At 39.8% G+C, this 122,500-nt stretch overlaps 3 protein-coding genes across 6 annotated transcripts; 2 read left to right on the top strand and 1 right to left on the bottom strand.

Moving 5' to 3' along the window:
• Positions 1 to 8,670: 8,670 nt before the first annotated feature.
• Positions 8,671 to 48,041, top strand: cd99 (CD99 molecule). Of its 4 annotated transcripts, XM_020925785.2 has the most exons (11): positions 8,671 to 8,875; positions 20,141 to 20,170; positions 21,033 to 21,068; positions 21,154 to 21,186; positions 23,301 to 23,357; positions 24,385 to 24,465; positions 27,192 to 27,218; positions 29,154 to 29,174; positions 44,765 to 44,881; positions 46,442 to 46,492; positions 46,782 to 48,041. In XM_020925785.2, the coding sequence occupies exons 1-11, from the start codon at positions 8,809 to 8,811 to the stop codon at positions 46,808 to 46,810; spliced, it is 549 nt and encodes a 182-aa protein (XP_020781444.2). In that variant the 5' UTR covers positions 8,671 to 8,808; the 3' UTR covers positions 46,811 to 48,041. The 4 variants fall into 4 exon arrangements, 2 of the variants coding, with proteins under 2 accessions (XP_020781444.2, XP_020781445.2); XR_008633436.1 differs by lacking the exons at positions 44,765 to 44,881; positions 46,442 to 46,492; positions 46,782 to 48,041 and adding exons at positions 34,801 to 36,065; positions 36,112 to 37,285; XR_008633434.1 differs by lacking the exons at positions 44,765 to 44,881; positions 46,442 to 46,492; positions 46,782 to 48,041 and adding exons at positions 34,801 to 36,236; positions 36,338 to 37,285.
• A 5,232-nt stretch (positions 48,042 to 53,273) lies between these two features.
• gyg2 (glycogenin 2) lies at positions 53,274 to 72,467 on the top strand. The gene is made up of 10 exons (XM_055147669.1): positions 53,274 to 53,707; positions 56,670 to 56,808; positions 57,010 to 57,184; positions 61,910 to 62,072; positions 62,180 to 62,306; positions 63,772 to 63,910; positions 63,941 to 64,063; positions 65,210 to 65,293; positions 70,785 to 71,021; positions 72,183 to 72,467. The coding sequence occupies exons 1-10, from the start codon at positions 53,701 to 53,703 to the stop codon at positions 72,303 to 72,305; spliced, it is 1,317 nt and encodes a 438-aa protein (XP_055003644.1). The 5' UTR covers positions 53,274 to 53,700; the 3' UTR covers positions 72,306 to 72,467.
• A 10,240-nt stretch (positions 72,468 to 82,707) lies between these two features.
• On the bottom strand, positions 82,708 to 110,492 carry mxra5a (matrix-remodelling associated 5a; the record flags this gene model as incomplete). Its single annotated transcript, XM_055167045.1, is given in 8 exon segments — positions 82,708 to 85,312; positions 91,098 to 91,418; positions 94,041 to 94,956; positions 97,957 to 102,177; positions 107,417 to 107,594; positions 107,597 to 107,815; positions 109,071 to 109,200; positions 110,374 to 110,492. Coding segments are annotated over 8 exon segments (7,689 nt in total), but the record flags the coding sequence as incomplete, so codon positions are not given.
• Positions 110,493 to 122,500: the final 12,008 nt, after the last annotated feature.

Below are 122,500 nucleotides of genomic sequence, written 5' to 3'. Positions count from 1 at the left end.
TGAGATTAAACACTGGAGTCTAAAGCTGCATTGTGTCACTTTTCTAGGGGAGATGTTATTGCTTTGTCTGGAATGTTTCGCAGTATGGCATTAAATCTTTCTGTCTTCATGGAATCCAAACCAGACCAAGTTACAGGTCAGATCTGTGGAGAGACGACACAGTCAGAATGTCTGTTTTTCTAGGTATTTTTGAGCTATAAAAACACCTGCAATTGAATAATAATAATAAATAATCCGTGTATCGTTCGTTCATTCGTTTTTCAAAATAAAACCAAAAATAAGAAAAAAAAAAAAATTATTTTTCATCTTTATTTGTCTCCAAAACCAAATTTTTTCAGTTTTCGATTTTGTGTTTAAATGAATAATGGAAAAAACAAGATTGAACCAGGACTAAACCAGGACTAAAACAGAACTAAACTGGTCTCAGTCCCGGTCTAACCTCTGGTCCTGGTTCCGGTCTGAGTCCTGGTCTCAGTCCTGGTCTAAGTTCTGGTTCTGGTCCCGGTCTCAGTCCCGGTCTCCGTCTCGGTCTCAGTTCTGGTCTCAGTCTTGGTCTAAATTCTGGTCCCGGTCTCAGTCCATGTCTCAGTCCCAATCTGAGCCTTGGTCTCAGTCCTGGTCCAAGTTCTGGTCCTGGTCCCGGTCTAGGTCCCGGTCTGAGTCCCTGGTCTCAGTCCTGGTCTAAGTTCTGGTCCTGGTCCCAGTCTCAGTCCCGGTCTCCGTCTCGGTCTCAGTTCTGGTCTCAGTCTTGGTCTAAATTCTGGTCCCGGTCCCGGTCTCAGTCCATGTCTCAGTCCCAATCTGAGCCTTGGTCTCAGTCCTGGTCCAAGTTCTGGTCCTGGTTCCGGTCTGAGTCCCGGTCTGAGTCCCGGTCTCAGTTCTCGTCTTTAAGTAATGGATTACGTTACAAACTACATTTTGGAGTAAGTAATCTGTAATCTGTAGGGGATTACATTTTAAAAGTCACCTTCCCAACACTGTATTTCAGTGAGATAAACCTCCCTGTGCGTCCATGAGGTTTTATTCTGTGTAAAATCTGCTCCGTCTGTAGTTTAAATCTCCTCAAACAAAAGTACAAACATGTTCTGAAAAACACGAGGCTCTTGGATTAGTTTAAACGTTCAGATTTGAGTCTCCCTCAAATGTGTATTGTGAATTTAATCTTATTTTTTTTACTTTGTCAAATCCTGATCCGGGTGGAGCCTGGTTAGGACTTGGACGGGAGCTCGTTGTCGTTGTGTCCTTAGGCAAGACACTTCATCCATGTTGTTGTTGTTGTTGGCAGCGTCGCTTCTGTCAGTCTGCCCCAGGGCGAGTGTGTTTGAGAAACACTAACGCATTATTATTATTAAAAAAAGATTAAATCAGGACTAAACCAGGACTAAACCAGGACTAAACTAAGACTAAACCAGGACTAAACCAGGACTAAACCAGGACCGAACCAGGACTGAACCAGGACTAAAGCAGGACTAAACAGGACTAAACCAGGACGAACCAGGACTAACCAGGACTAAACAGGAACCAGGACTAAACAGGACTGAACCAGGACTGAAACCAGGACTAAACCAGGACTAAACAGGACTAAACTACCAGGACTAAACCAGGACTAAACCAGGACTAAACCAGGACTGAACCAGGACTAAACCAGGATTACACAAGGACTAAAGCAGGACTAAACCAGGACTAAACCAGGACCAAACCAGGACCGAACCAGGACTGAACCAGGACTAAACCAGGATTACACTAGGACTAAACCAGGACTAACCAGGATTACCCTAGGACTAAACCAGGACTAAACCAGGACTAAACCAGGACAAACCAGGACCGAACCAGGACTGAACCAGGACTAAACCAGGATTACACTAGGACTGAACCAGGACTAAACCAGGATTACACTAGGACTGAACCAGGACTAAACCAGGATTACACTAGGACTAAACCAGGACTAAACCAGGACTGAACCAGAACTAAACCAGGACTAAACCAGGATTACACAAGGACTAAAACAAGACTAAACCAGGACTAATCAACAACTAAACCAGGACTAAACCAAGACTAAAGCAGAACTAAACCAGCATTATACCAGGACTAAACCAGGACTACACCAAAGACCTAAGCAGGACTAAACCAGGATTACAGCAGGACTAAATCAGGACTAAATCAGGACTAAATCAGAAGACAGCCAGGATTAAACCAGGTCTAAACTAGGACTAAACCAGGACCAAACCAGAACTAATCCAGGACTAAACCAGAACTAATCCAGGACTAAACCAGAACTAAACCAGGACTAAACCAGGACTAAACACTAAACCAGATCTAAACAGAACTAAACCAGGACTAAGCCAGGACAAAAGCAGATCTAAACCAGGACTATAACAGAACCAAACCAAGTCTACATCAGGTCTAAACTAAGTCATATTTTCTTGGGTCTTATCTGAGTTGTTGTTGTTGTGTTTTTCAGTGGACGGGCGGCCGAGGCGAGAGCGCAGAGGTGACGATCAGACTTTATGTTTATAATATTTTACTGCAGAAATAAACCAAACCTGAACCTGTTTCAACGTCACAGAAACTTTTATTTAAACCTGTTCTTTTATTTAAACTCTGACATGTGGTTTCTGACAGGACTCACCATCTACGACCTGGTGCGTCCGGGAGGTGAGTCCAAACATCACAACACTCGCAATTTTAATATTATGACAATTATTATGTCATTTGTGTAATTCAAACATGTTTTCACTTTTTCACTTTTTAATCAATATAAGATACAGGACTACACAAGGACTAAACCAGGACTAAACCAGGACTAAACCAGAACTAAACTAAACCAGGACTAAACAAAACTAATCCAAGACTAAACCAGAACTAAATAAAAGTAATCCTGGACTAAACCAGAACTAAACAAAAGTAATCCTGAACTAAACCAGAACTAAACAAAATTAATCCTGGACTAAACCAGAACTAAACAAAACTAATCCTGGACTAAACCAGAACTAAACAAAACTAATCCTGGACTAAACCAGAACTAAACAAAATTAATCCTGGACTAAACCAGAACTAAACAAAATTAATCCTGGACTAAACCAGAACTAAACAAAATTAATCCTGGACTAAACCAGAACTAAACAAAATTAATCCTGGACTAAACCAGAACTAAACAAAATTAATCCTGGACTAAACCAGAACTAAACAAAATTAATCCTGGACTAAACCAGAACTAAACAAAATTAATCCTGGACTAAACCAGAACTAAACAAATTAATCCTGGACTTAACCAGAACTAAACAAAACTAATCCTGGACTAAACCAGAACTAAACAAAACTAATCCTGGACTTAACCAGAACTAAACAAAACTAATCCTGGACTAAACCAAACTAAACTGGACTAAACCAGAACTAAACAAAATTAATCCTGGACTAAACCAGAACTAAACAAAACTAATCCTGGACTAAACCAGAACTAAACAAAATTAATCCTGGACTAAACCAGAACTAAACAAAACTAATCCTGGACTAAACCAGAACTAAACAAAACTAATCCTGGACTAAACCAGAACTAAACAAAATAAAAAACTAATCCTGGACTAAACCAGAACTAAACAAAACTAATCCTGGACTAAACCAGAACTAAACAAAATTAATCCTGGACTAAACCAGAACTAAACAAAACTAATCCAAGACTAAACCAGAACTAAACTCAACTAAACTAAACTAAACCGGGACTAAACCAGGACTTAAGTAAACCAGGACTAAACAAAACTAAACCAGAATAAAACTAAACCAGGGCTGAACTAAACTAAACCAGGACTAAACAAAACTAATCCTGGACTAAACCAGGTCCACATAATAACAAAACAAAATCAAACCAAAACTAAACAAGGACTTAAACAATTACAAAAAGGTCTACATGACTAAGATACAAACCAGAACTAAATAAGAACTAAACCAGGTCTAAACAATTTTTTTTTGGTCCGTGCAGGTGGGAGACAAACTACTACTACAACTGTGGGTGAGTCAACATCACTGACCAAATGAAATAAAATATGACACAAATATGAAGATTACAGACAAACTGGACATATTTATTTCAGAACATTTTCTTCATATTTATTCTCGTGTGTGTTTGTGTGTTTGTGTATTTCTGTGTAACACGCGCCAAAGTCAGATCTAATTACTGGTTTATCTGATTACTCCAGTTGTCTGATTTTAATTGTCCTTCTAAATGTTCTTCTTTTGTTTTCTGTTTGCAGCTCCAAAACCCCAGAGACCTTCAGGTAAATCCACCCCTACAAGTGTTAATGAGGAAAGTTAATCCTGTAATTAAAAGATGTTAAACTTTATAATGGATTTTCACAGGCAACTCTGATGGATTCAACCTGGAGGACGCTCTGAACCCTCCAAACAACGGTCTGACCCTCTGATCTGCTCCTCTGACCCTCTCTCTCCTCTCCTCTCCTCTGCTCTTCTGACCCTCTCAATGCTCCTCTGACCCTCTCCTCTGTTCCTCTGTTCCCCTGCTCCTGTTCCTCCTCTCCTCTGACCCTCTCCTCCTCTGACCCTTTCCTCTTCTCTGACCCTTTCCTCTGTTTCTCTGTTCCCCTGCTCCTGTTCCTCCTCTCCTCTGCTCTTCTGACCCTCTCAATGCTCCTCTGACCCTTTCCTCTGTTCCTCTGTTCCCCTGCTCCTGTTCCTCCTCTCCTCTGACCCTCTCTTCCACTCCTTTGTTCCTCTGACCCTCTGATCTGCTTCTCTGTTCCTCTCCTCCTCTGCTCTGACCCTCTCCTCTTCTCCTCTCTTCTGCTCTTCTGACCCTCTTAATGCTCCTCTGTCCCTCTCCCTCTCTGTTCCTCTGCTCCTCTGTTCCTCTCCTCTGACCCTCTCCTCTGCTCCTCTATTCCTCCCCTCTTCTTCTCTGTTCCTCTGCTCCTCTGTTCTTTTCCTCTGACCCTCTGCTCTGCTCCTCCTCTACTCTCCTCTCCTCTCTGCTCTGACCCTCTCCTCTGCTCCTCTTCTCTTCTACTCTTCTCCTCCCCTCTGCTCCTCTGACCCTCTTAATGCTCCTCTGTCCCTCTCCCTCTCTGTTCCTCTGTTCCTCTCCTCTGACCCTCTCCTCTATTCCTCCCCTCTTCCTCTGTTCCTCTGCTCCTCTGTTCTTTTCCTCTGACCCTCTGCTCTGCTCCTCCTCTACTCTCCTCTCCTCCTCTGCTCCTCTTCTCTTCTACTCTTCTCCTCCCCTCTGCTCCTCTGACCCTCTCAATGCTCCTCTGACCCTCTCCTCTCTGATTTGCTCCTCTGACCCTTTCCTCTTCTCCTGACCCTCTCCTCTGTTCCTCTGCTCCTCTGTTCCTCTCTCTGCTCCTCTATTCCTCTCCTCTGTTCCTCTGCTCCTCTGTTCCTCTCCTCTGCTTCTCTGTTCCTCTGATCCTCTCTTCTTCTCCTGACCCTCTCCTCTGTTCTTCTGCTCCACTGTTCTTTTCCTCTGACCCTCTGATCTGCTCCTCTGTTCCTCTGCTCCTTTCTGTTCTTCTCCTCTGCTTCTCTGACCTTCTACTCTGTTCCTCTGCTCCTCTGTTCTTCTCCTCTGTTCTTCTCCTCTGCTCCTCTTCTCCTCTCTTCTGTTCCTCTGACCTTCTCCTCTGTTCCTCTGACCCTCTCATCTCCTCCTCTGTTCTTCTCCTCTGTTCCTCTGCTCCTCTGTTCTTCTCCTCTGCTCCGTCTCCTTTATGTTTAACGAAATCATCTGCATTTATTATTTAAATCTTAATTATTGCACTAGTTAATCTCTTTTTTTTTTCAACAGGAAACGGAGGCGGTCAGCAGACAAATGTAGCAGGTGATTTTTCTACAAAACCTTTAGGATCAAAACTCACCGATGACTGAATTATGAACTCAAATCACAAATAAATGCTGTTTTTTTTGTGTGTTTTTTTTTCTCTCAGAGAGATTGGCTGAAATCACGAAGAAACTGGAGGCCATGTTTGAGATCGAAAACCTGCAGATGAGACTGCTGCAAGCCATAAATAAAAAAGCAAGTACTCGAAACGAACTTTAAACTTTAAGAAAATAACTAAACACTGACTGATATTTCTGATTTCTTTTGCAGATAAAATGAGAAGTTGAGGTCTTAGAGATCCTGTCGTCATGAACAGATCTGATCATGGTTTTATATTTGAACACTAATACTTTCAGAAACAAAAATGTTGAGACAAGAATTGAGAGATTGTGTGAAACTGAATTTTTTTTTTGTGTGAAAAAAAAAAAGAAGACAAACTGAATCTTTAATGAACGAGTTACATTTCAATAAAGTTCACGTGTCTCGTTTATAACTAGTCTAAACTGTTGTCTGGCAAAGAATGCACGCAAAGAAATGCCAATAAAAAAGATGAGTCAAAACATGATCTTTTGTCATCAAGCCAATGATTAATAAGCACAATTTGACTATTCAGAACATATTACACATTTTAGACACAAGATGGCGCTGTACTTTTACTTTTAAACAGCAAAATATCACTCATATTCACGCAGGTATTTTAAAAAAACAGACCTAATTCACTAATGAGTAAGAGTTAACACATATTTACAATTTCTGAACAAACGCAAGCAAAATTCAAACTTTTAATTACACAATAACTACGATTAAACTGTCATATTAAATTCGTCTTGGTTAATTATCCACTATTTGACTTCATAATAATAGTAATTTTAAGTTTAATGTTATGAATTATATGGGAATCTCATCAAATCTTTCAATGCAACACATAATTTAAATGTAAATGGTGCAAACATTAACTTTAGTCAAATAAGTCCAATGATAAAATGATAAATACACATATTTAAGACACAAGATGGCGCTGTACTTTTACTTTTAAACAGCGAAGTATCACTCGTTTTCACGCAGGTATACTACAAAAACAAACCTAATTCACTAATGAGTAAAAGTTAACACATATTTACAATTTCCGAACAAACGCAAGCCAAATTCAACCTTGTAATTACACAATAACTACTATTAAACTGTCATATTATATTCGGTCTGGTTAATTATCCACTATTTGACTTCATAATAATAATAATATGTTATAAATTATAAGGGAATTCCATCAAATCTTTCCATATTACACATACAATTAAAGTGAAATGGTAGAAACATTTTTAGTCAAATTAGTCCAAAGATAAAATGATAAATACACAATTAGGGTAATGAGCACAATTTACCTGGAGTATTCAGAACATATTACACATTTTAGACACAATATGAAGCTATACTATTACTTTTAAACAGCTACACTCACTCGTATGACAAAAACAGACCCAGTTCATGATTAAGAGTTAACACATATTTTTACATATTTACTATCATTATACTGTTATATTTAATTCGTCTTGGTCAATTATCGCCTATTTGACTTCATAATAATAATAATTTTATGTTTAAATTTATAATTTATAAGGAAATTTCATCAGCTCTTTCAATGTAACACACACAATTTAAATGTAAATGGTAGAAACATTAACTTTTGTCAAATTAGTCCAATGATAAAATGATAAAAACACAATTAGGGTAATGAATAAAATTTACCTGGAGTATACAGAACTTAGGACACATTTTAGACACAGGATGGTGCTATATTATTACTTTTAAAGTTAAAATTATTATTATTATGAAGTGAAATAGTTGGTAATTAACCAAGCTGAATTTAATAGGACAGTTTAATTGTGGCTAATGTCAAATTACAAGTTTTAATTTGGTTTGCGTTTGTTCAGAAATTGTAAATATGTGTTAACTCTTACTCATTAGTGAATCGAGTCTGTTTTTTAAAATACCTGTGTGAGCGGGAGCCAGAAGAGCTGTTTAAAGTTATAAATTATAAGAAAATCTCATCAGATCTTTCAATATAAGACATACGATTTAAATGTAAATGGCAGAAACATTAACTTTTATCAAATTAGTCCAATGTCCAAATAATAAATACACACGAACACAATTTATCTCAGAGTATACAGAACATATTACACATTTTAGACACAAGATGGCGCTATACTATTACTTTCAATCAGCTAGTCTGGCTCGTATTTACGCATGTACATTAAAAAACCAGACCCAGTTCACTAATGAGTACGAGTTAACACATATTTACAATTTCTGAACAAACGCAAACCAAATTCAAACTTGTTATTACAGATAAATAAGCTACTTTGGAATTGTTATATTTAATTCGGTTTGGTTAATTATTGACTATTTGACTTCATAATAGTAATAAATTTAAGTTATTATAAGAAAATGTCACCAGATCGTTCAGTATAACACATACGATTTTTACGTCCAATGTCGAATTAGTCCAAATGATAAATACATATGAACACAATTTATATTACACATTTTAGACACAAGATGGCGCTATACTATTACTTTTAATCAGATACTCTGGCTCGTGTTCGCGCAGGTACATTAAAAAAACAGACCCAATTCACTAATGAGTAGGAGTTAACACATATTTACAATTTCTGAACAAACGCAAACCAAATTCAAGGTTATAATTAAACAGGAACTACTTTGGAATAGTTATGTTTAATTCGGCTTGGTTAATTATGGCCTATTTGATTTCTTAAGAATAATACTTTAAAGTTTTGAAGTCCACGCCTGCTCCGTGTTATTTCTAAGGGGGAGGGCGTCGACCATTGCGCTGAAATACGACACTCGCGTTTGTCTCACGCGAACCAGGCTGCAGAAGGGAGACACGGGCAAATCTGCACTTTATTTTCTGGATTTTAACTTTGATTTTAAAACTTTGAAACTTAGGGAAAAGCGACATGAAGCTGTTTTTTAGGATAGCGGGGTTGTTTTTGCTCCTGACCGGGACGCTCGCGCAGGAATTGGGTGAGTAACTAACATGGAAAAAGTTGCGTTTAGTAACATGTTCTTCTTAAAATATCAATCTTTAACTAAACCTTACGTAGTTTTGTTGAGTTAAACGCGCCATAACATCATAATTTAACTATTACACAAGTTTTACGTAACTTTAAGTAAGATTTTTCCATCTGCACAACAGTTTTTTTTAGGCTTCGTGAATCATCTGTCTGCACAATGTGTACTATTTATAAGTCGTAGAGGTAAAATGTCCAATGCATTTAGCGCGAAAAATACGCTAAAAAGTAATGTGAAAGAAAGTTTATTCAAAGCTCAACGAGGCGTGTCCGTGAGTCGTGCGATCACCTGCGAGGAGAAAGATGTAATTACAATGAAAACATGTCTTGTCAGCAAAAATACGTAAAAAACAAACAAACAAAAAAAGTCTAATAATGTTATAAATTCGGCGTAGAGTTCAGTAGAAGGCAAATTATAGGCAGTGTTGTGAAGGTTATTTTTAAAATGTACTCCCCTACAGATTACAGATTACATACCCCAAAATGTAGTTTATAACATAATCCATTAAATTACATAAAGTGAGTAAAGTAATCTGAATACTTTAGATTACTTGATTTGCTGTAGAGAAGCAAAGATGAGGAAATCGTAACATAAGATGTTTTGTCTGATAAAAGACAGCGGCATGGGTTAGTCCTGTTAAAACCTGGTTTAGTCCTGGTTGAGATCTGGTTTGGACCTGGTTTAGACTTGGGTTTAGACCTGGATTTAGACCTGGTTTAGACCTGGTTTAGACTTGGTTTGGACTTGGTTTAGACTTGATTTGGACCTGGTTTAGACCTGGGTTTAGACCTGGGTTTAGACCTGGTTTAGACTTGGTTTGGACTTGGTTTGGACTTGGTTTGGACCTGGTTTAGACCTGGTTTAGACCTGGGTTTAGACCTGGATTTAGACCTGGATTTAGACTTGGTTTGGACCTGGGTTTAGACCTGGGTTTAGACCTGGATTTAGACTTGGTTTAGACCTGGATTTAGACCTGGATTTAGACCTGGTTTAGACTTGGTTTGGACCTGGTTTGGACCTGGTTTAGACCTGGTTTAGACGTGGTTTAGACTTGGTTTGGACCTGGTTTGGACCCGGTTTAGTGTTTGGCAATGAGTGGAATTACTGGAAAAAAAAAAAAAAAGGGATATAGCCCAAAATGTGAAAATACCGTCATGTAATCCATTTATTCCAACAAAGTAACTGTAATCCAATTACCACTCATGGAAACAGTAACTGTAACTAAATACAGTTACTCATAATTTGTACTCTGATTACGTAACTCCAGTACATGTAATCTGTTACTCCCAACACTGATTATAGGCTATAACATTGAAGTAACTACGCAAACTATTGATTCTGATGCTCAAATTGTAGGGATGTAACAATAACCAAAATATCGTGATATCTTATCGTCAAAAATCTCACACGATGTATCGAATTACAAGTTCCTTTGCTTAAATTCATTGTTTTACAGTAGTAACAGCTTATAAACATCGGAAACTACATATCCCATGATTCATTTCAGCGCAGACAACATGAAGAAATATGTTTTTTACGTGAATTCTCGGGGTTATGACGGAAATAATTCACACCAAAATCGCAATATCGCAATAAATATCGTACCGCGAGATGCATATCGTGATAATATCGCACCGAGAGATTTGGGTATCGTTACATCCCTATTAAATAGGTTACAAAAATGCCAAAAATTTACTTTAAATTGTCTATTTTACGCAATTTTCTGATGTTGTAATGTAGTTTCCTCATAAAAAACTGACGTGTAGCTGTGTTTTGTTTCATTCACGCACGTTTAAACACACAAACTCTGCAGATTTAGGCTGAGTTCTTCTCTCAAACTGAAAAAACACCCCACACACCTTCACTACAGTGATTTGAATTTCAATTTCAGCTCTGGAATTGCCAAACTAAAGGTAAAAGGAGCTGTTAAAACTACCACGTCATGACATCACGAGGTGGAACAGAGCATTTTGAGCTTTGGAGATGTAAACAAACTAATAGTAAAGAAATAAAACACAACTCCAGGTCTGTTTGTGCTGAGAAAACAACATTATAACATCAGAAAACAGCGTAATTGACGAGGGATGTAACGATATCCAAATCACGATATTTACGATATTTTCACGATACGCATCTCCCGGTACGATATTTATTGCGATATTTTGTGGAGGCTAAACAAAACTGAATAATTGTGCTACTTTTTCCTCTTAAAATGCCTTGACGAGACTTAACTCAAAGAACTAAGACTTAAAAGTGTTTAAAACTGATATTTCTTCTTGTAATTTGCAATGAAATGGAGCAAAGGATCATGGGCGATGTAGTTCCCTCTGTTTTTTTAGCTATTGCTGCACCATAACAATGAATTTAAGTGAAAAAACCCGTGATTCGATATATTGCGATGGCCCACGATATTACTGAGAGACTTTTGACGATACGATATGATATTTTGGTTATTTTTACACCCTTAGTAACAACATTATAACACGATTTAAAGCTCACAAGAGTCAACTTTGCGTAATAATCGACCTGTAATAACTGCATCCTGTGTACTCGGTTCATTTCGTAACAATTAAAGGATTAAATGGTTATAATTGCCCCATTAACTTAACTAAATAGGCCGCCAAGTTCTATTGAAATGTTTGCTCCGATTATTGTCAGTGCTATTTATTTAAACAATGTACAGCGTAAATAAATAAGCCATGTGAGTATTTTTGTCTCTTAAACTGAACATATAATCGTGTAATAAATCTGCGTTGTGGGAATTTGCAATGTTTTCCAATGGGAAAATAAACCACCAGGCTAAAACGATGCTATTTATTGGTCCACATGGATTTAAAGACGCATTTCGTAACATTTTACTTCAGGCAAAACTCAAGACATAAACTTATGTAACTAATCTGTGTGTCATTCGTTCATTCTTTTTTCAAAATAAAACCAGAAATAAGAAAATGAAAAAACAACTATTTTCTTCATTATTTGTCTCCAAAACCAAAAAAAAAATGGATATTGATTTGTTTTTCAGTTTTCGATTTTGTGTTTAAATGAAAAATGGAAAAAAACATTTACGAATTAAACTGCGATGTGGGACTATTGCACCGCATATGGACTGAACCAGGACTGAATCAGGACTGAACCAGGACTAAACCGTTTTCAGTCCCAGTCTCAGTCCCAATCTCAGTCCTGGTCTCAGTCCCGGTCTCAGTCCTGGTCTGGTCCTGGTCTCTGTCTCAATCTCGGTCTAGTCCTGGTCTGGTTACGGTCTCAGTCCCAGTCTCTGTCCCAGTCTCGGTCTTAATCCTTGTCCTGCTCCCGGTCTGGTCCCGGACTCAGTCCTGGGCCCGGTCCTGGTCTCAGGCCCAGTCTTAATCCTGGTTCTGTTCCCGGTCTCAGTCACGGTCTCAGTCCCGGCCTCAGTCCTGGTCCTGGTCCCGGTCTGGTCCTGGACTCAGTCTTGGTCTGGTGTCAGTCTAGGTCCTGGCCTGAGTCCCGGTCTGGTCCCGGACCTGGTTCAGTCCGGCATCTCAGTTTAACTCACATAAAAGGGAAATGGTTGTTATCCGTTTTTATTCCATTTTTCATTTAAACACAAAATTGAAAACTGAAAAAACTAAATTTGTCTTGTTTTATTTTGAAAAACAAATGAACGAATAAAACACGTATTAAAACTGTTAACTCAATTTGTAATTCAAGATATAAAATTATTAAAAAGAAGCATAACAACTTTTATACAATTATTATAAAGGGATGAAACGATGTCCAAATGTCACGGTATGATGATTATTGTGATATTTTTAGAGATACATACACAATTTTTTTCCTTTTTAAATACCTTGACCAGTCTTCAGTGTGAATTATTACTTCCATATAAAAAAAAAAAGCTTTAAAAGTGCTTCAAAACAATAATTTGAGGATCATGGCCTGTGCAGTTCCCTCTTTTTTAATACTTTTAAGTGAAAAATCTTGCAGTTCGATAACAGTTTCAGACCATCTTGAAACTTTTTGTCCGTGTTTGCTCATGTCGGAATCGCGTCGCCATGGTAACCGCTGAACGTTCCGCCGCAAACAAAGAAACGTAAAACACCCCCAGCATGAGACGGTAGTTCCCCTTTGAGCCGCTGTGGTTGTTTTTATGCATATTTAAGTCGCGTTACATATGGTTTCCTGTTCGAACGCGGCGGCGTTTAGAGAATAAAACCACAGAATGCACGAAGAGTCGAGAGACGGCACGAGATTCAAGCCTGAGTCATAGATCAAAACCATGTGACTAAACCAGGGCAGACACAGGAAAAAATTACTAGAGGTTTAGAATACAGAATAGAGAATAGAGTAAAGAGTCAGGGCTAAACGAGGGACTAAACCTATGGCGAAACCTGGGACGAAACTAGGACTAAACCCAAACTAGGACAGGACTAAACAAGGACTACACAAAAGACTAAACCAGGTTCTAAATCAGGGACTAAACCAGGACTAGACCAGGTAATAAACCAAGGACTAAACCCAGACAAAACCAGGACTAAACTAGGTACTAAACTAGGACTAAACCAAGGACTAAACCCAGACTAAACCAGGTAATAAACCAAGGACTAAACTAGGACTAAACCCAGACAAAAACAGGACTAAACCAAGGACTAAACCAAGGATGAAGCCAGGACTAAACCCAAACTAAAACCGGACAAAACCAGGACTAAACAAGGTACTAAACTAGGACTAAACCCAGACAAAACCAGGACTAAACCATGACTAAACTAGTACTAAACGAGGGACTAAATCAAGGCTAAACCAAGGACTAAACCAGGGACTTAACCAGGACTAAACCAGGTACTAAATCAGGACTAAACCAAGTAATAAACTAGGATTAAACCAGGGACTAAATCAGGGCTAAACCTAAAACTAAACCCAGATTAAAACAGCACTAAACTAGGACTAGACCGGGGACTAAACTAAGGCTAAACCAGGGTCTAAACCAGAACTAGACCAGGACCAGACCAGGGACTAAACTGGGACTAGACCAGGTAATAAAATAAGGACTAAACTAGAACTAAACTAGAACTAAAGTAAATGTGGGAATGAACAGCAGGGAACTACATTACCCATGCTCCTTTGCGGTCACATTTACGTAATATTCAGTGGAACATATTGAACTTATTCAGTGTTTTATTGCGGTGAGGAAGTTGAAGAGGTTTTTGAGCTGCAGGATTAAAACAGAAAGTAATTAACAAATCAGATAAAAGGGTCTGTAATCCACGAAAGACGGCGAGTATTTGTAAAAACGTATTTAAAGACAGATTAAACTTGTGAATCTTAAATTTAATCTCACTTTTTACATAGAAACAAATACCAAAAAATGTCAAATCTTCAGCGAAATCACTCTCTAACGGCTCATTTTAAAAAAAATTATACTTGTCAAATTTGAGTGCAAAAGTTGAAAATCCAGTTACTCCAAAACGCAAAGTTATAAGTACAGAGGAAACCGGGAACGTTGGCGGTTACATAACTAATAATTACAGGGAATCGACGAAACGAAGCGAAAGAGGAAAGTCATAAAATAGTGGTTTACTCGACAAAAACTAAAACCACAAAAATGTTTAAATCTGTTTTTCGTGAGGCTATTTGAGACTGAGGAAAACAAAAAAGTGATTCTAAAGATAGGAAACGTGTCTAGACTGTGTCAAAGCTGCACTGCGGAGCTTTTCTACCTGCTTGTTTCCATGGAGATGTTTTTGCTTTGCCTGGAACGTTCCGTGTGTTTCTGCGGCTCAGAAATACACTAATTCCTTCTTTGAACAAAGGGCGACTCTCCACAGACCTGAGCTGTAATGTAGCGTGGTGCCGTAACCCGTTTCCATGGAGACGAGCAGGCGGCGGACCCTCCACTAGAAATGTTACGCAGTGCAGCTTTAAACTTTGAATAAAACTCCACTCAGATAAATCGGGAGGACTAAACTGAGGACTAGACCAGGACTAGACCAGGACTAAACCAGGACTAAACCAGGACTAAGCCAGGGACTAAACCAAGGACTAAACTAGGACTAGACCAGGACTAAACCAGGTACTAAATCATGGACTAAGCCTAGACTGAGACAGGACTAGACCAGGACTAGACCAGGGTCTAAACCAGGACTAGACCAGGACCAGACCAGGGACTAAACCAGGACTAAACCAAGACTTAACCAGGACCAGACCAGGACTAAACCAGGGACTAAACCAGGACTAAACCAGGGACTAGAACAGGACCAGACCAGGACTGGACCAGGACTAGACTAGGACTAGACCTGGACTAGACCAGGACTAAACCAGGGACTAGACCAGGACTAGACCAGGACTAGACCAGGACTAAACCAGGGACTAGACCAGGACCAGACCAGGACTAGACCAGGACTAAACCTGGGACTTAACCAGGACTAAACCAGGTACTGGATCGGCTACTAAATCAGGGATTAAACCTAGACTAAGACAGACCAGACCAGGACTAGACCAGGGACTAAACCAAGGACTAAATTAAGACTACACCAGGACTAAACCAGGGAATAAACCAAGGACTAAACCTGGTACTAGATCAGTCATTAAATCAGGGACTAGATCAAGACTAGACCAGGACTAAACCAGGGCTAGATCAGGGACTAAACCAGGACTAGACCAGGACTAAACCAGGACTGAAACAGGTACTAGACCAGTTACTAAATCAGGGACTAATTTAAGGACTAAACCTAGACTAAGACAGGACTAGACCAGGACTAGACCAGGATTATTTAGGTACAATAATAATAATAATAAATGAGCGCACCATTGTGATTACTTTACGTATTCAAATCCAGCCGGGCGGAGACAGACAAGCAAATCGTGTAGAAACTTTCAGGTTTTGCCCATTTGAAATCAGACCAGTGCCACATTAACACAGGAAGAACATGCAAAACTGTGGCTGTAGGTTCAACATTTTGCACCGAGACGAACAAAAGTAAAAGTTTAGGGTCGTCCCGGGGTCTTGTGTAATCGCTGGACGGAAAACCAGTTCAGGGAGATGGTTTAAATGATGATCCATGTTCTCAAGTATTTGTTTTTGTCGGAGTAACTAAAACGAAATAGTCACAAATGTTTTAACGACATTTACAAAACCACCAAAAATCTAAATTAATATAAATACTATGACAAAGTATTGAAAAGTAAGTATAAGTATAGTCAAATATGGACAAGTTAACAATAATATTAACGGTTGGCGGTTAATATTTGGGGGTAATCGTGCATAATAAAGTCAGATTTGATCTTAAAGGTGCATTGGGTAACTTTTTGGTTGAGGGTCCGTCACCTGCTTGTCTGGAATGTTCCACAGTGTGACTTTAAACATCTCTACTTTACATTTATTCTATTTACAAGTGGTTTTAAAGACTAAACCAGGGACTAAACCAGGACTAAACCAGGACTAGACCAGGACTAAACCAGGACTAGACCAGGACTAGACCAGGGACTAAACCAGGACTAAACCAGGGACTAAACCAGGACTAGACCAGGACTAAACCAGGACTAGACCAGGACTAGACCAGGGACTAAACCAGGACTAAACCAGGACTAAACCAGGACTAGACCAGGACTAGACCAGGACTAAACCAGGTACTAAATCAAGGACTAAACCTAGAGTAAGACAGGACTAGACCAGGACTAAACCAGGGACTAAACCAGGACTAAACCAGGACTAAACCAGGACTAGACCAGGACTAAACCAGGACTAAACCAGGACTAAACCAGGACTAGACCAGGACTAGACCAGGACTAAACCAGGTACTAAATCAAGGACTAAACCTAGAGTAAGACAGGACTAGACCAGGACTAAACCAGGGACTAAACCAGGGACTAAACCAGGACTAAACCAGGACTAAACCAGGACTAAACCAGGACTAAACCAAGGACTAAACCAGGACTGAACCATGTACTAGACCAATGACTAAATTAGGGGCTAATTTAGGGACTAAACCTAGACTAAGACAGGACCAGACCAGGACTAGACCAGGGACTAAACCAAGGACTAAACCAGGACTAAACCTGGCACTAGACCAGTTATAAAATCAGGGACTAAATCTAGACTAAAACAGGACTAGATCAAGACTAGACCAGACCAGGGCTAGACCAGGACCAGACCAGGACTAGACCAGGGCTAAACCAGAACTAAACCAGGACTGAACCAGGTACTAGACCAGTTACTAATTCAGGGACTAAATTAGGGACTAAACTGTATATATAATTATATATACTATATAACTACAGGAAACTGCAAACATGCCTGATTTGCACTAAAGTCGCCAAAAAGTTACCATAGGAACAGTAGATAATGATATTAAAACACCAGACATGTTAAGCGGCAAAAAAAAAAGGCCCTTACAATATATCAAATTACAAGTCTCTTTGCTTAAATGAATAGTTATGGTGATTTGAATGCCGTTCTTATTCTGTAAATCACTGTGTATGAATTGTACTATACAAATTAACTTGTCATGCCAGGGCGCAGCAATAGCTAAAAAAAACAATAGATGGAACATAGACCACGATCCTTTGGTGTTGTCAGTGCAGACTACAAACCCAAAACATGCTCCACGTCTCCATAAACAGTTGATAGTCAAGGTCAATTTAAATACAATCAATTCAATCATTGTGTCCTTAGGCAAGACACTTCACCCACACTGCCTAGTATGAAAGTGGTGTGTGTGTGATGGTGGTGGTCGGAGGGACCGATTGCGCCGAGTGGCATGGCAGCCGCGCTTCTGTCAGTGTGCCCCAGGGCAGCTGTGGCTACAATAGTAGTTTACCATCACCAGGGTATAGAGTGAATGAATAATGCTGAATAATGCTCTGTAAAGCGTCTTTGGGGACAGAAAATGTCTGTGAAAGCGCTATATAAATAAAGACTTACTTACTTACTTACATGAAGAACTAACTGTTATTAAGCACTTTTAAATCTTAATTCTTCTTATTATAATAGTAAGTCTTTTAAAAGGAAAAAGTAGCTTATTCACAACTTTGTAAGCCTCCAGAAAATATAGCAATATTGGAAAATATCGTACCAAGGGATTTTGATATCGTTACATCCCTGTTAAATACACAAAATACTTGACATTTTAAAAAAGAAAATCACAACTTTGCTTTTATCTTGTAGGGTATAAGTGTGTATCATAGCAGTAATAAACACATCTATGTAAACACTGCAGCCAGACAAAGAAATTACTCACATCTAACTTCCTGTTGTTTTGTTGCCATGGAAACTCAGTGTACGTTGAATCAGAAGTAGCAAAACAAGCACATTTTTCAATCTTAAAAATCTCTGTCCCTGATTTTTTACATCTTAAAAAAATCAAAAACAGAACTACTTCATTTTAAAACATTTTGCAGTGGCCCAAAGTTCTTCTTCTCTTACCTTATGCATCTAGAGCACGTGTGTCAAGACCAAAGCCCACCAAGCTGTTTTAAGTGGCCCACGAGGGGTTAAAAGCTATAAATTATTATTATTTTGTGACTCTGTGCCGCTACTACATCTCCCACAATGCACCGCAACTGTTTCTCGTGATGTGACTGCATCTCGCCACTAGAGAGGCCGAGAAAACTCATCAGATTTCCCCAAAAATGTCCAAGAAAAACTGATGCAGAAGGACGGCTATTTCACGAACGTTACTGAAGGAGTCATGTGAATGTTTTAACTTAAACCTTTAAATCAAATCAAATCCACTTTATTTCGATCGCACATTTCATAAACAAAACAGTTTCCCAGGTGCTGCAAAATACAGATAAAACATAAATAGAAATAGAAAAGTAAAGCTCTTAACTAGAGCCCGACCGATATGGATTTTGTTGTGGCCGATATGAAACCGATATAATGGGAGTTGGAGCTGCCGATAGCCGATATAATCACCGATATATTTAGTGATGTAAAAATTCACTGTAAATCTTGAATTGATTAAAAAACTTAGGTTTGGCTCTAGTGGATTCTAAATTGGGTTTATTTAGGCAACATTTATTGTTATTCTGACTCTTTACATCATATTTACAGACAGAAGTTTGGCCTAATGGCATTTTTGCATCACATTCTAGCTACTAGTGATGGGTATTCCAGTTTTTTTTTGTTTTTTTTTGGAGAACCGGCTCTTTTGGCTCGGCTCACTAAAGCAGCTGGCTCTTTCGGCTCCAAGCGACTCTTGACATTGTTTTGTTGCAAGCAGGACTAAACCAGAACTGAGTGTCGGGACTCGGTTTCTATCTCTCTCCTGCACTCGAGCCCAAGATTAGTCCTGGTTTATTCATTTTTTATGCTGAACTGCAGGCAAATATGCACTTTTTTTTATCCTATGCACACGCAGATTTCTGAAAGTTTCGTTTTCAGTCGCTGCTGCTGTCAAACTACGGGTCTACATGCGGCATGAAGAGAAAAAGTGAGAAAAAGAAAAAACACGGCTCCCAATAAGAAGCAGGCTCCTGTTCGCTCTAAGAGCCGCTTCGATCGCGACCGACCCATAACTCCTAGCTAGTAAACGATCGCTATTAGCCTTTAGCTGTAAATGCTGCGCACCGCGGTAATTAATTATATGCATAAATGTGGATCATTCACACGTCTATTCACAGCTCATTTACATATCAATGCTGGTCCAGTAACAAATATATGGCCAATACAGTCACTTTACAATAGACCAATAGAAAACAGCCTGTTTATGTGCGGGAGCTACAGCAGCTAACCGCTAACAAAACCTAAACTAGCTTCAAAGTCGATGTATTTTCCAACACTCACCGCTCACACAGGCTCCTGCTCACATCACAAGTCTGCACTAATAAATGTCCTTTTAATCCAGACTCAAACCGATTGTCCGAAAAAGACAAAAAAACAAAGTAAATAAATATGAAATGAAAAATCAAATACAGACTTTTACAGTTTTGTAACGCACCGATATTACAATTACAGTTGAGGTCTTAACTTTACAACCGGCCCTTTGATGACAAACGTGACATTTTCGTGACTTTCAGCACAAGCTAGTATGCTAACAGCGCACTCCCTGACTCTCTAAATCAGTAAAACGTTTTTAATTACATGTAGACAGAACGCAGGAGACTTATTTTGACCACAAGAACTGTTTATATACATGACAATTTATCTGTACTGGGGCAAGACACATTTTACTCAAATAAATGGAGAAAAAACAGCTACACAATCTATAATTAATATTCATTTCTCTTATTTTTCCACAGGTTTTGACCTTGCGGATGCGTTGGACGACGGTAAGCAGACGTATAGGAATTATGTGTTTGAAATAGCCATGAAATGACATTAAAATACCTGAGATGTTGGGTGATTGAGTGCACTTCACACTTGACTCTTGTTTTGTGTGGTCGGACAATAGAGCTCGACAGTTGTTAGAAATCAAACTGAAACGGCAATTTGAATCGGCAATTTCTCGTCTCCACCTCTACAAACGTGTTCTGAAATACACGGGGTTTTGGGATTAGTTCAGCAGTTCATAAATCTGCATTGAAAGTCCTGGTTTAGTTCGGTTAGTCCTCTTTTAGACCTGGTTTAGACCTGGGTAAATTAGACCTAGTTTAGTCCTGTCTTAGATGTGGTCTAGTCCTTGTTAAGTCCTGGTTTAGTCCTGATTTAGTTAGTCCTAGTTATGTCCTGGTTCAATTTTGGTCTAGTCCTGGTTTAGTCTTGATTAAGTCTTGGTTTAGTCCCTGGTTTAGCTCTGGTTTAGTCCTGATATGGTCTTGGGTTAGTCCTGAATTAATTCTGATTTAGTCCTGGTTTAGACCTGGTTTAGTCCTGGTTTAGCTCTGGTTTATTCCTGGTTTAGTTCTTGGTTTAGTCCTGGTTTAGCTCTTGTTTAGTCCTGGTTAAGTCCAGGTTTAGCTCAGGTTTAGTCCTGTTTAAGCTCTGGTTTAGTTCTTGGTTTATTCTCGGTTTAGCTCTGGTTTAGTCCTGGTTTAGTCTGGTTTAGTTTTTGGTTTAGTCCCTGGTTTTGTCCCTTGTTTAGTCCTGGTTTTGTCCCTTGTTTAGTCCTGGTTTAGTTCTCGCTTTAGTCCTGGTTTACTCCCTGGTTTACTGTTATATAAAGCTTGAACAGCACTTTTTTTTTTTTTTCAGGACCCAAACCAACAACAAAACCACCTCCAAAAAAGGGTGAGTCATTTTGAATCGTTTAAGATTCTCTCAAAAGTCATCGAAAATAAATTAATGTTAATAAATGTATTTTTTCCCTTTTTAGATGGCGAGCTTGATCTGTTAGATGCATTTGGAGGTAAAACTTTTGAATTTTAGTAATAATTATTTAATCTATAGTTAAAGGCTCCATATTAAACTATTTTCTGATCTATGTTATAATGTAGTTTTCTTGTCAAAAACAGACCTGGAGTTGCGTTTTGATTCATTCACACACGTTTAAAACACAAACCCTGCACATTTAGACTGATGTTCACAATCTAGAATTTCATTAAAGTCATATTTTCAGATGTTGTGCAGGTCTAACTGTGTAATTCTGTGGGAGATTCAGTGCTTTTGAAAGAAATCTCTAAACTTATGATCCACAAATGTTGAATCGTATTGTAATTTTTTTGGGACGCCCCCACAAACTTGTCATATTATATTAACCTTAAAGGTTGTATAGAGGATTTTCCAAGAAACGAGAAATCCAGCGACTGTTTGTCCTTTTTCAAATGTTGCGCATGCGTGAAACCCCCCCCCCTCCCCTACAGCTCCTACGTAGAAACACCTCCTCCTCTTTACGCCAGAAACAGGTTTGTTTACAGCCGGTGCACATGACTTGTAAACAACTAACTACAGTGTTGGTTAGACAAGACGGAGAAGTGAGGAGTGGGGGGAGCGGGTGTGCGGACATTTCGTTCGCGGACGAGAAGTGAGGAGCAGGGAGAAGAGCGGAGCAGGGAGAGAGGAGAGGGAAGCGGTGCACGGAGATTCTGTGCCCGGAGAAGTGAGGAGCAGGGGGAAGAGCGGAACGGGCAGCGGGGGACAGGAGCAGGAAAGGGGAGCAGAGAAGGTTGCGCGGAGATTCCGTGCGAATGAACTACTACAACACGCAGCAGCAAGTGGACTCTTTCTTTGCCTTGAAAATTACGTTTTCAGACATAGGATATCGCTTTTGTGTCCTGAAAAACGTTTGTGTAGCTCTTGGAAATAAAGTATGTTTTCATAATAAGCAGAAGTTTCCTGTCCAGGAGTAATTTGTGGACCAGTGCGTCAGTCTTTAGACCCTGCGTCTGCTTCAGTCGCCCCATCGCTGGAATGAATCTTCAAGAATCACCTTAGTTTGGCTTCGCTGCTTTTCCCCTTGTCTTCTTCTTTCAGCGACCTCAAAAACGGACTTTCTTTTGCGGCGAACTGCTCCTGGATTCTTGTCGCCATTGCAACAAACTTTGTGCGAACTGCGAGGAAGATATAGGTCAAAAAAAGCCGCTAAGAACTGTTGCGTTGGTGGAGTAAACAGCGTCTGTGCGTCTTGCGTCTGTGGACTGTGTGACAGTCGTACGTAAACCACGTACCGGCGGCGCAGGCAAGTCAGTTACACTAGAAACGTAGGGAGTTTGATTGACAGCCTGTCAGCTCACAGATAACGAGGCAGTGTCGTTATCTATTGGCAAATGTTTAGCCCCACCACGTCCAGAGTTGATGAATTTTTATTCTCTTTTTTTTGGTCATCATAATTACAAGGCTACTGCACCTTTATAATCTATCATTGACAACTTGAAACAAAAAAAAAATCATCCATACAACCTTTAAAGGTTAGGTGACTCATTTTACTAAAACGCACTTAAGATCATTCTATTTAAGACATTTTCTTCCCTAGTTTGACCATTTATTATAGGTTTAAAATTGTAAAAACCTATCAACCATTTAGTAGACTAGGCCAAAACTTTATTTACTTAATTATACACAGAAATTATTATTTGACAAATAAAAAAGTAAGAAAACACATTTATTTGATGACATAATGTTTAAATTGTCAGAAAAAATTAGTTTCTGTGAAACTCTCTAACTTCGTGTAATTTTCAACATATTTTTAAACTTTTTGTCACAATTTTTTTCTTGATTGGTGTAAAACAACAGGTATTATCCTACCAAATTAAGTCAAAATTAGAGAATGATCAAAACCTGTCAGCAATCTTTGGAGTTGAATAATAGCACCACTTTCTGAAGCTGTTGTAAAAATATTTTCACTTTTATTTATTTATACTGACAGAGAAGACCCTGAACTTTGTGCCAGTTTTTGTTTCATGTGGATAAGTCCAGGAATTACAGAAATATGAACCATAAACCAGCTCAACAAATCTGAAATCTGACAGCGAAACGTCAAACTGTTCTAAATTCTAATATTGTTTTTTTTTTTTTTTTTTACAGATGATGATCCAGTGGCTCCCAAACCTCCCGTCGTTGCCCCGCCCAGTAGTGGAGGAGGTAAGTTGGACAGTTATGAACAGTTATCGATCCTTTGCGGCGGTTCTTCACGCTGAGAGTGTTCTGCATGAGTGTCTATGGTGGAATGTTCAGCGCGGTGACACAACGCACGCATTGGGGGAAAAAAAAAAAGGATTTAAACTGCACTTTCTCAGGAACCTGTGACCAATATGAGTCCACGGTCTTGTTTAGGTGTTTGATTTTCAACAAAAAGCTGAGAGTGACTGAAAAACTGTCGGCTAATGCTCGATACGTTGCTTTACATTGCTCATCACAACTATAATCTCCAAAAATAAAATAAAAAATAAAAAATCAATCATTCTGAAAAGGTGCGGGGAGAATCAACACTTATCTACCCCCACTCCCTTTTACATCTAAAACACTTATGATGTCCGTGCACTAAATGGAGGGAAAATGTGCTAAAACGTGCATATACATGTCTTTTTTTGTTTGTTTATTGTATTTAGATGATTCTTACATAAGTATTACATTTACATTTTTTTCACTTTATTTTGTTTGTCTATTTTATTTTATGTTATTTAAAATTTTGTTTTGTTTTATTTTATTTTATGTTGTTATTTTATGTATTTTATTTTATTTTATGTTTTTTTATTTTATGTTATTTTATTAAATTTTTTGTTATGTTATTTTGTTTTTTATTTTATTTTATGTATTTTATTATTTTATGTTATGTTTTTTTATGTTATTTTATGTTTTTTATGTTTTTTTTTATTTTATGTTATCTTATATTTTTTTATTTTATTTTATGTTATGTTTTTTTTTTTATTTATTTTTTATGTTATTTTATGTTATGTTTTTTTATTTTATTTATTTTTTTATGTTATTTTATTTTATGTTACGTTATTTTATTTTATTTTAGAGAAAATATTCAGCATTAACATTTACATAATCTTCTAAGTATTTGGATATTTACATTCCAGGTCACATCTCACCCTCCTCCAAACGCAGACTGTTAAATGTGTTACTATCGTGTTTATAAATATTTAAAACAAATTTTGTGCTGAAGGTGGAGGAGGAACTCTGTCGGACTCGGACTTGGCTGACGTCGGCGGAGGCAGTTATGAGCCAGAGGGCGGGAAATACGGAGGTAAGGACTTAAAGGTGCACTGTGTAACTTTCTGGTTGCGGGATCCGTCACCTGCTTGTTTCTATGGATACGGCATTGACATTAAGCAGCTCTACTTCACATTTATTCAATTGTAAGTGGTTTTACAGCTCAAAAATAGCTAAAAAAAACAAACATTCTGACTGTGAGCAGGGTTAATTCGGCTTTAAAATCGGAATAAACCACCCACTTAATTCGGATTTAAGTTTAACTCCGAATAATCATTAGGAATCAAGTGTTTACATGGTCTTTTTAAAGCGGAATTAATTTTTATTCTGAATGAAATTATTTTTAATCGGAATTAAAGCTCTCATGTAAACGGGGCAATTGTGCTTAACCAATAAATTTTCTAAAAGACTACCAGGTGGCTCGCCTCTCCACAGACCTGTACCTGTAACTTAGCCTTTGTGGAGCCACTTGCTTGTCTCCGTGATAGATCAGTTTAATGCCGTACTGTGGGACATTCCGGGCGACGCAGAGCCGAGCAGGTGTCAGACTGCAGATAGTTTTTGCAGTCGTCGTTGTCGTTGTTTTGGTCTAAAGGTATTAATAAGATAAAATATGTCTTTATTAGTCCCACAGTGGGTAAATTCCAGTGTTGCAACGTGCAATTTAAGAACAGCAGGAAAAAGGTAACATGCAATAAAACCAGTGTTGGGGAGTAACAGATTACATGTACCAGAGTTACGTAATCAGAGTACAAATTATGAGTAACTGTATTCAGTTACAGTTACTGTTTCAGTGAGTGGTAATTGGATTACAGTTACTTTGTTGAAATAAATGGATTACATGGCGGTATTTTCCTGTTTTACATCTTGGGCTATATCCTTTTTTTTTTTTTTTTTCCCCCCCGGTAATTCCACTCATTCCTGGAAACTAAACCAAGTCTAAACTAGATCTAAACTAGATCTAAACCAGGTCTAAACCAGGTCTAAAGCAATGACTAAACCAGGTCTAAAACAGGACTAAAACAAGACTAAATGCAGGTCTAAACTAGATCTAAACCAGGTCTAAAGCAATGACTAAACCAGGACTAAAACAGGATTCAACAAGACTAAACCATGCTGGGCGGACGTGCCTCCTCCTCTTCTATCAATACTATTTTTAATACAGTCAACTAAAGTCTGGGCTTTTTATTTTCTTTTATCAGACAAAATATCTTATGTGTAGATTTCCTCGTCTTTGCTTCTTTACAACAAATCAAGTAATCCAAAGTATTCAGATTACGTTACTCACTTTAAGTAATTTAATAGAGTATGTTACAAACTACATTTTGAGGTATGTAATCTGTAATCTTTAGGGGAATACATTTTAAAAGTCACCTTCCCAACACACTGAATAAAACAGATAATTGATAATTGCTTAAAAATAATTTAAAAACAGACTTAAAAGTAATTGCACATAGATATAGTTAAATGACACATGTTCAGCGTTAACAGTGTTTGTTGTACCGTCTGACAGCAGCAGGAAGGACAGACCTGCGAAACCTCTTATTCACACTTAAGACTTAATAATCTCGTTGCCGCGGCGACCGCTGACTCAGGCTTTCGGCGTCTCCCTTAAAAACACGGCCAATAAAACGAAACCTGCCGGGTCGCATTTCTGACTCTAAATTAGTGTTCGTTTGACAGACGTTGGACGTACAGCTGTTGGAATAAAAGTCTGACATAAAACGACACACTTCGATCACACTTCTATTTATACTGGTTTCATCGTCTAAACACTTCCTCATTTCGTTTTGAGTTTGTGCAGTTTTCGAGTGATAAGTTCCACATTAGTACAATTTATTTGACTGAAAATACAGAACGCTGCACTAAAACGGCAATATTTTATTAATTAAATCTGTTCTAAACTTTATAAAGGGCTGCAAAAACAAAAGGGTGTGTTAAATCTAAATGCCAAGAGGAGCTGAATATTGTTTTGGGGTGACTAGCTCCAAAAGGTGGAAGGAATTTGGGTGGAAGTGTTTTATTCGATTCTTTTATTACTCCTCAAATTACTGCCAGAGTAGAAGGCGTTTGACTGTCGTCGTTGGAGACAGTGTGGCCACTCAAACTCCAATCACTCTCATATTCTTTTGGACATTTTTGTACAAAATTTAAATCATTCTGGGACAATGATACGATCTTGACTTACATGACTCGAAGATATTTTTGTTCGGCCTTCTGCTGGAGTGGTGATTGAGAAATATATTGAATGGTACGACTGACTTTTTTTCTACGACTCAAAGGACATTTCTTCGTTAAACGCTGGACAAAACGGTTAAAATAGAAACAAAAAGAGATTCGATCCACCCTTCTCCATCCTTATTGCGTTGGAAAAGCTTTGTGTTGGCTGTATTTGTCTTGAAAAACTGAATAAATAAAAAGTGTATTTAAAAAAAAAAGGGCAATATTTTAACTTAAGTAAAAGCGGTTTGCTGTGGCAGAAACTATTGATTCTTCATGTATGTCTATTGGCAGAATGTCCAGCTGTTACCGTGGTGACACATTGGCAAACACTAAATAACTACAAAAAGCGATCACATTTCTCAATACGCCCAGTTTTATATTAAGTCCAAAAGTCGTGACGGTAAAAGACAAAGAGAGTAACTGTGTTGAAAGTATTTGATGAAACCGAAACGAATCAGAGTCTCGTGGTTTAACTTCATCAAATAGAAATGTTTTATTTTAATGTTGTTTATTTTTTTCTGTTTTTCCCAAACGCAGGTTCTGATCCCGGCTACGATCCCAACAGTAAGCACTTTTTAAATAATACAAAAATAAACTCTTTTTAATCATCTGTATCTAAATAATTGCTCAGTAACTAATTTTAGCTGCCAATGTTATTTTCCTATTCCCTCTGTTCTCCTCTCCTCAACTTTTGTTTCTTCTGTCCTCCTCTCCTCCAGTCTCTTCTCTCTCTCCTCTTCTCCACTTTCTTCTTTCTCCTCCCTCTCCTCTTCTCCCATCTCTTCTCTTTCTCCCATGTCTTGTCTCTCTACTCCCTTTCCTCTTCTGCTGTCTATTCTCTCTTCTCTTCTCTCTCTTCTCCCTCTCCTCCTTTTCTCCAATTTCTTCTCCCTCTCCTGCTCTTCTCCCATCTCTTCTCTCTCTCCTCCCTCTCCTCTCCTCCTGTCTCTTCTCTCTCTCCTCCTGTCTCTTCTCTCTCTTCTCCTCCTCCTCTCTCTTCTCTCTCTTCTCTCTCTCCTCCCTCTCCTCTCTCTTCTCTCTCTTCTCTCTCTCCTCCCTCTCCTCTCCTCCTGTCTCTTCTCTCTCTCCTCCTGTCTCTTCTCTCTCTTCTCTCTCTCTCCTGTCTCTTCTCTCTCTCTCTCTTCTCCTCTCTCTTCTCTTCTCTCTTTCTCCCTCCCTCTCCTCTCTTCTCTGTCTTCTCCTCCCATCTCTTCTCTCTCTCCTCTTCTCTCTCTCCTCGTCTCCTGTCTCTTCTCTCTTTTCCCTCTCCTTCTCTTCTCCTGTCTCTTCTCCCTCTCTTCTTCTCCAGTCTCTCTCTCTCTCTCCTCTTCTCCTCTCTTTCTTCTTTCTCTTCTCCTCTCCTCTTCTCTCTCTCTCCCTCTCCTCTCTGTCTTCTCTCTCTCTCCTCTCTCCTCTCTCCTCTCTTCTCTTCTCTCTCTTCTCCCTCTCTCTTCTCTCTCTCTCCTCCTTCTCCTCGTCTCCTGTCTCTTCTCTCTTTTCGCTCTCCTTCTCCTTGTCCTTCTCCCTCTCTCCTCTCTCTCCTCTCTCTCTCTCCTCCCCTCTTCCTCTCTCTCCTTTCTCTTCTCTCTCTCCTCTTCTCCTGTCTCTTCTCTCTCTCCTCCCTCTCCTCTTCTCCTGTCTCTTCTCTTCTCTCTCTCCTCCTGTCTCTTCTCTCTCTTCTCTATCTCCTCCTCTTCTCCTGTCTCTTCTTTCTCCTCCCTCTCCTCTTCTCTTGTGTCTTCTCCTCCCATCTCTTCTCTCTCTCCTCTTCTCTCTCTCCTCGTCTCCTGTCTCTTTTCCCTCTCCTTCTCTTCTCCTGTCTCTTCTCCCTCTCTTCTTCTCCAGTCTCTATTCTCTCTCTCCTCTTCTCCCGTTTCTTCTTTCTCTCCTCCCTCTCCTCTTCTCTCTCTCTTCCCTCTCCTCTTCTCTGTCTCTTCTCTCTCTCCTCCTTCTCCTCGTCTCCTGTCTCTTCTCTCTTTTCCCTCTCCTCTTCTCTCTCTCTCCTCCCTCTCCTCGTCTCCTGTCTCTTCTCTCTTTTCCCTCTCTTCTTCTCCAGTCTCTTCTCTCCCTCTCCTCTTCCCCCGTTTCTTCTCTCTCTCTTCCCTCTCCAGCTCTTCTCCCCTCTCTTCTCTCTCTCCACCTACCTCCCCTCCTTTCCCGTCTCTTCCCTCTCCTCCCTTTCCTCTTCTCCCGTTTCTTCTGTCCCTCCTCTCTCCCCTACTCCCCTCTCCTCTGTCCTGCGTCTCTTCTCTCTCTGTAACTCTTTCTGTTCTTTCTGTGTCCTTGAACAGAACACTTCACTTCACTTTTACGGTTTATTTCAAAATGATAAAACTTGAGTGAAAACAAAACAGAATTGTAATAAAATTGATCGGCAGGACGTGTCTTTAGTCCAACAAGAACCCAGCTCTAATTGTGACTTTGTGGCGGTTTAGATTAAATAATTTAGTTTCATATTTTGTCCATCTTTTATTGACTCTTTTGTTTATTTTCTTCCAGGTGCAGGAGACCAGCCTCAAGGTAAATCTCTTATAATTCTCTTTCCTGTGTCACGGGGGAGCACTTCCTGTCTTTGTCGCCGCTCTGTCCACTCTGGTTTTATGAGGTTTTCTGTTTTAAACGATGGACAAGTTGAAGTCGTTTCCGGTGTATTGTTCTGGACTGGTGGTTATTTTTGTTTGTTGGTTTGGAGTTGGCCTGCTGTTAAGTTTATTTATGTGACATTCCCCAGTGACTAAAAAATTGTAATTAGATTTGTGATTTTTGATTTAAAGATGGGGGTATCATACTAGAACGACTTTTTGGAGCTTTTTACTAAAGTTTTTACTTTGTCAAAAATGCACCTGAAGAGGGTTTAGAGTCATCCATGCATGTTTGAGTAATCTAGCGATCTCTTTCTTTATTCAAACTTTCTTTTTACGGTTCGCTGTAAGATTCAGTACGAGGCTCCGCCCACAAGCCTACGTCACAAACACTCCCAAGCGACAATTCTCCATAAATATAGGCGAGTTTCATTGTTGACATAAGCGTGCGTTGCATGCTGGGAATTATTTTGGTCGGTGGCAAGAAACACTAATTCAACATGACGGACGGAGCGAGAAAGCACGTAAAGGGTATTGATCCCGGTTATTTATCCACTCTAACGGCAGAGGACCCAAGACCATTTGACCAGAAATTGGTCATAAGCATCGACGGACGACAAATCACCCTTTTCAACCCCGACAAAAGGTGGACCAAACCAAATTTCTGGTCTGAATCGCCAACTACCTGGACAAATATTCACTTGGGCGATATCCACAATGACTTGGTGGAAACTCCTGGGCCATTCACAGCAGAAAAGATGAAAACCTCCAAGAGTCTCGATGTGTTGTTGAACTTGTTGGAGTCCACGGTTTGTTAGGATCTTCTACGTTTGCTCTGCGAATGTTTCAAAGCCATTTAATTCACCGTTAGCGGTTCTTTTTCACTCAGAATACGAAAAAGACATTTTCCTTCTTCCGTGCTTCTATTTGTGCATCCGATAATGCAGCAGGAATTTACCATTATCGGGGAGAAAATACCCAAGGTTACGCACTGTGGTTGACCACTATTGTGTTTCTTGCCTCCGACCAAAATATTTCCCAGCATGCAACACGGGCTTTTAATAACAATGACGTCAGCTGAAACTCACCTATACAAAAACATGATACGAAACTGTGCACTACGACTTCACAAACCTGACATGAAGTGCAGTAGTTTCATTAATGCAGTGCTTCTCGATTATTTTCCGTCACGCCCTTAAGAAGAAGAAAACATTTCGCGCCTTCCCAACCTCAGAACCATTACAAAACGTGGACAAATTGCACCCTCGCCTTCAGTCGCCGAATGTTTTAGTCGCTGTTTTAGTCCAAAACAACTCACCTGCGTCATGAGGCGTCCGCACCCGTGTCCTCCTCGTTTTTAAAGATCATGTCCGTGTTAAACTTCGGTAGTATCAGCTCCTCTGCTCTTTGTTTTACGCCACTTTATCTGATTCTAACGGAGCTCGCTGGTTTTCTGAAGCAGCATTCACAAAGCGGGACGATTGTTGCCGATATTTGGCACGTTTACGCTGAAAAAACTCAAGCGTCTTATCAGCGCGATCGGGTTGTAACGACGTAATTTGTTTGGCTTCCTGCTGCCCGCATTTTTAGACTACATACACTTTGTCAGATTTCCTCCTATTTTGCCTCCCCTGGCATCGAAATATTATTTGAGAAGGACTGCATTAATGGGATGCACGCCGATTGTATTGTGATAGCACTCTGAAGGGGGAGTGGCTTAGCATGAAGAGCAAAGGTTATGTTAATACGTTGGTTTGGGCGAATATATCATTTTTGGAAACAATAACATTTCGGACAAGATACCATTACCACAAAACGATACGAGACACGAGATTGTATCTACGAGAACGAGACAAGACGAGATTTTGACATTCTTTATAATAAATAAAAAAAGTGCAATCCAGATCGCAAATTGGGCTTTTTCATTTTTGATTTACTTTAATACTTCTGCTGTCATTGTAGCTCTGCTTTTTGGGACTACATCTTCTCAAAAAATGAAACTCGCCAGTGCTTAATTTCATTTTTTTAATCCAATCCAAACGTAAAAACATGGAAAAAAAATCTCACAAAATGCACAATCTCGTGGTAATTTTGTGGCGCGAGATCTTGTCCCATCTCTAATCGTGATCTAAATGTGTTAACACCCCACAGAATGACAATACCCCCTCTTTAAAAACCTTGATTTAGTTCTCGTTTCAAACCTGTCCGGGAGCGTTTACATTTGCGAGAAGACTGAAATCTGAACTTTAAACTAATCCAAGAATGTTTGTAGAGGTTTAAACTACAGCGCTCGCATCTTTTACTCAGAATAAGAGACACAGACGCACTGGTTTTAAATGATTTCTGGTTTGAGTCGAGATTTGAAATGAGTCGAATTCTTGGAGATGTGGTCGAGGACGTCAGGTTTGGATTGAGACGAGGCTTTTTTTGGTTTGTTGGTGTTGGTGGAAATATAAATGTTGGTTGTTTGTCCGAATTCAGTGAGTTGTTTTTGTTTTTTTTATGTTTTTGGGGCGTCCCGTTTCATTCATAAAAATTTCAGCCATAAAATTATGACCACTGACATCAGGTTTTGGAGGCATTATTAAGCCAAAGTAAATATTGTCCTCAAATTTGAAGTGTTAGAAGCTGAAAAATAAGAACTTCAGATCAAGATGAGGACTAAATCAGGACTAAATTGTAACATAAAATGGACTAAATTATTAATTCCAGACCCCACATGGTCTAAAGTAGGGGTAAACACGGATTAGACACGGTGGCAGAGTGGTTAGACGTCATTCTTAACAACAAAAAGGTTCCAGGTTCGACTCCCGGGCCTTTGCGTGTGTAGTTTGCATGTTCTCCCCGTGTCTGGGTGGTTTACTTCCTGTTTCCTGTTTATCGATGCAGTCTACTCGTGCAAAGATCAAACGTATGATATTTCCAGTGCATAAAGCCTCTAACATGAGCAAAACCCAGTGTATTACTTAAAAAAGTTAAAACGAAGTGTAGAAGTGCAATGGAGTGAAATAAAAGCAGCTTTAACCTCGTCTCAAAGCCCCACAAACTTGTAATTCCTGCGTCTATTTGTTAAACTGTTCAGATATGATTTAGGGTTTATGTCTTAAGAAAACTTTTATAGTGTTTGGGTGACGTCAGACTCTCAGAGCCCTGCCCATGGACCCGGGGCAGGGAAACACGACTCGTCTGAAGGGAGCTGCACCAAAGAGTCCTGCTCCAAGGCAACTCCACCCCGTGCCATTAGAAAAGAGTCTGTTGTATTGTCTCCACGACCGAACTGTGTCTTAACTTTAGACTCCAGCCAGAGGAAGTCTGTAATAGGGCTTAACTTGGTCCAAACCCGGTCTACACAAAGTCATATATATGAAAACAGGTTTAAACTACAACAAAACCAGGTGTAAACAGAACATAATAATCAGAGGAAAGGAAAAATTACGTGAATTAAAGCCGCTCCTTTGAGGATCATGAGGCACAAATCTGAACCAAAGAAATAGTTTGAAAGGGGAGATAAAGAAGCTATTTTTGTTAAGAAAGACAATCCATCTTTGGGCAGAAATGGAGGCTCAGACATCGTCTCTCTCCTATTTACAACTCCATCCTCAGACCTAAACCAAAATAGGAAAAACAATAGTTACAGCCGTGTCAGACTCAGAGGTGTGAAGCTCTGCCTGAATGATTCTGCTAATATGACTCAGGCACAGTCCACACTTTGAGCAGTTTAACAGACTGAGCTACAAACAGAAACTGTAAACTGTAGGTGTGTTAGTTTCAGAGTAGTTTCAGTGTAGTTAGCTCCTCTCTTCAGGCAAATATAATTCCGTGTCCACCAGCGTCTGACCAGAACTGAAGAAGCAGATCGGATGAGCTGAGAAATGTTTTCGACCAAAAAACTTTTGTCCAGTTGACAGAATTTAATTTCTCCTTTCTCTTGGATCTAGGGATGGGCATGATTAGTCGACTAATCGATAATTGAGCATTAAGAATTTCATTGATCACTGAATGTAGGTTTCTTTGTGTAGCGTAAAGAGACGAGGCTGCGTCTGACACAAACACTGGAGTCTCACAGTCCCACGTTTGGGCTCTGGCTCCTCAGTGAGTGTGTTAAATGCACATCAGTGTCCCGTAGGGCTGGTATCATTAAGAAGTTGCCGATACGATACATACCTCGATACGCAGGCCACGATACGATACATATTTCGATACAGTGAACTTTCGATTTGATACGATATATTTCAAATTGATTCGATACCGTTCAATAAAAACAATGGCTAAATCACTAAAAGTCTTCTTGTGCAAAGTGAATATGAAACAAAAACATTTTAATCCTCAAAACAATGAAAATGTCAAATAAAATCTAGCCAAGTTAAAATGACTTGAATTAAGTTTTGTCATGATTTGGGTAAATTCCACTTGACAAGTTAAATTATCTATCAGCGGAATATGATTTCTTGTATTTAAAATCTGGAGATACAACTTGCTACACTTAAAATAAGAAAAACAATAACCCTCAAAAATAAGAAATAAAATCGAATGTCGCTTGAATTTAGAAAAACACTTATTCCATTGGTAGAGTCGACTCAGATAAAGTCAAATGTTCTTAAGTTTCATTTTAACGAACCTTTTTGCAGTGTGAAAGAGTTTCCTTCCACTAAACAAGCAACAAAACTGTAGCTGTAACAAAATAATTAAGTAAAATACACCAAAAAATACTCGATATATCGATACAGCAGCCCACGATATCGATACTGTATCATCACGTTAAACGATACGATATATATAGATATTTCAATATTTTTGCACAGCCCTAGTGTCCCGGGTTTGAACGGGTTTTTGAGTGTCCCAGTTTCGTCGCGGTGCATGTAAACACAGTATCCTGAATATTTTGACATAAAGTTGAGTCACCTGCGTCCAAAATACAAACACTTCTCAGTCTTTTCATCACAACAAGAGCCAAAATAAATAAAGTGACCGACATAAATAAAGTGAAATGATGTTAAATAAAGAGCTGCACTCCCTGTGTCACAGAGAGAACACTCATATTCCACTGAGTCGTGTCCTTTAGTCCGACAGAAGCTGAACCGCATCAGCGCACAAGAAAAGAGCTGTTTTTTTTTCAGTGTTTACAGTTTATGCAAATGAGTCACGTGGTTTTAAGTTTAGTTTCCGTAAAACGTAAACAAATGTGTCCAAGCTGAATTAAACACATTATAATGTCAAACGGGCTGAGTGTTTATGGTTTATATGTTGTAAAGTTGAGTTTATTTACGCAGATTAGTAATAGTAATAATAACGATGATACTTTTAATATAAAAACGTCGAATGACCATCCCCTGCTGGACGACTGAGGGATTACACAAACAACACAAACAGAGCTGCATCGGGACTAAAAGCAGATCAAAATTAGAACTAAACTCAGCCTAAACCAGCACAGATGAGTGGTCGTAATGTTATGGCTGATCTGTATAGCAGTATTTTAGTAGTATTTTAGTAGTATTTTAGTAGTACAGTAGTGTCTCTGGGCCGTGGGGAGTCCCTGTTTAAACCTGCTGCGGTTTTCGTTGCAGGTGCAGTTCTTGAATGGGCCTCCCTCCTGAAGACGCTTTATGCTAACGTGCCAGACGACTTCTTTATTTGGATCTCTGAGTTTAGACACAAGCTCGCTCCACTTTTAGAGCGCGCGCTGGACCTGCTCTACTCTCTGCCCGGGGAGGACAAGCAGGAGCTATAAATAAAAAAACGTTTACGTGGACTTTACATTGGATTTAAGCCAGATGCCCTCCCGAACGCTTATGAGTTATTTCGTAAATACCGAGTTTTAAGGAGTTTTAAAAGTGCACTGTGTAACCTTTTTTTGAGAGCTGACCTGTAACTTGAGCTTGTTTACTGCTGTCTCCATGGCGATGTCGACACGCTTGAAGCCGTACCGTTACCGATAAATCTCCATGGAAACAGACCCTCCATTAGAAAAGTTACATAGTGCACCTTTAACATGGATTTTTTTTTTTTTTTTTTTGAGTTTCACATAAACGGTTGAATTAGAACAGTTTTACATGGTTATTGCATTTTGGATTAAGTCAGATGCCCTTCCAGATGCTGTAGTTATGATGTTTGGGTTTCATAGAGTTCGTATATCGGGTTTTTAATGTGGTTTGAGTTTTTTCTATGGATTTTTAGGGACAAGTTTTTAGAGAATTGTTGATATCATTTCTATTTTTAACTTTGGCCATTGGGGTTTATCTTGTTTGACTTTTGGACTTGATGTGGGGGTCATATTTTTGTATTTATTGGGGGAAGTAAACGGTTTGTTTTTGTGTTAACTGAGGCTCCGTTCAGACTGCAGCCCGAAGTGACCAAATCTGATTTTTTTTCGCCCCTGTGCTCCTGTTTCTGATCTTTTAATGACAGTCTGAACGACACAGATCCGATTTTTGTGCTCCTAAAACCGATACATATCTGATCTTTTGACGTGCGACTTCAGTCTGAACGGTCTGGTCACATTCATCCCACCTACACGTCAGGCTCAGAGTCTCGTCAATGGAGGGAAAGCGAGGTTAGAGAGTTTATTAATATTTGGGGGGATCGCTGTGTTCTGGTTAAATTGGAGCGGCCTTTTCGGAACCGGGAAATTTCTGAAATGATTGCCAAGTCCTGGTTAGTCCTGGTTTCTGTATCCAGAAACCAGGACTAAACCAGGACTAAACCAGGTCTACACAAAGAGTAACTCATGTATAAAAACCAGGACTAAACCAGAACGAAACCAGGTCTACACAAAGACTAAATCATGTATAAAAACCAGGACTAAAACAGGACTAAACCAGGACTAAACCAGGTCTACACAAAGACTAAATCATGTATAAAAAACCAGACTAAAACAGGACTAAACCAGGTCTAAACCAGGTCTACACAAAGACTAAATCACTTATAAAAACCAGGACTAAACCAGGTCTGCACAAAGACTAAATCACTTGTAAAAACTAGGACTGAACCAGGACTAAACCAGGTCTACACAAAGACTAAATCATGTATAAAAACCAGGACTAAAATGTTACTAAACCAGGTCTTTACAAAGACTAAACCAGGACTAAATCAGGACTAAACCAGGACTAAACCAGGTCTACACAAAGACTAAATCATGTATAAAAACCAGGACTAAACCAGGACCAAACCAGGACCAAACCATGACCAAACCAGGTCCAAACCAGGTCTACACAAAGACTAAACCGTGTATAAAAACCAGGACTAAACCAGGTCTTAACCAGGTCTACACAAAGAGGAAATCATGCACAAAAAACAGGACTAAACCAGGATTAAACAAGGATTTACGAAGACCAAAAACGGCATTTAACCTGAACTAAACCAGGTCTACACTGGGATTAAACCGGGAATAAAAACAGGAATGAACGAGCTCTGAACCAGGGAGCGATCAAAGTGGATTTACTTACAGGTGGAGACTTGAATATGGGAACAATAAGTATGAGAACCGTTAAAAAACAGAGAAAGTTACATAAAAGGCCTAAACCACGTCTGTGTTACTTTAAATATGAAACTATAAAACTACTCTCTGGTTTGTTAAAATACGTGAATAGATTGTGCTTATCTTATCTAAAAAAAAGGTTAAAGTGACAAAGAGTACGCAGAATAAAGGAGTTGCTGAGGGCTGGAGCTTCTTTAGCAGCTGTTAAAGTTCACATGAAAACAACAAAATGTGCCTCTCCCTCTGCCCTTTGACCTCTGATCCCTGTTACACTCCTTTCACTGACAACGGTTTACAAACGTCTGGTGCATTTGAAGTGAATTTGAATAAATGAATATTGTTTAAAACCCAGATTTTTGTTGTTGGGTCTAGTCACTATCAGAAATCAAGCAGTTTTAATGATTTTGTGAATTATTCTGGAAGATTTTAGCTGTCAATACTGCAATTCCAACTTTATTTCAATTCCAGCTTTGTTGTTAAATTCTCCCTTTTTTTAATTTAAGTACTTTTGTATTTGTCATTTCTGTTTAAATACCTGCTGTGTTTGTCAATAAAATATGATGAAAAAACCTGCAGCTGCTACAGTGAACAACTAATACACACTTCTTTTCCTTCTTAGGATTAGTGCAGGCATTACTTTAATTAGGACGGATCTGATATTTAGATTTTAAATAAGACATTGTGCTTGTGTCTGTTCTGTTGTTATAATCTATGACAACTGTGGATCACTGTGTTATAATTTGGACATTTTAAGTCACAATGTTCATCTAAAACGACGAAAGAAACAAGTGCGCTGATTTCCGGGTTAGAAAACTGTGGTTTCCGGCTGACGTCGCCGTAAACGTCAACAAAACAAAGTGCCGAAGCTGTGGGGTCCTCCTATGGACAGCTGCACATCACTAGCCTGATTCATCAGCCGGTTTCACTTCGTGGAAACCGTCTGACCTCACAGCATTAGGATTCGTTCGGTGGACGGTAGGCGGGTACTTTTTTATTTAACCAATCGCTATTATTTGGCTGTGATGTATGTAACGCGCCGGAACGCTCAGTCGTGTCCAAGTAATCGCCGGCACAACAGCAAACAAAGAAGAGAGTGAACATGTCTGTCAACGATCATTGTCGTCTGCGATGAACTTGCGAATTAAAGGTCTAGGGCAGGGGTGGGCAAACTGCGGCCCTTTAATCTTCTTAATCTGGCCCATGGAACTTGATAATATTCAGTGTTTTTCAAAGTTATTTCAATAAATAGTAAATATCGTGTGATCTGAAAGACAGATATTTTGTTGTAATGCTTTGTAATGATTTTCACTTATGGGATATTTCAATAACATGGGATATATTTTCTACATATCCCATGTAATTTTTTTGTGTTATGAGGTGGATTACCAAAAAAACTCCATCCATTTGCTCGTGGTCCGGCCCTTCTGCCAAATTTTAGAACCCTTTATGACCCCCGAGTCAAAAGGTTTGGCATGGTTTCTACAACAGTGTCCCTGGGCGTGTCACCTGTACTGAATTTTGACAAAAGCTCAGACACAAACTGACATCTGCAGTGCATTCCCTGACCTAGTTGCTGTGAGATGAAATGAAAGTTTTGAAAGAACGGGGCGAACAATTTGTACCAAAATGACAATGAATCGCTGCTGAATCCTCCATATATCATCAATTAATAAAATAAAATTGGAGAATGAAGTACGTCACAGTGGGCGTGTTCTGGAGTCCTGAAATTAAGTGATTAAAGATGACTCACGCGTTCATGAATCACTCCAAATGCAACTCCAGAGGCTCAACGAAAAGGAAACTACTATAACATTGTTTAAAGCTCTGAAAAGTAAAATTTGCTGAATAGGTCTGATTTAACATCCACTGCAAAGACCAAAAAGTACAATATTGGTCCCAAATATCTGCAAATTTTTCAGTATAAGGCTATTTTTTTTATTTTATTCGACTACTGCTATACGTTTTTTGTCATTTCCTGTTTAAATACCAACTGTTGGAACCAATAAATCACACAGACACTTTCTCATGTCTAATCACGGTACAGATTGTGTGACAGTTTCAAGTGGTGGGAGCGCTTGTTTATCACGCTCGGACACGCCTGCTTCAGCACGAGCGCTCGCATTCTTCACATAATCTGAGCCGGAGTCAGCGCAGATCTAAACGTTTGTGGTTTCTGAGCAGAAAAAAAAGACTCTATTGTGTCTCGGACGTATAGATGTGGTTTCAATCAGAGAACTGGAAATATTCTGTACCAACTGGCTGCAACCCACGACTGACCTATAATTACTTAGTGCAGTAGAAATCCTAGGTCTAAACCAGGACTAAACAGGGACTCAGCCAAGTCTAGACTAGAAATAAACCAGGTCTAAACAAGGACTAAACCAGGTCTAACCAAGATGTCTGTGTAATCCCTCAGTCGTCCAGGTATGACCCATAAAAAAAGAAAAAAAATCCATTCTGTTGTCTGGATAAAGGTTTGTTGGATTGAAGACATTTAAGACATGTTTTGTATAATTTCTAATCTTTTTGTAATTATTTTATTGACTTTTTTGTTCCAACTGAATACTGAAAACAAAAAGAAATAAGCTGCCTTTAATGTCCAAATAGGCGACTTATAGATCCTTTTGTTGCTGCTTCAATTCATTGTTTATAACTTGAATAATACTAATTGTTCAGAGAGACAATCACTCAGTCAGCAATAAAATATCATTATTAATGTTCAATAATCATCAATTATTTGGGTCACGAAGGTTTGTGACTTTTAAAATTTGTGTCTCCAGAAAAAAAGGTTTTGGAGACACTGGTTTAGACTCTGCAAATGCAAATGTTACGAAATGCGTGAGATTCTTGGATTGGTTTAAAGTTCAGATTTCAGTCACTTCACAAAACTCACGAGAATCCATCTTGGCGCCCGCTGAACAGTTAATCGGACCAATCACGTCGCAGCTCTGAGCAGTGGGGATGGGATTAAATAAGTTTTCTTCTTCCCACTCCTTTATTAGCAAATTTGTTGTGGTTATTTTTTATTTCTATGAGTTCACTTTCCATTGTATAAGAACTTAAATCTCTACTTGCCTGAAATAAATAAATAATAAAAAAAATAATAATAATTGGTTTGTGCAGAAGCCAAACAAACATGGCGACACAGACAAACATACGTCGGCCTGTTTTAGCGTCAGTACTACAAGATTATTTAGTTGAAAACGTGAAAAAACTGCAAAAGGTAAAAGCAGTTTGTGAATTTGTGGAAGACGTCTGGGAAGATTTTCTCTCAACTGGATTGATCAGATTCAAACAGTCATCGTTGCCGTTCCACATTTTCCACACACTTTCAAACACTGAGCCGTTCCAGATTAATAATGTGTAGAAGTAAATTCAGAGACACACGGATCAGTCTGATGTGAGTCTGATTTGACAATTACGATGCTCGTCAGAAAAAATACAACTTCATATTTTTCAAATAATTTAACACTATGGAAGTAGTAGTAGCACTAGTAGTAGTAGCAGTAGAAGTAGTAGTAGTAGTAGCAGCAGCAGCAGTAGTAGTGGTAGTAGTTTAGTAGTGGTAGTAGTAGCAGCAGTAGTAGTAGAAGTAGTAGTAGTAGTAGTAGCAGCAGTAGTAGTAGTAGTAGTAGTAGTAGTAGTAGCAGTAGTAGCAGTAGTAGTAGTAGTAGTAGTAGCAGTAGTAGTAGTAGCAGTTGCAGTAGTAGTAGTAGTAGCAGCAGTAGTAGCAGTAGTAGTAGTAGTAGTAGTAGCAGTAGTAGTAGTACCAGTTGCAGTAGTAGTAGTAGTAGTAGCAGCAGTAGTAGCAGTAGTAGTAGTAGTAGTAGCAGTAGCAGTAGTAGCAGCAGCAGCAGTAGTAGTGGTAGTGGTAGTAGTAGTAGTAGTAGTAGTAGTAGTAGCAGCAGTAGTAGTAGTAGAAGTAGTAGTAGTAGCAGCAGTAGTAGTAGTAGAAGTAGTAGTAGTAGCAGCAGTAGTAGTAGTAGTCGTAGCAGCAGCAGCAGTAGTGGTTGTAGTTTAGTAGTGGTAGTAGTAGCAGCAGTAGTAGTAGAAGTAGTAGTAGTAGTAGCAGTTGTAGTAGTGGTAGTAGTTTAGTACTAGTAGTAGTAGCAGCAGTAGTAATAGTAGAAGTAGCAGTATAGTAGTAGTTGTAGTAGTAGCAACAGCAGTAGTATTATAGTAGTAGTAGTAGTAGTTGTAGTAGCAGTAGTAGTAGTGGCACCAACAGCAGTAGTAGTAGTAGTTGTAGTAGTAGTAGTAGTATAGTAGTAGCAGTAGTTGCAGTAGTAGCAGTAGTAGTAGTTTAGTAGGAGTAGTAGTAGCAGCAGTAATAATAGTAGAAGTAGCAGTATAGTAGTAGTAGTAGTACTAGCAGCAACAGCAGTAGTATTATTGTAGTAGTAGAAGTAGTTGCAGTAGCAGTAGTAGTAGTACTAGTAGTAGTAGTAGTAGTGGTAGCAGCAGCAGTACTAGTTGTCGTACTATTTATAGCAGTAGTAACAGTAGTAGTAGTTGTAGTAGTATTTAAGGCAGCAGTAGTAGTATTTATAGCAGTAGTAGTAGTAGTTTTCCTTGGACCACACACATCCGAATCAAAGTAATAATCGAGTATCACTTGTAATTACAGCACTGCTCTTTTTTTTTTTTTTTTTTTCTTTTGTAAACTCGCAATTCCCAAACTCTACAACTCCAGTCCGACACCGGCATGAATGAAACTAGAAACCCCGAAAACCTCCCGTCGCTTTGAGTTAGTTTAATTTTGAAAGTCCTACGCCCTGTTTTTGCCGCCGCCCCTTTAAGATGAGTCATAGTGGTTTGTGCCAGTGCGGAGTGTTACATATCAAACGCTGCCATACGGTCCTGAGAGCCACACCCAATCTGAAAACCGGGCGTGAAACCATTTTAATCCTTACATTGTACTTTTTTACAGAGTGTTTAGACAATATTCTCCGTGTTATAACTTTAAAACATGTGGGCGCAGTTTGTGTACATTAAACATGCTTCAAAATCCGGTTAGTCGAGTCGTGTAGAGTCAGTGTGACAGTGTAGGGAGCCCTCTTGTGGCGAAACGTGGGTATAGCACTAAAAAGTTTCACCTGGAAATGAACAGTTGGAGTTTTTGTGTTTTTAATGCGTTATAATTAAAATTCTTGAGGAGTTATGTGTAGGGTGATCAGACTTTTTAAATAAAAAAAAAAACTGGGACTCCCCCGGTTTGGGCGGTGTTCTGCACTAACATGTGTTCTGACTAACATGTGAGTCACTACAGTCATATTTTCTTTGCGTTTTCCGGCATTTTATCTCAACAAATGACTCTTTATGCCTCCGTTTACTGTCGGCAGGGATCAAATTGGTCAAAAACAGGGACATTTGTTGTATAAAATTGGGACAAATCGCTCAAAACTGGGACTGTCTCGAGTAAATAAGATAAGTTACGATAGGCAAAGAACGTAATATTCGTTTTTATCTTTTTATAATCTTTTTGTAGGTGTAGTTTTGCGTCCAACAGATCAGTGCGTGGATGCAAAACTGCTTTCTTCAGCTAAACTCGGACAAGACACAAGTCGTAGTGTTTGGCTCACAGAAACAAAGAGACAGTGTCAGCAGTCACCTCCAGTCTCTCTCTAAAAACTTCAAATCAGGCAAGAAATCTAATGGTAATAATGGACTCAGACTTGAACTTTAATAGCCAAATCAAATCAGTAACATGTACAGTCTTTTACCAACTAAAAAACGTAGCATTTTCTCACGTGTGGCGAAACAGTGGCTCCTCTCAAACCAAACCTGCACCCGTAATGTGACTGATGAGTGTGTGGAGAGAATGATGTTCTGGAGTGAATGAAGATACAGAATTGTTATGAAGCTCCGGACATTATAAAACTAAACTAAACTAAACTAAACTAAACTTGGAGAGTGTTTGTCTCCAGTAGGTTAGATACTGTAATGGTCTGTAGGGGTGTGCAAAAATATCGGAATATCGATATATCGTATTGTTTAATGTGATGATACAGTATCGATATCGTGGGCTACTGTATCGATATATCAGCAAGAGTATTTTTAGGTGTGTTTTACTAAATTATTTTGTTACAGAGCTACAGTTTTGTTGCTTGTGAAGTGAAAGGAAACTCATTTATGCGACACATTTGACATTTTCACTGTTTTGATGATTGAAATGTTTGTGTTTCATGTGAACTTTGCACAAGAAGAAGTGGTTTAACAAAGACTTTAGTATCACAGCCACGATTTAGACTTTATTTTTTATTGAACCGTAGCGAATCGATTTGAAATATATCATATCAAATCGAAAGCGCACTGCATCGAGATATGTATCGTATCGTGGCCTGTGTATCGAGGTATGGATCGTATCGGCAACTTCTTAATGATACCCAGCCCTAACGTTCTGCTCACTGGCCTCTCCAAACGAGCTGTGAGACGCTGCAGAACATCCAGAACATCCAGAACGCTGCAGCTCGGGTCCTGAATCGAACCAAAAGTACAAACACATAAACCCTTTGCTCGGGTCTCTGGACTGGCTCCTGTGGCTCAGAGACTTTAAAGCAGCTTGTGTTCGAGCACCAAAGTCCATCTGTGACATGTTAGAGCCATATGAACCATCTCGCACTTTGAGGACTTAAGGGACCGGCCTCCTGCTGGTGCCCAGAGTCACGACTAAACACGGGGAGTCAGAGTTTCAGATTCATGCAGCTAAAACCTGGAAACCCTGAAGATATGAGACAGACTCTACTTTGACTCTGTTCAGCTGCATTAGACTGAAAAGTTTTAATTTTTCATTCCGCACTCTTCTCTCTAATCTAATGTCTCTCTCTCTTTTTAATTTTATGATGATTATTTATGTTTTGATTTGTTTGTATTGTGATTTTAATGTATTTCTTCATTCTGTAAAGCACTTTGAATTACTTTGCCAAGTTTAGACCTTTATAAACATGTTCTGAAATGCACGGGGTTCTTCAGATTTCAGTCTTCTCTCAAATGTTTTACTTCTTTTAAAACACATATTCCAAATCTAATTGCAATTAATGACAAAATAAACAAAAATATTTAATCTGCAAATTTTCTGGCAAGATAAAAAAAAAACTTTATTTGTCCCTGTGTTTATAAGGATAAACACGTAACCTATTAAATCCAATCAAACAATTAACTGGGATTTTAGAAATGCTTTTGTTAGTTCTTGCGGTTCTGCCCGTCTCCATGGAGATGTTGTTGCTTTGCTTGGAATGTCGCAGAGTGTGGCATTAGGCTTATTTACTAAGCAGGTGAAGCCGCAGCCCACAGTAAGAATGCACACGCAACAAAAACATCTGTAATAACAAACACAAGATAACTGATGCGTTGTTAAAGGTTGTATGGAGGATTTTTTGTTTTTGTTTGAAATTGTCATTGAAAGTTTAAAATACCATTACAGAGATGCAGCAGCCTTTTAATTATGATGACCGAAAAAAAAAAGAAAGAATGAAAATCTATCAGTAGTGGACGTAGTGAGGCCAGATAAACATCAGCCAATAGAAAACGAGGCTCCCTCTTGTTCTATTGGCTGTTAGGTTGTCAGTCAAACTCCCTACATTTTTAGTGTAACTGACTCGCCGGCGCTCGGGGATTATGTGGTTTATGCAGCGGTTCTTTGAGGCTTTTTCAAACTGTAGCTTCCTCGCAATTCGCACAAAGTTTGTTGCGACGGCGGACGAGAATCCACGACCAGTTCGCCGCAAAAGAAAGTCCGAAAGGTCTAAAAAGTGACGCGTCGGTCGCTAAAATATTTCTAGGCAGGTCACTTCAACAGTGATTCTGAACATGCACTGGATGTAAACAAATGTGATTTCTAGAGTAAAGAGGCGGGAGGAGGAGATGTTTCTACTGAGGAAGGTGGTGTCACACATGCACAACATTTGAAAAAGGACGGTCGCTGTATTTCGCTTCCCTTAAAAAATCCTCTATACAACCTTTAAAATATTGTCATGTCAAAGATTTAAGTATTTGTAATGTAGAAAAACGTTGACTCTTATCGTAAAGTATGTGTGTGTGTTTTGTGTCCGCAGCGGAAAACTCGGGGCAGATCGCTGGAATCGTGAGCGCCATCGGAGCGGCTCTGGTCGGGGCTGCGTCCGGTTACTTCGCCTACCAGAAGAAGAAACTCTGCTTCAAACTACAAGGAGGTCAGTACAGCACAGCCACACGTGTGAACCAGGGTCATTTAAAGTCTCTGTACCTGATTTTTACCGTCTTAAAAATGTGAAAAAAAAAAACTCAAAAAACTTATAGCCGCAACATAAATCTGTGTATCATTTCGTTCATTCGCTTTTCAAAATAAAATCAAAAATAAGAAAAACACAACTATTTTCTTCATTTTTTGGCTCCAAAACCAAAATGAAAAATCGTAGAATGATTCGTTTTTTTTATTGTCTGTTTCTCAGACAACCAAACTGTATAATTCAGGGGTCACCAGACTTTTTTTCTCTGGGGGCCACATTATGGCTCCTGACTGGGATGGGGGCAGGGTTGAGGCTGTATAACAGAATTGTTTGACCCTGACGACGCAGATTATATTGTTTGAAAACCTCCACACTTTCTTTACACATCAGACAAACTGCTCACTCCTCACACTGAACAAAAACATAATCGGTCGTCCACTGTTCTCTGAAAATTCGTCACTCTCTGTCAACTTTTCGTACTAACATGAGACATTTTTCTGTCTTTAACTGCACGACAGAACTCTGTGTGTGGCACATGTAAATGCGTCATATAATTATTTTAATATAAATACTTCAAATAAATATATTTTTTTAATTGAAAAAATCTACAAAATACAAGACGCAGGCGTGTTTTTATTTGCCAAAAATCTATAAAAAAAAATAGGCCATGACACTTTTGAGGACTGTCTCATAGGGTCAGTTCAAGTGGTGGGGGCCGGTCAAAGGGGCATAGAGGGCCGGAGTTGGCCCGCGGTCCTAAGTTTGATGACCCCTGGTATAATCAGATATAGACAGTAAACAGAGCTGCTTATACATTATATCTGTTCTTGGGCAAGACACTTTAAACCAGGGGTCTCAGACTCACGGCTCGGGGGCCAACTGCGGCCCTCAGAAGGATTTTTTGCAGCCCTCCACTTAATTCCAAAGAATAATGTCAGTGTGGCCCGCGGTAGATGTACGCACAATCCCACCCCCCGACCGCAGGCCGCACTGACAGATGAAGCTGCAATCAGTGCCCATACAGATTCACAACAACAGATTACTAACGCAACTTACATCTCAAAACTCAATTTACAGCAGTTGTGAAGCAGCGAGTCTAAGTGGATCTGTTAATACGAGTACACGTGCACATACAGCGTCACCAAAGAACCAAAACAAACCACACATGGTGGTACACGTGTGCGCACTTCGCTTTACGCTCCCACAACCACAGTATCAGAGCAGAGGAGGCGCTGACAGAATCCCCCTGTTCATAAGTATGGGACCTTTATTGGAGGAGAGTAGACGTATTAGTTTAAACTTATGTTCTGAATACATTTTCATGTTCTGAACTGTTATTAAAGATTAAGAAAGTGTGTTGCGTCTTGTTCTTTCTCTCTGTCTCTCTCTTTTTTTTCGTGCAACCGCTACTTATCGACTACTCAATGTGGCCCAGCCTCACTCAGACTTTATCTAATGTGGCCCCCAGGTAATTTAAGTTTGAGACGCCTGCTTTAAACTATATTCACTCAAATGTGTTTTTAGGACAAGATCCGGAGAGTGGACATCAATACACGACTCAATCTGAACCTCAAGGTAAAACTTTAAAAATGCACGATTAAGACTGAATAATTATGGAAAATATTGGTTAAATATTAAAGTTAAAGTTGCACTACGTAACTTTTCTGACGGCGGGTCTGTTGCGTTATTAAAGAGCTCTAATCTCATCTCTTATTCAGTCACAGTTGGGATTTGTAATTGGGCAAAATTTATATAATGCACGCGGCAGAAAAGTTACACAGTGAACCTTTAAAACCAAAATAACACTTGCAGATTTTGGGAGTTTCATAGTTTAAAATGTGAAATGTTTGTCTGTGTTTTGCAGTGATGAGCACCCTCATCAAATCGTCCTAAAGTCGAGTCTCGCCCGACCCAAAGCGCACAGGAAAAAGTGTCATTTTGCTCATTGTTTTTTGTTTTGTTTTTTGGTTTAGTCGTTTTTGTCAATTTTAATAACTTTTGTGCTTTGGCTGTCTAATAATTACTACTGTACATGTTTAGTTTTCAATAACACTTTTAAGATTACGAGCCGAGATACTGGCAGAAGGATTAAACCGGTGATTTTCAGGTGGATGTGTTCAGTTTTATATATATTTTTTTAGCACCTTAAATTTGAAAAAGGTTTATTTTCTGACTTTTACCGCAAGTGCCTTTTCAAATATATACATGAAATTACAAGAAAGTGACAAAATACTATTATGACATGTTTCTACACAATATTAAAACTAATATTTGTGATGTAACTCATTGGTAAATCCAAAATACAGGGTAGAATTTCAAAATGCATGTACAATATTTTGCTTTTAGTAGTAGTTTTAGGAGCTTGCTTTGACAAACTAATGTTATAAATTTGGATTAAAAACAGAATATGTGGTCCCAAGGTGTAAAAATCATTTGGCCTTATAGAAATTGTTTAACTGTTTTAATTACAAAAATAAAACATTATATTTCTTACTGTAGTTTCAAAAGTTTTTCAGCACCGTTTTATTTTGTAATCCATAATTAATTTGCTTCTATCTTTATTTCTAGCCACTACATAAAGACTTAAGCAATACTGGCTTTTATTTTGAAAGGGCTATTGGATTGACTGCCTCTTACTTGCCTTTTAGTCGCTGAATTTTAGTTCCCGGTTCATATTTCACTTTTTTCCCCCAGTTATTATAGCAACGTAAACAATGCAGGCTTTTATTTTGAAAGGTAAATGTGCTAGAAATCCTGTGACGTCGTCTTTCTTTCGTCTGAATTTTATTTTGTAGTCCTTAATACATACAGCATTATTTTCTTTATCATTACGGGCTTTTATTTTGAAAGGACAGCTGGTATAAACGTACTAGAAATCCAATCCAATTTGCAGCTCGGTTTTATTTTGTGGTGCATTACTCGTTCGTTTCTGTTATTTCCACTGATTATTATCATTAGGGGCTTTTACTTTGAAAGGACAATTGTAAATAGGTCTCGTGTACATCCTGCCTTTCGCTTTATGTCGTGGCTATTTTGAAGTTCAGCTGTTACATGTGATAAATTCATGAATGTTTAATTGTTTTTGTGGTTTCGACGTGTTTTAATAAAGAGGTGATGTCTGTTATTTCTCTTTTTTCATTTCAGTAGTTGAAATTTCTGAACAGAAGTCAATAATCAGTGGTGGAAAACTAAACTAAAACTGTAAATACTGGAGTAAAAAATAAAATAAAGTGAAAAGCAAAAGTATTATTTGCACACATTTTGAGATCTAATAAATCTTCAAATGTGGTGCTTCTAATAGTTAAAAGTTTTTTTCCATCTGTTTTTGTTTGTTTATTTTGAGGAGCACAATAGAAAAAGCAACAAAAAATACAAAACAAATGTCTCTAGTTATTCTGCAGATGTTGTTGTGTGTCAGATGCCCTCCCAGATCTTGATGACTTATAGAAATTATCAGAGAAAACTTTTGGGGATTTTTTATGGAAGTTTTGAAAAAATAAATGGATTACGTGGCGGTATTTTCCTGTTTTCACATTTTGAGCTATATTCCCCCCTTTTTTTTTTTGCTTTTCCTGTAATTACACTCCCAGAAACTAAACCAGGTCTAAACCAGGACTAAACCATGACAAAAAACAGGTCTAAACTAGATCTAAACCAGGTCTAAAATCAGGTCTAAACCAGGACTAAACCAGGTCTAAACCAGGACTAAAACCAGGTCTAAACTAGATCTAAACCAGGACTAAACCAGAACTAAACCAGGACTAAAACCAGTCTAAAAAAGATCTAAAGTAGATCTAAACCAGGTCTAAACCAGGTCTAAAATCAGGTTTAGACCAGGACTAAACCAGGACTTAAACCAGGACTAAACCAGGTCTAAAATCAGGTCTAAACCAGGACTAAACCAGATCTAAACCAGGTCTAAAACAGGTCTACAATCAGGTCTAAACCAGGACTAAAACCAGGTCTAAACTAGATCTAAACCAGGACTAAACCAGAACTAAACCAGGACTATAACCAGCCTAAAAAAGATCTAAACTAGATCGAAAACCAGGTCTAAAATCAGGTTTAGACCAGGACTAAACCAGGACTAAAACCAGGTCTAAACCAGGACTAAAACAGGTCTAAAATCAGGTCTAAACCAGGACTAAAACCAGGTCTAAACTAGATCTAAACCAGAACTAAACCAGGACTATAACCAGTCTAAAAAAGATCTAAACCAGGACTAAAACCAGGACTAAAACCAGGTCTAAAACAGGTCTAAAATTAGGTCTAAAATCAGGTCTAAACCAGGTCTAAAACCAGGTCTAAACCAGGACTAAACCAGAACTAAACCAGAACTATAACCAGTCTAAAAATAGATCTAAACTAGATCTAAACCAGGTCTAAAATCAAGTTTAGACCAGGACTAAACCAGGACTAAACCAGGATTTAACAGGACTAAATCCATGCTGCGCGGACGTGTCTCCTCTTCTTCTATCAATATTATTTTTAATCTGGTTAAGTAAAGTCTGGGCTTTTTATTTTCTTTTAGCAGATAAAACATCTCGTGAAGATTTCCTCGTCTTTGCTTCTCTACAGCAAACCAAGTAATCCAAAGTATTCAGATTACATTACTCACTTTAAGTAACCTAATGGATTCCGTTACAAACTACATTCTGGGGTATGTAATCTGTAATCTGTAGGGGAATTACATTTTTAAAGTAACCTTCCCAACACTGTGAACAGGACAGATCTGCTCACCTGTTGCAGTTCCAACTAAATCGACTCTTTCTGGTCACATTAAAACACAGATTAAAGTCTTTAAAATCTGAATAAACCACCCACTTTATTCTGATTTAAGTTTAATTACAAGTAATGATTAGGAATGAAGTGTTTACATGGTCTTTTTAAAGCGGAATTCATTTTTATTCTGAATTTAATTATTTCTTATCAAATTTTTTGGACAATTGACAGCCAACTCTCATTAACCAACACAAACAAAATATTATTAAATCTTCAAAACGACAAAAAGCTGAAATCATACAGTTTTCGTAAAATGACAACACAAATAGTAGGATTTTTATTTTTATTAACCTCCCATCTCAGTGACATCTCTTTCATACCTGAAGTAGAAAGAAACGAGAGTGAGACAGACGATTTTTATTTATTTATTTATTTTTTGATGCAGCAGAGAACAGCCGACCTAAATCCTTTCAACAAATATCAAACAGTTTACTCACTGTTCTGATATTAGATGTGACAGGCCAAACAGACACAGGTGTCTAGTATCTACAACAGTGTCTGCAAAATCTGTTAAATGAGCCTCATGTCCACCTTATATCTGACCTGTCCAGGCAGGATTCTTTACTTTTCACTTTACAAACATGCACGGATTGTTAAAAGCAGATAATGTATTCCCAGAATGAAATGCACACGTTGAAGGTTTATGTTACGTGAATATAAGTAAATATAAGCTTTGGCATGTTTAATGTTTTATACATTAAACATAAAAAAATTTGTCTTTTATGTTTAATGTATGAAATAATGCGTGTTTTTATCTTACCGCACTTACACTTATACTTATACAAGTGTTTACAAGTTTAACCCAGTCACTGTGCGTGAAAATGCGGCGTTTTCTCCTCATAGCTTCATTAAATCACTCCGTGGGCTTCTTTACCCCTAACAGTAAAAACATCATTAGTGTTTGATGGAAATCTGTCCAAATATGAAAGTTTGAGCTGACTTTTCATCACGTTAGCTGCAGATTACTAATCAAACTTTTAGCTCAAATCTCCGAGGTTCACGCAGTTAAAAATAAACTTATTTGACAGTTTGTGGGAGTTATGGCTGTATTTTACATTTACAGTTGTGTTAGTAATGATTTCCTAAAGTTAAAAGCGTGTTACTCACATGTTTTCTCCGTCTTCCAGATGGTCGTTTTGCTCTGTGTTTATATGTGCGAACAAATTCTATAACGTAAAAACAATCTTATTTAATAAACATTTAATTGCGGTCAAAATAAATCGTTTCGTCGCCCCATAGGTCTACATAAAAGTAGAGATGACGTCTTCGGTGGAGGTCACGTGTTTCCGGTCTGGAGTGGAGCTCCACTTTCCCCATGTGTCTGCAGCCAGACCCTCTTGGTTTTTTTAAGACAACTGAAGGATTTTGAGCTGAGAAAAAGTTTATGATCTAAAAATAGGTAAAAATCGCCAGCAAATCCGACATTTTTGAAAGCTGTAGGTGATCTGTCAGACGAACACGAGCAGTTTGTGATTACATTGCCTCTATGAGAAAAATCTTGTCTCGGCCCATGGGATTTTTTCTGCTGAAGTTCCAGTGAGAGACACGACGTCAACTGGAGGCAGCTACAAGCAACAAATACTGTATCCAGTTATTTAAATAGATCCATGGTTTATACAGTGTACGATCCTATTATTAAGAAACTACAACAATGGCAACGAGAGGGTCCGAAAAACTACAGCTGCAACTACGGCAACCAAAAAGGTCAAAAATGTACAGTAGGAATGCATATTCAAAATGTTAGTGTCAGGTAAAAAGAAAATGGACATTAAATTCCAGCTTAAACCAGCAGAGGGCGCTGTCATATTATTAAAACATATAAATAATGTTATATTTACTTTGAGTTTAGTGCCTTAAAGGGCCCATATTAAGCTATTTTCTGATCTGTGCTCTGAAAATGTTCATCACAAACAGACCTGGACTTGAGTTTTGTTATAGACTTCAACTTATTTCACAGCTTTTTTTCAGTAGCAGTTTTTAGGAATTTTTTCTTCCCTTTCAAAATAAAATGACATCTTGTTTTATATTTTCTGCTTTGATGTGTGGGATTATTTTACACTTACTAACTTCTGTGCTAAAAATTGCACTTTTTCTGAGCATGACGGGTTATTTTATCTTTTGTGGATAATTGTCATAAAGCAATTAGCAAAGTAATTGTTCTATTTGCTTCTTTTCATGGTATAATTGTAAAAATGGAATAAAGATATTTTGAGATTTAAGGTGCTCTGGTCTTGTTTTTTATGGCTTATCCAACATAAATATCTTTATTACAAAAACACTGACAAAAGATTATCAAACGAATACTTATTTTATTGAGATGGGCCCTTTATTAATTTGATGCAGTGACTCACTTGGTCACTGCATCCAACAGATCAGTGTGTGGATGCAAAACAACTTTCTCCAGCTAAACTCTGACAAGACTGAAGTCATAGTGTTTGGTCCACAGAAACAAAGGGACAGTGTCAGCATCACCTCCAGTCTCTCTCTCTAAAACCTTCAAATCAGGCAAGAAATCTAGGGGTAATAATGGACTCAGACTTGAACTTTAACAGCCACATCAAATCAATAACATCTGCAGCCTTTTACCATCTAAAAAAACAGAGAAAAAATCGAAGGTTTTCTGTCTAAATCAGACTTGGAGAAACTTATCCATGCGTTTGTCTCCAGTAGGTTAGATACTGTAATGTTCTGCTCACTGGTCTCTCCAAACGAGCTGTGAGACGCTGCAGAACATCCAGAACATCCAGAACACTGCAGCTCAGGTCCTGACTCGAACTAGGAAGTACGAGCACATAAGTCCTGTGCTCAGGTCTCTGCACTGGCTTCCTGTGCCTCAGAGAATAGACTTTAAAACAGCTCTGCTTGTGTACAAGTCTCTCCATGGCCGAGCACCAAAGTCCATCTGTGACATGTTAGTGTCATATGAACATCTCACACTCTGAGGAGCTCAGGGACCAACTCCTGCTGGTGCCCAGAGTCACGACTAAACAAGGGGAGTCAGCATTTCAGGTTCATGCAGCTAAAACCTGGAACAGTCTGAACATGTGAGACAGACTCTTCTGTGACGCTGTTTAAATCCAGGCTCAAAACATTTCTGTTTAACTGTGCATATAACTGAAAAGGTTTTCATTCCGCACTCTTCTCTCCAATTTATGTCTCTCTTTTTTTAAATTTTAATCTTCATGATTATTTATGTTTTGATTTGTTTTTATTATGATTTTAATGTATTTCTTATTCTGTAAAGCACTTTGAATTACTTTGTGTACGAATTGTGCTGTACAAATAAACTTGCCTTGCCTTGCCTACTGGCCTAGTGGAGTCACCTTCTCGTCTCCATGGCGACTGACAAGTTTAATGCCATTCTGGGGGCCACACTTGCACACAGCAGTTTGTTCTAGTTTTAAAGAGGAAAAAAAAAATGTTGTAATTTAGTAAACAAAGCTCGTATATCGTTCCCTGCACTTGTCTGACTTTGCATCAGCGGCGACGTCACTGGAGCCGTGTTTTTACCCGACTGGGCTCCGGGTTTGTTGATATTGTCAAATATTGGCTTTGCTCTTCGGTTGAACGACCCTTGTCCACGGCGCCTCTTTCATTCTTTTCTCTCTCTCAGCCTATATTCTCTCCCTCCCTACTTTCTCTGTCTCTCTTCCTTCCGTCCCTCCCTAAACTAACAGTGTGTCTGGGTTTAAATACGCTCGCTCTCTTTCCTCTCCCTGCTCTCTCTTTTCCCTTTCTCTCATCTCTCTCTTTTTCTCTCCCCTCTCTTTGTCTCTCTTTCTCTCCATCTCCTCTCACCCTCTCTTTTTCTCTCTCTCCTTATCTTTTTCCTCTCTCTATCTCTCTCCTCTTTCTAACGTCATGGTCCCTCCCTGGTTTAAATATCGTGCGTTTTTTCTCCCTTTCGTCTCTGAGCTGAAATGAGGAGCCAGTAGCCAATCACAATCACACCTCCGGATTTTTTTGGGATTTTTGAATTTCACCGACACGAACGGACCACGATGTTAGGTAAGTTTTCATCGTAAATTAAATTGCAAGTTCGGCTGCTGCTTCTTTCACAACAAAAGTCATTTCTCTGTGTGTTTAATCTATTTCACCATGAGTTTTCTATTTTTAAAGACAAACTGAATTGGCCTTTACGCTGTTTTCTGATCAATGGTCTCATGTTGTTTCCTCATCACGCTCTCTTTCACTGACAGAATTTCAAAACCTTTCCGTGACCTAAAGTGAATTTTCCATGACTTTACGGCACTTACATGTATAGAATTGATCAGACTTTCTACTTTTAGGGCTAAAAATGAAATGTTAACTCTTTCCGCTCACCTCACGGTTTGGGATTATAGTTGTTTAACGTTCAAAATCGTGTCAGTGCATGTTTTTTGTTGCATCTTCTCCTGATGACTGCAAGGAAAATGATCACGATCTGCTGGCTGAAACCTGAAACACCGACCATTGATCAGTGCATATCAAAAATCAGACAAGTTTATACAGCTCAGGGTGCCAACTTTTAAAACGAGGTGGGGTCCAGTGATTGACTTTTTCAAATAAGACACTTAAGCCCTAATATGCCTCAGTTTTTATTAATTTTTGGTAAAACTTTATAATAACTACACCTTATTTAGCCTTAATAAAGCAGGAACAAAGACTTAATTAATAATGAAGAAAGACTTAATTAATAATGATTCACGCTTAGTAACTACTTAATTACTACCTGAATTAGCACTTGCACTTAATTTTCCTGTGCTGTAAATAGTTATTCATAATTATTTCATACTTAATTACTCATGAATTAACCATTTGAGCATTTATTAATCATTAGTAAACTATGAGAGAATGATTTAGTAATAATGAAATGCAATGATAATTCAGGCAGCTGTTATCTGTCAGTTAAGTCTTTTTGAGAGCTTTTCTAAAGTGAAGACGAATTATGCTTTATTAAACATTTACTAAGCATGAATCATTCTTAATTAAATCTTTGTTCATTATTAATTAAGTCTTTGTTCATGCTTTATTAAGGCTAAGTAAGGTGTAGTTATTATAAAGTGTTACCTAATTTTTTTATCTTTTTTTTTTCTTTTCTTTTCTTCTTCTAGAAAAGGGGAAAAAAGTAAATATATAAATTGAGCGAGGGCCCGGACTCAGGACACTGTTGATGTGAACTGATTTGTGACAAGAAAAGTTAAAAAAATAAATAAAAAATCCTGTTAGTGTGTTTATTGTCGTCTCTTTTAAACAAAAGGCGCAGACGTTCAGAAATAATCATAATAGTCTTGAGCAGCTGAGTGAAAGAGACACTAAAATTCCATGGCTTTCCCAGGCCTGGAAATTACGTTTTCAATTTCTACGTTTCCAGGATTTTCATGACTGTGGGAACCCTGTTTATTTAATCATTTCCACCCTAGAATTACCAATCTCTACGGAATCAAACATAAAAGGAGCTGTTCACATGAAAACTACCACTACGTGACATCTTAAGGTGGAGTGTTTTGAGCTTTGGAGATGTGAACAGACTAAAAATGTCTAAAACAAAAAAGTTAAGTAAAAAAAAAAGTTTAAAAAAAGCGTTGCTCAAATATGTGTGAATGAAACAAAAGACAACTCCAGATATGTTTTTAGGAGGTAATAACATCGTAACATGACTTAAAGCTCACAAGATTCAATTTCACCTAATACAGGAACTTTAAAGATGCACTATGTAACTTTTCTGGTGAAGTGGATATGATGTTGCTATGCCTAGAACATTGCACACTGTGGCATTAAAGTGATCTTGCATTTAATTAAAATAGTTTGGTGGTTTAACCTGCAGCTCAACCAAATGAGATAGATAATTTTCATGTCCAACACTGTGGAAGGTAAAACAATTAACAGCTCCAATGGAAATGCCAAAAAAGTTACGTAGTGCACCTTTAACTCCAACAGTTTCTTCTTATGTACATGTATTGTGCAGAGGGGATCATTTTAAAAGTTTAAAAGTCTTTGAACTACTGAGGATTTTAAGAAAAGACCCAAATCTGAACTTTAAACTAACCCAAGAAGAACAAGCATTTCAAAACAGGTTTGTGACACCAGTGGTTCCACAAACTTTTTTTTCTGGGGACCCATATTTTAAAAGTCACAAATTTTCATGACCCAAGTCAATAGTCATTATTTGTACATCACAAAGTAAATGTGTGACCATTATTGAACATTAATGAGGATATTTTATTGTTAACTGAGTGATCGTGTCTCTCTGAACAATTAGTATTAAAGTATTTTTCGGACTATAAGGCGCAACAAACGGACGACACTCAAGACTTTTTTATTTCCTACGAGGAGAACTCAAATATACATTGAGTAATAATGTGTCTAATGCAGCTTTGCGCACATTTGTTTACGTTTTACAGAAATTAAACTTAACACTACATGGCTAATTTGCATAAACTATAAGCAATAAATCAAACAAACAAACAAACAAACTAAACTAAACTAAAGAATATAACTCAGGGGAAAATGAGTGAAAATCGGTTCGAGGTCAGTAAACACAACCGGAATTAATATATAAGGTGCACCGAATTATAAGACGCACTGTTGATTTTTCAGAAAATGAAGGGATTTTAAGTGCGCCTTATAGTCCGAAAAATACGGTACTCAAGTTTTAAAGGAAAAACAGTAATCAGTGTTTCCCACAGAATTTTTTTTTAGGCAAAGTGGTGCTACCGGGAAAAGTGAAGAGCGGAAGTGCGCGGAGATGTATGTATATGTATACTGCAGACCTACATGCAGATCGTGCCGAGGCGACCCCAAAAAAAATCTCTTACGACCCACCTGAGGGCCGCGACTCAGTCTTTGGGAAACACTGGTCTAAACTACAGCTACAAGATTTCAATATAAAAGAGACCGGAGATTATATTCTTTCCTCTAAATAATTACAGTCTTTGTGATTTGCTGACTGCACTAACAAAGACATTTTGTGCTTCTGTTTCTTCGTCAGCTCGCGAGGCCTTCGTTACCCTGGCGACCACGGACTCCTACAGCAAAGGAGCCGTGGTGGTGGCCAAGAGTTTGCGGCGGCACGGCACGACTCGCAGCATCGTCGTCATGGTAACACCCAACGTCTCCAGCACGGCCAGGTAGCACGTTACTTTGGGTATTTTGAGTTCGTGTCAGTGTAAGAAAAATATCAAATTTGTCTTTTTATTCATGAAAATCTGATTAAAGTTTGTGCAATCTGTCAGAAATGTGCGGAAATGTGCCTGTAAACATTCAAACATTCTGCACCTTTAACGTTCAATCATTGTGTCCAAAATGTCACTGTGGTTTTGTCCTACCAGATCCGCCTTATCGGAGGTGTTTGACGAGGTGATCGTGGTGGACCTTCTGGACAGCGAGGACTTCCTTCGTCTGTCTCTGCTCGGACGCCCTGAGCTCGGAGTCACCTTCACGAAGATCCACTGCTGGACCCTGGTGCAGTTCAGCAAATGTGTGTTTCTCGACGCAGATACTCTGGTAAATACAACAACAACATGTATAAGATTTGGTCATTTAATTACATTTTAAAACCGCCTAGGAGCATTAACAGCTGAGAGGAGACAGAAATCTGAATTATTAAACTAATACAAGAATAATCATGACTAGTTAACTCTTAAAATAATTAAAATTGTGATACTTCTCTGTACTTCTCTGTTGGGTAGGACACTGACCCTGTGCCTTACCCAACAGATAAAGTTTGTCTCATTCTCAGTTTATGTTCAGGCCCTCATGTGAAACCTACTTGGGCCAAGTCTACTTGGGCAAAACCAGGTCTAAAACGGAAAAAAAAGAAGGACAAACAGGCTACTTTAAAGTTAACCCAAGATACCATGACCTCAGAACAGATGCCCGAGCCTCAGCTGCTCCTCTCCACATGGAGGAGAGGCTCTAGTCTGAGCTCCTCACCCTATCTCTAAGGGAGTACCTAGCCACTCTGCGGAGGAAACTTTTTTTAATCCATCCACATCTCCGCTTGATCTCATCCTTTCGGTCATTACTCAAGAGCTCATGACCACAGGTGAGAGCAAGAACGTAGACTGACGGTAAATCAACAGCTTTGCTTTTCGACTAATAAAGAGTGATGAATAAGATTATAAAAGTTATAATATACTATTGTACGTGTCTTAAAATAGTCTATCTAAAACACTAACCCTAAACCTGCACAGTCGTCTAATCCTGCAGCTCGGTGACCCTGACAGGTGTAACCCAGAGACACTGAAGGACGACTCAGATGCTCAGGACATATTTAACTCTGAGGAACGTTCCGATAACAGTTCTTGTGCGAAAAGTAAACGGGGTTAATTCAGTTTTGTCACGTATGAAGTGATGTTCCAGACAGAAGAGGACAGAGCTCGCACTTTGAGCCTGATATCTGCGGCTGTACATACACACGGACACACACACAGGGACACACACACAGGGACACACACAGGGACACACACATGGACACACACACAGGGACACACACATGGACACACACATGGACACACACATGGACACACACAGGGACACACACATGGACACACACAGGGACACACACACAGGGACACACACACACAGGGACACACACATGGACACACACAGGGACAAGGACACATGTTGTTCCTATGGATGTGTTTGGTTTGGGTAAATATCTTGTTTAAAGTCTGAAGTCTAAACTATAGGACACACAGGGACTACGTGGGGTCATGCTATGGCAGGACACATGTGAGGAGAGATCAGGTATGAACTGACACTGCGCAGCTCATGTCACGAAGCTAACTGTGGGCACTGCTCTGTCTCAAGCTCTGTTACTCAACTTACACTTTTATCTGACTTAATTTAACACAATTTGACCAGAAAGAGCTGATTTAATTCTAAACTACAACAGATGAGATGACTTGTGCTCCTAAACAAGTTTCTCACACATAAAATTACAGTTCCAAACCGAAAGTGAGCATGGGGGGGGTGCTTTTGGCTCCATCGACTCTGGCTCGAATTCATGTTATATTGAAAAACCGTCACCCTTCTCTCTGTACCTGCTGCTATCAGGCTCCTCATTTCAGTCTTAAAATGTTCGTATTAACCTGCTCTACACGATCCTGGTGTTTTTATTTTGCTATTATGTCTGTAAATCAAGATATGAACATTAATAACAAATCAGGCACCTTTTTTGCCAAGGAAACTCCCAATAAGTGCTGGCAACAGGTTTGATTAACAGTGTTGCAAAGCGAAACCAGCAGTGCAGGCTTTGTTTACTCTGATACTTGCAGTCAGAATTACTAATACGGAAATACAGTATTTTTTGGACTATAAGTTGCACTTATTTTCATGGTTTGGGTGTTTCCTGCGATTTATCTATTAAAATGTTCACACAGACAGACAGGGGGCGCTCTAGTCTTGTGTGTGAGTATCTGCTGCTCCTGTTCCTCCTGTACCACTGTCACTTGGCTCTACTGCACATGTCTCCTGCAGAAAGAGCCTCTGTCCTGTCTGTGTCATGTCAGTCGATCGCACCGTTACTAAAAATCTAAAATTTAAAGGTTGTATAGAGGATTTTCCAAGGAACGAGAAATCCAGCGACTGTTTGTCCTTTTTCAAATGTTGCGCATGCGTGAAACCACCCCCTCCCCTACAGCTCCCTACGTAGAAACGCCTTCTCCCGCCTCCTCACTACGCCAGAAACAGGTTTGTTTACAGCCGGTGAGCTGCACATGACTTGTAAACAACTAACTACAGTGTTGGTTAGGCAAGGCGGAGAAGTGAGGAGCGGGGGGAGCGGGTGTGCGGACATTTCGTTCGCGGACGAGAAGTGAGGAGCAGGGAGAAGAGCGGAGCAGGGAGAGAGGAGAGAGGAGAGAGGAGAGGGAGCGGTGCGCGGAGATTCCGTGCCCGTAGAAGTGAGGAGAAGGGGGAAGAGCGGAACGGGCAGCGGGGACAGGAGTAGGAAAGGGGAGCAGAGAAGGTTGCGCGGAGATTCAGTGCGAATGAACTAGCTACACAACGCAGCAGCAAGCGGACTCTTTCTTTGCCTTGAAAATTACGTTTTCAGACATAGGATATCGCTTTCGTGTCCTGAAAAACGTTTGACTAGCTCTTGGAAATAAAGTACGTTTTCATAATAAGCAGAAGTTACCTGTCCAGGAGTAATTTGGCGACCAATGCGTCAGTCTTTAGACCCTGCGTCTGCTTCAGTCGCGCCATCGCTGGAATGAATCTCTACAAGAATCACCTTAGTTTGGCTTCGCTGCTTTTCCCCTTGTCTTCTTCTTTCAGCGACCTCAAAAACGGACTTTCTTTTGCGGCTAACTGCTCCTGGATTCTTGTCTGCCATTGCAACAAACTTTGTGCTAACTGCGAGGAAGATATAGGTCAAAAAAAGCCGCTAAGAACTGTTGCATTGGTGGAGTAAACAGCGTCTGTGCGTCTTGCGTCTGTGGACTGCGTGACAGGCGTACGTAAACCACGTACCGGCGGCGCGCAGGCAGGTCAGTTACGCTAGAAACGTAGGGAGTTTGATTGATAGCCTGTCAGCTAACAGATAACGAGGCCGTGTCGTTATCTATTGGCAAATGTTTAGCTGGCCCCACCACGTCCAGAGTTGATGAATTTTTATTCTCTTTTTTTTGGTCATCATAATTACAAGGCTACTGCACCTCTATAATGCTATCATTGACAACTTGAAACAAAAAAAACAAAAAAAAAAATCCTCCATACAACCTTTAAACAAACTTATAAAGACAAAGACTGAGAAGACTGAACACAAACGCCCCCGAAACGAAAATCAGATTCTGCAGATCACAAACTGCAAGTCGTGAAATCTGCAGCTGAAAACGATAATCGAGCAGCAGAAAGAAAGTTTGGGGTGAGAGAGAAACTTGTGACACCGGGAGGATGAACCATGAAACTTTCCTGAAGTCACTGGATGGATGGACAAAGTCTGGACTTCAGTGACACCGAAACCATCCTGTCGGGATTCAGAAAGACCCGAATAATTCAGTAAATATAACCAGGTCTAGCTCCCGTCTAAACAAGGTCTGAACCAGGTCTAAACCAGGACTAAACCAGGTCTGAACTGGAAGCTGTTCTAAACCAAGTCTAGGTCTAACTGAGGTCTAAACTGGTCTAACCATAATCAGAATCAGGACCCGGATTAAACCAAGTCAAAGCCAGATCTAAACTAGGACTAACCAAGATCTAATCCAGGTCTAAAGCAGGTCTAAAGCAGGTCTAAACCAGGTCCAACCCGAGGTCTAAACCAGGTCTAACCCAAGGTCCTTCAGTGACACCGAAACCATCCTGTCGGGATTCAGAAAGACCAGAATAATTCTAACTGGAACTGATGCTGAGTCTCTGTTTACCTCCGGAGGTCGTGGAGTTGTTCAGAAGTGACACCGAGGATGAAGAATTGAATGGATTTAGTGATTTGGAGTGAGATGGAGAGTTTGTTAAACTTGTTCTGTTCTGTTGTTTATGTTATAGTTTATCTGAAGAACTGTTCATATGTGACGTTAACAGTCTGTTGTTCTCTCTTCTGTTGTTTTTACCATATTTTCCCCACTATAGGTCGCGCTCTTTAGCCTCTATCACCATCAAAAAAATGACCGTGCGCCCCGCAATCCAGAGCACCCTATACACGAATCCACTCGGGTGTCCCAGCACGACTTCAGTAAACTACAAAGCCGTACGCAAACACACACCCGCAGCCACACTCATCACTCCACGCCGACGAGGAACGGAACGGAGGAACGAACCGAAAAAGCGAGTCCAATGTGCCACTTCTAGACACGACTGAACAACTGCGAACACGCCGACGATCCGTTGGTCCCAGACAGCCCCCTCCCTACACGCCGCAACTGAACAAAGCCCAGAGTCATCGTGAACGAACAAACAAAACCACTCACCCATCACACTGTTGGGTTTTGTTTAATTAGTCGTGGTTTATTGGTGAAAAAGGATCGAAAATAGACCATTAATGACAGTGCGCCTTATAATCCAGAGCGCCTAATAGTGCGGAAAATACGGTACTAGAACTTGAGTTTTAAGGTGAAATGTCAGTTCCTGGTTTCTGATTTTTTTCTTCTTCATTACGCATTTTTTAGCTGGTGCGACTCAGAAAAAAAAAACAGTACTAGTCTTGGTGATCTTGATTTGACGCTGCGGGTGACGTCGCTCTCACTCAGTCCACGTCTTTACACCGTCTCTGACCTCCGCCCTCCGCAGGTGCTGAGTAACGTGGACGACCTGTTCGACCGCGAGGAGCTCTCCGCCGCCCCGGACCCCGGCTGGCCCGACTGCTTCAACTCCGGAGTGTTTGTGTTCAGGCCGTCGCTGCAGACCCACGCGCGGCTGGTGCAGCACGCCAACCAGCACGGCAGCTTCGACGGTACGCCTGATGCCCTCCCACAAACCTGTATCCCTCTATTATTTATCACTCTCCCTCCTCTGTACCTTTTTTTTTTTTAAATCTAATACTCTTTTTTTATTTCCTAGGAGGAGACCAGGGTTTGTTGAATTCGTTTTTCAGTTCTTGGGCGACAGAAGATTTGTACAAACACCTCCCGTTCGTGTACAACCTGAGCGCGAGCACGGTCTACAGTTACCTCCCAGCCTTTAAACAGTTAAGAGCAAATATTTACTAACTAAATACGGTCAAACAAAAAGTCTAAAGCCAATATTTGGGGAAGAATATGCGGGCAAGAGTCCAGGACGACTGCATAGCTCAACATGTGAGCAGAAGAGAAGCAGACGATAGACTAAATCAGAACTAAATCAGGACTAAATCAGGACTAAACCAGGACTAAATCAGAACTAAACCAGGACTGAACCAGGACTAAACCAGGACTAAACAGATGGTAGTTCACCTCTAGTTGTTTGGTTGAAGATCATCAATCATAATGCTAAAATCTGGACTAGAATAAACTGACTAAACCAGGACTAAACTGGGACTAAACCAGAACTAAACCAGGACTAAACTCCAGGACTAAAGCGGGACTAATGCGGGACTAAAGCAGGACTAAACAAGGACTAAACCAAGACTAAACACGAGGACTAAAGCAGGACTAAACCAAGACTAAACTAAGACTAAACCAGGACTAAAGCAGGACTAAAGCAGGACTAAAGTAGGACTAAACTAGGACTAAACCAGGACTAAAACAGGACTAAACCAGAACTAAACCAGGACTGAACCAGGATTAAACCAGGACTAAACCAGGACTAAACACCAGGACTAAACACCAGGACTAAAGCAAGACTAAACTAGGACTAAAGCAGGACTAAACCAAGACTAAACACCAGGACTAAACTAGGACTAAACTAGGACTAAACCAGGACTAAAACAGGACTAAACCAGAACTAAACCAGGACTGAACCAGGATTAAACCAGGACTAAACCAGGACTAAACACCAGGACTAAACACCAGGACTAAAGCAGGACTAAACCAAGACTAAACACCAGGACTAAAGCAAGACTAAACTAAGACTAAACCAGGACTAAAGCAGGACTAAAGTAGGACTAAACTAGGACTAAACCAGGACTAAAACAGGACTAAACCAGAACTAAACCAGGACTGAACCAGGATTAAACCAGGACTAAACCAGGACTAAACACCAGGACTAAACACCAGGACTAAAGCAAGACTAAACTAGGACTAAACCAGGACTAAACCAAGACTAAACACCAGGACTAAAGCAGGACTAAAACCAAGACTAAACTAAGGACTAAACCAGGACTAAAGCAGGACTAAAGTAGGATTAAACTAGGACTAAACCAGGACTAAAAACAGGACTAAACCAGAACTAAACCAGGACTGAACCAGGATTAAACCAGGACTAAACACCAGGACTAAAGCAGGACTAAACAAGGACTAAAACCAGGACTAAAGCAGGACTAAACCAGGACTAAACCAGGACTAAAGCAGGACTAAAGCAGGATGGTAGCTCACCTCTTGTTTTGTTGTTTCGTTGAAGATTCATAATGCTAAAATCTAGACCAGAACTAAACTAAGACTCAAGCGGGACTAAACCAGGACTAAAACACCAGGTCTAAACCGTACCTGACTCACCTTTTCTCTGTTTTGCCGCAGATTCGGTCACAAAGCTAAAATCGTTCACTTCCTGGGCTCGACTAAACCGTGGAACAGCAGCGCGGGCTCCAGCTCTCAGACGATGGGACGATACGTGGACATGTGGTGGACAGAGTATCACAGTCACACCTCCTCCTCCTCCTCCTCTTCCTCCTCCGCATCATCCTCCTCTTCTTCTTCTTACTCTGCACCCTCCACTTCCTCTGCTCAGGAGAAACCCGACATCCCCTTCGTGTCCTACGCCAAGAAAACTGCGAGAAAGACCAAAGAGGAGAAGAAAACGGTCAAACAGGTTCAGTAGAAGAGACACAACCGTTAGGAGCATTTCGTTTGCATATTTTACCTTAATCTGGTTAAATAATATACAAAAATCTCACTATACAATTTAAACAATTATTGGACAAGTCGACTGATCAAAAAATAATGGGTGACTGCAGCAGATTTAAACAAGAACTAAACCAGGACTGAAAAGGACTAAACCAGGACTAAAAAGGACTAAACCAAGACTAAAAATGACAAAAAAAACCCTAAACAAGGACTAAAAAGGACTAAACCAGGACTAAAAAGGACTAAACCAAGACTAAAAAGGACTAAACCAAGACTAAAAAAGACTAAGCCAAGACTAAAAAGGACTAAACCAAGACTAAAAAAGACTAAACCAGGACTAAAAAAGACTAAACCAGGACTAAAAAAGACTAAACCAGGACTAAAAAGAACTAAAAAGGACTAAACCAGGATTAAAAAGAACTAAATCAGGACTAAAAAGGACTAAACAAGGACTAAGCCAGGGCTAAACCAGGACTAAAAAGGACTAAACCAAGACTAAAAAGGATTAAAAAGGATTAACCAAGACTAAAAAAGACTAAATCAGGACTAAAAAGAACTAAAAAGGACTAAACCAGGATTAAAAAGAACTAAATCAGGACTAAAAAGGACTAAACAAGGACTAAGCCAGGGCTAAACCAGAACTAAAAAGGACTAAAAATGACTAAACCAAGACTAAAAAGGACCAAACAAGGACCAAAAAGGACCGAACCAGAACTAAAAAGGACTAAACCAGAACTAAAAAGGACTAAACTAGGATTAAAAAGGACTAAACCAGGACTAAAAGGACAAAAACAGAACTAAACAGGACTAAAGCAGAACTAAAAAGGACTAAACCAGAACTAAACCAGGATAAGGAGGACTAAACCAGGACTAAAAATTACTAAACTAGAACTAAAAAGGACTAAACAGGACTAAAAGGACTAAAACAGGACTAAACAGGACTAAACCAGGACTAAACCAGTACTAAACTAGGACTAAACCAGGACTAAAAAGCACTAAATCAGGACCAAACCAGTTGCAAACGACCTTAAAAACATCACAGCTTCAAAGAAAATTACTGAACGATGGTTAAACATTCAAATCGATGTTTCCTTTTCAATTTCTTGTCAAGGTTCAGGTTCAGGTGAAAGAAATTTCCACGACCGTCCGAGAAATCCAGCAGCGTCCGGCCTCACTGCAGCCACCTTTGCCCACGGTGAGAGACACAAAGGTTTATGTAATTAAGATTTAACGTTTTATTCATATTAAACTGTGAATTTTATCAAACTTTAATGGAGATTCAGTTATTTGTAATCATCTTGGAGAGGATTAAGTAAGTGTTTCTGCGCAGGCTGTCACTATAATTACAGTATTGTCTCACCGTTCAATACCTGAAAGCTGGAAACGTATATTTTGGGTTCAATATTTATCGAGTGTACAATTTCTTCACAACAGTGGGGACGTTTTATCCACTTTTCTGTAATATGAGAAGAACAGATACCAGTAATTACCCATTAGAAGTTTCCTTGTGTGATGTTTTTTCTGCAGCTCAGACCTTTTAATGATACAGTAAATAAAAAAAAAAAGATTATTCTGCTTTATTTCAGTGTGAAAAAGTAGTTTCTATATTCATCACACAGAATATAGAGTGTATATATTCAGTATATCTATATTCTTTATCACAATATTTCTCTGTAGTGTGACGGGTCTAGACTTTGGCGGAAGAAATGTGACTATTTTTTGGCTAAACCAGGACTAAAAAGGACTAAAGCAGGACTAAAAAGGATTAAACCAGGACTAAACCAGGATTAAAAAGGACTGAAAAAGGACTAAACCAGAACTAAACCAGGAATACAAATGACAAAATCAGGACTAAAAAGGACTAAACCAGGACTAAAAAGGATTAAACCAGGACTAAAAAGGACTAAACCAGGACTAAAAAGGACTAAACCAGGACTAAAAAGGATTAAACCAGGACTAAATCAGGGCTAAAAAGGACTAAACCAGGACTAAACTAGGATAAAAAATAACTAAACCAGGACTAAAAAGGACTAAACCAGGACTAAAAAGGACTAAACCAGGACTAAAAAGGACTAAACCAGGACTAAAAAGGATTAAACCAGGACTAAATCAGGGCTAAAAAGGACTAAACCAGGACTAAACTAGGATAGAAAATAACTAAACCAGGACTGAAAAGGACTAAACCAGGACTGAAAAGGACTAAACCAGGACTAAACCAGGACTAAAGCAGGACTAAAGCAGGACTAAAGCAGGACTAAAGCAGGACTAAACCAGGATTAAAAAGGACTGAAAAAGGACTAAACCAGAACTAAACCAGGACTACAAATGACTAAATCAGGACTAAAAATGACTAAACCAGGACTAAAAAGGATTAAACCAGGACTAAATCAGGGCTAAAAAGGACTAAACCAGGACTAAACTAGGATTAAAAATAACTAAACCAGGACTAAAAACGACTAAACCAGGACTGAAAAGGACTAAACCAGGACTAAACCAGGACTAAAAAGGACTAAAGCAGGACTAAACCAGGATTAAAAAGGACTGAAAAAGGACTAAACCAGAACTAAACCAGGACTACAAATGACTAAATCAGGACTAAAAAGGACTAAACCAGGACTAAAAAGGATTAAACCAGGACTAACAAGGACTAAAACAGGACTAAAATGGACTAAACCAGGATTTAAAAAGGACTAAACCAGGACTATAGAGTGTGTATATTCAGTATATATACCTTTTATTTCTCTGTAATGTGACAGGTCTAGACTTTGGCCGAAGAAACGTGACTAGTTTTTGTCTTAAAGCGGAGAAATCTCGTGGTGATGTTATTGTTTTGCCTGGAATGTTTCATAGTACGGCTTTAAACGTTTCTATCTTCATGGAGACCAAACCAGACCAAGTTACAGCTCAGAATGTCTGTTTATCTTGGTATTTTTGTAATTGAATAAATGTAAAGTAGAGCTGTTTAAAGTCACACTGTGGAACATATCGAGCAGAGCACTGACATCTCCATAGAAACAACCGAAAAGCTACATAGTGCACCTTCAAATGGACATTATTAAAAGTCTGTCGTCCCATCTTCAGCAGAGGAAATTAATCTTGAAAGCCATTTTACTTTTTTAAATAAGAAGACAAAATGAACAGAAAATTATGTGTCGATCAATATGACAGATTATTATTTTTCTTCTTCTCATCAACTTGTTCAAATTACATTTCATAAACCCATTTTGAAGCGATCATGTTTGAGAGAAGAATGAAATCTGACCTTTAAACTAATCCAAGAATGTTTGTAGAGCTCGAAACTAGTGTCGTAGTACTCAAGACAGGCCTCGAGACGTCTCAGACTCGACTGCATTCGGACTCGGTCTTGTCTCGGTCTTGAACTTGCTTGGACTCGGTCTTGTCTCGGTCTTGAAGGTGTTTGGACTCGGTCTTGTCTCAGTCTTGAAGGTGTTTGGACTCGGTCTTGAACTTGCTTGGACTCGGTCTCGTCTCAGTCTTGAAGGTGTTTGGACTCGGTCTCGTCTCAGTCTTGAAGGTGTTTGGACTCGGTCTCGTCTCAGTCTTGAAGGTGTTTGGACTCGGTCTCGTCTCAGTCTTGAAGGTGTTTGGACTCGGTCTCGTCTCGGTCTTGAAGGTGTTTGATCTTGGTCTTGGTCTTGTTTTGGTCTCGACTTTTAAAAGTCTTGGTCTTGTCTTGGTCTCAACTTTCAAATGTCTCGGTCTTGTCTCGGTCTCGACTTTTACATGTCTCAGTCTCGACTTTTAAAAGTCTTGGTCTTGCCTCGGTCTCGACCTTCAAAGTCTTGGTCTAGATTTTTAAAAGTCTTGGTCTTGTCTTGGTCTACATTTTTAAAAGTCTTGGTCTTGTCTCAGTCTCGACTTTTAAAAGTCTTGGTCTTGTCTCGGTATCGACTTTTAAAAGTCTTGGTCTTGTCTTGGTCTACATTTTAAAAAGTCTTGGTCTTGTCTCGGTATCGACTTTTAAAAGTCTTGGTCTTATCTCGGTCTCCACTTTTAAAAGTCTTGGTCTTGTCTTGGTCTCAGCTTTTAAAAGTCTCGGTCTTGTCTTGGTCTCGGTCTCGACCTCGACCTTCAAAATTCTTGCTCTTGTCTCACTCTAGATTTTTAAAAGTCTTGGTCTTGTCTCGGTTTCAACTTTTGAAAGTCTCAGTCTTGTCTCGGTCTCGACTTTTAAAAGTCTTGGTCTTTTCTCGGTCTCAACCTTCAAAGTCTTGGTCTTGTCTCGGTCTCGAATTTCAAAAGTCTTGGTCTTGTCTCGGTCTCGAATTTCAAAAGTCTTGGTCTTGTCTCGGTTTCAACTTTTAAAAGTCTCAGTCCTGTCTTGAAACTCAGAGGTCTCGGGCTTGTCTTGGTCTTGGGATCCTGTGGTCTCGGACTGGTCTTGGTCTGGATTATCGCGTTCTTGACCACAACACCGCTCTCAACTCCCGGGTTTTCCTCAGAACACGACCCCGTGGAGACCGGGACATTTGTAGTTCTCAAGGGGGACATTATATTAGCTAAGTCATTGCTAATTATGACCACTCATGCTAACACCGGCTCTGCTTTTCAAATCTTCGAGACGCCCATTCATGCCAAGTCATGCAACCGATCCATCAATTAGCTTAATTACAGGCTACATAACGAGCGGCGTTTTGTGTCTAAGTGTTACACTGGTGATTGTGAGCGACGTGGAGAGGGGCGGTTTGATTCCGAGTGTTCAGAGCTGAGTGCATGTTGGAGAATTACGCGTCTCTTATCGGGTCATTTGTTAATTAATTTGGGCGCCGCGTTGTGAGTGAATGGGAGGCAGACAAAGGACGTATCTAAAGCTGAGGATAATTTGGTTTTGTGTGAGAATGAAAAGGCGTGATGGGACAACAGAGGAGCCTCGCCGGTCTAATGGGACACGGCTATTACAATGGAGATTAGACAATGCAGAGTGGTGTTTAAATTAAGCACAAGATCAAACGCAAAAATGAAGATTCAAGCTGTAAAAAGGCTTAAGAAAAGTTAAAAGCTAAAATTAAAGATGAAACTTTGCTGTCGGAGAGTCCACCACCTGCTTGTCTGCATGGAGATGTGGTTGCTTTGTCTGGAATGTTTCACAGTATGGCATTAAACAGCGGTGGAAGAAGTACATTTTGTTACTTAAGGAGAAGCTGACTGGCGCCGCCTAGTGTCTCCGCTCAATTTAATTTCTTTCCAGCGACTAGGTCAGGAATCGGGAATACACTAGAGCAGTGGTGGGCAAACTTTTTGACTCATGGGACACAAAAGGTTCTAAAATTTGATGAAAGGGCCGGACCAGGAGCAGATGTGGATGGAGTTTTTTGGTAATGCACCTCATAAGAGAAAAAATAACATGGGATATATAGAAAACTTGTGCTTGAAAATCAATTGAAAACCATTACAAAGCATTACGATCTTTACTACTATAATTTATTCAAGTTCGGATGGCCGGATTAAAAAGGTTAAAGGGCCGCATTTGGCCTCGGGCCGTAGTTTGCCCACCCCTGCACTAGAACGTTTGCAAGAAGTTGTAGACCGTGCATTGGCCAATCAGAGAAGAGCTGTGAAGCCATGACATTAAACTCGTTGCGTCTGTCTGGGTCCCTTTTGTGGAACAGCACAACAGTAAACAAAGCGTCAAGATGGATGTAGACGAAGACAGACATTCTGTGTTTGGTGAATTTTATCAAGGAGAAAGACGTTACTGTCCTTCTTCCTACGGGATTTGGTGCATTACATATGTCACGACTAAACAGCAGCGATTGGTTAAATTATAAAAAGTACTCGCCTACTGTAGAGCGAACCAATCCTAATGCTGCGAGGTCAGACGGTTTCCACGAAGTGAAACCGACTGTTGAATCAGGCTCGAAGTATGGACACGGGAGCTAAAAATACTGAAGTAAAAGTATCACATGGAAAAAAATCTACTCAAGTCAAAGCATTAAAGTATCTGTTTAAAAATTTACTTAAAGAGTATAAAGTACAACTATTTCATGCAGAGTATAAGATCTAATAAAGCTTCAAATTTTCCATATATTGTACATTTATTTACATGCTTGGGAATGAGAAACACAATTTAGATTCTTCATGTGTTTTGTATAAAGAATTGACAGTAAACTTTTTGGAATTTGAATTGAAATGTAGTGATTTTAATGAAGATTTGAGCTGGATTTTGTTCAACGGAAAAAACTGAATCAATAGTTTTTTGTCTAGCTGTTTTTATTTGTATATTTTTGTTTGCTCAAAGTATGAACGTGTTAAAAAAATAAACCTCAGTCTCTCCTGCAGGTCTCAAACTATAATAAAAATACTTTTACTTTTCAGTCCTGTTCAGAAATGTAGTGGAGTAGAAAGATATAGATACTTTCTCTCTAATGTAGTGAAGGTAAAAGTAAAAAGAATCCACTTAAAAATCTACGCAAGTAAAGTACAAATACCTATAATTTATACTTTTTTTTGTTACATTATTACACCACTAACATTAAAGCAATTTATGCCAACCTTGTAGATTAGATCTCTACAAAAATGTTCTGAAATGCCTGAGATTCTTGGATTAGTTTAAAAGATTTCTGTCAAATGTAAATGCTTCTGAATGTGTTTAAATATGAACTATGAACTCTGTCTGTATTTTAAACCCACATTTCAAATCTAATCTCAAACCACCCTGATCGTAGACACCACAGGTTGAAGTCGTACCTCCGGAGAAGAAAGTGGAGGAGGTAGAGAAGGTGGAGGACAAGAAGGTGGACTCAGGTAAACTCAGTGAAGAAGACAGTGAAGAAAAACAACAGGAAGCAGTGGAGGATGAAGAAAGCGTCGCGGATCTGGCAGAGCGAGAAGAGACGGATGAAGAGGAGGAGGAGGAGGAGATGGGCACCAGCAGCGATGGAGAAGAGGACGGCACCCACCCTGTAAGAAAAAAAATATATACGACAAGTTTTAATACAGAGCAGGATGGAAGGGCATCTTTCGAGATATTCATGAGGTTCAGTTTGGACTTTTTTTCATTCAAAGGAGAGGTTTTATTTTAAACTAGAAAAGCACTCAGAGAGCGCAGACCTCCGCCAAGGACTACCCCCATTTTTTATATAAATTGCAATAAAATCAGTCTTCTGGATCAGATCCGGATCAGCCTTTGGAATATGAAAGAGGATCCCATTGTCCATCCCTGAGTCAAATTTCATGGGGTTTGGTCAATAATTAACCGAGATATTGAGAAACAAAATTTTTGGCCCCATTTACCACAATGTTAAAGTGATCCAGAATCCAGGATTTCTTCTGGATCACCCCCAAAATGAAATCAGTTCCTCCTTTTCACATTTCCAACAAATCCTGAAAATTTCATCAAAATCGGTCCATAACTTTTTGAGTTATGTTGCTAACAGACAAACAAACAAACAAACAAACAAACAGACAAACAAACAGACAAACGCTGGCAAAAACATAACCTCCTTGGCGGAGGTAATTATTAATCACTATGACAAAGGTCCATGGATAGGAGCGTGGGACAAAATATCAAAACATTTCCATGACTTTTTCATGACCTAAAGTGAATTTTCCCTGACTTTACGGCACCTACATGTGTGGAATTGATCAAACTTTTAGGGCTAAATATGACATGTGAACTCTTTCCACTCACTTTATGGTTTGGGATTATAGTTTTTTAACATTCAAAATCCTGTCCATTTATTGTCGTCTCTTTTAAACAAAAGGCGCAGATGTTCAGAAATAATCAGAATAGACTAATGAGAACTTAACAGAACGCTGTAATTGCGTGAAAGAGACACTAAAATTCCATGGCTTTTCCAAAACTTTCATTGAATTTACAAAATTCCATGACTTTTCCAGGCCTTGAAAAGGACAGTTTCGGTTTCCATGACTTTTCCAGGATTTCCATGACCATAGTAACCCTGGATACAGATGGATGAGAGGGGCATCTGACACAGGGCTATAGGAGGATAGCAGAGCATCTTATACACAGGGTTATAGGAGTAGGATGGGAGGGCATCTGACATTACAGGGATACAATAGGAGGCTGGGAGGGCATCTGACTTACTGTTTCTCCCCTTCAGAGCGCTGCAGACTCGGAGGACGAGGAGGAGCATCGCAGACAGTGGGAGATCGGACAGGCCGATTACTTGGGACGAGACGCGTTTGAGCACATTCAGAAGATGCTCGACCGCTTCCTGGGCTAAACCTGCGTCAACAACAACAATTTAGGACTGTTAATAACGTTTGCTTTAAAGCTCCACTGTGTAACTTTTCTTTCGCCTGCTTGTCTTCATTTGGGAAGTAAAAACTAGTCCATTTAAACCGTTTGCAGTGGTCCAAAGTTATTCCTCACTTACTTAATGCATTCTAAGTGCTTTTCACAACTTTCAATGCAGAGTTTTGCCATCACAGTAATGCAAATAACAATTACCATGCTAACAGAGCACTTCCTGATACTAACATTTGAGTCAGACAGATACTAACAGACTTATTTTGATTTCAAGATCTGCTTTTACAATACATCTGTACTCGGGCAAGGCATGTTTAGCTCAAATACATAAGGAAAAATCAAGTACAAGGCCTTTAAACTAAGGTGACTCTACCAGACCAAGTTACAGGTCAGATCTGTGGAGAGGCAACCCCAATCTCTGCTTTCGAGGTGTTTTTGAGCAATAAAAACACCTGTAACTGAACTCATGCACATTAGATAAGTAAAATGTCATACTGTGGAACATTTTGTCAAACATTTCCATGAAGATAAGCAGTTGTTGGACCCTGCCTCCACCTGAAAAGTTACACAGTGCAGCTTTACAATGTGAATAAAAAGCGAGAATTCTTATGTTCTTAAGTCTTGGCAATGATTCAAATAATTAAAATGACATACCAAATCAAATCTTGTGCTTGGTTCTGATGTTTTAGTTGAGTTTTTCAGTTTACTGTCCAGGAAATATAGTTTTGGCAAAGAATTTAAACCTAAAGTTATAAAATGACAGCTCTGTGCTAACGTTAGCCAAACAGTAAAGAAAACATGTCCTCAGATTTTCACATTTCAAATTGCGTTAATATTGCTAAAATACTACACTTGATTTTAAAAAAGGGTATAAAACAAAGGGAAATAAATGGTAAAAAAAAAAAAAAAAAAAGTCCGTGATAAAGCGAAAAGTTATTGCTAAGTGACGAGTGATGGACGCATGCGCAGTTGAGCATAACCGGCTAAAACCAATTTGTTAATTACAATATTTTACATTTGTTGTACATAAAATTAAGAATTGGCATTTATACTTTTAATTCAATTTCATATACGGTTAAAATGTGTAAGATAAATATAAATATAAAATAAAATATTGTGATGAATTACTTTATGACAGCTTCAACCGTTCTGTGCCAGCGTTGGCCAAATATGTAACAAAACGTCTTTTTTTTATTTATTTTTTTAACCTTAATCAAATCTCTTTACCTTAATCAATACGAAACTTGATTTTTAAAAACGTGTATAAAACAAAGAAAAAAAGGTAATAATAAAAAAAAAAAATAAAAGTCTGAAAAGTTGTTGCTAAGTGACGACTCATTGACGCATGCGCAGTTGTGAATAACCGCTGACAACAATATTTATACTTTACGATTTATTTGGTTACTTTTTTAAAAACATATTTATACTTTTAACTCAATTGCATACGGTTAAAATGTGTAAAATAAATACTAACAAATAATTGAAAATAATATAAAATTTGTGCCAGTGTTATGCTAACATTCGACAAAACGAAAAAAGATGGTTAATTTTAAAAGTACTTTATTTTAACATGAATAAAAATGTGTCAGCTTACTTACTTGTAATTCATTTTGTATTAATACAGATTTACGAGGAGACGTCCTACCAGTTTTGTCCAACAGGGGGCACTGTTGAACTTTGCTGAACAGGAGGACCACTTCAGATTTTCAAGTACCAACATCAGAGCAAGTTTGGAATCAGAAATGACCTTGGTTTGATGAATAGAGCGATAAATAAACATAATTCATTTTCTTGCGCGTACAGTAGTTACTTAGTTCAACCTTGCAAATGAATAAATTTATATGTACAGAGAATAAATATATTTAAATAAAGGAATAAGTGTAGCCTATACGTTGATTATAAATTCCATAAACATGATATAACTGTTCCTCTAAATACGACGTAATCATGTTCAAATCAAATATTGCCCTTTAAAAATCACATTTTCTCTGGAACTTTTTGTGACTTTCTTGTCAGCTGAACTAAACATCAGTATTGCAGCTATACTCCGAGCCCGGGGTCAAACGTGTTCGACATTTGCATAATTGATTATATTGTGTTTATTTGCAATTAAAAACAACAGCCGAGGCTTTATCAGCGCGGGCAGATGGGACGGAGCACGGCGTTAGCGTTAGAGTCACTTATAATGTTACAGTCAAAGTCATTAGCAAGAAATATCGATGACATTTAAGACTGGACGCGTGAAATTATGACATTCATTTCAAACGAATAAATTACAATATATAAAAAGTGGAAGTAGTAGTTGTAGAAGTAACAGTAGCAGAATAGTAGTAGTAATAGTAGTAGTAGTAGTAGTAGTAGTAGTAGAAGAGATAGGAGTAGTAGTAGTAGTAGCAATAGTTGCTGTAGTAGTAGTATTAGTTGCAGTAGTACTAGTAGTTGTAGTAGTAGTACTTCTAGTAGTAGTAGCAGCCGTAGCAGTAGCAATAGTAGTAGTAGTAGTAATAGTAGTAGCAGTACTAGCAGTAGTAGCAGTAGCAGCAGTAGTAGTAGTAGTAGTAGTAGTAGCAGCAGCAACAGCAGCAGTAGTAGCAGTAGTAGTAGTATTAGTAGTAATAACAGTAACACTAAGTAAGTAATAGTAGAAGTAGTAGTAGCAGCACTAGTAGCAGCAGTAGTAACAGTAGCTAGTAGTAGTAGTAGTAGTAACAGTAGTAGTAACAGCAGAATTAGCAGTATTAGTAACAGTAGTAATAGCAGTAGTAGCAGCAGTAGTAACAGTACAGTAGGAGTAGTAGTAACAGTAGTAGTATAAGTAGTAGTTTTAGTAGTAGTAATAGTAATAGAAGTAGTAGTAGTAGTAGCAGCAACAGTAGTAGTAACAGTAATAATAGTAGTAGCAGTAAAAGTAGCAGTAGTAGTACTAGTAGCAGTAGTAGCAATACGAGTAGTAGTAGTAGTAGTAGCAGTAACAGTAGTAGTAAGTAGTAGTAGCAGTAGTAGTAACAGTAGTAGTAGCAGTAGTAGTAACAGTAGTAGTAGCAGTAGTAGTAACAGTAGTAGTAGCAGTAGTAGTAACAGTAGTAGTAACAGTAGCAGTAGTAGTAACAGGACTAAATCACACACAGTTGGTCGGGCGTTTCTCCACTGATCTGAAGGTTGTCGGTTCAAATCCCGCTCTCGACATAAACATTATTGATTGAGCGATCGAATCCACTGATCCACAGGTTGACGGCGCGATTCCAGCTCCCACAGATAAATACTACTACTGTGTCCTTGGGCAAGACACTTCACCCACCTCTCCCCCAGTCGATTCCTTGATGTAAAAACTCTAAATATATGACCATTTTGCCATTCGTATACTTCTACTGAGTACTATTACTTGTACTTTAGTGATATATTTCGTGACACAGCTACTCCCTAATGTTCTTTGGTATTTTCTGTGTAATCTTTCGCAGTAATGACACACAGATATTGAAGAGTTTGAACCACAGTGACTAATGCTTCAATGGAAAAGAAAGAGATTCTGAGGAAACTTGCAGGTCAAATAACTCTGTGTCCAGTGATAAAAGCCGCTGCTGATTCAGAAGGATAAACTCTGATTAGACGTAATGCTTTAAACGAACGCAGGCCGTATTTACTCTCATTTCAAAGACGAGTTACAGTGAGTACTTGTAAATATCCTAAAGCGTAGTATTATTTCGCTGTACTGATCAGAGGAGAAAGAAGTTGGACAGGTGCGCTCAATATGTGCTCCTATCTCCGCTAAAATAAACTCACGTCATTGTCCAAAAACATTCGCAGGACATTTTAAAAGTAATCACGGCATCAACAAACACACCCACTTCTTCTTCTTCTTTTTGCACAGAAATTTGAACAAAATAGATGTAATTTCCTGTAATTTGCCGAGCTCTAGTGTCCTTACGCAACAACATCTCAACACTTCACAGTTTATTCGTCAGTGCAGAAACTCACGAGGATCATCTGCTCCTGCTGACGCGGTACGGCCCGAGTACAGAGACTGCGTATGTATAAAAAAACTGGACTGAAGTGAAATGAAGCTCACTGAGGCTAGCGGTTAAAAGGGAGCGAATTTGGAATCAATCTGAGAGAGGATTAATTACGAACAAAACCAAAATAAGGAGCAGTTGCGGAGAGAGGGGAGACATATTTTCAATACAAAGTGAATTGGAGCCAGAGTCGATGGAGCTGGAAGCGCGCCCATGCTCACTTCCTGTTTAGAATATGGCAGTGTGTTAGCAATGTCCATTTATATATATATGTACAGTCAATTAGGGCTGGGTATCAATGAGGAGTTGTCAATACGATACGATACATATCTCGATACAGTGAGCTTTCAATTCGATATGACATTGTTTACCAAAGACTGGGCCGTAAGACATTTTTTTGGGGGTCGGTTTGTCACGATCTGCATGTAGTTCTGTAATATACAGTTGAGACACATGTTAAGACATGTTTTGTATCATTTCTAATATTTTTGTAATTATTTTATTGACTATTTTGTTCCAATGTTGCTGGTTCAATTGAAGGTTGAAAAGATAAAGAAATGTTCAAATCGATTTCATACGGTTCAATAAAAAATAAAGACTAAAGAAAGATGTGTCTTTGTTAAGCCACTTCTTGTGCAAAGTTCATATGAAACGCAAACATTTTAATCATCAAAACAATGAAAATGTCAAATGTGTCATTTAAACGAGTTTCCTTCCTCTAAACAAACAAAACAAAATAATTTAGTAAAATATCCCAAAAAATACTCTTGATGATATATCTTGCAGGAAGAAGGACAATAACGTCTTTCCCCTTGATTAAATTCACCAAATATTCTCTTTGTTCCAACTTTAAATCCTCGATCTCGGGAATCATTGCCAACACAGAATGTACGGCTCTTCGCTGATTGGCTGGTGCCTGGACTCGCACTTCCGGGGTTTTTGCAAACCGTCTGTATTCCGATTCCTGACCCCTTGCCCCCCCCTTTCTGTAACTGCTGCTGTCGTCTGCATTTTGGTCTTAAAATGTTCATATCAACCCGCTCTACATAATCCTGGTGTTTTTATTTCGCTATTTTCTCCACAAATAAATTCCTTTTCCTATAACTCAGCTCCAGATTCACTCGTATAACTGCAAGCCTTAATGAGCTTCATTTGACTGGAGCTGAACACTATGGGTGACGTCTTTCTCACGAAGGCTACGTTCAGACTGCAGGACTTAAAGCTCAATTCACATTTTTTTGCGAGGCCGTTCATACATTTCCAATTAATTGCGACTTTGTGTGTGATCTTCAGCGTGAACTTTAAACACCCCAAAAGTGTCCCGACAACGTCACACGCAGCGAACATGGAAGTCGCCTAAACGCTGGGCTTGTCTCCCAGTATCCGGTCCAGTTCTTGGTAAAATGGAGAGGTCACACGTCCAGGATCCCTTCGTTTGTTTGAGTCTTTAGGCTCCTTGTGTTTGGCTCGCAGGATCTTTATTTTTCATTGACATTGGAGCCAGGACCATCTGTAGCCGCGCTCGGACATTTCTTTGGCAATCATTTCAAAAAACGCCTGATTCCGATCCCCCCAAATATTAATAAACTTGCAAACCTCACTTTCGCCGTGTAGGTGGGATGAATGCGCTTTGGCCGTTCAGACTGAAGTCGCATGTCAAAAGATCGGATACGTATCGGTTTTAGGAGCACATATCCAAGTGGCCTGGGTCGAATTTAAATAAAATCTGATCTTTGCCGTTCAGACTGTCATTAAAAGATCAGAAACAAGTCGCGTAGGGCCCAAAAACTCGGATTTGGGTCACTTCAGGCTGCAGTGTGAACGTAGCCTCAGTTCACTTCTTTACACTTCGACCGATCAGCTTAGAGAATCCATTTGAGCTTCCCGATCGCATGACGCAACATCAGATTCTACAACACGAACGAAGCCAGAGCACGTGTCCCTGAACCACGCAGACCTAATCGCTGGTTGAGATCAGTTCCTGGGAAAACCATGTGCCGCGGTGGTTTTGGCTCGAACAGTTTAACACTCGGCCCAATGATGTAAGTTTAATGTGAGCGTCTCTGTGTGGACTCGGCTCATCTTGAACAGCCTTAATGACAGACACGGAGCATGTGCAGATCCACTGGGGATTTCCTCTCCAGCTGCTCACACATGTTCGTAAATGTTTGTGCCAATAACCGTGACCTAATTTCCTCACTCAACCTCACTCACCTCAGAATATCATCAGCAAACCAAACTCTTTGTAATAACTACATTTCAACCGGCCTTAAAGGTGCACGGTGGAACTTTTCTGGTGGAGGGTCCGCTACCTGCTTGTCTCCGTGGAGATGTTGTTGCTTTGTCATGAATGTCCCGGTGTGGCATTAAGTATCTGGGTCTGGTCAAGTGGTAACGGAGGGAAACAGGGGCAGATTTTTGACATTCAAATGTCTCTTATTCAGAAACTAGAGGAACTATTGAAATAAGTAAAGTATCAGAATGTAGGAAAGAGTTACACTCCAACAGGGTCAAGTTAAACCTGTGATATTCTTTCAAGTTGTTGACAAAAAAATTAAAAACTCATGTCGGTAACGGAGGGAATGAAATATGCAGCACTTTTTGGGCAATAAATACAAACAGTGATAACTCTTGGTTCTCACTTCCATATCCTTAACAAACTGGTTTGAATATTTGCTTCATATAGTTTTCTACCATATGGTACAAGATTAGGTTGAAAAACTTCTTACTTTTTTATTAAGAAAGTTCATGGTAACGGAGGGAAAAGTAACAGAGGGAAAACTGTACAAACAAGTAGAAGGTGCAGGATTTTACATCATTTGTCGCTTTTTTCTTCTGAATACTTTAATATTACTTCAAAATGAAAGGAAAATATTTCTATAAAATATGTCAGTCCTTCCAAGCTAATTTTTATCATTTTAAATACTTTTTTTTTTTAAAAATCATGTACCTTCATCAACAGTTCAAAGTTGGAATAACACAAGATATGATGAAATACATCCATTTATTTACATGATTTGCAGGTTTTTGAAATTTGGGAAATAATTTTTGTTCCATGTTTCATACATGGTCTGTTTAAAACAGATGGAACTTTAGAACCAAAAATGGTACAGAAAAAAGGTCAACAGTTTCATAAACTAGAGTACATATGTATCTGTTCAATACATTTTTATATCAGATGCATTAACTTGAATTTTTGGCCGTGTTGTTTACTTCTGCTGGACTGGGACCATATGCATCTTGTATTTACTCAAAAAGTCAATGCTTTTTATTGACTTACAAAACTTGCATTCTCACAGTGAGTGGGCTCGCTTCTCCACAGATCTGAGAGAAAGATCTGACATGTAACTTGGTCCTTTGGCATCACCTGCCATCTCTGTAAATATAAATAAATATAATGCCATACTGAGGAACATTCCAGGGAACATCTCCTTGGAGAGAACCTGGTGACAGAATGTGGACAGTTTGTCAAAGCCTGATCCCGTCAGATCTCAGAATCTAAGCAGGACCGAGTCTGATCAGGACTTGGAAGGAGACACTGGGAGCCACAGGAGGCGCCAGTCACAAAAACTGTCACTGTGTCCTTCGGCAAGACACTTCACCCACACTGCCAAGTATGAAAGTGGTGTGTGTGTGAGTGATGTTGGTGGTCGCAGGGACCGATGGCGCAGGTAATGGCTACAATAGTAACTTACACCACTGAGTCTGCAGTGAGTGAATAATGTTCTGTAAAGCGTCTTTTTGACAAATGTCTGTGAAAAGTGCTATATAAATAAAAACTTATTCACTAGCTTGGACCACACCGACAACGACAAAGAAGTTTATTGATAATGTACGACGCGGGGCAGAGATGGCCGGGTTGAGACTCTAGGCAGGGGCTCCGTCTCAGTCTTCAGTTGGCCCAGCCGGAACAGGACCCCCCTCGTAGGCGTCTTATGACTGAAAGACAAAATAGGGGATGGGAGGGTGGGGTCGAGTCAGTCGAGACAAACTGGGATGATGGGAAAGGCTGCTACATATAGGCGAGTTTCAGCTGACGTCATTGTTATTAAAAGCCCGTGTTGCATGCTGGGAAATAGTTTGGTCGGAGGCAAGAAACACGGTAGCGTCAAACACAGTGCGTAACCTCGCGTATAAATTCCTGCTGCATTATCGGATGCACAAATAGAAGCACGGAAGAAGGAAAATGTCTTTTTCGTATTCTGAGTGAAAAGATCCGCTAACGGTGAATTAAACGACTTTCAAACATCCGCAGAGCAAACGTAGAAGATCCTAACAAACCGTGGACTCCAACAAGTTCAACGACACATCGAGACTCTTGGAGGTTTTCATCTTTTCTGCTGTGAATGGCCCAGGAGTTTCCACCAAGTCATTGTGGATATCGCCCAAGTGAATATTTGTCCAGGTAGTTGGAGATTCTGACCAGAAATTTGGTTTGGTCCACCTTTTGTCGGGGTTGAAAAGGGTGATTTGTCGTCCGTCGATGCTTATGACCAATTTCTGGTCAAATGGTCTTGGGTCCTCTGCCGTTAGAGTGGATAAATAACCGGGATCAATACCCTTTACGTGCTTTCTCGCTCCGTCCGTCATGTTGAATTAGTGTTTCTTGCCGCCGACCAAAATAATTCCCAGCATGCAACGCACGCTTTTGTCAACAATGAAACTGGCCTATAGGCTTCTGGGAAATTGGAGGCGTGGTCGAGGTGAGTTGTGGTGAGAGGAGAGGGCGGCTGAGGCGTGGTCCTGCTCCTGAATCTCACTTAATCATATTAACTACACCTTACAGAAAAGTTACACAGTGCACAGACGTAATTCATAAAGAACTAACAGTTTGTTAAGAATGATTCATGTTTAGTAACTACTTCATTAAAAGTGTAGGAGTTGTTATTGTTGTTGTTATAAGAACCATATGACACTGTTTTCTGATTTATGTTATAATGTTGTTTTCTCATCACAAACAGACCTGGACTTGTGTTTTGTTTCATTCACACACTTTTCTCAGAACAGAAAACACTCTGTTCCTCCTTGTGTAATAATACAGCAAGTGCTCCACTGTGTTTTTAAACTCCACACACCTTCACTAGAATCACTGGGGTCTTCACTAAACTAAATGTAAAAGGAGCTGTTAACTTAAAGCGGTAAACTATCGCTTCATGACATCACAAGGTGGAACAGAGCATTTTGAGCTTTGAAGATGTGTTACTCAAACATGTGTGAATGAAACTAAACAGAACTCCAACTCTGTTTGCACTAGAGTCAGTTTTGTATAATGCATGACCTTTAACAGCTCCTTTTACCTTCAGTAGTTCAGTAGAAATTATCAGTTCCAAGGCTGAAATTCTCCAAATGATTCAAGTGAAAGCATTTGGAGTTTTAAAACTGTACTACACGCGAAACTATGTGAACAGATAACAAAAGTGTGACCTATTTTCCTTATTCAAACTCCTCTGCTGCATAAAATCTCCATTCTAAAACCCACTAACTTCATTAAAACTCCATCCTGACGCCGCGTTCTGCCCCCGAAAGGTGAATTTCCAATGCGTTTCTCACCTATAGATGTAATATACACAGTTGCAGTCATCGTTTCTGCACTTTTTGTCATGACTTTGCAGGAATAACTTTTGGTTTCGAACACTGGGGTTAAAAACATTCATAAGTTTTATTAAAATATGCAAATGTGAACGCACCGCAGTCGGTTGTTGACAAATAAGTTACATATAGAACCTGCACAGATCAGCGTTTATACAACAGATTCAAAACGTGCCCGAAAAAAGACAGAAAAATACAGAGTGTGCTTTATAAGAAACATACAAAATCCATATCCTCTTTTATCAGTTATTAAGTTAAACAATATTTTCTTACAAAGAGTTCGGCAGCGTGACATCGGCTGTCATTGTCACAAGGCGGAAATGAAATGAAAATTAAAGGTACAGTGTGTAATTTTCTGGAAGTGGCTGCAGGTTGTCGTGGAATTAGAAAATTAAAACCATGATTTGGAACATTCTCCACTGAGATTGAAGCCACTGCGAAACGGCGTATTTTTGTGGAATCAACAATGGAAGCACCAAAAAATATTTATCTCAAGTAAAAGAAAATCTGTGTATCATTCGTTTTTCAAAATAAAACCAAAGAGAAAGCAAAGAAAACGAAAAATACAACAATTTTCTTCATTATTTGTGTCCAAAACTAAAATGAAAAACAGATGACAATTAGTTTTTTCAGTTTTCGATTTTGTGTTTAAATGAAGAATGGAAAAAACAGATAATGTTTCCCGTTTTTGTGACTTAAACTGCGATGCCGGACTGAACCAGGACTAAACCAGGACTAAACCAGGACTAAACCAGGACTAAACCATTTTCAGTCCTGGTCTGGTCCCAATCTCAGCCCTGGTCTGGTCCTGGTCTCAGCCTCGGTCTGGTCCCATTCTCAGTCCTGGTCTTGTCCCGATCTGGTCCTAGTCTCAGTCCCGGTCTCGATCATGGTCTGGTCCTGGTCTCAGTCTCAGTCTGGTTGCGGTCTAAGTCCTGGTCTCAGTCCTGGTCGAGTCCTAATTTAGCTGTAGTTTCGATATTTTTATGATGGTTTTAGTCAAGGTTAGTCTTGGTTTAGTCGTGATCTAGGTTTGGTTCTGATTTAGTCCTCGTCTAAACCCTGATCTAGGTCTGGTTAAATCCTGGTTTAGTCCTGGTTCAGTCCATGTTCAGTCCTATTTTAGCTGTAGTTTCGAATTATTTATGCTGGTTTTACTGGTGGTTAGTTTTGGTTTAGTCCTGGTCTAGGTTTGTTTATGATTTAGTCCTGATTAAGCAAAACCAAAAAAGTTACACAGTGTACCTTTAATTCTTTAAATTTTTACAGTATTTGTTCAGTAGTACTTGAACAAAACTGGCATAAAAGTTGTAACTTGTGTAATTAAAAAGAAAAAAATAAATACAAAATTCTTCAACTCTGTGTCAATTTTATTAAATTTTTTCTAGTTTGTACAAAGATTTAACCAAGCGCAAAAATGTACCTGAAAGTGCATGTCTTTTTCTACTTAACTAGTTTAATTTCTTACAACTTATTAAAGTTTCTACCAATTTGAGAACTTTAAAAAAAACGTTGAGATGTTGTCTGAAAAAAACCCCCACACAAAATAATTTACAAATCGTCTTAGTTGTTAAATATTGTCGGTAAATTCCACCATGTTTAAAAAAACTCAATTAGTGTTAACATTTGTTTTATTCCCAAAAGGCTCTTAGTTCATCGAGTCCATTTTGCATTTGAGAATCCGTTAAAAATTTTCTTCTCGGCACGTCGCGAGTGTCCGTTTTATTTTCGTCTCGTAACAGCAGTCCAGTTACTCGGCGTTGGCAGTTTCTCGGGCAGTTACAGTGAAATTTCCTCTTAGTAAACATTTAAATACGTCGTTTTCGAATCCACCCCGATCGCGTTCCTCGCCGTGCATTTGTAAACGCCGGCGTCTTTTAGCGAAGGGTTTTGGATCACGAGCGAACCCTGCGGCTGGAGGTACTTGTTCCCGAACAGTCGAGGCTGCGCGGTGACGACCAGCCTCGCTTTGTCCGGCGTCTCCCAGGCCACTTCCACTTTGGGAATTCCGGTAGCGGCGCAGTTCAGCTGTATCGCCACGCCGCGTTTCGCATACGTCACCGAATTTGGTCCGTTTGTGATTCGCGGAGGGTACGCTATTACGATAACGGAGACGGACATAACAGAGCTACCGTACTCGTTTGCCGCTCTGCACGCGTACAAACCTCTGTCGTAAACGCTGACTTGCTTTATCGCCAGCGTTCCGTTTTGCAGCACGGAATACCTCCCAGCTTTTTGTGGACGATTCAAAACAACTCCACTCGGTAGCGTCCACGTTAGCCGTAGCGGATCTCCGTTTGTAACGCAATGCAGCATCAGCGTATCGCCGTTCAAAACATTAACTGGTGACTCGTATTTATTCGCGATCACGGGTTTCCTTCCGGGCGTCAACTGTACGAACTGCTCGACTTGGCTAGTGCTGCTACGTCCTAAACATCGGTACGTACCCGCTTCCGCTAACGAAGGGTTGCTAATTATCAACGAGCCATCTGGACGGTGGAAAAACTTCGCCAATCGCGCGCCGCTGAGCAAAGGCGTCCCGTTCGGAAGCACCCACGTTATCTGTTTAACGTTATTCCCGTCAAACGAGCAATTCAGAGTCATCGCGTTGCCGGCGGTCAGCGACACGTCGTCCAGCTGCGTCCCGGAAGCCTGCGTTCTAGCGTCGGCGTCTTTAACGTCGAGGCTAACCGCTAATCTGACCTCGCCGCCTTCGTTTCGCGCGATGCAAGCGAGCTGGCCCGAATCGCTCGTTTTCGCCGATCGGATTTCCAAGCTTCCATTCTGAAAAACGGTAATCCGGTTGCTGTAATACGGAGCGGGGAGGATCACGTTCCCGGGCAGCACCCACATAATTCTGGGATTCGGCGTTCCCGTGGCGACACAATCCAACAAAATCCTATCGTTTTGAAATTTGGAAACTTTAAAATTATTTCCGTCGTTGCTAATGACAGGAGGCGTCACCAAAACTTCGACTTTTACGATCTTGTTGTCTTGTCCGTAACTGTTCCGTGCGACGCAGGTGTAGTCCCCGGCGTCGAAACGTTGAACTCTCTGCACAGTCAGCGTCCCGTTGTTGAAAACTTGATATTTTTCCTCTTTCGAATCGATTATCCGGTTCATCGGCGATATCCAGGTGTACGTAGGGTTCGGGTCACCTTTAGCGTGGCATTGTAAGGTTACGTTTTCGCCGTAGATAACTTGAACCGGCGAAATTTCTGTTTTGTTTTGGATTTGCGGGGAAGACGAGGCAGATTTGACCTTCACATGGATTTTCATTTCGTCTTTTCCGAGCTGGTTTTCGGCGTAGCAGGTGTAGTCGCCCTCCTCCCTCATCCCCACGTCGTTGAAGAAGAGAGTGCCGTTGTCAAACACGACGTACCTAAAAAAAAAAAAAAAAAAAAAAAAGTCAGTCAGTTTTTACTTCTGCTGCTAACATAAAACATATTTAAATCACCATTGTTTTGAAAATTCTATATTCGTATATTCACAAAAAACTATTTATTAACATGTGTACTAAGTTTCATTTTCACTTTTGATGCTCTGGATCAAATCAGGTTTGTGAAGTTGTATGTACACTTCTGTATATTTGTTTTTATCTATTTATGGAGAATTTAAAAATCCTTAAATCTTTCTTGAAATCTTTAAATTATCCACTGTTTTTATTAAATTATCCACATTTTTCTTAAATTATTCACAAATTTTAAATTATCCTCATTTTTTATTAAATTATCCACTGTTTTTATTAAATATCAACATTTTTTTTTATTAAATAATTCACAGTTTTTATTAAATAATTCACTTTAAAAAAAAAAAAAATTATTCACAGATTTTATTTAATTATCAAATTTTTTAAAATTAAATTATTCACAGTTTTTATTAAATTATCCTAATTTTTTTATTTAATTATTCACAGTTTTTATTAAATTATCCCCTTTTTTAAATTAAATTATTCACTGTTTTTATTCAATTATAATTTTTTAAAATTTAATTATTTACTGTTTTTATACAATTATTCACAGTTTTTTTTATTTTTTTTTTTATTAAATTATTCACTGTGTTGAGTTTATAAGCACTTTCTGCAACTTTAAGAGACCAGGGCAGAGTTTAGCTCTGGCAGTAAAGCTAACAACACTTAGCATGCTAACAGCACACTTCCTGATTCTTAAACAACATTCTAGGACAATGCTAACAGCACACTTCCTGATTCTTGGACAATAAAATGCTATCTAATTAGATGCGATAGAGTGTAAACTGACTGAGAGTTTTACGTAAGGGTGAGTTGTTGTACAGTAGTAGGGAGTATTATCTGTTACATAATACAGTTGTAGGGAGTATTATCTGTTACATAATACAGTAGTAGGGAGTATTATCTGTTACATAATACAGTTGTAGGGAGTATTATCTGTTACATAATACAGTAGTAGGGAGTATTATCTGTTACATAATACAGTAGTAGGGAGTATTATCTGTTACATAATACAGTTGTAGGGAGTATTATCTGTTACATAATACAGTAGTAGGGAGTATTATCTGTTACATAATACAGTAGTAGGGAGTATTATCTGTTACATAATACAGTAGTAGGGAGTATTATCTGTTACATAATACAGTTGTAGGGAGTATTATCTGTTACATAATACAGTAGTAGGGAGTATTATCTGTTACATAATACAGTAGTAGGGAGTATTATCTGTTACATAATACAGTTGTAGGGAGTATTATCTGTTACATAATACAGTAGTAGGGAGTATTATCTGTTACATAATACAGTAGTAGGGAGTATTATCTGTTACATAATACAGTTGTAGGGAGTATTATCTGTTACATAATACAGTAGTAGGGAGTATTATCTGTTACATAATACAGTAGTAGGGAGTATTATCTGTTACATAATACAGTTGTAGGGAGTATTATCTGTTACATAATACAGTTGTAGGGAGTATTATCTGTCGCATAAAGCTTGTCTACATTGATAAAGTTAAGTTAAGGCCTTTTCAGAGAACATTTTAGGCGAAAGTGAAAACGTTTCCATCGAGAAAAGCAGGAAATGGAGCGTCTACCGAAAAAGTTACACAGTGCACCTTTAAGTATCTTTAATTAAACTGCCTGAAATGACGGTGTAAACATTGTAAAATAACGTGACAGTGCACAGCGGACGATTCCACCTCAAGAGCGGCTTATACAAGAGACGTTTTACTCAAATACACGGGAAAAAAGAACTCAATGATTAGTGTATCTACTCATGCATTAGCCTTTGTGTACCAAAACTACAGCAACGGGCCAAAGACGGAGATCTCTATTAAACTCCACTTTCTGTATTTGCTTCTCCAAGGTTCCTCTCGTGTCTCTGATGTATGGACTTAATCGGATCAAGAATTTCAAGAGACACTCCGCTCCCTTTATCTAACATGGCCTTACATAACTCGGATTTCTTTTTAGCGATAAAAAGAAAAAAAACCTTAGAAAATAAATGCGAGTGCGGAGAATAAAAGCGCTTTTTGAAAAAAACGTCGACCTTGCGGTGCATTTTCGAAAGGGTTACTTAAGCTTTGATATAATGGATAAATGATGAATTAAACGTATTGTGGGGAGGGTCAAGGATTTCGACGCTAAGTAATGGCAAGAAACAAGAAGGAGGACGGTGAGTGCTACCAGAAAATGTCACAAAAAGTACAGACAAGTTTTGAAATGGAAAAAAAAAAAAAAAAAATCTGACAAGAAAGAAATTTAGTCAATATATCACACAAAAACGGTTAATGGGCCCGTATTACGCTATTTTCTGATCTAATATAGTTTCCTCATCACAAGTTCTTCTCTCAAACTGTTAAAACACTCTCTTCCACCTTGTGATGTCATATGGTAATAATACAGGAAGTGCTCCACTGTGTTTTTAAACTCCACACACCTTCACTAGAATTATTTGGATGATTTCAGCTCTGGAATTGCCAAAGTTAAAGGTTGTATAGAGGATTTTTTAAGGGAAGAGAAATACAGCGACAGTCCTTTTTCAAATGTTGTGCATGTGTGACACCACCTTCCTCCTCCACAGCCTCAGTAGAAACATCTCCTCCTCCCGCCTCTTTACTCTAGAAATCATACTTGTTTACAGCCAGTGCGTGTTCAGAATTACCGTTGAAGTGACCTGTCTAGAAATAATTTAGCGACCGACACGTCAGTTTTTAGATCCTTTGTCTGCTTCATTCGCGCCATCGCTGGACGAGATCTCCAAGAATCACCTCAGTTTGGCTTCGTTTCATTTCCCCTTCTCTTCTTCTCTCAGCGACATCAAAAACTGATTTTCTCTTGCGGCGAACCGGTCGTGGATTCTCGTCCACCATCTCAACAAACTTTGTGAGAACTGTGAGGAACCTACAGTTTAAAAAAGCCTTTAAGAACCGCTGCGTAAACCGCGTAATCCCCGCTCGCCGACGAGTCAGTTACACTAGAAACGTAGGGAGTTTGATTGACAACCTAACAGCCAATAGAAAATGAGGCAGCCTCGTTATTGGCTGATGTTTGTCTGGCCTCAACACGTCCACAGTTGATTGATTTTTATTCTTTTTTTTTTTTGGTCATAATTACAAGGCTGCTGCGTCTCTGTAATGGTATTTTAAACTTTCATTGACAATTTGAAACAAAACAAAATCCTCCATACAACCTTTAAAAGGTAAAAGTTAAAGCTGTGAACTTGAAAACTACTGCTTTATAACATCACAAGGTGGAACAGAGCATTTTGAGTTTTGGAGGTGCAGATAGATGATCATATTTTTTGGACTATAAGCACTTTTTTTCCATGGTTTGGGTTGTCTGGCGAAAATACATGCATCCTCAATTTCGGACTTCCGGTCATGGCGCAATCCACATACTGGGAAGGATCCTCCGATAAAGTGAGCGTCAAACCGTCATGTTTGTTTTCCCAGTGGGATGCGTCTATTGTCAAAGTCGATCTTTTCAAGTCTTTTGAACCATATTGCGTTGGTTTCTGGTTCTGATATGGTCATATTTTAGTTTTGGGATTCGGACATCGAAATTGTGTGGATCCTAACAGCAGAAAACGGCTCAAGAAATGGGCTCCACGTACAAAATGTTGGCTGCAAACTCGGATGATTTTTTAGGCAGCCAAAGATTTCCTTGTTCGTCCTTCCTGTGGATCAATACTGCCCATCGCCTTCACCTTCACTATTTTTTTTCCTCGTAAACTTCCAAAGCCCATTTCTTGAGCCGTTTTCCGCTGTTAGAACATCCAACAACCACACAATTACGATGTCCGAATCCCAAAACTAAAATATGACCAGAAACCAGAATAGAATCGAATAGAACCAGAAACAAAAGCGATATGGTTCAAAAGACTTGAAAAGATCGACTTTGAGAATAGACGCATCCCACTGGGAAAACAAACATGACGGTTTGATGCTCACTTTTTCAGAGGATCCTTCCCAGTATGTATTGCGCGATGAATCCGGAATGCATCTATTTTCAAACTGACAGAGGGCGCTCTAGGCTTGTGTGTCAGTGTTGCTGTGAGCCGACCAAACAGAACAAAATGATGCAGCACCGGGTCAACCTCATACAGGGTCGAAGAAGCCGATACCGACATCACTCACCTGAAGGAAAAAAAACGACCCCCAAACTAAACTTACCAAACAAAAGACGAAAACTTGACAGCCGGTCCCACCAGGTCAAACACAAAAGACCAACAATCATGACCTGCGCCGAGCAACCAAGACAAAAGAGTCCACAAGGCAACGTGGAGGCGTGGAGGGCGGCATATTTATACTACGACCAGCCACGCCACAAAACATACATACATTTAAAAATACACACAATAGGCGAGTTTCAGCTGACGTCATTGTTATTAAAAGCCCGCGTTGCTGCTGGGAAATATTTTGGTCGGAGGCAAGAAACACGGTAGCGTCAAACACAGTGCGTAACCTCGCGTATTTATCCCCGATAATGGTAAATTCCTGCTGCATTATCGGATGCACAAATAGAAGCACGGAAGAAGGAAAATGTCTTTTTCGTATTCTGAGTGAAAAGAACCGCTAACGGTGAATTAAACGGCTTTCAAACATCCGCAGAGCAAACGTAGAAGATCCTAACAAACCGTGGACTCCAACAAGTTCAACAACACATCGAGACTCTTGGAGGTTTTCATCTTTTCTGCTGTGAATGGCCCAGGAGTTTCCACCAAGTCATTGTGGATATCGCCCAAGTGAATATTTGTCCAGGTAGTTGGCGATTCTGACCAGAAATTTGGTTTGGTCCAACTTTTGTCGGGGTTGAAAAGGGTGATTTGTCGTCCGTCGATGCTTATGACCAATTTCCTGGTCAAATGGTCTTGGGTCCTCTGCCGTTAGAGTGGATAAATAACCGGGATCAATACCCTTTACGTGCTTTCTCGCGCCGTCCGTCATGTTGAATTAGTGTTTCTTGCCGCCGACCAAAATAATTCCCAGCATGCAACGCGCGCTTTTGTCAACAATGAAACTCGCCTATAGGACGCACAAAGGGGCACCAGCACGTAACGCATATATTTTTAGGAAAAGCATCAAGTCTTCTCAAGTCACAGTCAAGTCCCAAGTCATTGACCTTCAAGTCGAGTCCCAAGTCTTAGTCCAGTTTATCAAGTTAAGTCTCAAGTCCTAAAAATAGTGACTCAAGTCCAAATCACTGCTTGCTCTGCCTGTAATACAAATATATGAAAGTAATTCTATTAAGCAACTATAGCCGACTTTTAAAAGACATCACAACATTATAGGCCAATATTATTTAAAAAAGATGGACGAATATTGTTAAAATGCAGATTTGTGTTGTAATACAGTGAGTTCTTGGATCTAGTCACGAATAGAAATGATCAGATTCAACATTTGTGAATTTACGTTTTGGATATTTCACGGTAAAGTACAATGTAATCAACAGGAACATCCTCGCATCCTAAAATCTGAAAACACAAACCTGCTTATGAAACATGGAAAGCGAAACAAAAATTGCACCCATTACCATTGTTATTAGACGAAAAAGAGACTCAAAAATGTAAAATTACAGCTCAGAAGAAAGTCATTTTCGAGATAATGCATTCTTTTCACATTGATTACCAGACAGACGGAGAGTGTTTTGAATAATAAAATGAAACGCAAACTAAAAAAAAACAAAAACGATGGTACCTTCTGCTGCGCCCGGCTCTGTCTCGCTGCTTCTCGTGGTTGACCATGGTCCCGTCCGGCAGGGCCCAGCTGATCTCCGGGTTGGGGAGTCCGGACGCCACGCAGTCCACCTTCAGGTCCCCTCCGTAGATCACCTCCTGGCTCGACCGTGGCTTTTTCTGCTCGATTTTCGCCGGTTTCGTCAGAACCTCGACTCCCAGGACCACGTAATCGTCTCCCATCTTGTTTCGGGCCACGCAGAGATACTCGCCGCCGTCTTTGTCAGTGACAGAGTGGACGGTTAAAGAGCCGTTGGCGCGGACTTGGATCCTCGGGTCGAAACTGAAAATAAAAGACAGAGTGAAAAGCAATGATTAATGGTTAAGGTTGCTTTATTTGTACTTGTCGGTAAATTCCTTTTTCAGTTTGAGAGGCTGGTTCCAAGTTTCACATTTAATTTATTTATACTATAGACAAAAAAACACTTTTTTTTCTCATGTATTTTAGGGTGACCATATTTCCATTTGTGAAAACCGTTTGCGTTTCTCCTTTCGCAGGCTCTCTCTCGCCCGTTTCGCAGATTTTTTCTCTCTTTTTTTTTATGTCAATTTAGTTCAGTCCTGGATTAGTCCTCCTCTTCAGTCCTGGAATCAGTCCTAGGTTAGTCCTGGGTTAGTTCTGGTTTAGTCTTAATTCAGTCCATGGTGTAGGCAGCGCAAAAGTTTGATATAATCTCAGGTTAACGGGCGGGGGGTCTCCAAAAATGGACCCGTGCAGGACTCTGCGCTGTTGGGCTCCATTACGGAATAAATTAATCTTCAGATCGTTACATAAAGAAAGAGGAAAACAACAGAAGGACGACAGCAGCAATAAGTTTTAAGAAGGATGTAAAAAGTGTTGTAACTGTCTTGTATGAGAAAAGTGTATAAAGTTTGTGCTGAGGGGTTTTACAGACTTAAAACAGATATAATAATTGTTAAATAAGTTGACTACTTTGCTGATTTCACCTACCGCGGGTTATTTTTTAGAACGTAACCTCCACGATAAACGAGGGAACACTGTACTCTCACTTCGCAACCTGTGCACATGACCTCCTGCTTGTCCCGGGATGGAAAACGGAGAATTTCTTGTACAAGTCACTGTTAAATGCGCATTTGCGTTTCGCCATGTTGCAGACTGACCGACTGTTTGTGTCTCGCTCCTTCTGAGTCACAGACGCTACGAGAGACGCTCAGTTTAATGCCCCCAATGAACGGTAAAAGAAAACCCGGACATTTGCATCACGTTAAAAAAAACCCCGGAAGCCCCAAGACAGGACGCAAAATACAGACATGTCCGGGGAAAAACGGACGTTTGGTCGCCCTAATGTATTTTGTCTTGTATAAGCAGCTCTTGAGGTCAAAATAAGTCCGCTCTGTTCTGTCTGCGTCTAATTATAAAGCGTTATATTGTCCGACAATCAAGAAGTGCACCGTCAGCATGCTAGCTGTCGTTAATTCTTTGGGAGATTTACAGTTTTTAGAAGAAATCTCGAAACTTACGATCCACAAATGTTGAACTTTCTCATTATTTGTTTGGATTTGAAGGGATTTTAACTTAAAAAAAAAAATCACGTTTGTTTAGTTACAGTGACAGAGAAAATGTTGAACTTTGTGCCAGTTTTTGTTTCATGTGGATAGACCCAAAAATTACAGAGATATGAACCATAAACCAGGTAAACAAATCTGCAAACTCCACCACAGAACTCTGACCCGTCTCCAGCTCAGTTTGAACTACAGAGATTCTACTTGTGGCGTGCGGTCAGGCCAATCAAAGCAAGCAGCGGTTGACCAAAAAAATCTAAAATCATCGTGTGTCAAAATTCTTATTAAATAGTTTTGAATTATATCCAAGTAATCACGTTTTCTTCATGAATAGAGCTGTCATATGTAGATCTAGGTTTCTCTGACTCTGTATACTGTCTACTGACATACAATCTCTCAGTAAAATAAATACCGTATTTTTTGGACTATAAGGCGCACTTTAATTTTCTCAAAAATCGACAGTGCGCCTTATAATCCGGTGCGCCTTATTCTGGTTGTGGTGGTTGAACTCGAAAAGATTTTATGTGGTAAATAACCGCGATATCAGCAGCGGTGAAACGTCGGAGCGGCGCCTGCGTAGACCGTTGGGTGATCACGGGCGAAAGGACCGCCGCAGAACTCCACGCTCCACAGGGCAAACTGCAGCTGACGCCCAATGGCATCCAAGTTCTAGTCCAAGATTAGTCCTGGTTTAGACGTGTTTTAGACCTGGTTTAGTCCTGGTTCAGTTCTGGTTCAGCTCTGGTTTAGTACTGGTTCAGTCCTGGTTTAGTCCTGGTTCAGTTCTGGTTTAGTCCTGGTTCAGTTCTGGTTTAGTCCTGGTTGAGCTCTGGTTTAGTCCTGGTTCAGTTCTGGTTTAGTCCTGGTTCAGTCCTGGTTCAGCTCTGGTTTAGTCCTGGTTCAGTTCTGGTTTAGTCCTGGTTCAGCTCTGGTTCAGTTTTAGTTTAGTCCTGGTTTAGATCTGGTTTGGTCCAAGTTCAATCCTCCTGGTTCAGTCCTTGGCTCAGTCCTTGGTTTAGTTGTGGTTTAGTCCTGACTCAGTCCTTGGTTTAGTTCTGGTTTAGTCCTGGTTCAGTCCTTGGCTCAGTCCTTGGTTTAGTCCTGGTTTAGTCCATATACAGCGCAAAAGGTCAGCATCTTTGCAGTTATTTTGATGAGAGTAACTTAAAAGTGCTGCAATAGTCTTTTACATTTATTTTACATTTTAAACACAGTTATATTATAATGTAACGAATTACTTTGAAACAGCAGTAACAAGTCATAAATAAATAACACATTACAGTTTTAAAGTCACTTGCCCAACAGTGCTAGAGACACACATAGTTATTCACATGTTCTTATCTAGACACAATAAATTTCGTATGTTTATTTTTTTTCGTACCTGTATTGTGCATCCACTAGTTTCTTGGACGGCATTCTCCAGATCACTCTTGGCTCTGGATCTCCTTTGGCCACACAGTCCAGCTTCAGCTTCCCTCCGTAAACCACCCGCGTCAACTTCGGCGACGCCATTGTGATGCTAGCTTTAGCCATTAGCATCCTACTCTTCACAAACAAGTTCACCATCCTCTTGCTCGTCCCCATCACGTTACTCGCCAAACACTGATACTTTCCCGCGTTTCCTTGGGTTAAATTTTCGATTATGAGCGTACCATTTGGAAAAACTCTTAAATTTTGTCCGATTAAGTATTGCGACGACGCTAGCTGGATGTTATCTGGCGTAATCCACCGTATCGTTGGTTGGGGCGATCCGCTAGCGGTGCAATCCAAGTAGACGGCGCCGTTTTCGCTTGCGGTGACGTTTTCAATCGGCGTTTGCTGAAAAATCGGCGGCAAAGACGAAACATACAGCCTTATCGAAACCGTGTCCGCTCCCGACGTACTGCTACCCACGCATTTGTAAATCCCTCGGTCGGAAAAAACAGCTTGGACAATTCGCAGAGTACCGTTTTGTAAAATGCTGACGCGGTTTGAAGCTAGTCCGAAAGGCGTAGCAGCCATTTGGGCGTGGTTCGGGAGCACCCATGTCACTCTAGGTTTAGGGTGTCCTTCAACTTGGCAGTCTAAATCAACGCTGGATCCTAAGTTCACAGAGATGTCGCGGTGTCGAGGTTGGAGGATTTTCGGGTGTTGGGAAAGCACCACGAGGTTGGTGAGCATCTCGTCGGAGCCGTACTGGTTCTGAACGGTGCAGAGATATTCTCCGCCGTCCACTGGTTGGATGTTTCGGATGATGAGAGTCCCGTTTTTGTGCACTTCGTATCGTTGCAGTTTGGTGTTCTGAGGGATACTCGTACCTGAAAAAAAGAAAGAAAAAATACTTTAACTTTCGTAATATTATTTACCAGAAACTTAACACAATCCAGAGAAAAACAGACTTATATACTGTACATATGCGATTAATCTAAAAGTCCTATATAAAGTAAAAATTGACTCTTGTGAGCTTCAAGTCGTGTTATAATGTTGTTACCTCCTCAAAAACAGACCTGGAGTTGTGTTTTATTTCATTCACACATATTTGAGTAACACTTAATTTAGAGCAGGGGTCACCAACACGGCGCTCGCGGGCACCAGGTCGCTTCAAATACTACATGAGTCGCCCGCAGGCCGGTTGTAAAAATAGCACAACTCATTAGTGCGCTACATCTAAAATGTCATTTTATTCTGTTGCTATTCTTTTTTTAATCTCCCTTGCATTTATTTAGATTTAAAATAATGAGAACTTTGCACATCAGTTACTTGAGACGGGTGCGTTGGAGGAGAGGGAGCAGCCCAAGAACATAGAGAATATTCCCGCACACTGCCTTACTTGCAAATTGTGAGATTTATCAGGCATTTATCAAGCAAACAGGCTGCCTGTTGAAGGCCTAGTGCCGAAACGTTGCACGGTTTGTCCTAATAAATCTCACAATTTGCAAATGAGACGGTGTGCGGGATTTTCCTTTATATTTATTTAGATTTAAAAATGACAGTATCTTAAAAATATGTTCATTATACATGAAGTTTAGATAAGAGATTTAGATGAGCTGTTTTTTTTTTTTGTTTTTTTTTCAGCACTTACAGTTTATGCAAATGAGCCATGTGGTTTTAGTTTTGTTTCTCTAAAACGTAAACAAATGTGTCAAAGCTGAATTAAACACATTATAATCTCCAACAGGCTGATGTGGCTCTATAGTGGTTTTGGTTTTTATGTTGTAAAGTTGAGTAAAGATTTTAATATAAGAATCTGCTGCAGTGTAGAATTTGTACAATAGTGTTTGGAAACGTGGATCTGTGAAGTGGAGTGAGATTCCTCATACGGCTTTTTACCACTGGTTCGGAATCTTGTGAGTTTCCTCTGCTAAAAGAGCTCATGGTTGTTTGTATTTTTCCTGATTCATCCAAAACCAGTGATTTGTCCCAGTTTGAGAGAAGAAATGTCCCAGGTGTCCCTATTTCTGACCAATCTGATCCCTGCAAAAAGTAAAAAGAGGCATAAATTGCCCCCTGTTTAAGTAAAATACAGAAAAGCTGCTTAAAACGACCAAAGCACAAAGAAACTGACTGTACTGACTCACATGTTTGTCATGAATGAGCCAGATGTATTTTTATATTTTAAGTACAAATAGTCTTTTTCCACTGGCAGATCATTTTACTTGTCAAGTGAAATTTACTCAAATCATGATAAAACTTTCTTAATTCAATTCATCTTAACTTGACTTTTTTGCAGTGTGCTCCTTTTACTTTAAATGTATTAGAGATCGGCAAATCCAGGGCTGAAATAATCCACACGATTTTAGTGATTCAAGGAAATTGAAACATATTGCACCTTTTGCCATAGCGATGCAGAATCCATCCCCCATCTCTTTTATTACTGTAAATACTCAAAGGAACTCTGGTCAAATTTAGAAACACGTATTCTGGAAAAAACATCTGTCAGAATTCATTTGGACTGCTCAAGCATAATAACCCACTTCCACTTTCTTTAAACAGTATAAAACTGAATATTTAGTAAACCCGTTCGTTCTGTTGGGAAAATTTCATATCCGTAAATCCAAATTCTCTAGTTCCAGTTTCAAAATCATTATCCTAGACATCAAGAACTATCTTCAAACCCTAAAAATTTTTTTCTATCAAAACACTCAAATTTTTAACCACTTCCTCAGTTTCTTGTATTGATTTCTTTGTACACATTATCTGCCTCGGTTTAAGTTTACATACATGTCAATTTTGTTTTTGTTTTGTTTTGGCTTTAAATTATGAGTTTAAAGTCACAGTGAACCCATGACATTACCCCATGACATCACAAGGTGGAACAGAGACCCCGTTTACACTGAAACGAATCTGCATCCACACACACGTCTGCAAGTCTTCCCTAGCCACACAGCTTTGAGCATATTTGTTTACGTTTTACAGAAACAAAACTTAAAACCACATGGCTCATTTGCATAAAAGCTTCTGTTCAGACTCAGTGGAATATGAGTGTTCTTTCTGTGACAGAGGGGTGTTCTGCTGATGGTGAGTCTGTTCTGTGTTTCTGTCGCGTTGGAGATGGTTCATGTTAAACTTTTCAGAGATTCTACGTCTGCAGGTCGTACACACAGACCGTAATATATGAATATTTTCTAGCCTCTTAGCGTTTTGGCAGTGAATTACCTACTTTGCGGTACACAGAACTACATCAGCGTATCAGCGTTTTCAGGTGTCCACACGGTGCCGGATCAGATCTGTACTCAGATGAATTCGTGGGAGCTGGCGGCACCAGATCGTTCCGTCTCTGGAGCCGTATTAATGTGGACGAACACTGCGTCCACAATGAAAACAACTCGAATACAAACTAGTGTGGATGGGGCTAGAGTGTTTTCCATTTGAGAGAAGAAACCTAAAGTCTAAATCTGTAGGTTTGTGCGTTAAACATGTGTGAATGAAACAAAACACAACTCCAGGTCTGTTTGTGATGAGGAAACTACATTAAAACATAAATCAGAAAATAGCGTAATATGGACCCTTTAAGAAACATACACATTTATATTGTTTATCATTTCAGTGCAAATATTTAAAATAATTACATTAACTTTAAAACACTCTTGCACTGCCTCTTATCGCATTCAGTTAAAATATGTTCACCGAAAAAAAAAAAAATCTCTCGTAAATTCTCTCTCTGCATCTGTTCAGTGCCATGCCATCTTCCCACAACATCACTTCCAATCTATTACAAAAATGTCTTGACTCTGCCACAATTCGCCAAGGCTAAGCTGCGAAAACGCCGGCTGTTAAACGCTAAATTACGAGCTAGCTGCACTCTGACTCATACGTACCGGTTGAAACTTTAGTCCAGGACAGGAAAGGTTTGGGTTCTCCGTTGGCAGCGCAGGGAAGTATGGCATCTGTTTCCGCTTTTACGCTCATAATTTGGAAATTACCCTTGGTTATCCTTGGCTTCCCCCTCGGATAAGTGGCTAAGGCGGGTGGCTTTGACGTCGTGCTAGCTCGCGGCGCTTCTTCTGTCCACAATTTAGCCCGGAATGGGGTAAACGTCGGGGCAGGGGTGGTCTCCGAGTTGATTGTAGGTACGCTCCGATTTAAGCTAATAAATTGGTTCATTCTGTGGTCGGGCGACTGGGTTACGGGATCCGAAAGCGCTGATTTAGCTCGAGTTGGTCGCTGGGTGGCATCCGTTGTAGGTGCGACAGACGTTGTTAGCGATTTAGCTTGAGTACTTTGGTCTAGTTTAGGGCTAACGCTAACGCTAACCGCTTGTTGGGTGGTATTTATTGCGAGTCTTGGAACTAAAGATGAATTTTGTACAGAAATACGAGAAGAATTTGTTGGTTTAGCTGCAATAATTTCATCTTCTTTTACGATTTTCGAACTAGTTGTGACGCTAGGAACTTTACGCGTTGTGTAAGTTAGCATAGTTGGCGTTATTGTCGATTTTAAAACAGGATTCGGGGAAGACATTAGCGTATTTGTTTCGTTGTCTTGTTTTTTATCGTCATTTCTTGGGCTAACTTTAGTCGTTGGCGCTTGTTTTGTTGTTACATTAAAAAACGAAGACGGGATTGTTGTTTTAGCATTTTTAGTGCTAACGCTAACACTAGGAGGAGGCAGAGTAGATGCCGCTATTGTCGTTTTAGCGTTAGTAATTTGCAAAGACATAGAAGTGGTTGGACTAGGCTGGTCTTGACTGACATTTAAAATAACGGGAATACTAGTAGCTTGCTTGTTAGCATTTTGGGATAAAATGACTTGCGTTTTTTGATCTTTATTGAAATTTTCGGGGCTTTTGCTAATGTCTGTCGCGTGTTTAGTCGTATCTGTTAATAGATGAGTCGTTAAAGTTGTTTTTGGTGGGAGTATATTAGAATAGGTTACTGATTCGGTTTGTTTACGGGGCGTTTTTGTGCTGCTGCTAACGGTAATAGCTTGTTTGGTGGTACTTTTTAACTTAGCTTCAGCGGCGGCCATTTTGGTAAGGTCGTAATTTAAAGTAGTCGCCATTAAAGCCGTTGTAGACGCCGTTACACTTGCGTTTTCAGCATTATCCAGTCTATTATCTTGAATCAAAGCCTCGGAGGAGTTTTCTGGCCTTTTCGTAACTGCTTGTATTTCAAAATCGATGCGTGTTGTGGCCAGTAAAGCACCTGTATCTCCGAAATGGTGCATCTCCTCCGCTTTATGCTCCGTTAAGGAAGCCAACGAAGAAGAACGCCTCGGTAACTGCTCCCCGGTCCCATTCACAAGATGTTTCTGTCCCCTGGGGCCCGTATATCTTTGGCGCGATTGAATTAACTTCCTCTTTGCGTGTCTAAGCTTCTCGGAGGGCCTTTCTGTTAGAGCGTTTTCCATCGGCGGCCGGGATACGGGTTTAACAGGTGGCAGTGGCTCGTGGCTCGTAAATGTTCGCGCAGGTTTTGACGGGACCGTGTCCAGTCTCGTCTCTGGGAAAGCAGTCGGGCTCGAACCTTGTACTACATTGTTATCATTTATCTTTGTTTTCGTGTTGCTTTCTGTTAGTTTCTGGCTCCCGCTGCTTGCCGTAGACTCATTTTCTCGTGGTACAGTTGGCTCCAAACTCTCAGGAACTTCTATTTCTAGCTCTGTAGGCATGACGCTGACTTGGCCAACCTTTTCATCAGTTATAACATTATTTTTAGTATGTTTGTTTATCTTATTTTTATGCCTGTTTGGATTCTTTTTACGATTTCCATTGCGTCTTCTCGTCGGTTGAAGTGTGCTGCTTGTTGGCTTTTTCCATATTTGCGCGGTTGTCGGGGAAACTAAATCAATAATGGCTTCAATTTGTAACAGTCCCACATCTTTTGGCTCTTGTGGTATTATTTCATCCTCCCTTTTTGATGTAACTGGGTCAACCGTTGGAAGCACTTGCCCCGTTTTAACCTTTCTGTGGAATTTGGAAATTTTACTTTTATTCCTGCGATTTCCTTTCGCTTTAGCTCTTCTGGGATCAGCTGCTCTGCCTCCTTTGACTTCACTGTCCTCATGGTGGGAATAAGTTGCGCTCTTGCCTGGAGTGTTTAGGACTTCCTGCCAAAATTTGACAACTTGAAATGGCCGAGAAGTGGTTTGTGGGAGGAAAAACACATTGCTAGAAGTAGTCGCTTGCAAATTGGGGAAATTTGGTGATGTCATGGGCTTTAGGGTTGTTGTATGCGAGCCGTATGCGTTTTCTCGTGTAGGCATAGTCGTCGTCGTTAATTCGTGGGGAGCTTTTTCACTCAAAGTCACTCCGTCTGACGATCCTTCGATAGTTTCATGGGATAAAGTTGTTAAAAATTGGGTTGTGTATTGTTGGGAGGTTGTCTCTTTTTGCAGCGAAGTTGTCAACTCTTGAAACGGCGTTGTGATTTTTGGCGTCGTTGCGATTACCGGCGAAACCGTAGTCGCAAACTGCCCGTTCTTGATGCGAATCTTTGCCAAAATGTCCGCCCATCTCTCCGGGTTTATCTTCGTTTTTGACATGTTCATTCTTCTGCGGCTATCTAAAATATTCCTTCCGTTTTGCGGGTTTTGCGAAGCCGGTTTTCGCATTATGATGGGAGGTCTGCGCCACGGAGTTCTGGAGGACGGAGGCGTGCCGTTTCGAACCGGGACTACTTTGCGTACAGGCTTCGAATCCGTAGCGTCCTCAGTTTCGCCAGATCCTTCGTCTAAATCTGGAATCGGAACTTTAATTTTTGTGTTTACCCCAGACGCAGATTGTGGTCTTAACGGAAATCTTCGTATAGGCTTAACCATCCCCGGACGTTTATTCACGGTGACTTTCGACGTTTTCGTGTCCACGCCGTATTGATTCAAAACTACACATTTGTAAACTCCGCTGTCGGGAGGCAAACTTTGCGCGATATGAAGCGTTCCATTGGGAAAAACTAAAACTCGTGATGTGTTCGATTTAAAACTTATGATATTTCCGTTCGGGATAATCCAGTTGACTTCCGGATCCGGTGAACCAAAAGCGTTGCAATCGAGATTTAACGAATTTCCAGCTAACAACTCAATAGACGGTGAAGCTTCGTCGTCTCCTGGTTGCGGGTTGGACGGATCTTGTATGCTGACGTAAACTGGTAAAATCGCAATGTCTTCATCGACTTTAGCAACGCAATAATAGTTCCCGCCGTCTTTATGCTCGGCCGTTTTGATTTCAAGCTTCCCGTCTGCGGAAATGGACAGTCTTTCATCGGAATTATCACTCGGAGCTACTAACTTTTTCCCGTCCGGTAGAATCCACGTTATGACCGGCTCACCCGAACTCTGAACGTGACATTGCAAGTCAAAACTTTTGCCTAAAATCGCCGTTTTAAAACTGGAATTCGATTCTTCGATCGTAACCCACGTTCTGACTTCTCTTCGAATCATTTCCGTTTCCAGATTTTGCGATAGTTGCGTCGTAAAACTTAGCTTAACTCTTTTTCCGGACGATCCTTGCCGGTTTAGCTGTAAATCCGCGTACGACTGCATCAGCCAAGACGGTAGCGCCATAACGTTTGCTTTGACTCCCGTGTAATACAGCGCATCCTTATCCGAATCCTGCTTGTAAACGTACGTCGGGTATGGATTTTTCTTGAGCATAATCCCTCTTTTTAAATGCGCCGGGACGCTTGTGTAATACGCGATCAACCTCCATAAACGTTCGTATTTTTCTCTGTCAACGTCGCAATCCAAATCGAGCGAAAGTGTGATGTTGCTCGCCATTTTTGCGTCGTCGATTTGCTCAAAGCTGATTTTGCCGCCGTCCTTCGGTTCGCCGACGCCGCACTCGAGCTCCACCTCGTTGCCGTGTTCGTCGGATAATCCAAGAGAGATATTTCCGAACGGTTGCTTGAAATCGTCCAGAAACGTGAATTCGTGGTTGGTTTCTTCGGGTTTCGAGTGCTGATCTTTGGAGTTGATGACGGGGCCGCTGCAGATCATGTTGTCCAGAGCCTGAAGAGGTTTCTGGTGGAGATTTCGTGGAGAAGAGCAGATCGGACAAAGTTGACCTCCAGGTAAAGCTCGGTCCTTTTTACACTTCAATACACCTGTAAGAAATAAAAAAACAGACAAATATAATCTTACCAAGAGTGAGTTTGCTGTTAAAGTAGCACTATGTAACTTTTGAGTTTGCACCTTTAACAATTTGGCCTGAACAAAAAAACAAAACAAAAAAAACATGACAGACAAGGGTTCAGACATGGGTTAGTCCTGGTTTAAGTCTGGTTTAGATTTGTGTTAGACCTTAGTAAATCTGGGTTTAGTCCAGGTTTTGTCTTGGTTCAGAATTGTGTTCAGACCTGGGTTTAGTCCTGGTTTAGTCCGGTTTGTTAGACCTTGTTTGGATCTGGGTTTAGTCATGGTTTAGATCAGATTCAGACCTGGGTTTAAGCAGGAATTAGTCCTGGTTTAGGTCTGATTTCAATTTCGGTTAGACCTTGATTGGATCTGGGTTCAGACATGGTTTAGTCCTGGTTTAGATCGGTTCAGACATTCAGACATGGTTAGTCATGGTTAGGTCTTTGTGTTAGACCTAGTTAAATCTGGGTTTAGTCCTGGTTTTGTCTTGGTTTAGATCTGTGTTCATACCTGGGTTCTGACCTGTGTTCTGACCTGGGTTCAGACCTGGGTTTAGACCTGGGTTTAGACCTGGGGTTTAGACATGGGATTAGTCCTGGTTTAGTCCGGTTTTAGATTTGTGTTAGACCTTGTTTGGATCTGGGTTTAGTCATGGTTTAGATTGGATCTGAGATTCAGACCTGGGTTTAGGCAGGAATTAGTCCTGGTTTAGGTCTGATTTCAATTTCGGTTAGACCTTGATTGGATCTGGGTTCAGACATGGTTTAGTCCTGGTTTAGATCTAGGTTCAGACATGGGTTAGTACTGGTTTAGATCTGTGTTAGACCTTAGTTAAATCTGGGTTTAGTCCTGGTTTTGTCTTGGTTTAGATCTGTGTTCTGACCTGGGTTCAGACCTGGGTTTAGACATGGATTAGTCCTGGTTTAGTCTCGGTTTTGATTTGTGTTAGACCTTAGTAAAATCTGGGTTTAGTCCTGGTTTAGCCCTGGTTTAGATTTGTGTTAGACCTTGTTTGGATCTGGGTTTAGTCATGGTTTAGATCAGATTCAGACCTGGGTTTAGGCAGGAATTAGTCCTGGTTTAGGTCTGATTTCAATTTCGGTTAGACCTTGATTGGATCTGGGTTCAGACATGGTTTAGTCCTGGTTTAGATCTCGGTTCAGACATGGAATCAGACATGGGTTAGTCATGGTTTAGGTCTGGTTTAGATTTGTGTTAGACCTTAGTTAAATCTGGGTTTAGTCCTGGTTTTGTCTTGGTTTAGATCTGTGTTCTGACCTGGGTTTAGGCCATGGGTTTAGACCTGGGGTTAGACATGGATTAGTCCTGGTTTAGTCTCGGTTTAGATTTGTGTTAGACCTTGTTTGGATCTGGGTTTAGTCATGGTTTAGATTGGAGTTCTGACCTGGATTCAGACCTGGGTTTAGGCAGGAATTAGTCCTGGTTTAGGTCTGATTTCAATTTCGGTTAGACCTTGATTGGATCTGGGTTCAGACATGGTTTAGTCCTGGTTTAGTTCTGGTTCAGATTGGTTAGTACTGGTTTAGATTTGTGTTAGACCTTAGTTAAATCTGGGTTTAGTCCTGGTTTTGTCTTGGTTTAGATCTGTGTTCAGACCTGGGTTTAGTCCTGGTTTAGTCTCGGTTTAGATCTGTGTTAGACCTTGTTTGGATCTGGGTTTAGATTGGAGTTCTGACCTGGATTCAGACCTGGGTTCAGACCTGGATTAGTCCTGGTTTAGGTCTGATTTTGATTTCGGTTAGACCTTGGTTGGATCTGGGTTTAGTCTTGGTTTTGTCTTGCATTAGATCTGTGTTCAATTTATGCTTTTTATCCATTTTTCAATATCTATAAATTCATACCAAACATTAAATTATTATTATGTGCATGTAACGGCCTAGAATAAAAAAAAAAAAAAAAAAAAAAGCAGTATCAACATTTTTTCATTTTTACAAGAATAAATTAAACGGGACTTGGTTTACAGGACTAAACCCGGAGAGTCAGCGTTTTGGTTTTCTGCTGTGACTTTATTAAAATCCAGGCTCAAATCTGCTCTGTTTATCTGTGCAAATAACTGAAGGGTTTTTTATTTTGCTCTCTCCTCTTTTAATGTTAATTTTATAATGATTATTTATGTTTTGATTCGGTTGTGTATTTCTTTTTCTGTAAAGCACTTTGAATTACTTTGTACAAATAAACTCGCTTCGCCGGACTCACTGCAGTTTATTGGATTGTAAAATCTGGACAAACATTTGTTTTCAGTTATATAATACATTTTATACTTTTGGTTTTTGGAGAATTGGCAAGAAAATTTTATTCCTGTTTGGTCTAAACAATCCATACGCTTTAAATTAAGTTTACAGCCGCACTGCGTAACTTTTTGGTGTAGGGTTTCCTAACTGTGTGTCTCCATGGAGATTACTTTGCCTTAAACGTAAAGGGGCACTGTGTAAAGATAATACTCCCTACAACTACACGACAACTCACTCTTATGTCACAGATAATACTCCCTACAACTATACGACAACTCACTCTTATGTCACAGATAATACTCCCTACAACTGTATAACTCACTCTTATGTAACAGATAATACTCCCTACAACTGTACAACAACTCACCTTATGTAACAGATAAATACAACTGTACTCACCTACAACAACTAATACTCCTTATGTAACAGATAATACTCCCTACAACTGAACTCTTATGTAACAGATAATACTCCTACAACTGTACAACTCACTCTTATGTAACAGATAATACTCCCTACAACTGTACAACAATGTAACAGATAATACTCCCTACAACAACTCACCTTATGTAACAGATAATACTCCCTACAACTGTACAACAACTCACCTTATGTAACAGATAATACTCCCTACAACTGTACAACAACTCACCCTTATGTAACAGATAATACTCCCTACAACTGTACAACAACTCACCTTATGTAACAGATAATACTCCCTACAACTGTACAACAACTCACCTTATGTAACAGATAATACTCCCTACAACTGTACAACTCACCTTATGTAACAGATAATACTCCCTACAACTGTACAACAACTCACCCTTATGTAACAGATAATACTCCCTACAACTGTACAACTCACCTTATGTAACAGATAATACTCCCTACAACTGTACAACAACTCACCTTTATGTAACAGATAATACTCCCTACAACTGTACAACTCACCCTTATGTAACAGATAATACTCCCTACAACTGTACAACTCACTCCTTATGTAACAGATAATACTCCCTACAACTGTACAACTCACCCTTATGTAACAGATAATACTCCCTATAATTTATTATTACCATTTATATTTTCACTCTTTGTTATTATATTATATTATGAGGTGTGAGCGTCTGCGTCCAAATAATTTCCCGTGTGGATCAATAAAGTTTATTTAAGTCTAAGTCTAAGTAACTTTACTGGTGGAAGGTCGTCTAATCGTCTCCATGGAGATGCTATAGCTGAAATGTCCCATAGTATGGCATTAAACATCTGTCTCAATGGAGTCAAGCAGGTGATGCTACTAGGCCCAGTTACAGGTCAGATCTGCGGATAAGTGACTCTGCTCTCACTAACAATTCTTGTTTTTTAACAAATTAAAATGTACCATATTTTTCGGACTATAACTTGAACTTTTTTTCATGGTTTGTGCTGTTGCCACGTATATATTAAAATGTTGACACTGACAGCCACGAGAGGGCGCTCTAGTCTTGTGTACTGCTGTACCACTGTCACTTCGCTCTACTGCGCCTGTCGACTGCAGACGAAAGAGAAAGAGCCTCTGTCCTGTGCCTCAGAAGTGACACCGAGGATGAAGAATTGAATGGATTTAGTGATTTGGAGTGAGATGGAGAGTTTGTTAAACTTGTTCTGTTGTTTATGTTATAGTTTATCTGAAGAACTGTTCATATGTGACGTTAACAGTCTGTTGTTCTCTCTTCTGTTGTTTTTACTACAACTTGACTTTCACCAGGAAATGTCGGCTCCTGGTCTCTGATTTTATAAAATACATTTCCCCCCAAACTATGACTTATATATGTTGTGTTATGTTTTTCTTCTTCATTACGGATTTTTTGGCTGGTGTGACTTATACTCCAGAGCGACTTATAGTCCGAAAAATACAGCAATTGAATAAATGTAAGTTATACAAGTTTAATGCAGTACTAAGGAACATTCCACAGGGTTCCCACGGTCATGGAAATCCTGGAAAAGTTATGGAAGTTGAAAATGTCATTCTCTAGGCCTAGAAAAGTCATGGAATTTTGTAAATTCAATGAAAGTTTTATGGAATTTTAGTATCTCTTTCACGCAACTACATCGTTCTGTTAAGTTCTCATGAGTCTATTTTGATTATTTCTGAACGTCTGCACATTTTTGTTTCAAAGAGACGACAATAAATGCACCGACACGATTTTGAAAGTTAAAAAACGATAATATCAAACCATAAGGTGAGTGGAAAGAGTTCACATGTCATATTTAGCCCTAAAAGTCTGATCAATTCTACACATTTAGATGTTGTAAAGTCATGGAAAATTCACTTTAGGTCATGAAAAAGTCAAGTTTGGAAATTCTGTCATTGAAAAAGAGTGGGAGCCCTGATCAAAAAGCATTATGGAGACAAGAAAAGCTCCGTAGTGAACCTTTAATTACTGTTATTGTACACAACGACAAGGCTACAACCACGAAAAAATTAGGGGTGTGCAAAAATATAGAAATATCGATATATCGTATCGTTTAATGTGATGATACAGTATCGATATTGTGGGCTGCTGTATCGATATATCGCCATTGGTATTTTTTGGTATATTTTATAAAATAATTTTGTTACAGCGCTACAGTTTTGTTGCTTGTTTAGCGGAAGGAAACTTGTTTATGAGCTGCATTTCACATTTTCACTGTTTTTGATGATTAAAATGTTCGTGTTTCATATGAACTTTGCACAAGAAGCGGTTTAACAAAGACTTTTAGTATCACAGACATGATTTAATTTTTTATTGAACTGTATCGAATCGATTTGAAATATATCGTATCGAACCGAAAGTGCGCTGTATCGTGGTATGTATCGTAACGTGGCCTGTGTATCGAGGGATGTATCGTATCGGCGACTTCTTAATGATACCCAAGCCCTAGAAAATATATTGGTAAGTTTATTTTCACGTGAATTTTTTTAGACCCTCACCTGGAGCCGTCTGGACCCATGTGTGGATCCACCTCATGTTGCAGTCGCAGACCCAGGGGTTCCCGTGGAGAAACAGGTTCTCCAGCTGCGGCATCGTCTCCAGCACCTGCCCGGGCACCGCGCTCAGGCTGTTGTTGGACAGGTACAGGTGCTTCAGCGTCGACAGGTGGAAGCGGTCCAGGAGCCCAGGAGCGTGAACGTGGTGAAGGTGGACGGGTGCAGGCGTTTCAGGCGGTTTCCTTCCAGCTGTAGAAGTTTTAAGTTCGTGAGTCCGTGGAACGTGTCCGGGTCCAGGGACTCGAGGCCGTTGTGGTCCAGGTGGAGTCGGGTCAAAGACCAGAGACCCACGAACGTGTGACGGCTCACCTCACGAAGTTTATTATAACTCAACTTCAACATCTGCACAGAAGAAGAGGAAGAGTCATTAGTCCTGGTTTAGTCCTGGTTTAGTCCTGTCTTAGATCTAGTTTAGTCCTGGTTTAGTCATGTTTTAGATCTGGATACGGATATGGGCTCAGACATGGGTTAGTCCTGGTTTAGATTTAGTTTTGTACTGGTTAAATCCTGGTTTAGATCTGATTTAGTCCCGGATTAGACCTGGTTTAGATTTGGGTTAGACCTCAGTTGGATCTGGATTTAGACCTGGTTTAGTCCTGGATTAGTCCTGGTTTAGTCCTTGTTCAGATTTGGTTTAGTCCTGGTTTTGTCTTGGTTTAGTCCTGGTTTTGTCTTGGTTTAGTTCTGTGTTCAGACCTGGTTTAGTCCTGGTTTAGTCCTAGTTTAGTCCTTGCTTAGACCTGGTTTAGTCCTGGTTTAGTCCTGGTTTAGTTCTGTGTTCAGACCTGGTTTAGTCCTGGTTTAGTCCTAGTTTAGTCCTTGCTTAGACCTGGTTTAGTCCTGGTTTTGTTCTGGTTTAGTCCTAGTTTAGTTTTGGTTTAGACCTTGGATTAAGACCTGATTTAAACCTTGTTTATTCCTGGTTTAGATCTGGGTTCAGACCTGGGTTAGACCTAGTTTAGATTTGTGTTAGACCTTGACTGGATCTGGGTTTAGTCCTGGTTTAGTTGTTGTTCAGACCTGGTTTAGTCCTAGTTTAGTCCTGGTTTAGACTTATATTGCTCACAGGCTCCTGAAAATCCACTGTTTAAATCCATTTTATATTTTTTCTTTTAATTTTCAGACTTTTTTGTCAGTGTTTGCTCATGTTTACACAGTGTCACCATGGCAACTGCTGAAAATTCTACCATAACATCACCCCAAAGCTCAAACTCAATATCTATAAATTTAAACCAAACATTTAATAATTATGTGGATGTAATTTTGACTTTTTTTTATTGTATTTGTTCTCTACTCTGTTTTATCTTTTCTTAGTTTGAAAATGTTGTATTTGCTGAAAAAAGTTAATTTAGTTTTAGTTTTCGGTGTAATATAATAATTCTCTTTAATCCTCTTGAATAATGTGGGAAGTGAAAGTCAAATAAATACAACAGGAACTTTTACAAAATTAAAAATTGAAAATGTAATTACTTTCTTGTTTGGCTTCTTCTTGTATTTTTCTGATTGCTTTTGAGTTACTGAGAATAAAAAATGACTCCAGTGACTAAATAAAATAAACAGTGCGCGGGTTTTAGTGTTTTTCCTTCTCGGTTTTTACCTGCAGAGCTGAGAGGTCCTTGAACGCACCGTCAGGAAGGGAGTGCAGGTCATTCCCGTGGACCAGAAGTAACTCAAGTCGGGTCAGACCTGAGAGAGATTTCTCTGAGAGGCTGCTGATGCTGTTAAACCTGAGACAAGAAAGACCTGGTTTAGATCTGGTTTAGACCTGGTTTAGACCTGGTTTAGACCTGGTTTAGACCTGGTTTAGATCTGGGTTAAAGCGTTGGTTTAGATCTGGGTTAGTCCAGGTTTGTGGTCCAGACCTAAGTTAGTTCTGGTTCAGACTAGGACAAAACTACTACTACTACTACTACTACTACTACTACTACTACTACTACTACTACTACTACTACTGTACTACTACTACTACTGTCACTACTACTACTACTACTACTACTACTACTACTACTACTACTACTACTGTCAGTACTACTACTACTACTACTACTACTACTACTACTACTACTACTACTAACTACTGTACAATGCTGCTACTACTACTACTACTACTACTACTACTACTACTACTACTACTACTACTACTACTGTACTACTGTACTACTACTACTTGCTACTACTACTGTACAACTACTACTACTGTCAATACTACTACTACTACTACTACTACTACTACTACTACTACTACTACTACTACTACTACTACTACTGTACTACTACTACTACTACTACTACTACTACTACTACTACTACTACTGTACTACTACTACTACTACTACTACTACTGTACTACTACTACTACTACTACTACTACTACTACTGTACTACTACTACTAACTACTACTACTACTACTACTACTACTACTACTACTACTACTACTACTACTACTACTGTCACTACTACTACTGTCACTACTACAAGTACTACTACTACTGCTACTACTAATACTCCTTCTCCTACTACTACTGCTACTACTACTACTACTACTGTCAATACTACTACTACTACTACTACTGTCAATACTACTACTACTACTACTGTCACTACTACAAGTACTACTACTACTACTACTACTGTCAATACTACTACTACTACTACTGTCACTACTACAAGTACTACTACTACTACTACTACTACTGTTAATACTACTACTACTAATACTCCTTCTCCTACTACTACTGCTACTACTATTACTACAGCTACTATTACTACTACTCCTACCACTACTCTTACTCCTACTACTTCTGTTCCTGCTACTACTACTACCATCAGTACTATTAGCACTACTATTACTACTTCTGTCACTACTACCACTACTCCCTCCTCCTCCTCGTTGTTTTACCCGAGGTTGATCCTCTCGACGTGGGGCTGGATGTTGTGGGGCACAGACACCAGGGATCTGAAGGTGCAGTGGAGCTCTGTGGGCTGGGGACAGGCACAAGAGCGAGGACAGGGGGCGGCGGAGAGGCACAGGGACGCCGCGCTCAGGACGAGGAGAGGAAGAGAGAGCTGACGCCTGATTGGACCAGCCATGATGAGGGGGCGGGGCTTAGTTTTGCTGCAGTAGGATGATAAACAAGACAGAGAAAAGAGAATAAGTTAATAATTATAAATATATAAAAAAATAAAAGTGTTGTTCAGTACTAGAGGAAGCAGACTGGTGATCAGCACAGTGAGACTTTCAGAAAAACACTTTTTACATAAGTTTGACAAAGCTACAGAATCTTTAAAAGTCTTAGAACACACATTTTAGGACCTGCGTGAAGTTGCTGCATAAAGTTTTGTTTGTGCTGCTTTAATTTTTGAGATTTTAATGATTATTTTTTGGTCAAATTAGGGTCAGCCCCCCCCAGGAAGCTTCAAAATGCTCTAAAACGCCCCAAAATAGTGTCAATTGTTGCTTCATTTTTGCCGTTTTGTGCTGCAAAAAGTTTTGTTTGTTCAATTATGTTTCTTAAGATATTAGCGGTTTTATTTTCGGCCGATGACGTCACCCAGTAGCCACTCAGTTTCATTTCTCTCCAGCGACTAGGTCAGGAATCAGAATACACTAGACGGTTTGCAAGAATCCCGGAAGTTGAAGACCGCGCTCCAGCCAATCAGAGAAGAGCTGTGAAGCCATGACGTCAAACTCGTCGCGTCTGTCTGTGTCCCTTTTGTGGAACAGCACAACAGTAAACAAAGCGTCGAGACGGATGTAGACGAAGACAGACATTCTGTGTTGGCGACGATTCCCGAGATCGAGGATTTAAAGCCGGAACAAAGAGAATGTTTGGTGAATTTATCAAGGAGAAAGCAGCGATTGGTTAAATAAAAAAACTGTTGAGCGAACGAATCCTAATGCTGCGAGGTCAGACGGTTTCTATGAAGTGAAACTGGCTGAAAATTAGTCATCCAGGCAGTAAATTATACAAATCGTTCGTATTTTGTTTGTGCTGTTTTGTGCTGTGACAGTTTTCATTTGTGCCAGTATATTTCTAAAACTAATCATTATTTTTGCGGACATTATATGACGTCATTTCTGCTCAGCTGACATCATCGGCCAAAAAATAAAAGTGCTAATACCTTAAAGGTTGTATAGAGGATTTTTTTAAGGGAAGAGAAATACAGCGACAGTCCTTGTGCGCATTCAGAATTACTGTTGAAGTTTCCTGTCTAGAAGTAATTCAGCGACCGACGCGTCAGTTTTTAGACCCTTCGTCTGCTTCGGTCGCGCCATCGCTGGACGAGATCTCCAAGAATCACCTCAGTTTGGCTTTGCTCCTTTTCCTCTTCTCTTCTTCTTTCAGCGACCTCAAAAACGGACTTTCTTTTGCGGCGGATTCTTCTCGTCCGCCGTCGCGACAAACTGTGCGAAATGCGAGTCAGTTACACTAGGGAGTTTGATTGACAACCTAACAGCCAATAGAAAATGAGGGAGCCTCGTTTTCTATTGGCTGTTGTTTATCTGGCCTCAACACGTCCACAGTTGATAGATTTTTGTTCTCTTTTTTTTTTGGTCATCATAATTACAAAGCTGCTGCGTCTCTGTAACGGTGTTTTAATCTTTCACTGACAATTTGAAACAAAAAAAAAAATCCTCCATACAACCTTTAAGAACCATAAACGCACAAATGAAAACTTTTTTGCGGCACGAAACAGCACGAACAGTTAAAACGATTTGGGACGTTTTTGAACATTCTGAAGGAAGATCTGCTCGTCTCCATGGAGATGCTGTTGCTGAAACGTCATTACGGCGTTAAACATCGCTCCTAGGCCAAGTTACAGGTCAGATCTGTGGACACGTGACCCTGCGCTCAGTAAAAATCCATGTTTACTGGAATAAACGCAAGCAAAGCCGTAACTTCTCCATGGATACAAGCAGATTAGTTCCGCAGAGATCCATGGGCGTGTACTAACAATAGTCTGTGTGCTCTAGTTTAAATTCTGATTAAAAGATTCCAAACAAAGCGTAAACATCTCCATGGAGACGAGCAGACACAAGTGAAGTTACACAGTGCACCTTTAAAATAGACCTACTTTATTACATTTAGAGTTATTAATACTTTTGACAATGTGGTTTAGTTAATAAAGTGGTTTAAAGTCAGTAAAAGGCGACTGTTAAAGCTGATTTAGACATTTTTATTTTCCTTGGCTGCGCTAAAAACGACAAAACGACCCATTACAAACTCACAACCACTGTTAAAAGCTACAGTGTGTAACTTTCTGGAGGTTTTGTGTCACACGAGGGATTCCATGGAAAGTTAAAACCACACTTGCTTTTTATGCCACTGTGGAATTATATAAACAAAGGAGCAATGGAAACAAGCAGGAGGACGCCAAACGAGAGCCGGGTTTGTGGAGATGCGAGCTCGCCCACAGTAAAGACGCAGCCAGAATGAAAACAAACAAACAAAAGAACGTTTTACTTTAATGTTTTGATTTTTTGAGGGATGAAAGTTTACATACTGTGGCTTTAAGGGAGCATTTCTTCTGCATTTGACACAAGCTGAATTATAGTTAGTGCCTGGATTTAATTCAACTATTTTAAAACTGAAAATTCTGTTTAAAAGGATCTATATTTGAAGACATATTTTGAAGATAGGACACTTTTTTGCTTTTAAAATACCTTCACAAGATTTTGGTGTGAATTATTTCCATCATAATCCCAATAATTCAAGTAAAAAACATATTTCTTCATGTTGTCTGCGCTGAAATGAATCATGGGATATGTAGTTTCGATGTTTATATTATTATTGTTGCATCCCTAACATGTACTATATAAATTACCGTATTTTTTTGACTATAAGACGCACTTTTTTTCATGGTTTGGGTGTTTCCTGCGACTTATATATTAAAATGTTCCACACTGACAGACAGGGGGCGCTCTAGTCTTGTGTGTGAGTATCTGCTGCTCCTGTTCCTCCTGTACCACCGTCGCTTGGCTCTACTGCGCATGTCTCCTGCAGAAAGAGCCTCTGTCCTGTCTGTAACGTGTCTACGGAAGCCGAGAGATGTCGCAACAAACGCAAACGCCGCAACAGACACAAATGCGACAACACAACAAAAAGCCACAACACACCAAAAAAAGCCACAACGGAAATGACCGCGGGACTCTATTTTAACGCAAACGCCACAACAAATACAAACGCCACAACACAAACGCAAACGCCGCAACACATTAAAAAGCCACAACACATCAAAAAGCCACAACGGAAGTGACCACGGGACTCTATTTTCCAACGGACCGATCGAGCGACAAGTGAAAAGAAAAGGAACGGAGAAGTTGGAAACGTAAGTAAAAGTAATTTATTGTTTTATCATTATTCGTTTCACGTTGTAGTTCTTCTTCTTCACTTGCCGCTTGATCAGTCCGTCGGAAAATAGAGTCCTGCGGTCACTTCCGTTGTGGCTTTTTGATGTGTTGTGGCTTTTTAATGTGTTGTGGCTTTTTAATGTGTTGTGGCTTTTTGATGTGTTGTGGCTTTTTAATGTGTTGTGGTTGTTGTGTGTGTTGTGGCTTTTTAATGTGTTGTGGCTTTTTTGATGTGTTTGGCTTTTTTAATGTGTTGTGGCTTTTTGATGTGTTGTGGCTTTTTAATGTGTTGTGGCTTTTTGATGTGTTGTGGCTTTTTAATGTGTTGTGGCTTTTTGATGTGTTGTGGCTTTTTAATGTGTTGTGGCTTTTTGATGTGTGTTGTGGCTTTTTGATGTGTTGTGGCTTTTTAATGTGTTGTGGGCTTTTTGATGTGTTGTGGCTTTTTAATGTGTTGTGGCTTTTTTGATGTGTTGTGGCTTTTTAATGTGTTGTGGCTTTTTGATGTGTTGTGGCTTTTTAATGTGTTGTGGCTTTTTTGATGTGTTGTGGCTTTTTGATGTGTTATGGCTTTTGCATTTGTGTTGTGGCGTTTGTATTTGTGTTGTGGCGTTTGTATTAAAATAGAGTCCCGCGGCCATTTCCGTTGTGGCTTTTTTTGGTTTGTTGTGGCTTTTTGTTGTGTTGTCGCATTTGTATTTGTTGCGGCGTTTGCGTTTGTTGTGACCCCTCTCGGCTTCCGTACATGTCAGTCGATCGCACCGTTACTTCTGCACCACTGAACAATTTAACATTTAAACAAACTTATAAAGACGACTGAGAAACTGAACACAAACGCCCCCAAAAGCAAAATCAGATTCTGCAGATCACAAACTGAAAGTCGCTGAAAACGATAATCGAGCAGCAGAAAGAAAGTTTGGATTTAGAGAGAAACTTGTAACACCGGGAGGATGCACCTTGAAACTTTCCTGAAGTCACTGGATGGATGGACAAAGCCTGGACTTCAGTGACACCGAAACCATCCTGTCGGGATTCAGAAAGACCCGAATAATTCTAACTGGAACTGATGCTGAGTCTAACGACAGAGGATTTTGTCGAAGTTACTATCGCCAACTGAACGCAAAGGAAGTCGTCATCAGCATGTTTCCAAACGTCTCCTGGTTTTGTGTCGTAAGCGTGAAAAGATCCAATGCACTGAAAAACATGTGTCCGTACGGTGAGCGAGCTGGCATCACCACAAACCTGCTTCTCCTTGTTTCTATAGAAATGTTCTTGGCATAAAACCTCCATGGAGAATATTCCGAAGTGTGGATATGCCACCTCCAGAAAGTTACACACTGTGCTGTTTAAGAACGACATGAAAACTATAAGCGGCGATGACGTCTCTAAATTGTAAACAGTGATTAAAATCTTACACAATTTACCGTCAGGTCGTGGAGTTGCTCAGAAGTGACACCGAGGATGAAGAATTGAATGGATTTAGTGATTTGGAGTGAGATGGAGAGTTTGTTAAACTTGTTCTGTTCTGTTGTTTATGTTACAGTTTATCTGAAGAACTGTTCATATGTGACGTTAACAGTCTGTTGTTCTTCTCTTCTGTTGTTTTTACTAGAATTTGACTTTCGAAATTAAATGTCAGTTCCTGGTCTTTGAATTTATAAAATATATTTCCCCCAAAAAGTGTGACTTATATATGTTTTTTTCTTCTTAATTTCACATTTTTTAGCTGGTGCGACTTATTGTACGAAAAATACGGTACTTCAATCTGCTGAGTTGTACCTCATTTATATTATTAGATGTCAAATATAAGTTAAAATTACTCAAAAAGAAGATCATGTTACAGCAACTTGACATAATAAAGTTAGTACGACTGTTTCTAACAACTTTGAGTAAACACAACTTAATTTATTTAATTTCTTTGAACGTTCAGTGTTACAGTGAATCATTTGGATCATTTCAGCTTAGGTTTGCTGATTTGTGTGTTTTTTGTTGTTGTTTTTTTTAACATTACCTTTTATTTTGTATTATTTGCTCATAAATGATAAACTTCTGTGCCTACATTGTCATTATTATTATTAGTTTGTACGACCATAAACGAAAAAACGAAAATAAATCCTTACATTCTTCATTCTTATTTGCTTATTTTGATACGATCATAAACTTCAGCGCCTTCCTTATTGTTATTATTAATAGTTTGTATGACCATAATTCAGTACAATACAAGAGAAAAAAAAAAAGAAATTGGGTTAAGAAATAATCAAACTTTATCATTGTCAGTGTTTAGTTACTTTTTGATGTTAAAATTACTCAAAAAGACGATCATGTTAAGGCAACTTGAAATAATTAAGTTAGTACGACTGTTTCTAACAACTTTGAGTAAACACAACTTAATTTATTTATTTACTTTTGTTCAGGTTTGGATCATTTCACCTCTGGAATTGAAAATCTCCACTGAACTAAAAGTGAAAAAGACAGACTCATAATAAAGAGTTGCTCAAAAATGTGTGAATGAAACAAAACTCAAGTCCAGATCTGTTTTTTCAGAGGAAGTAGCAGTGTTATAATGTGACTAAAAGCTCAGGAGAGTCAGTTTTGTGCTGTATAAGCTCTTTAAACTTAATGCCCAAACACTTCTCATTGACTCAGGACTTAAGTCTATAATAAATCTGTCATTACCTCAGAGAATCAGCATGCGTCTGTGACAAACTCCGTATATTCCATTTCAAACCAGCGCCAAACTCTGAGCGGAGAGGAGAAAACGGAAAATATGATCCCCAGAAGTGAGTGAGACGAGTCCAGGTCCAGGGTCCAGGGTCCAGGTCCGGGATCAGGTCTGGTCTGTGCGAGGACTGGAGCAGGACTGAGAGGGTCTGAGAGAGCAGAGGGGAGAGAGGGAGGGGCCACGCGCTCACGGCACCGCTCAGGACCACTAAAGACGCACTCTGGAATTTCTGCACACGCTGGAAAACCCTAATAGTGTTGATACTCGGCAGCTGACGTCGTCAACATTCCAGGGCGGTGTGGACGCTAACTGGAGGCACTGTTCTGTCTGTGGCAAGAGCCTAAGTTTGACAAAATAATCCCTACTAGAGGTGTACTAGGAGTGTCTAAATTATTTTGTTACAGCTACAGTTTTTTTTTACTTTTTATGTGTTTTAACTTTGCACAAGAATTGGTTCAATAAAGACAGACATGAGTCAGGCTTTATTTTTTATTCAGCTGTATCGAATCGTTTTGAAATATATCGTATTGAACTGAAAGCTCGCTGTATCGAGGTATGTATCGTTTCAGAAACTTCTTCATGATACCCAGCCCTAGTCCCTACCAATATCTGCCATTTTATTTAAATAAACAGAAATATACATTTATTCTGATATTTTTCCAAATTCAATTAAACATGTTTTAGTTCACATTTAGTTTATGAGACGTTCTGAGATGTGTTCAGTGAAATGACGACAGGGTTCCTCCTGCTGCTGATTCATTGGCTGTAACAGAGTGATGTCATTAGTGGAGCCAGGAGGCTAAACTGGGGAAGCGGCAGGACAGGGGCGCACCTGAAGACGGCGACTTGAGCAGATGTGAGTGAAGACGCTACATCAAACTTTTCAAAAGGAATTAACTTGACTTTATCTTCAGTTAAACTTGTCTTATAATGAGTCGCTGCAGAAAAACAGCGACTGTCAGCACAAGTGCACCTCCCAAACAGAGCCGTACTCGAGCACTGAGACCCCGACTTTACTGACAAAATTATATTTAATGTGCATAGTATGTAATTTATTTTGTTATTGAGACCGTGCAGTCATGTGACCGTTTTTGTTTTAGCCGTCATATTGACAGCGTTCTAGTAACATGACTTGTCTGTGGTCGGGTCATAAATTTCCTGATTTATGGCAGTCAGTGTGTGAAATACGGGAGGTGTCCCCAGATTACACAGTGGTCTGGGTCCGAGCGGTTCTGTGCCGTCGTCTGTGCGCTGGTTCCAAGCGGGGAAAGAGAGAACGCGTGTGGACTACAGGTCCGGACGTGCCGCTCCGGGCCGAGACACCGAACATCAGTCCCCCTCCAGCTCCTCTGAAGCCCCTGAATATTGACGAGTCTTTGACACACTTCACTTGTCTCGTCTGTCAGCTTCAACTGGATCCAATACAACTGAACCTCCGTGTGTTTATCTCTGTGTTGATTACAGCTCTGTAACAACACTTTTCCAGCAAGTGTCTTAAAGGTTGTATAGAGGATTTTTTAAGGGAAGAGAAATACAGCGACAGTCCTTTTTCAAATGTTGTGCATGAGTGACACCACCTTCCTCCTCCACAGCTCCTTCAGTAGAAACATCTCCTCCTCCCGCCTCTTTACTCTAGAAATCATACTTGTTTACAGCCAGTGCGTGTTCAGAATTACCGTTGAAGTGACCTGTATAGAAATAATTTAGCGACCGACACGTCAGTTTTTAGACCCTTTGTCTGCTTCATTCGCGCCATCGCTGGACGAGATCTCCAAGAATCACCTCAGTTTGGCTTCGTTTCATTTCCCCTTCTCTTCTTCTCTTCTTCTCTCAGCGACATCAAAAACTGATTTTCTCTTGCGGCGAACCGGTCGTGGATTCTCGTCCACCATCTCAACAAACTTTGTGAGAACTGTGAGGAACCTACAGTTTAAAAAAGCCTTTAAGAACCGCTGCGTAAACCACGTAATCCCCGCTCGCCGACGAGTCAGTTACACTAGACACGTAGGGAGTTTGATTGACAACCTAACAGCCAATAGAAAATGAGGCAGCCTCGTTTTCTATTGGCTGATGTTTGTCTGGCCTCAACACGTCCACAGTTGATCGATTTTTATTCTTTTTTTTTTTTTGGTCATAATTACAAGGCTGCTGCATCTCTGTAATGGTATTTTAAACTTTCATTGACAATTTGAAACAAAAAAAAAAATCCTCCATACAACCTTTAATGCGAAACTTAAAGGAACGACTCGAAAATGTGCAAACTTTACAATGGCTTCTGTTGGTGCTCTGACTCGCCGGACGTAGATCAGGGCAGAACCGTGACGTCACACACAGGGTTTCTAGATGTAAATAATTGTAAAATTTCATCATTAATGTTCAGAAGCAACCACATAAATTTAGAATTTTTGAAACTATGTCATGAACAAACATGGGTTAATATAAGTGTTTTTCTTCTTTTTTGAGAAATGTGCTTTTCTGTTGTTTACAGTGTTTATGTAGAATGTGTATGATTATTGTTTCTCTCTTGGCACAAACTCGAAATAAAAAAGAATCAAATCAAACTCCGAAAACAGGACCATGAATCACAGGCTCCTGAAAATGTGTTCTTTAAATCCATGCTGTTTATTTGTTGAGTTTTCAGATTTATAAGTGAAACAGAACGTCTCAGGTCTGATAAACTCTCTCACAATTGTTGGGTTTTGTTAAGTTTGCTGAAGGTGCATTAAACCGAGCTGTAAACTGTGAGTTAAATGTGAGTAACAGCGGCTCCTGGACGTTTAACTCGGCGATGTGACTCACAAACTTTAAGTGTTACTGAAAGTTTCCTCTGCCTGGAATGTTCCACAGTGTGACATTCGTTTAATTACAGGTGGTTTTATTACTTTAAAAAACACCTGGAAAAACATGTATTCTGACTGTGGGGGGCTCGCCTCTCCACAGATCTGACCTGGTGGTGTCTCCATGTAAACATACACGTTTAAATCCACTAACTAGTTTAATATTCTGAGTTAATGAAGTAAACCTGAGTCGTTCTTAATAAACTCTTTGTTATTCGCAGATTCATGTTGTTGATACACGCTGGGGGTTTTCTGCATGTATGTGTACGGCAGAATGTTCAGCAAACGCAGCCAATAAAAGAATAAAATACAAACCAGATTTAAAGAGCAGATTTTCAGGAGCCTGTGATCCAGACGAGCGTTTACGGTTCTGTTTAGGAGTTTGATGTTCAACTAAAAGACGAGAGAGACTCACTGAAAAATGTGTTGAAATAAAAGTCAGATTAAAGTCGAACGTGAGACAGAGCAGTGCCTCCGGTTAGCGGCAGAGCCCCGGGGACGCGGGTGTGAAGTGTGACGAGTCTGAGGAGCAGTTTGAGGAGTTTGAGGAGGAGTTTGAGGAGGAACAGTTTGAGAAGCAGTTTGAGGAGTTTGAGGAGCAGTTTGAGGAGTTTGAGGAGGAGTTTGAGGAGTTTGAGGAGCAGTTTGAGGAGTTTGAGGAGGAGTTGGAGGAGGAGTTTGAAAAGTTTTGAGCAGTTTTGAGTTTGAGGAGCAGTTTGAGGAGGAGTTGGAGGAGGAGTTTGAAGAGTTTGAGGAGAAGTTTGAGGAGTTTGAGGAGGAGTTTGAGGAGTTTGAGGAGGAGTTTGAGGAGCAGTTTGAGGAGGAGTTTTGAGTTTGAAGAGTTTGAGGAGAGGAGGAGTTTGAGGAGCTGAGGAGTTTTGAGGGGAGTTTGAGGAGTTTGAGGAGGAGTAGTTTGAGGAGGAGTTTGAGAGCAGTTTGAGGAGGAGTTGGAGGAGATTTTGAAGAGTTTGAGGAGGAAGTTTGAGGAGGAGCAGTTTGAGGAGTTTGAGGAGCAGTTTAAAGAGGAATTGGAGTTTGAGGAGTTTGAGGAGTTTGAGGAGGAGGAGTTTGAAGAGTTTGAGGAGGAGTTTGAAAAGTTTGAGGAGTTTGAGGAGCAATCTGAGGAGTTTGAGGAGGAATTTGAGGAGGAGCAGTTTGAGAGGAGGAGTTTTGAGGAGGAGTTTGGAGGAGGAGTTTTTTGAGGAGAGTTTTTAGGAGAGTTTGAGGAGGAGCAGTTTGAGGAGGAGTAGTTTGAGAGGAGAGGAGGAGCAGTTTGAGGAGGAGCAGTAGTTTGAGGAGGAGCAGTTTGAGGAGGAGCAGTTTGAGGAGAGTAGTTTGAGGAGGAGCAGTTTGAGGAGTTTGAGGAGTTTCAGGAAGCAGTTTGAGGGAGTTTGAGGAGAGTTTGAGGAGGAGCAGTTTGAGGAGGAGTTTGAGGAGGAGGAATTTGAGGAGGAGGAGTTTGAGGAGGAGGAGTTTGAGGAGGAGGAGTTTGAGGAGGAGCAGTTTGAGGAGGAGTTTGAGGAGGAGGAGTTTGAGGAGGAGTTTGAGGAGTTTGAGGAGGAGTTTGAGGAGGAGGAGTTTGAGGAGGAGGAGTTTGAGGAGGAGCAGTTTGAGGAGGAGGAGTTTGAGGAGGAGAGTTTGAGGAGGAGTTTGAGGAGTTTGAGGAGGAGGAGTTTGAGGAGGAGGAGTTTGAGGAGTTTGAGGAGCAGTTTGAGGAGGAGCAGTTTGAGGAGCAGTTTGAGGAGGAGCAGTTTGAGGAGTTTGAGGAGGCAGTTTGAGGAGAGGATTGAGGAGTTTGAGGAGCAGTTTGAGGAGGAGCAGTTTGAGGAGTTTGAGGAGGAGCAGTTTGAGGAGGAGGAGTTTGAGGAGCAGTTTGAGGAGTTTGAGGAGGAGTTTGAGGAGGAGCAGTTTGAGAGAGTTTGAGGAGCAGTTTGAGGAGTTTGAGGAGCAGTTTGAGGAGGAGTTTGAGGAGAGTTTGGAGGAGTTTGAGGAGCAGTTTGAGGAGTTTGAGGAGCAGTTTGAGGAGGAGCAGTTTTAGGAGGAGCAGTTTGAGGAGCAGTTTGAGGAGGAGTTTGAGGAGGAGCAGTTTGAGGAGGAGCAGTTTGAGGAGCAGTTTGAGGAGGAGTTGAGGAGCAGTTTGAGGAGGAGTTTGAGGAGGAGCAGTTTGAGGAGGAGGAGTTTGAGGAGGAGCAGTTTGAGGAGCAGTTTAAGGAGCTTGTTCATTCATGTGGCCACAATGAGTCTGAGTCTGAGTCTTTTTCAATCAGGGCTGATTATAAAAACATCTGAGAAACAAGAAACAAAAGAATTCCACCGAAAAAAACAACAACAACCAGACCAGAACAGAGAGAGAGAGAAGAGAAGAGAGAACAAAAGAGAGAAAGAAGAGAGGGAGGTAGAAGAGAGGGAAGAGGGAGAGAGAGGGGGGAGAGGAGAGAGAGTGAGAGAGGGGGAACAGAAGAGAGAGGAGATAGAGACAGAAGAGGGAGAGAGAGTGAGAAGAAAAGAGAGGGAGAAGAGGGAGAAGAGAGGAAGAGAAGGAAGAGAGAAAGAGAGAGTGAGAGAGAGAGAAGAGGGAGAGAGAGGGAGAGAGAGAGAGAGAGAGAGAAGAGAGAGGGAGTGAGAGAGAGAAAGAAGAGGGAGAGGGGGAGAGAGAGAGACGGAGAGAGATGGGGGCAGAAGAGAGGAGAGAGAGAGGGAGAGAGAAAGAGAGGGGGAGAAAGAGAAGAGAGAGAGATAACAGAAGACAAGCTCAGAGAGAGAAGGGGAGAGAGAAGGAGGGAGAGGAGAGAGCGAGAGAAAAAGGAAACAGAGGAGAAAGAATAAGAGAAGACAAGAAGAGAGAAAGACGAGGGAGAGACACAGAGAGAGAGAGAGGAGAAAGAAAGAGTGACAGGGAGAGAGGAGGGAGAGAGAGAGAAAAGAGAGAGAGAGAGAAGAGAAAGAGAAGAGAAGCAGAGAGACAGAGGGGATTTTGAGAATTTAACCTCATAAAGTGTTAGAAGATAAGAATAATAAAAACATTTGTGAAGTGAAAGCCCAGACTGAATAAAGACGAGACTGAGGAAGTTTAATGTCAAAACTGAGTCCAGCTCCAGTCAAACGAAGCTCATCC

This window comes from Boleophthalmus pectinirostris, unplaced genomic scaffold (genome assembly GCF_026225935.1).
Source record: "Boleophthalmus pectinirostris isolate CB_2022bp ecotype Guang Dong unplaced genomic scaffold, ASM2622593v1 HiC_scaffold_11, whole genome shotgun sequence".
Lineage (NCBI taxonomy): Eukaryota > Metazoa > Chordata > Actinopteri > Gobiiformes > Gobiidae > Boleophthalmus > Boleophthalmus pectinirostris.
Note: the sequence above shows the minus strand (reverse complement) of the source record. Positions and strands in the feature narration are given on the sequence as shown.

Coding starts and splice junctions, on each gene's coding strand:
- cd99 (XM_020925785.2), top strand. CDS start 8,809: ATGAAGCTGTTTTTTAGGATAGCGGGGTTGTTTTTGCTCCTGACCGGG. Junction 8,876..20,140: donor GACGCTCGCGCAGGAATTGG/GTGAGTAACTAA, acceptor ATTTTTCCACAG/GTTTTGACCTTGCGGATGCG. Junction 27,219..29,153: donor TCCCGGCTACGATCCCAACA/GTAAGCACTTTT, acceptor ATTTTCTTCCAG/GTGCAGGAGACCAGCCTCAA.
- gyg2 (XM_055147669.1), top strand. Junction 57,185..61,909: donor TTCTCGACGCAGATACTCTG/GTAAATACAACA, acceptor CGCCCTCCGCAG/GTGCTGAGTAACGTGGACGA. Junction 62,073..62,179: donor CCAGCACGGCAGCTTCGACG/GTACGCCTGATG, acceptor TTTATTTCCTAG/GAGGAGACCAGGGTTTGTTG.